At 34.1% G+C, this 139,788-nt stretch overlaps 2 pseudogenes; both read left to right on the top strand.

Moving 5' to 3' along the window:
* The first annotated feature begins 28,493 nt into the window (after window positions 1–28,493).
* Window positions 28,494–30,857, top strand: LOC149571581 (receptor-like protein kinase THESEUS 1 pseudogene; annotated as a pseudogene).
* A 666-nt stretch (window positions 30,858–31,523) lies between these two features.
* LOC149571580 (LEAF RUST 10 DISEASE-RESISTANCE LOCUS RECEPTOR-LIKE PROTEIN KINASE-like 2.4) lies at window positions 31,524–107,694 on the top strand (annotated as a pseudogene).
* The last annotated feature ends 32,094 nt before the right edge of the window (window positions 107,695–139,788 follow it).

The raw sequence follows: 139,788 nt of genomic DNA, 5'->3' as shown, positions 1-139,788 counted from the left end.
GGGTCATGTTGTGAGGGAGTGTCCATAGGGTTACATAATAGGTAGTCAATGAGGAGCCACCTCTAAGCCTACAGTAAGTGATATGGGTAGATCTCATAGGGTTTTTTGTAGCGGTTGATAATTGCCAGGCCAAGCACCAGGCCATAGTGATTGAGGCTACAGATATGATTAGATGATATGAGGTTACTATACTATTTGAATCTGGAGCTACAAACTCTTTTATATCCCCATTTGTAGTGGAGTAATGTAGGCTAGTGGTAGCTAGACAAGATGTTGACTGAGAGGTTGAGTTAGCTTTAGGGGCTAGGGTGTCAATTGATTTCTTGTTCCATGAGTTTCTGATCTAGATTGGAATTGTATATTACTCCCTTGGGATCCTATGATATAGTTCTTTGCATGGATTGTCTTAGCAACCACAGTGTAAAGATGGATTGCAAATAGAAGACAATTGAGTGTGTAGATGGTCATGGTACGCCTGGGGTGATTTCAAGGGTTCAAAAGCCAATATCCCTTCATATTATTTCTACCATGTAGCTTGAGTGGTGCATGCCAAAAAGATGATAGTTGTTTGTTATCACCATTAGTGATAGAGAGCATGATGTAGGGGAGGAACCTTCTCTTGATCACTACCTAATATTACAGGAGTTTGCAAATGTGTTTCCATCATATCTTTCTAGTATGCCACCCCCAAGGGCAATTGATTTCAATATTAAAGTCATGCTGGGAGTCGAATCTATACCTAGAACACCCTACAAGATGACCACACATGAGCTCAATTGGCATAAGATCTAGCTAGAGGAACTTTTGGAGAAGGGACATATCCAACCTAGTGTGTCACCTTGGGGAGCACTCATGATCTTTGTTAAAAAGAAGGATGGATCACTTAGATTATGCATTGATTATCAGTAGTTGTATAAGGTAATTGTTAGGAATTGATACCCACTACCTAGGATTGATGACCTATTTGATTAGTTACAAGGTGCCCAAGTATTTTCTAAAATAGATTTGAGGTTAGGGTATGACTAGTTGTGCATCATGGAAAGTGACATTAATAAGATTTCCATACAAGATATGGACACTACAAGTTCATAGTGGTACCTTTTGGTCTCATGAATGGAGTATTCTACACTTTCCTAGACAAGTTTATAGTAGTGTTCCTAGATTATATATTGGTCTATTCTTGTGATGAGAAGGAACACAAAGAGCATCTATGGTAGGTATTGTAGTGGTTAAGGGAGAATTAGCTTTATGGTTTCTTGTTGGAGTGCACCTTTTTCAGATGGAAAGTGCATTATTTGGGTCATGTGATATTAAGGGATGGGATCTTAGTGGACCCATCCAAGATTTAAGCCATCATGGGTTGGCTAGTACCTACTAGTGTCATAGAGGTCAAAAGTTCTATGGGATTGATAGGATACTATAGACAGTTTGTGATAGGTTTCTCTAGGGTAGCTCACCCTACTACCTCTCTTCAAAGAAAGGGGAAGAAGTTTGAGTGGATAGAAAAGTGTGAGGAGCCCTTTTGGAAGCTCAAGAGGGCTCTCACTTGTGCATCCATTTTAGTGGTACCCAAACCCTCATTGGACTTTGTAATATGCACAAATGCTTCCTTGGATGGAATTGGAGCTATTCTTATGCAAGATGGTTAAGCCATAGCTTACGAGTCTTGGAAACTCAAGCCTCCTAAGCTCAATCACCCCACTCATGATCTTCATCTCATGCAAATGATTCATGCATTAACTTGATGGCATCATTTTCTTCTAGGGAAATGATTTTAACTTCATTCAGATCACTAGAGCCTATAGTATATTTTCACATAGAGAAATCTTAATGCTAGGAAAAGGAGATGGATGGATTTCTTATGTGAGTACAATTTTGATGTGCATTACATTAAGGGTAAGGAGAACATAGTGGTAGATGCCTTGAGTAGCTGACATTATGAGCTCACTTCCATGGTTGCAGGCATAGATTTGAGGGAGCGTATTTTGCACTATCTACTGGAAGATGAATTCTATATAGAATTTTTCCAGATAGTCCACTTTTAGAGACCCCTTGATGATAAATTTTATGATTATTCATTGGATTCTAAAGGATTATTATGACATAAAGGGCACATTTATGTACCCTCCATAGGTAACTTGTGTGAGTTCATTCTTCTAGAAGCTCATCGAGCACCATATGTAGTGCATCCTAGAGTTAAGAAACTCCATGTTGACTTAAGATAGCTATATAATTGGTTAGGTATGAGGGTGTAGATTTCTAATATTCTAGCTAGATTTCTTGAGTGTTAGAGGGTTAAGGTAGAATATGGAAATCTAGGTGGACTCTTGTAGCCCCATGAGATACCAGAGTGTAGGTGGGAAACTATTTCCATGGATTTCATTGTTGGTATTCTGATGTCTTCTTATTGCCATGATTCCATCATGGTGATGGTTGACACCTTGACCAAAGTTGTCCATTTTTCACTAGTTTGGACTAGCTTCACCACTCCTAAAGTTGAATAGGTGTTCTTGGAAGACGTTATCAGACTTCATGGCATCCCTTGTAAGATTATCTTAGATCGAGATTCCTTATTTACATTATCATTTCGGAGGGAATTAGAGGCAACATTGGGCACCGAGCTCAACTTCAACACTAATTATCATCCTTAGATAGATGGATAGATAGAGAGGGTTAATCAAATTTTAGAGAATGTGTTGCAGATGTATGTGATGGATCACTAGGTTAAGTGGGAGGAATATTTGCATCTGGTAGAGTTTTCCTACAATAATGGGCATCATTCTTCCATTGGTATGCCACCCTACCAAGCCTTTTATGGTAAACCTTGTAGGGAACCCTTGAGATAGGATAGGATTAAGGACAGAGTATCCATTAGACCACAATCGGTCAAGGACATGGAATAATAGGTGACACAAATTAGGCAATGACTCAGAGAGGCTTAGAATAGATAGAAGAAGTATATAGATGCCAAGAGGGTAGATAAGAAGTACATGGTGGGTGATAGAGTATTCTTAAGGGTGCAACCTCATAAGAGTCTCATTTTTTATGGAAAGGGCTCTAAGCTAGCACCTCATTTTTTTGGACACTTCAAGATTTTTGAGTGGATAGGACTAGTCACCTGCCATCTAGCCCTATCACCTAGCCCATTGTGTATCCATGATGTATTTCATGTTTCTATATTGTGGAAGTATATATATATGATGAGTCTCACCTCATAAATTGGTATGCTTTTTAGGTGGGGTTAGACAAATAGATAGCCTTGGATCCCATTCACATATTGGCTCAACAAATCCTCTCACTTTGGGACAAAGAGTTGGACCAGGTTAGACTCTAGTGGGACTATTAGGATGAGGTCATAGCATCATGGGAGGATGCAACACAGATGAGAGCACAATAGCCTTATCTTTTTTATGAACTCCAAGAGGAAGTTCATGCCTAGAGGGGGAGGATGTGAGGCCTCACCTTGACCCATCATAATATAGATATTCTATCCCCATTTTGTTACTTAGGACTAGATATCTCAACATATATTTTGATACTTGATGGACAATAAATGTTTCTACTTATCCGATGATATTTACTTTTTCATTTTCCATTTTTATATGTATTAGTATTTTATTGGCATAGTTGATGAATTAATGGATGTTTAATTAGCACTTCATTATTATGATAGAAAATGGAATTTTTTTGTGATTCAAATGCTTAAATTTATCTTGCTAGGAAGTCAGTAATATGTAGATTTTTGAGGTTTAATGATTAAATGTGTGTAACCAAATGATGGAGAATAGGAAGTTAATTATGAAATGTGTTATATGTGAATTGTAGAATAATGAAATTATCATGTATCTTTACTTTCTTATGTATTTTATATGTGACTTTTCATTGGATTACTGATGCTCAAGTTTAGTGTGCAGGAAAGGAACCATGGAAACATAATAGGGAAACAAGGTATAAACACATGTTAATATGACAGTTCCAAGGTGAATCTTTAGAAGATTTATAAAAATCATTGTGACTTGTTTATTTTCTAAAAATGAGTAGATTTAGAACATGTCATATGTGATGTATAGTGAATTTTGTGTGTATCACTTGACAATTGTACTTGTTATGTGAAAATGACATGTTCTCTCAAGATGGATCATGTGCACACCTTATCTCATGTTAAATTCCCTAATTAATAATTAGAATTAACTACCTTGATCAAGAAAGAGGAACAAAGCTTACCATCATAGAAACATGAGATTTGACTTTACCTAGCATTCTGAGGGTCAAAAGGTAGCTCTAAGGTGAATTTGTGATGAAAATAAACCCTACCCATGATAACAATTTAAGTTAGGAGACTAATAGTGACCACTAGGGTGCCTAGAAGACCTAATAGACCCCAAAAAGAATGCATTTTATATTTAATCCGAAAATGGGAGTCATATATAGGGGCATGGCCAAACTAGAAATCCACTAGCCCACTCTCTAACTTTAGAGACATTTAGCGTTTGGAGGAAGAGGATAAGGAGCTCTACTAAAACATTCATTTTTCATTGCTTGGAAGAAGGTTGGTATCTATTATCCATGGTGTCTCTTCATATAATTATAGATTTGATATGGTGTTTCTTCATTGCATTGTAGATTTGTTATGGAGTAGATGTGTTTTTGTGAAGTATCTTGTGGTATATGTGTTGCATGTGAGAAGTTTTATTGAGATTTCTTTCTTGAATCTTCTTTTGTTCATGATGATTGTTTGTGTAAAATGGGTGTGAAGCATCACTCACCCTTGGGAGGGAAGAGATGCTTGGCTGAAGGGGTTAGTTGGGCTCAGCCATGTAGTTGAGAAAACTCTCTCATGTGCAGAGATGATTTTGATGTGTTTGAATAGAATATTTTCTTCATGATTGCTTGCATTCTTGGGAGGTATAAGGAGGTGTATGAAGAAGGAAGACATTGTTAAGCCTTGAAAGGGAATGCTACTTATGAGAATATATGAGTATATGTGATTCATGGATTTGAAATTGTCCTCATGGAGAGAGCCCATCTTCACCCTATATCTTGAATCTATGGTAAAATATGTGTGCAAGCCTTTAGATAGGTTGTATGTGTTGTCTTTAATTTGTGTTGTTATAGGCTACATGGTATGTGAATGTGAAGGTGTGCAACCATTTGTGCCTTGTTTCCCCAAGCTCGACAGGTGGCCTCCTTGCGGCCTAGGTTGGGAGGCGAGCCTCCATAGTTCTACATATTGTCTCTTATTTGCATGTTTCTTCTTGAGGTCTTGGACATTAGGAAATTGTGAAGTCTCACCTTTGTTTAGGAAGAGAGAACATTTTTGTTTGAGTGGAGAATGGAGAAAAAATGTCCATCTTGATAAGTGAATTATTATGTATTTTTAAGGATGTTGTTGTTATTGTCATTTATTTGTTATTAGAGAGATTATGAATTATCTATGTATTGTAGAAAGGTCTCTCCATTTGTATATCTTGATATGGTAATCTCACGACCTTGTGTGTATACTTGATAAATGGTTGAACGTAAGCTTGAGGAGATCTTGAAGGAAAAATTCATTGTATTGATGTTGTTTGTTTATAATCTTGGATATGAATGCATTGAAGAAAGGATTCAGTGTTATGGTAGACATTAGAAAATTAATTAGAAAATTATCATTTTATTATTCTTATTTCCTCAAGACTCATATGAATAGTTTAGATGCATTGGTATTCAATCTTGATTGATACATAGTGTACAATATACAATTGATAGCTAATGGATTCATAGATAGTTGTAATCATGAAATGGAAATCATTTTAGAATTTGAATACTTGATATTCATGGGTTTACCAACAAAATAAGATTTCAGTTATGTTCATATTGGAATATCTTATGATTTAGATTTTGTTAGAATTATGTTAGTTACTCTGTGTAATACATTAGATTGCTAGATATAATAGGTAATATAATGCATTATACAATGTTTAATTCTATCAACCCAAGTATAAAAAAATTTAGAGAATGCATGAAGAAACTAGTAAAAAAATTTAACTTCATAACTAACTTGTAGGTGCATATTTTCTTGCTGGAAAATGTATTGCCTTTCAAAAAAAATTCTCCTCAAAATACAATCAATAAAATAATATAAATAGAATATATAAACATTAAGTCACAATCAAAGTGATATGGCCTTACAAGAAGTTAACCAAATGAAGGGTCTTAGTACTTGGTCAGAAAATTAATTAATAAGTGAGCATTAATTATATATATATATATATATATATATATATATATATATATATATATATATATTCACACATGAGAAGATAGGGCTTTAAATACTAATAAGTACCCATTAAAAGAAGAAAAATAAAAAAAATGCACACTCCCTATACAAGTTGGCTAGAGCAGGTGTATTAGTCAACTTGCTTTAGAAAAGAAATTTTAAATATAAGTTTGGGGGGCGAGAAAGGACAAGCCCTTTCCCCCTTCCCCATATGTCATGGCCTTTCTCTTATAGGAGGACAATTATTAACAAGGAGGGAGGGATCCTTATTAGGCACGTAACCCTTCCCTCCACCTACCCATGTCGGAAGAGAGAGAGGGAAAGGGGAATGTTGGGGGAAGTAAAGGGAGGGGTAGGTTTAGGGTAGGGATAGGTAGGTTAGATATGTTTTTAAGTTTTGAATTTTTTTTAATGATTTAAATTAATCCATGAGTAAGGGAAAGTATGTTACGTAGAGACTTAGGAAATGAGAAAGGGGGTGGTGTTAGAATGCAGATGAAAATATTAAGTAAAATGTTTGCATTGTGATAGGATATTATAGGTTTAGTTTAATGATTTTTTTTTTGTTGAGATGGATTACTTAATTTAGGTTAAATTTATTTGATGTATTTTTTCATGAATTGGTCCAGTTAAAATAAAAGAAAACATAAGGATAGTTAGCTATTGAATTTGAGAATACCAAGGCTGAAATAATGTATGGTGAAATTTATTATGTTTTTATGTTAGGATATTTAGAGAAAAATCATTATAAAGCTGAAAGAGTTATTGATATTGGTTGCGAAAATTTAAGTCATTATGAGAAAATATCAAAGCTAATCTAAATTAATGGGGTTGTAATGGGTAGATATGGTGTGGTTTAATTTAGTAAAATGAAAGGAATAAATAATCAATTAAATTTAGATCATAACCAAATAAATAATTAAAATATTATTGCAAACATTTATAGTCATTCTAGCAATCTACCATAGAAAACTTGAATCTAGATTTCGAATGATACATTCTTCATTCTATTAGCTAACCTTATCACCTCCAAGTTAAAGTATAGATTATGTATCTTACTTATCAAATCAAAAATTTAGAATAGTCTGGCAATGTCTGAATCTTCATCATAACTCGTAACCTTAGAATGCAACTTATGTGCTTTTAGTCATAACAAGGATAATTTAAGATAACCACCACGTAATATGAATGTAAAATCTTTGAAGATAAATATCTTGTCATTTGACTAAATTATAAACATTAACGTATCTTTCAAAAAAAAAAATTAGTTGTGTTTTTCTGCCATGTTTAATTTTTTGCATGACAATAACTAATAAAATAACTAAGCTCCATGATTAAATCTATTATCTGATCATGATATAGGTCGGTTGACAAAAGACATGATCCATTTAAAGGCATGAACATGTATAAATAAACACTACCACGAAACTATACAATGAATGAAAATGTCTAAGAATAAAATTGTTATGAAATATCAATTGGGTGCACTCAAACCATGATCTAATGTGGCAGCCAAATAATACCATGTGGAACTTACCATGCATGTTTATTTCTACTTAAACCAAAATAAAAGTCATACCAAATAGCATTGTACCATTCACATTCCAAATGGACAAGTGGGTTCCACCACATGAATAAAATAAGGAGTATTGAATTAGTCAGAATAAACACCATCAATTATAAGCAATAAAGAGTAGCCAAAGTTAGTTAGACATGAATAAATAAGTTATAGAGAAATAAATTTTTTTAAAATGGTATAAGGAAGCCTTCATAAGGGACTAAGGTCAAAATTTTAGGGAATTGTGTGTATTCATATTTAAATGCATAAGGTGGGTGAAAACTAAGAAATTGAAAGCAGGTCAAATAATTAAGAAAATCATAAGGAACCATTTTCATAATAAGTGGAATGTCTAAGTAAATAAAAAGGGGAGATTAGATTAAAGATAATATATGGAAAATAAATTATATTATATTAGTTTGATTTATCATATAATTAGGAGAGACCTATAACACTAAATATACTTTTTTTACATGTTTAAAATAATTACCTCTTGTCCATGTAAATTTCAAGAACTTGTAGACATAGAATGTATATATTTTGTTAGTATAAAATATATTCAAAATCAATTGCAATATAATCTACTCTAAACCCTAAATTGAGAATTTGAAGCATTTAAAGAGTAAAGTCTCAAAGGGCACATTACAACTATTTATTTACAAGCACCAATTGCTCTAATACCAATTATTTGAATTCTTTAGAATAATTAAGGTGGGGAGTGGGGGGGGGGGGCATGGATCATTTATCCAAGGTCTAGATGTAAAAATAAAACTTTTCAGTACTTAAAAAATTTAGGTCAATATGTCCTTACCATGCATGCATCTAATAATTCCATAACTTCATAGGTCATTGTCCTAGGTTAAAATAATTATGCAGAAATGCTAACAATAAGCATCACAAAATCAATCACACATTTTGACCCACAAATTTTATGAGGAAACCCAATTTGGAAAAAACCACCAGTAACATGCTAGCAATTTTTACTCTTCCAAAGTGATGCCCTGTTAAAGGCCAACATTTTTAAAGCCTACAATGCCCACTATTAAATGTGACCTTGTTAAAGATTTCAATCACCTTATTAGGAGTGAGCATTTTTAGAGGACTTTAGAACATTTCATTAGAATGTTACCCAATTAAAGGATTTACCAATGATTGTTAGGCCAACCTTAATCCAAAGGATTTATCTAGACTAATACAATTGTTAGAAAGTAACATCATGACTTGATTTGATAATAAATCATAACTCATTTGTAGATTACAAATCTCTAGTTCAGTCCTTCATTCTTCTTGGCATTCACACTCTTCATCTCTCATAGCTTGTTCAGTGTTCAAGAATTCAACTTCTTAAGCCTTCTTTGTTTGTATTCCAATTGCAGACTCTTCTACTTGGCCACCATATGGAGCGACACCCTAAACTTCTTGCCTTCCTTAGGTTCTCACACATGACAATAATTTTTTGCTTGATATCTCCTTATAAAGAGAGTTTAGGTCTTTTGTAGCTCAATCACAATCATCCATTCTAGGGTTAGGTAAGATTCAATTAATATACCCACTTTTCCATTTTAGTCCCTTTAGAAAGTTCTCTTACAATCCTCCTTAGATTCACTTCAAAATAGTTTATCATGAATTATGTGCATCTACCTCATCATACTTATCTTCTACACATTTCACACAATTCAAGAAATCAAATTAGTTGGATTAGATTTGTCAAATCTTCAATTTAACACTTTATGTTGTCACTCGACATCAATACTATTCACTTGGAAATAACAATATTTTGATGTTTGAACAACACTAGGTTACTAAGTGTAGGTGCACTTTTAGTACCCCTATTCCAAAATTTGAATATTTGGTTGTCCTGGTCAATTTTCCCATAAGTTACCTAAACTCTCTTTAAACATGGAAGTTCAAATATCAAAGTTTAGATCGAGATCTATATCTACAGGTTCAAACTTCAGTTCGGGTGTTTGGTGATATTATTGTCATAGTATAAATGTGGAGGCAAAGGCCCTTGTGATGATCATAATAGTTCTGAAACAAGTTGTCAGCACTAAGGTTATTATGAATGAGGTTATTCAGATATTATTATGATGACCATGGTAGAAAATGTCTTAGCTGCTGCATGGTTGCCTCTTCCATTGCATGGAGGAAATTCTCATAGTATGGGTAGTAAAGTTTTAATGATATCCCATAAGAGTGGGACTGGGAGCTATGTGTCCTTTGCACAATCAAACCTTGGTTGGTACTTCACATTTGCTAAAATTTAGGAAGCCACAAATAAATTTGACGAGAGTGTGCTTGTGGGTGTTGGTGGATTTTGCAAAGTATATCAAGGGCAGCTAGAAGATGGAACTAAAGTCATTATCAAGTGAGGTAATTTGAGATCTGAACAAGGTCTCACTGAATTTAAAACAAAGATTGAGATGTTGTCAAAGCTTCACCATTTTCATCTTGTATCTCTGATTGGTTACTATGAGGAGCATTGTGAGGCTCTTTGTGGTCATTTGTATGGCTCAAATCTCCCCCCACTTTCCTAGAAACAGAGGCTTGAAGTATGCATAGGAGCTGCAAGGTGTCTTCACTACCTTCATACTGGAGTAGCTCAAGGTATCATTCATCATGATGTCAAGACCACAAATATTTTACTTGACGAGAATCTGGTTTCCAAGGTGGCAGACTTCATCCTTTCAAAGACTAGACCCACTCTGGATCAGACACATTGGTGTTGTTGGAGGTCCTCTGTGCAAGACTGGTGCTAAATCTAGTTCCTCCCAGAGAGTAAGTTAATATAGCAGAGTGGGCAATGCATTATCAAAAAAAGGGCATGCTTGATCAAATCATTGATTCTCATCTTGTTGGCACCATCAATCCAAGCTTTCTCAAAAAGTTTGGGGAGATGGCTGAGAAGTGTTTGGAAGAACAACGTATCGATAGGCCTGCCATGGGAGATGTTCTATGGAATCCAAAATATGCTTATCAGCTTCAAGAGATAGCAATGAGGAATGATCCAGATGAGAATAGTACAAATCATATTGCAAAGTGTAGATGCTCAAAAATGGTTCGCATCTACAATTTCATCACTTCTTCATACTAATTTATCCCATTTTATCATTCTACTAACTTTGATCTTTTGGCTAGATTGACCATATTTTGTCATTTGTAACCCCTTTCACATCAATATCAAATCAACTCAGAATCACCCCAAATCAACTTGAAATCACTCAAAATTGGTACTAATCAACCCAAAACATATCAAACATCCCAAATCAATCATCATTTATAAACTCCTAGGCATTGTTGTGGCTTTCAGTGCCTTGGAAACCTATCAACTTATCAATCTTATCAATCTGACCTTAGTACTGTCATCGCTCTCAGTACAAGGTCAAAATATCATTCATGTCATTCAATCTTTGACATTGTTGAGGCTTTTAATGTCAAATCATGGCATCATCAACCATTTTAATAATATTGACAGTGTCTGTCAGTGTTATTATGATCAAAACTTATCAATCAATTTCAATCCTATAGCATTTACAATGTCAGTTAAATGTTACATATCAATTAATTCATGTCATGTGTCCTTGGCATGTTATCAATTTCGATCTATTATGGCTTTGGTCTACCTTTTCATCACCTTATTTGATATCCATCGTCGTCACATTTTCATCAAAGGATACGGTCACATTCATTTAATCAATTTGGCCAATCATCTACTAATTTTCTCTATAGGATTAAATAACCCATAATTTAATTCTATTATTCTCACTCATTATTCTTCCTGATTATCATCCTCAATTAATTAATTGATTCATTATCTACAAACCATGGAAATTTACAATTTCTTAAGTTCCATTTTCCATCATTAATTCCATTTTCTACGAATTCTTATTTTGTGGAATAAAAGGATTTTTAATTCAAATATTCCATAAAATATTTCATCATCATGACACTTGGATGTGACACCTTATGGATTCTCCTTTGACACTTGGCTGAGATTTGTCATAATCAAATATTATTATCTCTTACGCATGTCCCTATTTGGCTTATTCATCATAGATTCTTGGCTTTAAGTGGGTTGAGGAATCTTATGAGGCATCATAGATTCTCTTCCAAATTTGACTCTCGTGTGTCATAGAATCATACTTTTGGAATATTTTGTCATATGCGTCATAGGAATTATTATTACCTCTTACACATGTCCCTATTTGGCTTATTCATCATAGATTCTTGGCTTTAAGTGGGTTGAGGAATCTTATGATGCCTCATAGATTCTCTTCCACATTTAGCCAAATTTGACTCTCATGTGTCATAGAATCTCACAATTGGAATATTTTGTCATATGTGTCATGGATTCTCAAAGGAATCTCTTGCCACATCGCATATCTATGGGTGAAAAGTCCAATGCTCTCATCCTCCATGGAAATTATAAATTGGACACTCTTCCTCTCATTTTTTGTCCTAGAGTCTCTTGAATCCTAGAATGCTGAAGTCTTGAGTCTCTAATTTGCATTTTGCATTCTCTCTCTTACATAAAATCACACTTCAAGTATTCTCATGGCATTATCACTATCAGAGGATTTTGCTTCAATTTTGTGTGCACTATAAGCAACTTTGGAGCTACAATCATTTGGAGAAGAAAGAAGGACATGGGAGCTACAAATGAAAAAGGGAGTTTTTGATTATGTTTGCTTTCTTTTTTTTAGTTTGGCTTTCATGGTAGACTAGTGGGTGCTAACATATGATTATTGAGTTTTGTGATTTTCTCATAGTGTGTTATGCATATTACCCATTTTTATGGTCCTACATTTGGTGAACCCGACGTGAACATGCATATCTAACTTGGGTTTTTTTTGTTTTGTGCTTGTAGGTGCAAGGAAGGAGCTCACTTGGAAGGGTATAATGATTATCTACTCTTCCTTTTCACACCTAGATCTGTACTGTCAAAGCACATCTACGTTCATAGTAAGCACATGCACCAACCAAAATCTGTATTTCAAGCTCCTATCAATCTCTAGGACATAGATTAGGTGATTTTGTGTTACTGATGGTCTATTTGCAGCATGTGGAAATCGTGGGATGAAGACATGATCATAAACTACTAATGCTTTGTTTGCAGGACATTGTCGAAGAATTTGTGTGTCTTTCAAAACTATGTGTGTGGATTTCCTAGATTAGATAACATTTCGTTTGGTGCTTAAAAAGAACCTTTTTCTTTTCTGCCTGGCATGTATACGGTGTTAGATCCCTAGGAGTTGCGTTGGATGTATCCTCTTCCCTTGCCATTCGTGGATCTTGGGTGTAAGAGAAATCCATGTAACTTCTATAGGAGGCCTACCTTGGACCAAGATACTCGATATTGGGTATGCCAGGGGACGACCTCAGAGCAGTAATGGGCCAAAGCTAGGTCAATGTTCCAGCCACCATATAAAACTTGATTACAGTGAAAGCTGTTTCAGTGGTATTGTTGCGTGATAGCTCTCCTCTAGTACCCTTGTGGTGTGTCAAACCTCGGTTCTCGGGGCTAGGAGACCTTCTGCGGAAGTTTATCATTAACTTGCTGAACGGAATGCCCTTACTAAAAACTATGTTTTAGTGGCCCAAATCCTTTCTATCCACTTGCTCAAGGGGTCACCAATGCCTGTGAAGACATCCTACATTCTCGTGGTCCTTAGTAGAGGCAATAGTCCCTTGGGAAGTCATGCCCCTTGGGAAGCGGATCTTGGTAGCCCTGAGAAGTGAGTGCGCTGTAAGGGGGAGCCTGTGGTGCCAAGATCCTAGGTTGTCTGCTCTGGATAAGCACAGATGAACTTCGGTTCAAGTAGGAATTCAGTGGATACAGTCCTAAAAGCCTAGGTTGTGGTTTTCTTGTTAACTTTTACAACAGCTATTCTTGTCTTAATGTGTCTTGCGTGTGTGTAAAACATAATCAAGATAAAAGCCAAACTTTTAAATTTACACCTTGGATATCATTTCAACTTGTCAAAACCTCACACATTGCCAAAAAATTTCAACCTTATCAAACTTTGCAAACATTGATTCAACACACTCAAACCTTGGAAAACATGGCGACTTGTGCTCTTAAATGTGCTTGGCAAAACATAAATCTCATATTTGCATAGATTTCACTTGCATTCACCTAGTCCAGGTTTCATTCTTACATCATATAGACTTCATATTGCACCTTTTAGTCCTCATTACTTTTCATATTGCATCCATTTAAGTTTAGTTTTACTTTCTTTAGTTTTTGCATTCCCGTCTCAGAATCAACACTTTGCATTTACCACCTTGCATCTTTACATACCTATTCATCATCTTGACCACTTTATCCATCATTATGGGTGTCCTAATCATCATTTTGAGCATCCAAACTGGCCCTAACACTATCATCTACCATTTACCTCTCTGTGACATCCCGCTTAGCATCACCATCATTTTGAGTCATCAAAACATCATTTTGAACCCCCAAAACCTTTGAATTTAGTCAAAAATCTAAGCAAAGTATGAGTCTTAGAGTATCTCCTAGTGTTGATGAATAATGGATCTTGACTAGTCTTTTTATATTTTATTATCATTTTCTTTGGTCAAAATCTATCTATGTCTTGATAGATTTAACCTTGTCATCTTTTATCAATTTGATCTTTTCATCTTTTATCAGTTTTTAGTCAAGATCCAAAGTCCTTTATCACAAGGTTAAACTCCTAGACAAAATACTTTCTGAAAGGTTTTACCTAAGTTCAAAACTTTCCATATACCCTTTTCATAGCATAATCATATCACTAGCATCCCCAAACATCATTTTGACTTACCCTAGTGGTATATCCCTTTCATCTTGCATGGTCCAATCCTTAGCATCATTTTCACTACCAAACCCTATCAAATTGTCCATCAACCAAATTTCCTTCTTGAGCATTTACCCTCATTTTGCATGTCCCAAACATCATTGTGAACCCTAGAACATCATCCTTTACATGATACACCTTGCATAAATCAACCTTTAGTACCCTTAACAAGTCCAAAACATAACCCTAATTGTCATTTTGCATACCTTAGAGTCATTTTCATCCCCTCTAGTCAAACTTCAAAACATCACCTTGCATTTGCAATTGCATAACATCCCTAGGACATTTTCACTTTGCACATTAAAACCATAATTCATATAGAATTTCCTCACATTGCATAACATTTCTAAACACTTAAAAATCCCAAAAACACTCATATCTTGCATACCCACCACTCTTTGCACTCTTAGGTATCATGCCAGCACTTACTAGGAGACAAGTAGCTTAGATACTAGAGGAACTCTATCAACCATTGTTTTTTGAGGCACAAGCACAACCAAAACCTCATCCAAGACAAAGAAAGAGCAAGAAAATCCAACAAACCTTTGACAAAGACCAAATCGATACATCACAACCATTACTATCAGACCCTTTGAATATGTATCCACAAGATCCTCATAATCAAGCTATGGCACAACAAACCTTGAACAATGCACCTACCATGAGATTTCCTTGAAACACTTCCCCCACACATGGGATGGTTCAATGGCATCCTAACTTTGAACCTATATTCATGCCAATGCCACTAGGAGGAGGAAGTGTGCCAACCTCACCTGAAGATGAACAATCACATGCATTTGAATTCAGCCAACCTAACGCATCAAACATACAACAAGGTATTGTACACCTAAGTGATGACTTTGACACTGATTATGGCATCACTGATGAAGAAATGACTAGGGCATGTCAAGACAAAAGTTTTCACAAGAACTTCAAACGTTTGGCAGCACAAGAAATTGTCAAATTTAACTCAAACTTGGAAGGTCCTAGGTCCAAAAATCAAACCAACACAACAATTGAAAACATCCAACCCATGATAAATTTGGACTTAGACAAGGGAAAACAACCTTTGGATTTTTCAAACACAATAATGGCACCTATAAGATCCCATCAAGAACCAACAATTGAAATCCTCCAAAGTACATTTGAACACATCAATGTCAACCCCTTGTTTGATGAAATACCACCAATCCCTAAACACCCCAAAAGAACATTAAGACTTGATTTTAGTAACATGATGCAACAACAAGATGCAACTAAAGGGACCCATGCTCCAGGGATGCCAGACATACCTTCTTTGGAGGCAAATCAACAAAGTACACCTTTGCTCCTAACTTTACCAAGTGTTATGGCATCAAATTCTATAGAGCCTATCATTAATACAACATGTGAAACATCAAGTACAACCATCCCTATGGATGCACAAAGGAAAAGTCTTATTGACATTACGCCCATTCCTAACAGGGACACATCTCATAGTCAAGTCAATATGATGTTGCAAGTAGGAACATCTAAAACACAAAGGTACCAAAACAACAATACAAACATGATGTTCAATTCTCAAGGACTTAGTCAACCCCCACGACAACAACAACCTACAATGGTACAAGGACTCAACACTTCCAAGGTACAACCAAGTATACATCCACTTAACACATATCCCACATATCAACAACAACATCAGCCACAATGACAACAACCTCAAGTGGGGAAAACATCCAACATTCCTAATATGCAGTCGCATGTGGACCCACTTGACTTACACACAATTTATCAAAAACAATTCCAACAACAACAAGTGGTATTTGCTAAACAATAAGAGCAACTCAAGAAAAAATTGGAATACCAAAGACACCTTGAGCAACAAATCGCATACCAGCAACATTTGTTACAAAAACAACATGCTCCACAACAACCTCAACAAATACCTCTAGAACAACAAGCATGCACATGGTCTCACATACAACCAACAGAGGTATCCCAAAAACAACCACAACACACGACACAAAAACAACACATACCTCCACCACATAGCGACACTTCATCAGACTCATCAGACACAAAAATGTCAGAACCAAGTAGACATAGTTCTCACCACAGAAAACGGTCTACTCATAGACACAAAAGACTTGAAGGAAAGACCATCATGCAAAACCCCAATGAAGAACTATTACAACAATTCAAACAACTTTCCAAACAATTCGAGGCATTGGAATTCCAAAAGAAACAGGCTCTATATATGGAAAGGGATCTATGTCCTAATCCATTCGATAGAAGTTTGTATATGCCTCCATTCCCAAAACACTTTGAATCTCCAAGGTTTGAAAAATATCGAGGAAAAGGAAAACCCTATTGATCACATCTGAGAATTTTTTGCTTCATGCACTGAACTTAGTGATGAGCCCACGTACCTTATGAGATTGTTCCCTCGTTCTCTAGGTGGGCCTGCACTTGAATGGCACTCCAAACTTCCTGGTAATATCAAATCTTGGTCAGAACTAACAGACAAGTTTATCTCCCACTTCGCCGTTAACATCACAAATGAGGTGACACTTTCTGATTTGTGCTCAACTAAACAAAAGGCAGGAGAATCATTGATCACATTCTTACTCCGTTGGAGAAACCTAGTTAGTCAATGCTCACTAGATATTCCTGAAGAACAACATGTAAACCTGTGCATTGAAAATTTAGTCCCAGACTTAATGTATGAACTCAAAATCAAGAGTCCAAGCAGCATTTCTAAACTAATGAAAAAAGGGGCTAATATTGAAGATGCTCTTATTCGTAAGGGAGTCCTCAAGATAAACAAAGAAAACACAAACACCAAGTTGTCTAATGACAAGGCAAAATTATTCTCCAAAAACAAGAATGTGACTAATGATGGTATTGTGGATGCTCGTACAATTAGCATAGCACAACCTCAATTGACTTTGAAAGGTGCAAACCCCACAAATTCACAAACTCCTAATCAAACAACACCTCAACAACAGAAAACTAAAACTTCCATGCAAGACAAAAGACATCCTAGAACTAAAGACAAGAAATTCACACCATTGGGAATACCACTTGAGACGGCATTACAATAGTTGCTTAGTAATAACTTCTTTCAATTACCTGCAATCAAAGATGAACCATTGACAAAAACTGATTGGTGGGATGACAAAAAGTATTGTTATTACCATCACACCAAAGGACACAAGACTTCATCATGCTTCCAATTGAAACATGCAATACAAGACCTTATTGATGATGGTGTAATCACAGTTGATCCATCACTATTAGCATCCAACTCTGATCATACTATTTTCAAAGATCCTTTGGGTAATCATGACAAAGAGAAACCCTCAAGTTCAAACTCAAACTCACAAGGTAATGTGAATTACACATGCACTGGCTATGACTACACCATCAATTGCTTTAATAAGTCCGACTTTCGCATATCCACATTCACATTGAAGGCTGAAGACCCTCATTGTGCTATCACTACACATCGTAGCAAGATCACCCTACCTGGAGCCCAATCTAGACCTACTGCTTCTACTAGACCTACACCTCCAAGTAGACCTACTGCTCCTACTTCAGCTAATTATAGCCTTGTTGAACAACTTGAAAAAACCCCTACACAAATATCCATTTTGGACCTACTGCGCGCATCTCCCCAACACCATAAGATCTTGGAGCAAGCCCTTAAAGAGTAAATAGTCCCAGATAACATTGATGTTGCCCAGTTCCAAGCCATGGTTGAGAACCTATCCACGTCACAACATATCACATTTTCACCCCAAGATATTCCTAAGGAAAAATATAACCATAATGATCCCCTTTATCTCGAAGTCTTCATCCATAATGCCAAAGTTAGACGTGTCTTAATAGATGGAGGAGAAGGATTGAACATATGTACTCTTAAGGTTGTCAACAATTTGGGTTATTCTGAAGATGATGTGGATCCCTCTCAAAGAATCACAATAAAAGCTTATGATGATGGTGAACGCTATTCCAAGGGCATCATCACATTACTTGTCATAGTTGGTTCGGCTACTGAAGACACATTGTTCCATGTCCTAGACATTGAAATAAATTGCAACATGATACTAGGACGCCTTTGGCTTCATGCTATGAAAGCAGTCCCTTCTACATATCATCAATGTTTGAAGTTTTCCTATCACAACATAAAGGTTACCATCCCCGGTGATCTAGATCCTTTCCAGTTTTGTGCTAATCTAAGAGATGCTACTGCATTCCAAATCCCAACAAACAATGAAGCACAACCCACAAATCCCTGTAAGTATGTGGATGCTGATATACTGCTCAGTAAAGCAAAGGAAAGGATGAAGATTGAAGACAATGGGTGTGGAGAGTACTTTATCTCTCAAGTCTCCCACATTAAGGAGTCACCACTTTCTCCCATCAGTACAAAGAATTATACTTCTATCACTAAGAATACATCTGTATGTATTGAGAAATTAAAAGCAGAACAAGAACCCACTTTGATATATCCTAGCAAGTATGGACTTGGGTTTACCATCATGCAGAAACAAGGCTATGATGGCTATAGTGGTCTTGGATTTCAGAAACAAGGAATCATTGAACCTATCACTATAGAAGGACAACCTCCTAGTTTGGGGCTTGGATTTAAACCATTATGAATAGGTCCTCCTAGTACCACAGTACCTACATGTAAGACTATGGATTTTTTGAATTATGAAAAGGCATCTGAGGATATCCCACTTGAAACCAACAATCCCCTAGCCTCTAAGCATAACCCCAATAATCGAGTTGAATCAGTTACCCATATATCTACCTTCAACCAAAGCCCATTCCATAATGATGATGACATTCCCTCAAGTTATCCTGAAACTTTGGATTGGGACCAACGTGGACCACCAATTTTTGATCAATTTGACAATGATGGCACTCTTATAATAGAATTTGAAGGCATTATGACTGAAGATTATGAAGAAGCAGTTTCTCCTAAAGAGAACACATTGGCATACTTTGGGGAGCCAACTCTACTTTCTAGCTACAAAGCAAAAAGAGAAAGAAATAACAAGCATAGGTCTCTTGGTGAAAATCAAAAGGTGCCATTAGACTATAAAAAATCAAAAGCTAAGCAGCTCCCAATGATACAAAAGAAAAATATGATGCCGTGAATATCAGTGTTCCAACATTCAATATGCCACAAAGTCTTTTGGAGCTCTCTCAATCAGCGTTCATGCGGAAGGTCATTGGTCTCAAACCTCCCTTATATCCCTTTGTTTATCCCCAAATCCAGCTACCTAATTTTTCCAATAACCAAAATCAGTCCTTTGTCCAACAAGCCTTTGCACATGTCATCATTAGTGACATCCCACATGACATTTCTGTTGACCCAATTATCCTTAGATGCCTTGATTCACAAGAAATAGACATTGTCTTACATCTGGTAAATGATGGTATATCTCGAGACCTTTCCAGTGGTTTGATTTTAGCTACAGACTCAGAACAAATCCTATGTAGTTATGGTTAGGCATGGATTCAGAGCTCATTAGCTAGCAGCATCAACAACATATATCTTCTCAGCATTTGTCAGTGACATTCTTGATTCCATCTAAAAGTCATGAAAAAATATCAAAAAAATTGCAAAAAGTCTTGAAAAAAATATCAAAAAAATAGTAAAAAGTCATGAAAAAAGAAAAGAAAAAAAGTGAAAAAAGAAAAAAATGCATGCCTTGATGAAAACCTAGCAAACAGGCATCTTGGCATGAAAATTTGAGTCAAGAGAAAAATTCCATCCAAAAGTGAAAACCTGGTAAACAGGCGCTTTGGGCAAGTACCATGGTGAAAACCTGGCAAACAGGTGCCATGTGTAATCAGTTATTGCTCCTCCATCTATCAGGATTCCATCTGGTCCTTTCCCCCTCTATCATTCCTTCATCATATCCTTCATATCGCAAGACATCCTTGGTCCCTTATCATGGCTCACAATCTGGTTAATATCCTTTGTTACCTTGCCTAAGCATCACCAGTCTGCACGCACACTCTATCATTGGCCTTTGTACATAGTCTGCATCTTGTCTGGGGGCATATTACCTACATAGTGCGTAAGTTTGAATTTGAACTAGGGGCATACCTCTAAGTGCTTTTTATCCATTGGATCTATTGCATAATGAATTGGAGCTAACACTTGTTTATGCTTATACGATCCTAAAAAAATCCCTACAAATCATAACATCCTAAAAAAATCCTTAAAAATTCAAATACGATCCTGAAAAAATACTAAAAACCATAAAATGTCCTGAAAAAATCACTAAAAATCATAAAATGTCCTGAAAAAAGCACTAAAAATCATAAAATATCCTAAAATAAACCCTAAAAATCATAAAATGACCTGAAGAAATCAGTTACACAAAAAAAACAAATATTCCCAAAAACCCTAAAAATAAAAACTCGTCAAAAATTTGCAATAAACCTTGTACATTTTTACTATGGATAACCACCTCTTTTGCATAAACACTTGCGCTTTGCAGACTAAAAATCAAAGCGCTATGCTTCAATGCCAATCACAATATCTGTGCAGCATGAACCAACAATCAATCCAACATGTCACTATGAACTTATCAACTGAATCCACAACCATAACTATCACATTATCAACATGTCAAACACTATATACACACCTAAAATGTTAACAAGAACATAATAATGGACAAGAATAGCTGTTGGCTCATGCTATTTAGTGAGTGATTTATTTTTGCTTTGTTTTTTCTTTGATCATGTCCCTATGCTACTCGATGGTATAAATTGATGTATGAGAGTGGCCAGGATGGTTCATAGTCATCTTTTTCCATTTTTTTTTGTTACAATAGACCTTTGAGAGTCTAGGGCATGTACATATGCCTCAGGAAGGACAAGGTCATTCTCTGTTTGCATCATGCTTGTTTACACAAAAGGCTTGCATTTGCGCTCTGGCCCTTTATGCCATGATGTGTTGCATTCCATTTGCCATATCAAAATAAAGCTGCATTTGACATTTAGTGCACTTTCTACAAGAAAAAGTCTTTCCATTATACTAACATCTCTTCATCTCATCTTTCTTCTTCATCTCATTCTCCATCACCATGATCATGTCTTCTAATTCACCAAATCATCTTCATCTTGCATTCTTGCATCATCCTATGTTGTCAATCACCTTTCTATGGCTTTCCACCTGGTTCAACCTTAGTCTGACTTTTGTCTCATCATCTTTGACCAAATACGACCATTTTTTATGATTTCCCTCATGTCATGACATCTTTCCATCATTTTGGGCATACATGCACAGTTTTGGGTCATCCCATCAGTTGCTATGGTTTTGTCTTCTTGTTGTGGATAAATTGACTTATCATATGCTTATCTTAGTAAATTTTTCGAGGGGGCACCCATATATATCATCCCTACTGGGGCATGTTGTGGCTTTCTCATCAGTTATTCTTTGATACAACATTGTAAATCACATTGTATTAAAGAGGGGCAAAATGTAGATGCTCAAAAATGGTTCAAATCTACAATTTCATCACTTCTTCATACTAATTTGTCCCATTTTCTCATTCTAGTAACTTTGATCTGTTGGCTAGATTGACCATATTTCATCATTTGTATCCCCTTTCACATTAATATCAAATCAACTCGAAATCACCCCAAATCAACTTGAAATCACTCAAAATTGGTACTAATCAACCCAAAACATATCAAACATCCCAAATCAATCATCATTTATCTACTCCTAGGCATTGTTGTGGCTTTCAGTGCCTTGGAAACCTATCAACTTATCAATCTTATCAATCTGACCTTAGTACTGCCATGGCTCTCAGTACTAGGTCAAAATATCATTCATGTCATTCAATCTTTGACGTTGTTGAGGCTTTTAATGTCAGATCATGGCATCATCAACCATTTTAATAATATTGACAGTGTCCGTTAGTGTTATTATGATCAAAACTTATCAATCAATTTCAATCCTGTAGCATTTACAATGTCGGTTAAATGTTACATATCAATTAGTTCATGTCATGTGTCCTTGGCATGTTATCAATTTCGATCTATTATGGCTTTGGTCTACCTTTTCACCATCTTATTCGATATCCATCGTCGTCACATTTTCATCAAAGGATACGGTCACATTCATTTAATCAATTTGGCCAATCATCTACTAATTTTCTCTATAGGATTAAATAACCCATAATTTAATTCTATTATTCTCACAAATTATTCTTCCTAATTATCATTCTCAATTAATTAATTGATTCATTATCTGCAAACCATAGAAACTTACAATTTCTTAAGTTCCATTTTCCATCATTAATTCCATTTTCTACGAATTCTTATTTTGTGGAATAAAAGGATTTTTAATTCAAATATTCCATAAAATATTTCATCATCATGACACTTGGATGTGACACCTCATGGATTCTCCTTTGACACTTGGCTGAGATTTGTCATAATCGAATATTATTATCTCTTACGCATGTCCCTATTTGGCTTATTCGTCATAGATTCTTGGCTTTAAGTGGGTTGAGGAATCTTATGAGGCATCATAGATTCTCTTCCAAATTTGACTCTCGTGTGTCATAGAGTCTTACTTTTGGCATATTTTTTCATATGCGTCATAGGAATTATTATTACCTCTTACACATGTCCCTATTTGGCTTATTCGTCATAGATTCTTGGCTTTAAGTGGGTTGAGGAATCTTATGATGCCTCATAGATTCTCTTCCACATTTAGCCAAATTTGACTCTCATGTGTCATAGAATCTCACAATTGGCATATTTTGTCAAATGTGTCATGGATTCTCAAAGGAATCTCTTGCCACATCGCATATCTATGGGTGAAAAATCCAATGCTCTCATCCTCCATGGCAATTATAAATTGGACACTGTTCCTCTCATTTTTGGTCCTGGAGTCTCTTGAATCCTAGAATACTAAAGTCTTGAGTCTCTAATTTGCATTTTGCATTCTCTCTCTCACATAAAATCACACTTCAAGTATTCTCATGGCATTATCACTATCATAGGCTTTTGCTTCAATTTTGTGTGCACTATAAGCAACTTTGGAGCTACAATCATTTGGCGAAGAAAGAAGGACACGGGAGCTACAAATGAAAAAGGGAGTTTTTGATTATGTTTGCTTTCTTTTTTTTAGTTTGGCTTTCATGGTAGACTAGTGGGTGCTAACATATGATTATTAAGTTTTGTGATTTTCTCATAGTGTGTTATGCATATTACCCATTTTTCTGGTCCTACACAAAGATTCCTTTGCAATACACACAGCCTGAGCCTTTTGATAATAGCATCATTGATAGGGGTTAGTATGTGAGCAACATATGTACCTGTCCAACTACCTCTCGTGGAATGGCAGTGCCTGGTCCTCATATTGATTGCAGGAGCCTATACACAACAGCCAATTAAGAAGAAGCCACGCCACAAATAGTTCCGAAAGATAGCATATTCAAATCTAAGGAGCGATAGAGATATTAAGAGCATGTGGGTCTGTCTGTAGTTGCACATATGCATGTGGAAAAAAAATTGATCAAATTGTGCATCAAAATATCTTCATTCACTTCAACATCTTATATATTGATGACACCCTAAGTGAAAGACATTACATGGAAAATGAATAGGAACAACGCTGAGACGATACTCGAATTGAGGATCAGGTCGATCTCATCAGAAAAGAATCCATGCATAGTAATAATATAAATAAGAAGTTTCTTGATGAAATATGAGGGAGATATATGTTTAATCATAGCCGATAGTTTGGAACTTTTTTGTAATTTTTGGGTTAGGCGAATGGCTCTAGATAGAAGGAACTACCGACAGCCTGTAGATACAACTGTTGAGATTTGATAACAAGGTAGGAGTGGTGGAAATTGTGGGAAGAACTATTGAAAACCTTAAAGATGAAAGTGAGCCTTACCGTCAGATGGTAATGGAGACAACTAAAAAGGTGGTTGCGAACTTGGGTGCTTTAGATATTGATGCTCGCTTGAAGGAATTGCTGATTGATGGTATACTTTATGCTTTTCAAGGGTAGACCAGCAATGATACAAATGTGATGTTGAATGGTTTTTGTGCCATAGTGAGGGAGCATAGTTTGTACCTCCTCGATAATGGATGAGAATTTGCTTTGAACTGTTGGAGATGTTGAAAGCCCATAATAAGGGGATTCGAAGGGCAACAATGAATACATTTGGATAGATTGTAAAGGCAATTGGACCACAAGATGTGCTTGCGAAAAGATGAGATTGAACATGTTGCTAAGGAAAATCATTGATTAGTTCCATGCATGTTACAGCAAGCTATTGATTTGTCAAAGAAAAATGTATTGGCAATTATAGGACCACAATCCTCTGCGATTGCTCATACTATTTCTCACATAGCAGATGGACTTAGTGTGCCACTTTTATCATTTGGAGAAACTGATCCAAGTCTCTCTTCACTTTAGTATCCTTATTTTTTTCATTTGATACATAATGATCTCTCACAGATGTCAGCAATAGCCAATGTAATTAGTGTCTTCAATTGGATAGAGGTAATTGCAATTTACGTAGATGATGACTATAGAAGAAATGGAATAACTTCCTTGGGTGATGCACTTGGGAATAAAGCTAATATTGTTCATAAATATCAAATGCCTCAAGACATTTCTAGAAGTACCCTAGGTGATAGCTTGAAAGATTTGGCTTTGATGACAACTAGAGTTTTTGTTGTTCATATGAATCTAGATGTCGGTCTGAAATTTTTCTCTGAAGTACACTAGCTTCAAATGTTGAGCAATGGCTATGTATGGATAGCCATAGATTGGCTATCTTCTACTCTAGATTCCCTTGAGTTTGATTTAGATACAATAAAATCACTACAAGGGCTCATTACTCTCCGATGATATATTCTCAATTACTATTAGCAACATGATTTCTTGGTAAGATGGAACGATCTACAAAAAGTTGGAAATGTTGATTCAGGCCTCAATGTGTTTGGATTGTATGCTTGTGATATAGTATGGGCAATTGCCCGTGCTGTTGATCCTTTTTTGTGAAAAGGAGGAAATACATCCTTTACAAATTATCCTCACCTATCCACTGCAAGTGGAAGTGTTTCAGAGCTAGAAAAGCTTAAGTTCTTCAGAGGAAGTACACAGTTGCTCAAAATATTATTGCAAACTAACATTACAAGCTTAATAGGTCTAGTTCAACTGGATGAAGGAGCTGACATGCTTGGTTCAACTTTTGAGATAATTAATATAGTTGGAAAGGATTTTCGCATAGTGAGCTATCGGTCAAATATATCATGCTTATCTTTTATTCCTCCTAAGAAGAGATGTGTCAGTTCAAAAAACAATGCAGGTTCAAATAGAATAGTGCATGATATTATATGGATGGGTGATAGAAAATAGGTGCCTCAAGGCTGGACAATCTCAGACAATGGTAGGAGGATTCTGATTAGAGTTCCTTGGAAATGGGAAGAATTTGAAAATTTGGTGAAAATAGAATGCCATTAGCCAACAAGCGGGTTAGATGAAAGTGACTAATCAACTCCTTAAAAGAAAGAGTTATCTTGGCAACTAAAAAGTCACTGCCAAGAAGAGAGAAAGTGTTAAATATGTAATTTGATGACATTGAAAAGGGTTCTTCTTTTTCTAAAATACAGTTAGAGAGCTGAGGGGAAGGGGAGAGCATTTTAGTTTATATTTTTCATTTAATTGCATGTAGAGGGTCAAAAAATTTTGGTGTGAAGTACTATCTATTGCAGAGACAATTGAATGGCACTTCGTTTCAATCATTTTATGTTCTAGTAGGTATTGTAATTTCTTAGTGTTTCCTTTCTGCATTTCAGAGAACTAAGAAAGAACAGAGTTTCATTTCCCCTATTTTCTAGAATTCAAATGGATGTAATAAGTATTTTTATATTTTGTTTGACGAAAGAATTCTGTTAGTTTTCCTGACTCATCAGTTGTAGTTTAGATTTAGATTTCAACTTATTTTAGTCTTGCACAAATGGAATTATGAATCCATAAGAAGTGTGGATACATAAATCTATTTCAATTTTGAGAAAATTTTCTTGCCTGAATTAAGTTCTAGTTAGGCTTCATTTGGTTTGCCTCTCCTGCTCTCGGGTTAAGAGCATACTCTGTTTTAGATAAGTAGAAACAAACATAATTCATTGAAGATTATTCTAATAGAGAGCTGCACCTACCAATTCAGAAAAAAGTCGGTAACCATAAAATGGCTTTTCAACTATTGTAAATAGATATTGTTCATAATCTAGGCATTAAGAGTCATAATTTCATGAAAGATTAAAAGAACAAATCTGTTTACCAACAGATTTTTGGCGACTCCACTGGGGAGTGGAAAAGAAGATCAATGTTTAGATTTTACTTCCTCAGTATTATTGTTATCTCTACAAGAAATTGGTGACTCTATTTTTATTCTCATATTTTCTAGTTGAAGAGTCTAGTGCTTTCATTCTCAGAAACTTTATTATCTTGCAAGAGATTGGTGACTCCATTATAAAAAGGACCATGCCTATTAAATCGGTGAAAAGAGGGAGGCTAGATCCATCCCTTATAGAGCTTCATCACACTACTAATTCTGCATTGTACGACATGTTCCAAGCTTGAAGAGAAAGCATCAGTAATGGAGTAAGGATGAACCTAAGTATCAAAGAAGATCATGTAACCATGATGTTATTGAGAAGTATATGTGAAAGATATCACCTATTGAAAGAGGTGGACGAGAAAACAAAGTTTTTGCAAAAGTTAAAGAGAGAACTACATGTAGGTGAGGGCAAAATGTCAGAAGCCCTTCTAGATTGCATTCCTTTAAAATTTTTAGTTTTGAGTGAACAAGAAGTCAAACGAGATGTGCCTAGTAAAAAATGAGTGAATGAAGAATATTTTCAGCCTGAATCATCACAGGAAGAAGAAAAGGTAGTTTTGATCCCTTGTTTCTCAATAGTTTTCCCTTAGGAATCATTAGTTCCACCAATAGATTCATCAGTTGAGGGTGAAAAGGAGATTTCTTCTCCTAGTGATGAGAATAATAAAAAAAAAATTGGAAGTGGTCTACATGTGTCTGAACACCAAAAACACACCATCAATAGTTTAGATGCAATTATGGAGGATTTTAGTTTCTCTCAAGAATCAACAGGTATGAATCTAGAATCACTTCCTGAATTGAAAGCGAAAGAATCAGTTTTAATTTCAGATGATGAAATTATTGAAGCCAAAGAAACTGCATTGATTGTTAAAATGAGTGAGGAATCAATGATTGAAGATAATACTACTCATAGGCACAATGAGGAATCATCTCTCTTAGTTGAATCACTTAAGGCTGGAGAGAATTTTTCTAAAGAAAATATAATCAGTGAGAAAAATGAAGAGTCCATGACAACTAGCGGTTCGATTCTAAGAAAACAAGAGATGTCCTAGTTTCCAAAAGTACAACTATCAGCAAATGAGGCTATTCCTCATAGTGATAAAAAATTGGTCAACAAGGACCCCATGGTAGAATTTATTTGTTTTGAAGAAAAGGTAATGATTAATTCTCTTGATGAGTCTTATGTTGAATAGAAAGTGAGGTCATGTTTTGCTAAAGCTGAAAATATGGTCGAAGAGTTGATAAGCAAAATTGAAAGAGAAATAAATGGGGATCATGCTTCAAATTTTTGTTTTCCTAAAAATTATCTTGAAAAAACTGTGCTGGCTACATTATATTTTAGTGATCATCATACTAAATCTAAGAATGTAACTTCTTATGAGGTGGATGAAAGTGATAATGAATTACCTTGGAAGAGGCACTGGTAAAAAGAACTTTTCTAGCCTATGAAGATTCTTGAAGATCATGAAGGAAAGCATCCTGTAGGAGACAAAGAATTAGATGAAGATTTTTCTAGTCATGAAATGAAAATTGAGCAATCCTTGGTGCCAGCCACATATGATTCTTCTTCTTTAATCAATTCAAATATTAAAGTTTTGAGTTTAGAAGGACATTTCTCAAATTTGATAAATGCTAAGGATGAAGAAGATATTTCAATTCCATTAGAATCTATGAGTAATGAAGGATCATCCAGTTTCAGCCTGGGTTTGAAGGTTGAAGTGGTTATTAATAGTGTGTCTAATGCTGGTATTTTTGATAAAGGTGATATTGTTGGTAATGAAATAAACACATGTAACTATCTTCCAGCAACATGTATAAAATATGGTGATTGTTTTTCTTCTTCACCAAAGAAGTTACAACATGTGGAAAATGGGGATGCATTTTTCAGCTCTGGTTCAAAATCAGAAGATGTTTTTGTCAGTACTTGCAAATGAGAAAATGAAAACGATAATGCTGAAAAGGATGAAATGAATTATATTCCAGTAATGCATCCAGAATATGTTGAATATTTTCTTCCATCACAAAAGTTTGAGTATGCAAGGAAGGATGTATATGGAAGCATAGACAAATCAAAGGTCTATAATGAGGCATGGCTATTTGGAAAGATCTTGAGAGTCATCATGTTGAAAAAGGCTTTGGGGCTTAAGTTCAATAGTGAAGGCATAGCTAAAGATTACCTATGTTGTTTTGAATTGATGAAGCATCTTCCTCTATTCAAAAGAGGTTCATACTTTTCTCTTCCCTTGAATGGCCACATATGAATCTTTCTTTATCGTTGGTCCTATTGGTGAGGTTCCCTCACCTTTTGTAAATAAGTTTTCTTTCCAATTTTGGTGTGTCTAGTGTAGCTTCTTCTTTCTTAGTCTATTGTGGTTGTTTTCTCTCGCTTTGTTTTAGTCTGCCCTGCTCCCCTCCACCCTCCCTATATGCACTTTCTTATTGATTTTTCTTTGACTCCATAGCCCAATGGATAAGGCACTTGCTTAACTAGAGATACTGGATTCTAAATGCACCTTGTAGTACATATTCCCCAGTCAGAGCCAGCTATAGGCACACTTTTAGTACCCCTATTTCAAAATTTCAATATTTTCTTGTCCTGGTCAGTTTTTGCATAAGTTACCTAAAATCTCTTTAAACATGGAAGTTCAAATACCAAAGTTTAGATTGAGATCTATATCTACAGGTTCAAACTTCAGTTCAGGTGTTTGGTGATATTATTGTCAGAGTGTAAATATGGAGGCAAAGGCCGTTGTGATGATCATTATAGTTTTGAAACAAGTTGTCAGCACTAAGGTTATTATGAATGAGGTTATTCAGATACTATTATGATGATCATAGTAGAAAATGTCTTAGCTCCTGCATGGTTGCCTCTTCCATTGCATGGAGGAAATTCTCCTAGTATGGGCAATAAAGTTTTAATGATATCCCATAAGAGTGGCACTAGGAGCTATATGTCCTCTACATGATCAAACCTTGTTCAGTACTTCACATTTGCTAAAATTCAGGAAGCCACAAATAAATTTGACGAGAGTTTGCTTTTGGGTGTTGGTGGATTTGGCAAAGTATATAAAGGGCATCTAGAAGATGGAACTAAAGTCGTTGTCAAGCGAGGTAATCCAAGATCTGAACAAGGTCTCACTAAATTTCAAATAGAGATTGAGATGCTGTCAAAGCTTCGCCATCATCATCTTGTATCTCTGATTGGTTATTGTGAGATGATTCTTGTCTATGAATATATGGCCAATGGGCCTCTTTGTAGTCATTTGTATGGCTCAAATCTCCCCCACTTTCCTGGAAATAGAGGCTTGAAGTATGCATAGGAGCTATAAGGTGTCTTCACTACCTTCATACTGGAGAACCTCAAGGTATCATTCATCATGATGTCAAGACCACAAATATTTTACTTGACGAGAATCTAGTTTCCAAGGTGATAGACTTGGGCCTTTCAAAGACTAGACCCACTCTGGATCAGAAACATTGGTGTTGCTGGAGGTCCTATGTGCAAGATTGGTGCTAAATCCAGTTCTTCCTAGAGAGCAAGTTAATATAGTAGAGTGGGCAATGCATTATCAAAAAAGGGCATGCTTGATCAGATCATTGATTCTCATCTTTCTAGCACCATCAATCCAAGCTCTCTCAAAAAGTTTGCGGAGACGGCTGAGAAGTGTTTGGAAGAACAAGGTATCGATAGGCCTGCCATGGGAGATGTTCTATGGAATCTGGAATATGCTTATCAACTTCAGGAGATAGCAATGAGGAATGATCCAGATGAGAATAGTACAAATCATATTGCAAAGATTCCTTTGTGATACACACAACCTGAGCCTTTTGATAATAGCATCATTAATAGAGGTTACTGCATGATTGACATATGTACCTATCCAACTACCTCTCTAGGAATGGCAGTGCCTGGTCCTCATATTAATTGCAGGAGCCTATCCACACTATCCAATTGAGAAGAAGCCACGACACAAATAGTTCCAAAAGATAGGATATTCAAATCTAAGGAGTGATAAAGATGTTAAGAGCCTGTGGGTCTGTCTGTAGTTGAACATATGCACATGGATAGAATATTGATCAGATTGCACATCAACATATCTTCATTCACTTCAACATCTTATATATTAATGACACCCTAAGTGAAAGACATTACATGGAAAATGAATAGGAACAACGCTGAAACCATACTCGAATTGAGGATCAGGTCGATCTCATAAAAAAGAATCCATGCATAGTAATAATATAAATAAGAAGTTGCTTGATGAAAGATGAGGGAGATATATGGTTAATGATAGCCGACAGTTTGGAATTTTTTTGTAATTTCTAAGTTAGGAGAATGGCTCTAGATAGAAGGAACTACTGACAACCTATAGATACAACTGTTGAGATTTGCTAACAAGGTAGGAGTGGCGGACATTGTGGGAAGAACTGTTGAAAACCTTAAAGATGAAAGTGAACCTTACCGTCGGATGGTAATGGAGACAATTAAAAAGGTGGTTGCGAGCTTGGGTGCTTCAAATATTGATGCTCGCTTGAAGGAATTGTTGATTGATGGTATACTTTATGCTTTTCAAGAGCAGACCAAAAATGATGAAAATGTGATGTTGAATGGTTTTGGTGCCGTAGTGAGGGAGCAGAGTTTGTACCTGCTCAAGAATGGATGAGAATCTGCTTTGAACTGTTGGAGATGATGAAAGCCCATAATAAGTGGATTCGAATGGCAACAGTAAATACATTTGGATACATTGTAAAGGCAATTGGACAATAAGATGTGTTTGCCAAAATATTAGATTTAACGTGTTGCTAAGGCAAATTGTTGATCAGTTCCATGCATGTTACAGCAAGCTATTGAGTTGTCAAAGAAAAATGTATTGGCAATTATAGGACCATAATCCTCTATGATTGCTCATACTATTTCTCACATAGCAGATGGACTTAGTGTGCCACTTTTATCATTTGGAGCAAGTGATCCAAGTCTCTCTTCACTTCAGTACTCTTATTTTCTTCATTTGACACATAATGATCTCTCACAGATGTCAGCAATAGCAAATGTAATTGGTTTCTTCAATTGGAGACAGGTAATTGCAGTTTACGTAGATGATGACTACGAAAGAAATGGAATAACTACCTTGGGTGATGCACTTGGGAATAAAGCTAATATTGTTCATAAATATTGAATGCCTCTAGACATTTTGAGAAGTAGCCTGAGTGATAGCTTGAAAGATTTGGCTTTGATAAAAACTAGAGTTTTTGTTGTTCATATGAATCCAGATGTCAGTCTGAAATTTTTCTCTGAAGTACACTACCTTCAAATGTTGAGCAATGGCTATGTATGGATAGCCATAGATTGGCTATTTTCTACTCTGGATTCCCTTGAGCTTGATTTAGATACAATAAAATCACTACAAGGGCTCATTTCTGTGCGGTGACATATTCACAATTCCTATCAGCAACATGATTTCTTGGTAAGATGGAATAATCTACAAAAAGTTGGAAATGTTGATTCAGGCCTCAATGTGTTTGGATTGTATGCTTATGATACAGTGTGGGAAATTGCACATGCTATTGATACCTTTCTGGGAAAAGGAGGAAATACATCCTTTACAGATTATCCTCACCTATCCACTACAAGTGGAAGTGTTTCAGAGCTACCAAAGCTTAATTTCTTCAAAGGAAGTCCACAGTTGCCCAAAATATTATTGCAAACTAACATTACAAGCTTAATAGGTCAAGTTCAACTGGATGAAGGAGGTGACATGCTTGGTTCAACTTTTGAGATAATTAATATAGCTGGAAAGGATTTTTGCATAGTGAGCTACCGGTCAAATATATCAGGCTTATTTGTTATTCCTCCTGAGAAGAGACGTGTCAGTTCAGAAAACAATGCAGGTTCAAATAGAACGGTGTATGATATTATATGGATGGGTGATAGCAAACAGGTGCCTCAAGGCTGGACAATCTCAGACAATGGTAGGAGGTTTTAGATTGGAGTTCCTTGGAAAGGAGAAGAATTTGAAAAGTTGGTGAAAATAGAAGGCCACCAGCCAGCAAGCAGGTTAGATGAAAGTGACTAATCAACTCCTTAAAAGAAAGAGTCACCGCCAAGCAGAGATAATTGAAAAGGGTTCTTCTTTTTCTCAAATACAGTCAGAGAGCTGAGGGGAAGGGGAGGGCATTTTAGTTTAATTTTTCATTTAATTGCATGTAGAGGGTCGGAAAATTTTGGTGTGAAGTACTATCTGTTGCAGAGATAATTGAATGGCACTTTGTTTCAATCATTTTCCATTCCAGTAGGTACTATAATTTGTTAGTGTTTCCTGTTTGTGTTTCAGAGAACTAAGAAAGAACAGAGTTTCATTTCCCCTATTTTTTGGAATTCAAATGGATGTAATAAATATTGTTATATTTCGTTTGATGAAAGGATTCTGTTAGTTTTCCTAACTCATCAGTTGTAGTTTAGATTTAGATTTCAACTTATTTTAGTCTGGCACAGATGGACTTATGAATCTATAAGAAGTGTGGATACATAAATCTATTTTGATTTTGAGAAATTTTTCTTGCCTTAATTAAGTTCTAGTTAGGCTTACTTTGGTTTGCCTCTCATGCTCTCGAGTTAAGAGCATGCCCCATTTTAGATAAGTAGAAACAAATGTAATTCATTGAAGATTATTCCTATAGGGAGCTATACCTACCAATTTAGAGAAAATCCGATAACCATAAAATGGCTTTTCAACTGTTGTGAATAAATATTTTTCATAATCTGGGCATTAAGAGTCATAATTTCATGAAAGATAAAAAGAACAAATCTGTTTACCAACACTAAGCATCAACTACGTCATCTTCACTTAGTCACTACTATTATTTCCTAACACTCAATACTTATTAGATCTTACTAATGCTCAAAACCTATTGTATTTCTGAGCACTCGACACCTACTAAATTTTTCTTGGCCTTAATTAATTTTGTTTGGGTTACACTATTTTCTGGACTAGGCTTGGTAGACACTTGTTATGCAAACACTTCTTCTTGTCTTAGCCAAAGTAACCATTTACTTTATCCATAATTAGATCAACAATACATCATATCATCTATGTCTTACTTGGTCTTAGTGCTCCTTTTATACACTAAAGAAATCAACCTTTCTCTCAGTACTTTTGTAATGATATATTTTCAAATAGTATTCATCAATTAAATAGATGATAGAATTTAGACCAAAAATAAATTTCCTCACTAACAAGAAGCAAGTTTGACATCATTGACAAAATAATGATTTTTCTAGCATATTTCCACACTTCAAACAATCTCCCTCTTTGGCGTTGATCGATAACCTATAAACACAATAATACCAAAAAGAAATTTAATACCTTTGAAACTCTCCCTCTATAAGTATGTATCCTTCCTCTATATAGGGTAATGAAAACTTATTTTTGCTAATGTATCTTCTCCCTCTTGCTTTTATAAAAATTAATAGGCATTAGTGTATCTCTCTCCTTCATCAGGTTATATCTCTCTCATTCTATGTATCACTCGCTCTTAAGATATTCAATATATAAATATCTCATTAGAGTATCTCTCCCTCAAGGTATCTTCCCCTCAATTGTTGTGTATCTCTTCCTCTTTGACAATAATGCCAAAGGCTTTTCATCTCAACATGTATATGTTATCAATTAGGTTCTCCCTCTATCATCTTTCTTGTGACTATAAATATTCTTTCCCAAATCCTTCATTATTTTAGGCAGCTCTAGAATTAAGATCCACTATATCAAATTGTAAAATATTGCATTCAACTCAGTTGATGCAGAGAACTACTCTTGCTTCTTAAGTAGCTTTTGAGAGGAGTATCACCCCTAGTTTACCTCTTAGATACTCATGTGCATCCTCAAGTAAATCCTTTTTCAATATATCAACTATCTATTCTTTTGTATTCACATATTCTATTCTCACTTCATTATCTTGAACCAACTCTCTCAAGTAATAATACTTGATTGCAATGTGCTTTGTCTTTGTATGCATCACAAGATTCTTAGATATGTTCATAATACTTGTATTTTCATAGTAGAGTATTATAGGTTCAATAATTTCCTCCTTCATTCCTTTGAGTAACTCGCGTATCCATACTACATTTGTACAATTCACTATAGTAACCACATATTTAGCTTTAGCAGTGAATTGTGATATACAAGTTTGTTTCTTACTACTCCATGAGACTAATGTTTTTCCTAAGAAATATTCTCCACCACTTGTAATTTCTCTATCATCAATGTTTCCACTCCAATGAAAAAAATTATTGGCTCTTATTTAAAACTTATCATTCTTCTTGTAGTATAGATAATAGTTTTTGTTCCTTTCAAAGATCTAAAAATCCTTTTACCTGCCATCAAATGATTCTCCATAGGATTTGTAGAGAATCTTGCAATAATCCCAATAGTGAATGCAATGCTAGGCCTGTTATGAACTAGGTATTACAATTTTTCAATCATATACATGTACAATATTTGATTTACTTTATTAGAATCATCAGTCTTTGATAGTTTATGTCATGTCACCATAGGAGTACTAACATGTTTTGAACCTTCCATAGCAAATATTTTCAATATTTCCTTCACATACTTGGATTGAGTGATGTAAATACCATGTATCATCTGATATGTTTTTTGGAAGCATGAATGTTGATGATACTTCTATGGGGGAGTATCATAGAAACATGATTAGATCATTATCATGATGATATGTTACATTCATGACTGTGTTTGTCGTTGATGTTAACATAACAATTTTTCGTGGTATCTGATAGAAGAACAACGATAAAGATCAAGTTGGTATAGATCACTACTTGAGCATTTTCACTAACTAAGGTTAAAGAGAGAAGAAAGAGTTAAGTTGAAAACCCTTGAACAGAATGACATTATAGAAAGAAGAAATAGGTCAGTAATAGAAGTAACAGAGCTATGTTAGCTGAGAATTATGTATCTAAGATGTTTTGTAGAGAAGTTGTTAATATAGTAGTCTACACTATGAACAGAGTGCAAGTTAAGATAGACAAAAACAAGACCCCTTATGAACTATGGTTTGGTCACTCACATATAGTTCAGTATTTCAGAAATTTTTGTGGCAAATTTTACATGAAAAGAGTCGATGATATTGATAAGTTTGATGCTAGAAGTGATAAATGTATGTTTCTTAGTTATTCATTGAAAAGAAGAGGCTATAGATGTTATAATCTAAGAACTAAGACTATTTTTGAAAGTAAAAATATAAGAGTTGATGAGAAATTTAGGATAAAATAAAGAATAGTTGATTACAATTTTGATAATGAGAATGTTGTTACTAAACCAAGGTATGGTGAAGTATTCTTCGAGACTAACAATGATTTGCAGAATGAAGGAGCTCAAAGAGATGAAAGAATCTTAGAACCTTCAATGGAGCTAAGAGTTTAGATAACAATTCCTACTTCTAGTAAGGATATGAAAAAGAGTCGTCCACTAGAAAAGATCATCAGAAGAGGAGAAAAATATGTAATGAAAAGAATCAGAATCAATGAAGAACTATGTATGATATCTCGAGTTGAACCAAAGAATGTAGATGAAACATGTAAAGATGACTATTAGAAGAAAGCTATGAAAGAAGAATTGGGTTAGGTGGTGAAGAATGAGACATGGAAATTGGTCTTAAGATTAGTAGACAAGAATGTGATATGAACAAAATGGGTATTTAGGAACAAGGTGAATGGACAAGGTGAAGTTGTAAGGAACAAAGAAAGATTGGTATGTAAAGGTTACTCACAACTAGAACTAATAAACTATGATAAAACCTATGCTCCTTTGGGAAGAATAGAAGTAGTAAGGTTATTCTTAGTCTATCTAGCACATAAGAAATTCAAAGTGTCTCAAATGGATGTCAAGTCAACATTTCTAAAAGGAGAACTTGAAGAAGAGGTATACATAGAATAGCCTCAACATTTTCCTTTAACATATGATAAGGACATAATATACAGATTGAAGAAAACATTGTATGGCATGAAATAAGAACCTAGGACTTTGTATGCAAGGTTGGACAAGAATTTAACAAAGCTTGGATTTAGCAAAGGTATAATACATAATAATATATACTAGAAAGACATAGGTGATGGATTGATGATTTTGGTAATATTTGTTGATGATATCATACTTGGAGGAAATGATGATGAAAATGACAAATTTGTAGAAGAAATGAATAAGGAATTTGAAATGAGCATGATAGGAGTAACGAAATACTTCCTAGTATTACAAATTGTGTAGGACATAGAAGGAATCTTTATTTCTCAGGCTAAGTATTTGAAAGATCTACTAAAAATATTTGGTTTGGAAACATGTAAACTAGTTGGAACACCTATGGTAACTAGACATGAGTTATCTACAAAGGATGAAACACCTACTATTGAACAAAAGAAGTACATATTTGTGTTTAGAGGGTTACAATATCTGACTCACACAAGGCCAAATATAGCAAATGTAGTTGGAATTGTTGTAAGATTTCAAGATTATCCTAGAGAAGCACATTATGTAGTAGTCAAAAGGATATTTGGATACCTTAAAGGAATACTAGAGTTTGGATTGTGGTATGAAAGATTAATGCTGACTAGGAAGGTTGTATGGATGAAAGAAAGAGCACCAGTGGTGGAGCCTTCTTTCTTGGAGGAAGACTAGTTTCTGGGTTAAGCAAGAAGCAAGACTCTACCTCATAGAGTACAATAGAAGTAGAATATGTTTCAGCAACAAACATTTGTAATCAAGTCATTTGGATGAAGCAAATGTTGAAGGATATAAGGATAGAATTCAGTGAACTCATATATTGTAGTAACACAAGCGCAATTAATATTTATAAGAATCTAGTGTTGCATTCTAAGACTAAGTACATTTCTATCAAATATCACATGTTGAGAGAGAAAGTTGCAAAAAAGGGAATTAAATTAGAGTATGTAAGCACCAAAGAGTAGATTGCATATGTGCAATTGTGTATGTGCATTTTAGTATGGTTGTTGTTTACTTTGATTGAATGCTTATGATTATTTAAGGTTGATAATTATTGGATAACTGATTCACCCCCACTCCACCCCCACCCCCCCTCTCGCCTCCTAGTTATCATGAAGGACTAATATTTCTAACAATACTTGCAAGCCAACAAATAATTTTATCTCTCCAAAAATAGACATTTCAAACTCTTCCTTCATTTCATTGGTAGATGTCTAACACAATGCATTTTTTCTTCCAAATATGATACTTGGCCAACATTGGGTTACTCAACATCAAATATATCTTCTTTTCTTGGTCGCTACTATTATTTCCTAACACTTGAACCTTAGTAGATTTTACTGATTCTCAGTACATATTACGTTTTTGGACACTAGACACCTATTGAATTCTTCTTGGCATGAACTTAGTTTGTTCGACCAGGTTTGGTAGACACTTTCTATGCATATGCTTCTTCTTATCTTAGCTAAAGTAACCATTCACTTTAGCCTTAAGTAGATCAAAAATTCAATGTATCATCCATGTCTTACTTGGTCTTAGTGCTCCTTTTATACACCAAATAACTCAACATTTCTCTAGGTACTCTTGTTATCATATATTTTCAAATCCTCTTCATCAATCAAATAAATGACAACATTTAGACCAAAAAGCATGGTTTATTGGACCTACTTTCATTATATAGAATCTTTGGTTGGAGCAGAATCATAGGATTTTTTGCAACTCAATTTTGGGAGTCACTAAATTGTGGTTAAAGATTTTGAGCATGCTCTAAGAAACTATATATATATATATATATATATATATATATATATATATATATATATATATATATATATATATATATATTCTAAGTATGATATGTTTGTATATATTTTCCCTAGAGATAGTAGTACTATGAGGAATTTGGAATTGGTGGACAAGGGAGTGGGCACCATAGGTGGTAATAGATCTCCTTCAATCAAGAGAAGGTTTTGTAGAGATGGGAGGTGGAGACCACCCCCGAATGGTGTCCTAAATATTAATAATGATGCTTCCTCTCATGAAAATATTGGGCAAGTAGGTATTGGTGGCATATGCAAAGGTAAGGATTGTGAAGTTATCTTTTTTTTCCTTGTCTATAGATGGAATCCCTTATTATTAATATGTCTATTGAGTGGGGATGTTCTTTGGGATGGGAGAGAATTATATGTGAGCTAGATTATTAGATTATTATGGATATGATAAATAACCTGAATGTGGTTTATGTTAATTGGAAATTAGCCTCTATTGTTAGAGAGGTTTTGTATCTAAGTAATCATGTGGTTTGGGTCTCCTTTTCACATATTCCTAGGGAATGGAATGGAGTGGCTGATGTTTTGGAAAAATTGACATCAGAGAATGGAGTTGGTTAGGATATTGCATGATAGGATAGGCTTCCTAATGATTATCTTGGAATTTTTGAGTAGTTACAAGAAAAATATAGGATTCAATAGTTTTGGTGGTTATTTTTGGAGTTGTTGGGCCTTAGGCTTATTGTATTGCTTTTGTTCTAATTGAATAATTTTTTACCCCCTTTTTCAAAAACTCACAAGAAATAAAAATATGTTTGCATAAACACCATGATGACAAGTGAGGTGAGTTATATATCTAATGTTAGTAAATGGGAAACCAAAATGATGACCAAATTGGAATCTTTACTAAATTCATGGGAAGGTGATAAATTCAAGTGGGATGAATATATCATTAAGATTATAGAGGTTTGAACCTATGGTACTACTAAAGGCTTAGCAGAAATGTCCAATATAGTTGTAGATGTTGACTTCATGTTCATTGCAAGGTCTAACTTGGAATGGAGAAACATGACCATTGAAGAGGGCTTAGGTGAAACATTAGAACTCCTAAGAGAAATGAAGCATCTTAAACAAATTGTGGACAATAACATCAAGTGAATTGGCATTAGAATTATGGAAAATGAAGACAAAGATGACAGAGGAATAGATGATTTATATGTGTCCTTTCATGACAAGATGAAAATAATGAAGGAGATCTAGGAAATGACATTCAAGGATTTTATTACCATTGTCCACGTAGATTTCATGATGATTATATGCAAGGATCACATAGAAGTGCACAAGAAAAAGATGAATCATGTCCACAAGTTCAAGTGCATGTAGAAATTGAGGTTGGAGTATATTGGAGTACCACTACAAAAGTAACTAATTTAATTCATATCCATATAAAATAAATGGAAGGATCTAGGTAGTGGACTTCTAGAAAACCTAGAGAAACAAGCCCACATCTAAAACTGGGAATTAATTAGCTATTAGTGGCTAATAGCCATAGCATACTTTCCTCTTGTTTAATTTTTTTAAAGACATATTAATTAGTGTTAGTTTATAACTCCTAGGAAATTTAGTTTTGAATATAAACACCTTGCATGGTATATAAGTTTGTTTCTATGATTTTGAGAGGGTCAACTCTCTAGATACTAGAACACTTCCATTAGATTATCTAATTTTGGATTAGTGGTACTTTTATACTTGAGGCAATGATATATGACATTTTATGGTTTTGTATATGAGTCTAGGTTGTTAAATGTTATGGTTTATTAAAAATAATCACTAATTGTAATATGGGAATGAATGTTATGTTAAGAAATTTCATCTTTTGCATTGTGTATTGATATTGTATCTAAAATAAAAAAGAAACCTTCATTTATTCTTTTCTATCTTGATTTTCTCTTATTAATAATCAGGCATGTAGCTAATAATTATTGTGATATTTGAATTAATCTTAAACTTGCACATTCTTTTCATTATTATGCACTAAGTGTTAGGCCTTATACTTTTAGGTCAAAATTAATTTTAGAAATTATTCTTTTAAAATAAGATTAAATTGCATAATATTTTAAGTGAGGAAGTTATACCTATTGAATATAGAGAGTTCTCTATTAAAGGAACTCATTTTTTTAGTGATTTTTTCTAAGCTTTGGAAGAGAGTCAAGAATCAGTTAAAATCTTTAAGGGAAAAAGTGTCCAATAAAAAAGAACCTTTACTTTCTTTGGAAGATAATGAGACTACTAAATCTGTAACTAGTACATTAACATGATCTTCAAAAGATTGGGCTAGAGAGCCAAAAACCAAGGGAGACACTGAGGACTCTAGCTTCACATTACGAGATCTCAAGGAGGACTTACCAAAAACCATTAAAGGAAGAGGTGGTTGGGTAACCTCCTAAAATCCACCCTGCTACTAGGCTCCAAACAAAGAGTTGATAACCTCTTTTTGCTTTCCAGATGCCTTCTCTATCTAAATAAGTTTAGAAATATAAACAAAAGGAGGGGGTAGTAAGGTGGGATTATAAAACATTGAAGGAGCCTCTTTCTTCTTCTTATTTGGTTATTTTTTAGCCTAGTATCAATTTTTTTTACAAAAAAAAAAAGGAAAAGGGAAACATTCAAACTCCACTTCCTTCATAAATATGCCTTGATTTGAGTTAATTGAAATCACCAGGGGAGATTCTCCAATCTACCTATGTTGACAAGAACCCTAGCATAAAGGAGTCTATATTTAGCACTTGTTCTTGGGTCAATATAGAGGAGTTCCCTGAAATATCTTGCCAGTTGTTTAAAAACTTCCATGCTCCAAATCTCTAGAGGAAGACCTAGGAATCTAACCCACAACAGAATAGAGAAGCAGAATGATTCATCATAATTCCACTAGGTGACCATTTTTGAAAGGAGAAAGTAATCTTTACAAACATCCATGTGTGTCCACATAGTACATAGTCATAGTTTTGTTTACTTGAAAACTTAGATAATAGGACACCCCTAGGAAGGATTGCTTCCACATAGCCTTTAAGATATTATTTCTTTTTAACAAAGCTATGAATAACTTTAATATTTGGCCTTGAACCTTTAAAATTACCTATTAGAGTCAATGCCATCAAGGTAATCAAATGATCTAGGATAGGATTAAGGACAAAGATACAAGACTCTCCATCTTGGAAACCCACCTAAATCAAATCCTTAGTTAGAATGAGAGGATACTTAGCTTTGGGATCTCGAAATAGGTTGGACCATTATTTTGGCACTTCAACCTCTCCATTATGAACATTGGGTACCTCACCATTTCCATTGATAGTAGTCAAAGAAAATGAATTTTCCTTCTCTGACAATGGAACTCTAGGCTCAAGAACTTTACACAAATCCATCTCAAACAATTGGGGAAAATAGGGATAGATACTAGAGGATCTGAGGCATCTATACCCCCACCTAGGTCCTCTATGTAACTAAAAAAAACTTTTGCAAGATGTTGGATGTCAACGGAACCAAAATAAATCACCTAGTAATGAAGAATTCAAATTCAAAAGATTTTCATCTCCAAAGATCATGATTTATTGACCCTTGATCAGCCCAATATGTCTTTAATTAGACTACATTGACTTTGTCCTAGGACTAAGTCAATTCACTTTAGTTTTGGTTTTTTGAGCCCAAATTTGGTATAGGGCCCAATGGTAGAATTTTATTGGATAAGTTTGAAATCATATTCAACCATCAGAAAATTTGAGCCCCAAAATTTGTATAAAAGGCATCCACTTCACTTATTTTGACATCTAGTTCCTTAAATGAAAATGAAAATGTAGAAAACCAATGTCTAACACATTTTTGTTATCAAATACAACTCGAATATCTGATACACATATGCTACATGTTAGAAATATTAATCTTTCTTTGGATGTATTTAATTTGGGATATTCAATGATCCCTAATTGTAGGTTTTCCTCTAGTCCACATGTGAAGGAAATATTCTTTACTTTCCATCTAGTCCACATGTGAGGACAACTCATTTTTTTACTTCTTTTTATAAAGAAAATTTGTTTATCCTCCTTAAGAGAATCTTAACACTTTTCACACACTTATTATGAATGTTGCATTCATATAAATAAGAGTTACACATGTGACCACATAAAACTCCATTCTCATCTCTATAAAAGAGATGTCTCTTTCTCATTCTTCTCTACAGATCACATTGATTTTATTGTAATGAGTTCTCTCTCTCTCTCTCTCTCTCTCTCTCTCTCTCTCTCTCTCTCTCTCTCTCTCTCTCTCTGGGATTTTTCCTTCATTCATAAAATTCACAAGGGGTTTTATTTTATCTACCCTTTCAAAATTTTTGGCTCCTTTGTTTCTCATCATTGGTGTATGCTCTTGGAAGTGGATTATTTTATGGTAAAATTTCTTCTCACTCAACTCTGTTGGATTGATTTAGTTTTTCTTGTTTTAATTTGGATTTCTTACATGGTGTCAGAGCATGGGTGTTAATCCTTGTTTTGATTTTATAATGTCTAAGGTTGCCATTCATTGGAGCTCACCTCATTTGGAGAAATTTTTTTTTGGAGAAGAGTTCTTTGTAGTTTTATAGAACATTCTAACATTTTGTATGTCTTGGTTCCTATGTTTTATCTTTTGTTTTTGTTTATTAAACCCCTTTGGAAGGCTTGCTGCAAAAGGGTTAATTTTTCTTTCTAAAACATCATTTTTTTCTCTTATTTTGAAGGGCTTGCCACCAAAAGAGGAGGTCAACACTATTGTGTTGTAGGTTTATTGAAATTAATCTTATTTAAAAAATCTGATTCTCTAACCTTCATTGGTTGCAAACTATTATGTGACTTTGTCTTAATATTTTTTTATTTTTGCATACATTTAGCTATTTGTATTTCATTTTAGATTAAATTATTATTGTTAAAAAATTTCTTTTGTTAAATCTCTATTTATCTCTATCATTGGAGCTTTAATTTCATATAAACTTTGACAATAATATATATTGATTTTATTTTTAGGCATTTTTTTCCAAAGGATCCCTTCTAAGAACCAACCTTTGCTCTCTTTACAGTAATAAGGGTTATAAAGTATAATTCCTTTTGAGTTTTCTTCTCTTCTAGGCATTTATTTTCAAATGATCATCTAATTATTTGAGCAGCTCTCTTTTTTTCTGATCCTACAATTCTCTTCTCAATTTGAACATGCTTCCTTTATTATATCACCCATGGGCCTAGTATTTTTTTCTTCCCATTTTTGTGGGAAATTATATTAGAGAAAGTATATTTTTCCTTCTTTCCTTTCGACTAACACTCAAGTTAGAGGCATTTCTTTGTGCTTAGTCTCTTTATGGAAGGCATCCCCCTACATCCATTTTGAAGGTGGGCAGAAATAGAGAAAACTTAAACTAAATAAGAAATCTTTATATTATTGCTTCTTTGCCTTATGATTACATCCATTACAACTGCCTCTATTTATAGAGGTCCGAGAATGATCTAGAACCATGCATATTCATGGAAGGAAAGTTCTAGAATTCATGAGTTAATAACACATGTAAAAGGTGAAAAGAGAAAAATGTACATGGAAGGGTGGTGGGAAGGTTCCATATTAATATGGTAGTTGAAATATTATGCCTCAGATTGTCAGCAGTGGTAGAAATTACCACATGCCAACACTCCCCTCTAATTTCTACCATTAACTACATCAAAGTTTACAATATTATAAGATCAACTACACTTATAAGATTATGCTTTAATCTAGGTATAAAATACATGTTTGGAATAGATTTCTTACCAAGATTTGTTATCACGACAATTTTACCTTTTCCACTTACTTTTGCTATGTTATCATTCCCAATTTTACTTTTGACTTGACTGAGGAATCTAAGATTTCAAATATATCTCTATTTCATATCATATGATTGCTACAACCAATATCTAGAAACCAAATATCACTTGAGTTCTCTTGAGCTACATGACATGTAATGAAAAATGTCCTTGGACTACTTTCAAAAAAAATTTCATTTTGTTTGCCTACATTTGTTTGCTTCTTTTGACATTCATTTTCCAAATGACCAAATATCTTGCAATAATAACATTGCACATTTGATTTGTCATTCCTTTTTTATGCTTAATTTTTATTGCGCCCCCTTGAGCTTAAATTTTGATTTCTCCTTACTCCTTGATCAAAAAGCCTTTCATCACTTTGCTAATTATTTTATCCTCTTCCTCATCCTTTGAATCCTAGATTTCCTCTTCCTCTACCTTTTCCAAATGTCATTTATGTTTTGAATGCATTCTCATGAAGTATTTTCATGTGTATTCAACCTATATTCATGGTTTTGTAATGACCCAAACAACTCATCTATAGATAATTTTGACAAATCCTTAGATTCCTCAATTGCCACAACAATATCAAATTTAATAGGCAAGCTTCTTAAGATCTTTTCTACATTTTTTTGATCTATTAGCTCATCACCATTTAACCATATTTGATTAACCACATTCATAACTTGAATTGAGAATTTCTCTACTGACTCAGAATATTTCATTGGAGGTTTTTAAAATCTTTTCTTAATGACCACAATTTAGATACTTTTACCTTGCTTATACCTTGATATATTGTTTCAAGATTCTGTCATATTTTCTTGGCTGTTGTAGCTCCATTAATCCTTGCAAGAACAGTGTCATACAAACCTTGTTGAATAATTTAAAAAGCCTTTATATCCTTTTCCCTATTTTCCTTGAGTTCATCATTTTGATCTATAGTTAATAACAATTCATCTAGTGGCTCTACAATCCATTCACTACAATCTCCAATAATTCTTGGGAATGAAATATTATTTTCATTCTAAATGCCCAATGATCATAATTCTTGCCATAAAATATTGGAATCATAAACTAATTCATGCTTGATGCCATACTTTAAAAACAATAAAATCTTTTTAAATACTTGAATTTTGAAGTACGATAGTAGAATCAATGAGATTATCTCAATTAAAAATTAGGATCTCCAACTTATTACAAACCTAATTACTTGAAATAAAATGTAGCTCATAATCACACACTCACGGAAGTGCCTCAACTTCAAAAAATAAAATACAATACCTTACTGCTGGATTGATCTCATATGTCTACCACAATACATTGAGAATGTTTCCATTAAGATTTAACACCCCTTTAAACTCATATCATACCTTTCTTGCAGTAGTGATCTCTTTTTTAGCTCCACAATCTACCTAGACTGTGACTCCAAAATCTGCTTGTGCTTTGATACAACTGTGTAAGTGGGAAAAGATAGAGAAAACTTAAGCAAAATAAGAAATATTTATATTATTTTTTCTTTACCTTATGATTACATCCATTACAACTACCTCTATTTATAGAGGTCTAAGAAAGATCCATAACCATGCATACTCATGGTAGGAAGGATCTAGAATTCATCAGTCAAAAACACATGTAAAAAGTGAAAAGAAAACATTGTACATGGAAGGACAATGGGAAGGTTCCATATTAAATATGGTAGTAGAAATATTATGCCCAAGATTGTTGATAGTGGTAGAAATTACGACATGCCAACACATTTTGCTTGCACTTCCCATAATTTGTGCATTTCCTTTTATTTGCAACAACCTCCTTTTATCTTTATGTGTTTTATTGTTCCCTAGTGTTATAAAACCCCCTAACGTTTCAATTATTAAATTACTACATTAATATATTTTCTCAATTTTTAAATTTTTACATAATTTATAACCATTTTAAGAAAGGATTTTTAGTCTCTACTTATATTCAATTTTAGCATTAAATCTCTCATGCTTCCTATCGTTCCTCAATCCATATGCCTAGTTGGATTCTTTTTGCTTTGTTGTGTGGCTCATTTTTATTTCTATTTTTTTTCATCTATATCAATTTCTCTATGTGGAATCCATGTTTCCTCATGTTATTTTTTTCATTTTGATATCAAAGTATATTTGTTGGAGTCATGCTCTACAAAAAAAACCTCTTTGGATTTTTAGGTGCTATTTTTTAATCTCATTTATTGTGTTTCTTCTTTATTACATTTTTTTTATGCATAAAAGGTTATTTCTTGATTTCTAATTTTAATTTATTATTATATTATAATCATCATTTTATCCAAGTTAGGTATAAGTTCTGCTATCAGATATTTCATTCCCCTTCACTATAAGTGGTTTATTTTTCTGTTGAACCTATAATGTTGGGGTTAGCATTTCCATTCCTACAAGTATTTTCTTTCACTTGAGCACTATTCATTAGTATCATTTAAATTTTTTTTTTTCCTTTTAGTAACTTTAACTTTACTATATCTTGCCTCTCATATCTCTCTATCTAAAAAACATTTACTAGTTCACTTCATCATTATATTTCCCCTCCCTTTTGTCAACATATTCACTTTTGACTTTCTCTTCTATTTTTTAATATTATTGCATTAACCTCCTTCCTCAAAAGTCTATTTTATTTTATTTTATAAAATAACAAAGAACACTAGTTGTTCCCGAATGCATGTATAATTTTCAACTAAATTTGCCTTGCTTTACATACTTCTCTTTCCAAACTAAGCTCTTCTATAGAAGTCTTTTTAAAGCTAAAAAAAATAATTTTTATTTTATTTTATTGGTTTCTGCCTCCCACGGGAATACTATTGGAATTGTTGGGTTCTTAAAACTAATTTTTATTATTAATTAATAGAAATCAAGAATTAATGCCTCTCTATACTATTTTTCCATAGTTTGATATTTTGTTCTATTTTTTTAATTAGAATTATTTTATTAATCTAAGCTTCTATTGGCTGTTATGAATAAAGGTAAGGATGAAAAATAAGTTTAGAAGAAAAACTTAGAAAGAAATTAAAAAGATCTATGGCACCATGTAATTTTGCATTAAATGTGGCAACTTGAGTTGTTTGTCCTTTCCTTTCATCTAGATTGTTCTCTAATTTTACTTGTGCATTAAATGTGGCAACTTGACTTGTTTGTCCTTTCCTTTCATCTAGATTGCTCTCTAATTTTTCTTTTGATAATTTTTAGTTCAAGATATTTCTGTCCCTTTGAATTAGTGTGATGTGGTTAATTAAAATCCCTAAAACACAAGTGGCGTGGCAACACATATTTACTCTTTGGAAAGCATGTGCTAGAACACAAGAAAATTTAATACTAAAGAAAATGGCGTAGGGTGTTACATTTGTGTTGAAGGTTAGTGTTGACAAGAAGTGATCTCTAAAATATTAGAGACACAAGTTGTTAGTCTTCATAGGAGGTAATTGATGGTATTTTCCCATAGATTTTTATAGTTTCAAAGGGTATGCATTTCATTTCTAGATGGACTTTCTTTCAACCCATAGTTGGAATTACAAAAGGTAAGGTCAAACACAATATAAGAAGCTAAGTTTTCTCTCTATCTAATAAAAAGTCCTCTGCAAAACCAACTATCGGGAAAAATATTATACATAAATCAATAAGCACCCAAAATAATTTTCTACACCAACCTTACACTTTCACATGCAAAAAAATGCACATGACTAATATCTAACGTGGTTTTTTGCAAACATAAAGTAGGAAAAATAAAAAATCGCATCTAAAAATGATAAAATGGAGACCAACAACAAATTCATACCTCTTGTAACAAAAAAGGCCAAAATTCCTAGCTACTTGAACTTGTAGATTATTTCTTTATATTGTATCCTGAAATTGTTGAAATATTGAATGTGGTAGGTTTGCCCCTGGAGCCAAACACCCATCTATCACCCTGACAACTAGTAGAATGTTCAAAAACATTAATGGACAATAGGTTAGTTCAAAATTGAAAAAAATGAGAGGGAAAATTCTTTTCGCAAGAGACAAAAGGAATGAGTATATTTTCACTCAACCAATTAAGCAATTGCACAAGAGCAAAGAGAAGGATTGAATTAGTTGTAGAGCAGAGAAGGAAGCTGATTAGCAGATCAAGTTAGAGGTCAAAAGATAGAAGGAACTTTGTTTTTGTGTCTACAGTTGCACGTGTTTCCTCTTGTTATTCTATAAGTTCATTGATTTTGGATTTGACCTATGAAGTAGTGATTACTGCAGGCATTGTTGTATGCAACTGTTAGAGCTTTAAGTTTAAAGTTTTAACAATTTGAAGATTTTAGGGTTTTTTTTTGGTTGAAGCTAAATGTTCCCAAATTTTGTAATAGTTTTTTTGTTGAATAGAATATAAGAAAGTAGGTAGGAAAACATATCTTTGTTCTTCTTCTACTCATCATTGCATAGTATTTTTTCATTTGAGAAGTTCACTATTGAAAGTTTGTTCTTTTAGCTCTCTATGTTTTAATGGCAGTCTAGTATACTGCTCACTTGGTCTAGTCTTTAACCCAGTTCCATCTTTGCAGTTATTACTAAGCACCACTTTGTAGTGGCTACCAAGCTCACTAACCATTCTTTTCTACCAAGCTCACTTGGCATACACTTATGCCGAGTTGCCCTTGTATCGAGTTCACTCAACTTCCTCTTGTATTGAGCTAACTTGGCACCTAGTGCCTATCACTCAGCATCTATTGGTGCCAAGCAAGATTGTAACTCAACACCTTCTCATGTTGACTAAATTTTTTAGGGTTGTGATTTAATTTCTCACATGGTATCAGAGCTTTGAGGCCCCACATCCATAGCAAGTTAGGGAAATTTTTTTTCCTAGGATATTTGACATGGCAAGAGATGTATTAAAGATAGGGTAGTAAGCACCATCCTTTAATGGACAAAATTATGATGCATGGGAAAATAATATGGAAACCATAATGGTTGAAAATGATTTGTGGAAGTTTTTGATTAATGGGTTCAATGATGTGATAGACCCAGCTCAAATATGTTTCTCTAAACAACAATCAAAAGACTCACTTGAAAGAGTCAACGAGAAAGGATGCTAAGGCATTAAGTCTAATTGAGGCAACAATGATAGAGATAGTCTTTCCTAAGATTGTAGCAGCAAATTATGTAAAGGAAACATTGGACATCCTTGAGACAAACTTCAAGAGGACTGATAAGGTTAAATTAGTGAAGCTATAGATGATTAGAAGAGAGTTTGACAACCTTCAGATGAGGGACAATGAACCTATTATAGAGTTCAGCTCATGAATCTCCACTTTGGTTTTTCATCCCATGACTAATTCTCAAGAAATTCCACATCTCTTGAAATGATGATCTTTTTGGCAATTAGATCATATAAACTATAGGCCTTTGATTCTATGTTATACCTTGTGAAGATGCACTTCACACCTTTGTCATCCAACTTTTTCCTTTTTTCTTTAGGCACATGTGCATCTGCTACACATCTGAATACTCTCAAATGCTCAATTGTCCATCTATTCCTTGACCAAGCTTCAAGTAAAATCTTTTCACAAAATGACTTTGTAGGACACTTGTTGATAAAATATACTATTGTTACTATAGCCTCTCCTCAATATTTAGTTGGGATTCCCTTTGCTTGCATCATGCTTATAGCCATTTCAACAATGGTCCTATTTTTCCTCTTAGCCACTCCATTTTGTTGTGGGGTATAACTAGCTGTAAGCTCTTTTCTTATACTATTTTTCATACAAAAACTTACAAACATATTGGAGGTATACTCCCTTCTTCTATCTAATCTAAGAACCTTAATATACTATCCACATTCTTGTCAGCCAGGGCTTTGAATTCAACAAATTTATCAAATGCTTCAAATTTGTTCTTCAAAAAATACACCAAGGTCTTATGATTGAAATCATCTTTGAATGTCATAAAATAAGTACTCCCCCCAATAGAAGTGGTTTTTAGAGGAACTACTAAACCAAAATTCACTAATTCTAATGGTGCTCTAGCCATAATAGAATTTTTAGAATTAAAGAGAAGCCTATGTGGCTTACCCAAAATAAAAGCCTCACACTTGTCATAGGAATCTACTATGCTTGGCAAACCATCTACCATTCTTTTCTTGGACAACAAATTTAAACTAGAAAATCCAAGATGTCCATACATAAGATGCAAAAGCTTGGAGGGGTCTTCAATCATGCTCCTATGAGTTGATTTCTCATGTATTATTGTATATGCATGCTTGGGAGGTGCATCACTAACTTGAGAAGAGAAACATGTCTCTATTCTCAAGGGGAACATCTAGTTCTTCATCATTTAGACTACTACAAGTAGTCTACTATTCTCATCCTTCTCATTAGTGACACATTTATCATTTTCCATCAGTACTTTGTATCCATTTTGAATGAGTTGTCCAACACTCATCAAATTGTGCTTCATACTAGGGGCAAAATACACATTCTGTATCTCCTTCTTCTTACCTTTCTTGGTGTAGACCATAATAGATCATTTTCCCACTATGGGAATGGTTCCATTATTTCCCATATTAATTTTAGACTTAAAAGTCTTATCAATGAAATAAAATAAATGTTCATTACCACTCATGTGGTTGCTACATCCACTATCCAGATTGATAACTCAGGGCTACCTTCTTCACCAATGTTACACATGATGAAGGTTGTGGGATTGTTTGCATTTCCCATGTTCACATTAGCCATATTAGCATTCTACTTTGACTGATCACCTTATTTCTTCTAGCATTCACTAGCATAATGCCCATATTTATGACAATAGTAGCATTCAACATTGGTCTTTTTAGAGTTGTAATTCTTCTTACCTTTTCTAGAGCTTTTTGAGAGGTACTTGCTCCATCTTGGTTGTTTTCTCATCCTTAGCTTTTTGCACCAGCATTCCTTTGACCATTTCTTCCATGACCTCTACTTCTTGAGCCTCTATTGGAGCCATTTCTTCCTCTCCCCTTGCCTCTTGAATTCTCTTGAGACTTGAAAGATTTCTCTTGAGAAGTTGTTGTTGATATATTTATCTAGTGTTCATGGGTTTGAAGAGTTCCCATCAACTTATATATGGTCAATGTGGTGAGGTCCTTTTCTTCCTCTATGGTCATCACAATGTTGTCATATTTTTTAGGTAAACTCCTCAATATCTTTTCCACAATCATCTACTCATCAAGTAAAGTGCCTACTATTGAAGAGGAAGAAGATGACATTGGTGATAAGGAAGAAGATGGAGCAACAAACATCGATTGCAAACAAAGGCATACAGGGAAGCAAACCTTAACATGCTAAGCAACAGTTCCAAGCTCATCAGGACAACCCCAAGCTAGTATGCAAAATAGTAATAGCAACAATATGGAAAATTTAGATCCCACTCTCACCTCCCTATTACCAAGAAAGACTAAGAGTCTAAGGGAGATATACTAAGAAGAAAGGTATGATGAAGATTATGATGAGAGTGTAAATTTTGCATTATTTTCTCATTGTGATCCAATTTATTTTGAGAAAGCTATGAATGAAGAGAAATGGGATAATGCCATGGATGAAGAAATAGATGTTATTGAAGAAATGAGACATGGGAGTTAACTAAATTACCTCCCAAGAAACAAGTAGTTGGAGTGAAATGGATTAACAAGACCAAGTGAAAGGCATAAGGCATGTTTAGTGATTAAGAGGTAGAAGTACGAGTATGGCAAAGATAATGATGAGACATATGCCCTACTTGCAACAATGGAATTCATGTGTTCTATCATAGAAAACAAATGGAAGGTATATCAATTGGATGTGAAGTCCTCCTTGAATGGTGTATTGAAGAAAGAAGTTTATGTTGAGCAACCACCTAGTTATGAAGTTGCAGGTGAAGAACACCAAGTGGATAGATTGAAGAGAGCTCTATATGGGCTTAAGAAAGCTCAAAGGGCATGGTACAATAGGATTGACTCATATTTGATGAGAAATGGCTTTAGCTAAACCAATGGTGAGCGCACACTTTACATCAAGGTAAAAAATGGTAATGTGTTGATTGTTGTCTTAAATGTTGATGAATTAGTCTTCACTAGAAATGATGATTTCATAATTGATGAGTTCAAAGAGGCTATGAAAAATGATTTTGAAATGATAGATCTGGGTCTCTTGAAGTAATTTCTAGGCATAGAAGTAAAACAAATGCATGATGGAATATTCATCTTTCAAGAAAAATATGCAAGGTAGATCTTGGAGAGATTCAAAATGCAGAACAATAAGGCATCCTCAACACCAAAAGTAGTAGGTCTAAATTTGAGCAAGGAATATTGTAGAAAAAGTGTGAATCCAATACTATATAAGAGCATGGTTGGAAGTTTGATGTATTTGAATACAACTCAGCGAAACATTATGCATGCAATAAGTTTGATTTCTAGATTTTTGGAAACACCAAAGGATTCCCACTAGCAAGTGCGAAAGAGGCTCCTAAGTTATGTGAATGATATGAAGGGATTTGGAATTTTGTATACATCTATAAAAAATATCAAGTTGGTTGGTTACATGGATAGTGATTGGGTTGGAAGTTTAGATGATAGGAACAACACTTCTAGATACACTTTTCATCTAGGATCAGGTGCACTTTCATGGGCCTCCAAGAAGTAACCAATTTTTTCTCAATCTATAGTAGAGGCTAAATACATAGCAATGCATGTAGTATCATGTCAAGCTATTTGGTTAAGGAGGTTCTTGACAGATTTGAATGAAAGGCAAGACAATGGAACCGCAATTTATTGCAACAACATCCCCTCAATTGCATTGTCCAAGAATCTAGTCTTCCATGGGAGAAACAAGCACATAGAGATCGGATATCACTTCATCAGAGAGTTACTGGAGAATAGAGATATCAAAATAGAATGTTGTAAGTCTAAGCAATAGTTAGCAGACATATTTACTAAGCCTTTAGGCATTGGAACTTTTGTACACCTAAGAGAGTGTCTTGGTGTCATTGATTTGGATTAGGAATGATCCTTGTTTTTTGGCTCAGACCAAAGGGGGAGTGTTGAGATATTGAATGCAATAGGTTTGCCTCTAGAGCCAAAAATCCACCTACCACCCTGACCACTAGTAGAATGCTTAGAAACATTAATGCATGGTAGGTGAGTTCAAAATTGAAAAAAATGAGAAGGAAAATATTTTTGACAAGAGGCAAAAGGAATGAATATGTTTTCATTCAACTAGTTGAGTAGTTTCATAAGAGTAGAGAGAAACATTGAAATAATTGTAGAGCAGAGAAGGAAGTTGATCAGCACATCAAGTTGTAGGTTAGAAGATAGAAGGAAGTTGATTTTCATAGCTATAGTTCCATGTGTTTCCTCTTGTTATTCTATAAGTTCATTTATTTTGGATTTGTCTTGTGAAGTAGTGATTGCTCTAGGTATTGTTGTATGTAGCCATTAGAGCTATAAGTTTAAAGTTTTAATAGTTTGAAGATTTTAGGGTTTTTTTCTAGTTGAAGCTAAATGCTCCTAGATTTTGTAATAGTTTTTTGTTGAATAGAATATAAGAAAGAAAATAGGAAAACATATGTTTGTTATTCTTCTTCTATTCATCATTGCATAGTATTTTTGCATTTGAGAAGTCCATTGTTGAAAGTTTCTTCTTTTAGCTCTTTGCATTTTAATGACAGTCTGGTATACTGCTCACTTAGTCTAGTGTTTGACCAAGTTCCATCTTTGTAGTTATTGCCAAGCTCACTTGACATCATCTTCTATCGAGCACCACTTTGTAGTGGTTATTAAGCTCACTTGACATTCTTTTCTACTGAGCTCACTTGGCATACACTTGTACTGAGTTTCCCTTGTGCTGAGTTTACTTGACTTCCTCTTGTGTCGAGCTAACTTAGCCCCCACTGCCTGTCACTTGCCATCCATTGGTGTTGAACAAAATTTTCACTCGACACCTTCTCATGACAAGAAAAGCTTTCGGGGTTGTGATTTAATTTCTCACAAAAACTTTATAGAGGGAAAATTTGTATAGTCTGGTGACTCTTATTTTTGGCAATCCACTTTCTTTTGAAATGGTTCATTTGCTTTGTTAATAGATCATATATGCATAATCTAAGTTTAATTGACCACTTTTATTTTCTTCTACTACCATGCAAGGGCTTCTTGAGTAGTTATTATTCAATCAATTAGATTCTAAAATTAAAAATATGAATGGCATTGTTGGTACAAATCAAATAGATGCATTTAACTATAAGACCTTGATGAATCTAAAAAACCCATATTTGTATTTATATATATTATGATTGAATCCTTATATGACCCTAAAGAGCTCAACAAACTATTTAATGAAAGGGAAGATGGGCATCAATAACTTTGTATTTTATTTTAGAGTATTTTGCCAGTATTTGTTGCACTATTTCAGAGCGCTGGGTAAATTTTCTTATCTTGCCATGTAACAGTTTGAATGCAAAGTGTGGAAGTTAATATAAGGAAGATGAAGTTCATGCACAATGCCACATATCATACCCACAATGCACATGTCAGTAGGGCTTGAATAGACAATTTTATAATTGCAAAGGTTATAAATGTAATAAGCATTAACAATTTAAAACATGAATAAGATTAAATTATTAAATTTAAAAGAAAAAGTTAGCATTCTAGCCATTAAAAATCCCAATAGTTGAATGTTAATGTAAAATAAAGTTTACCCTATGTGATTCTCAATGAGAGAAGAGTGTAATAACTTCTGAGTTAAGTTTTAATTTTCATTTGGATTGAACTATAATTTAGTTTCATGTAATTTTGTGTGCATTAAGATTAGAGAAAAGAAAAAAGGAGAAAGCATTGGGTTTAACCATGGAGGAAACTCCATAGTTAAGTGTGCTCAGGCTGGAGTAGTTTTTGGGATGGGTGACCTCCTAGGAAGTCCTGGTGCTTCAACCCTATGAGCATCACCTAGATCCAATGAGTGCTAAGTGTTCCATTTATTCTCATGAGAGATGGATTCATTTTGAATTACTACTCATGAAATATGGCTCAATGAGATTGACTCAAAATCGCACATTTAAAATCTTGATAGCAATATCACAAGAAAAAAGAAGTTTTAGCTCATGCTTCCATGTCATTGTTGCATTAAGTACAATATTTTATTCAAAAGAAGAGCAGATAAATATTTACAAGTTTTCTTTGACAATCCTATACTCCTCCTGACCTTTTGCCTGGTATATTATTTTTCCCTTCAGTATTTTTCATACTAAAAATGCAAACATAAAATGAAGATTTTGAGGGCTTCTTCCAACATTTGAAGGGTTTAGGAGCATGGAAAATAGGTGTATGAGAAACTTAATATAGATAGCTCTTATTAATTTTTTATCTTTTACTAACATTTAATTTTTATTTTTATTCTTTTAAATTTTTATTTTGTTGGATCTCATTTGAAGAAATATGTTGAACCATTTTTTATTTTGAAATCAAAACATGTTGTAAACATTTAAAAACATGAGTTCACTTCTATTTATGTCCTTCACAATGTGTTACATATATATGAGTTCACTTGTTTTAAACTTATATTAATTCACTTTTTTTTTAATATATATGAGTTCAATTGTGTAAAATATAGGAGTTCATTTCTATTTGAAAGTTAAAGGTGTGCACTTGATATTAATTTCTTTGTCAATTGAAGTAATGACCTCTTATATTTTTACATTACTTTTACATTCAAACATTCTTAAATTAATATTCATATATTTAATTAAAATTATTTTTCACATACCATAGACTAACAAAATGTTTCATAACATAAATAAAATATGTCACAATAAATAAAAATGGTTCATACTTGTAACAACATCATAACATAATAATCTATACTAGATACACTAGAACAATAATCTAAGTCATAAAAATATATAACATGGTCTAACATGTCGTAACTATCCTAATAAAAAGTGTATTAGAATAAACATTGTTTCATTGAGACACAATCTAAAGGTGCCAAAAGACATAATCTATGTAATCTGCAATCCTCTTTACTCCATGCAAAGAGGATTTAGATGGATCATCCTATGTAACAAGATGTATCTCGTCATGTGGAGCATCCCATGGGGCATCGTGTGTCATATCTTGAGAAGACAATATGTATATAAGATTAACTAAAATGAGTTTCAAAATCTAGTTTTCAAATAAATTAAAATATTTAGTACTTATTTAAAATAATACCACATGATATAGGTGTCCCTCTATAACAAGAGGAGGTGCACTATCAATGCTAGCAAATGTGGCAAGGGTGAGGTCATGTAATAGAACACATAAATTTTAAAAATTTGATGAAGATCATAATAAACTATGTTTAAATCATAATATTGACCTGAAAGGATGATGTATGTACCTCCATCTGGTTTACTCCTATAGTCCTAGCAACAATCATTGTGACATAGTCCTAAAATCATGGATACATAAACCTTGAGTCAAAATTATATATGCATGAATTAAAAATTACATAATTTACACTACATTTTTATAAAATAAAAACATATATATCATACTTGAGTAGTAGCCAGTATCATAGATGTGTCTAGAGATATGCTACTGTGATGATCACCAACATGTCTAAAATGGTCAAAAGATGAAGTAGTCAAAACTAGACTATATTGAAGCTAATATAGAAAATTACGATCCATCTCCTATTCGTAAAACCGAAATACATTATTATACATGAATCAAAGTTGAAGATAAGTTAATAATAACATGTACATAAAAGTAATACAAATTATTTATTTTCAAATGTTGATACCATAGGTATCTGAGGTTATTCCTCATTGATCGATAGATGAGGACCTATACAAACATCAAACTGTGTAATAGATGACAATCCCTACAAAATTAGATAAAAAGAATATATGAGCACATGTTGTTAATTCAAGTTCCAATGTACATTATTTATAGTGTAATTCAAAGTGCATACCATATGAGGGATGCCGACGTCTAAAGGTATTGAGAAAAGATTATATATTCTCCTAGGAGGAACAATATCATCCATCCTCTATTAATTCAAAATCAACATACATTAATATGATTAATACAATTATGTAGAATGTAAATAATAATGTACTTTATAAATTTTAATTAAATTTTTACCTGTTGCTCCTTACTCTCTCCCTCTCCACAAACAAGGTCAAGAAATGAATCAACATCAATCTCATCACTACCACCACCATGAGTAGCATAAGGATCATCATCAAAATTAGCACCCTCGGCATTATGGCCATCTTGTGTTCCATCAACATTAGGAGCCTTTGCATATACCTCCACAACTAGTATAAATGTGTCCAAGTGGACAAATATCTATCACTTGCATCTATTGGTTTGCTAACTTTCCCAAAAGGGAATTCAATGAAGTAAGAGTAGATGACACTACTCGATGATGGAAAGGCATTAGGACAACTAATGTAGGAAGAGGAATAGGAGGCTAAGGATGTTTTTGATTCCTCATGTTGTCGCTTAGCTTTGCCCCAAACCTACCCTAAGGTATCCCTCCACCAATCCCCTAAAATGATCTAATATCAAAATAATTAGGTTTCAAACTCAATTCAAACTTAGCCCATAGTTTTCTAAGAAAGTACATGGGCACCTCATGATTTGCATGTGGTGGATGGTAAAACCATCCACCACCACTTCCAAAAGTCCTCTGATATACATAGATGTGTGTACTCTCTAATAGATATGAGAGGCTTCTTCTCGCTTATCTCAAGACATGTCTTGGGGTTTGCAAAATATCCTTTTAAAATGATCCTTTTTATTTTCAACTGATGGACCTCTCTATATGATATGCCATTAGAATAGAAGGCATGCATTTTCTGCCTCCAAGTCTGAAGTTATCTATATCACTGTCTAATACTTTGTGTAGTACCTGTCCCTAGTTCGCATTTCTGTTATCATTGTTGATCTCTTTTAGACCAATTTTATGCTTGATGTTTAGTAGCATTACTCTCAGATTATCAAATATTGTTTTACATTCAATTGATTATATGATGAGATTACTTAATACCCTATATTTCATGTATGTATGATGATTATCACACTATTTGCAGTTATTGATGATGATTAGTTAGATGGTTATTGTATGTGTTTTCTTATGAATACTTACCCCATACTTGCATGTGTATGGTGTGCATGTTTGTTTTCTTTATGTATGGCGTGCTTGATGTGGTTAAGGAAGGGAGTCGTAGTCACCTGCTAGTTGGGATCTACATGATGCACCGCTTGATGTCATTTCTTGTTTACCTTAGTATATATTGTGCTTGTACATGCATGAATTTTATGTAGGTTGTAGGTACCGGGTATCGGCTTCCCTGAATTCCTTGAATGAGCGTACCCTATCACATTATCTTAATGGTAAGAGAGGGGAGATAAATTCTTAAGTCCAAATGCTAAACCCTTAAGCCATTTGTACCCTTTGAATGCGTTGAATGACATTAATTTGTGATTATAACCCTTTTGTTGATTTTGTATGTATTTTGTTATAATGGGTTTTCGTATGTTGCTTTATGAGTCTTTGGTGTATTTTCTATTAATTAAGTTTAATTAAAAGATTAATTAATAATTTAATTTAATAGAAATTTATTATGAGATTTTAATATTTAATTATATTAATTAATTGAGAAATTAATTAAATAAACAAGAATTAAATTTGAAGATAAAGTTATAAGTTTAAATTTAGAACATGATAATATTAATTTAATTTAATAATAATCTATATTTAGAGTTGATTTTTAGATAAATGCTAAATATTATTATTATTTAAGTTAATAAATATTTTATCAATTAAGTTCTAAAATAAATTAAAAAGTGAAAAGATATTAAATTATTAAAAAGATTTTAGCTCACATGATATATGCATGAGATTAAAATAATAGAAATTAATTAAAAGATAAAACATGTGAATTCAATAAAGATATTTAACTGCATGGAACCAAATTTTATAAATTAATTAAAAATAGAAGTCAAGTGGAAATTTAATAAAGTTATTTAAAAATTCATTTAACATGCATAAAAAGATAAAGAAAAGATTAATAAAAAGTTAATATGGAGTTAAGGGTTGTGAGCAAGGAGTTCTCCCAGGTGAATGCACAATCAGTGCCCTGATTCAAGGAGAGAACTCTTTATCACAATTAGAGGGTTCATTTTGTTAGGATAAACCACGGACAGAAATAAAAACTACATGCAAATATAACCAATAACAGAAAATAATAGAACACACAGAAATGAACACAAGGCACCAAGATTTAACGTGGTTCACCCAATCCTTGGGCTACGTCCACCAAACAGCAAGTCCGATCTTATTACAATCCAGTGATTACAACCTGATTAGAATCCGTAATCCCTTACAGCTCAATACCGCCGCAAGAACCAATTTCGTACCACCACACATAAAAAATACCCAACCCTAAGCCCTTTTTATACAAGTATTAAACCGCTTTAGGTTTATAACATGTCGGCCATATGTCGGCCATAATATGTCGGCTACTTCCAAAAAAAATTTACAGTACTTATGAAGTATGTACAGTACTTTCCTGATCAGTCACCACAATCTAACACATTTTTTATGGACACAAATTTGGAGACGAAATTTGGAACAAGAATTTTGGGGATGAATTTGGATACGAATTTTGGAAGAGGATTTTTGGACGCAAATATTGGGAAGCAAATTTTGGAAGTGAATCTTCTCACAATTCTCGATTGGTTTCGTGTTAGCATCAGGTTCAGGTAGGCTCTTGTGTTGTGATCACTGATTTGAATTATGAAATTTGATATTCCTATCTACTTCGTGTTTGTAAGAACTTGTCTTCTCGAATGTGTCAATTCTTCATTCAAGGTCTTTTGGTATTCGATTTCATTCTAAATCCAGATTTAAAAAAAAAAAAGAAAACTATATAGAAAACCTTGTTCAACAATTGAAGAAATTAGTCTTAAATCAGGATTTGGGTTTGAATTAAATGGAATTTGAGAAATTTAATTGGGATAGGGTTTTGGAATTAAAAAAAACAAAACTTTGACTCGAGAAAGAAATACGATTGATTAATTATATCAACTCAAATTGGCAAGAGTTTTAAAAATAATAATAATAAAAATTATATGTAAATAATTGGAAATTTATTTCTATTTAAATTTTATAATTGATAAAATTTAATAAAATAAATTTACTATAAATATGTGTGTGTGTGTGTGTGTGTGTGTGTGTGTGTGTGTGTGTGATTTGATTTAAAGAATGTATTTATAAAATCTGATTAGATAAATTAATTTAATTAAAACAAGTATTTTAAAAAAAATGAATTTTTTACATACGAATGGGGAGAGAATCATATAGAAGAAGTTTTTAATTAATAAAATAATAATATAATAATTTTTTTTAAATACCCCATGTACCTTGATTGGTCGGCGTGAGCACGGGGTGCTTTGAAATCAGTGGCATATCTTATAAAGAATACGTTTAAGTTTATAAAGTTTTTATTAAGACTTTAGATTAAATAAGATATATTAAGGGTTTTATAAACTTTTAATTAAATAATAAACTTTAATGTTTTTTATAAATTTTTATTATATTTTAATTAAAGTGAGATACATGAAAAGTTTTTATAAACTTTTATTAATATTTTAATTAAAGTAATTTGTTAATAGTTTTATTTATATTTTAATTATTATTTTAATGAATAATATTTATTAATAAAGTTTATTAATAATTTATTAATATTTATTCAATAATTTACTAATACTTATTTAATAAGTTTAATAATTAATAAATATGATTAATTAATGATTAACAGATACTATTTATTAAAGAATTTTGTTAATAGATATTGAATATTAATTAATTATTAATTATTAAATAATTAATAATTATCAATTTATAAAGGAAAATGGATATTGCAACTAACTGCAATTAATGAAAAAATCATATTGATTATTTGGAAATTCGTTTATTAATGAAATTGAGATTATTTTTATAATCAGTTATTAATATTATAATAATTCAATAAATGATTATTAATACTTTTAAGTCATGATGTGATTTCTTTTATTTTAAGAATGAGATAGGGTTTAATTGAATGGGTTAACTAAGGAACTCATAGTAACACTGGAAACTTAAACTTTATTGTTCTACTCAACTACGTGTTTTCAAATCCAAACTGTTAGACTATTATGCTTTCCATGTTTTGTCTATGCTTTGGGATTTTTTGTTTGGGGTTGACTAGATTGTTGACCAGTTATAGGATGTTTACTAGAGGCTCGGGGGTTATGTGAATGTGATAGTATGATGAATTGGTCTCGATCTTTCTAAACCCAACCATGGTGATGTGTGATATGCTCTATGATGTGATGTATTTACTGGTTGTTATTGCTTTCCATTTTGCTTGTGTGAAGCTGAGGTGTATGTTTATGAGATACTTGACTTTACCATTTTTGAGTCATCGATCAGTTATATTTGATTTGCCTTCCAGTCACTTTGAGAGGACTGAGATGTTTGGATGGTTTGCTCTTGATGATGTCATTTTGTGACATGTTTTGACTTGACCATTTTGGAGTATTCGATCAGTATTGTGGTTTATTATTGGGATACTTGTTGGTTGCTCGTTGGAGAACCATTGGATATTGTGATTTATCACTGATGCCTTCAGTTGCTGATAAAGAACTATTGTCATCATTATGATTATTATTTGATCCTTTCCAGTTGCTCGTGGAGAACTGATGTGATTATTGTGGCTTATCTTTTGATGCTTTCCAGTTGCTTGTATAGGGCTGAGGTGATTTTTTGATTTGTGATTTCATGAGCCTAGGGTAGGTTATCTATATGTTGTGTCAGGAAGTGGCTTGCAATGGGGGTCGGGGCCCTAAGTGGCTACCAGGGTAAGTCATTGTAAGTTGTTTTAATAAGTGATAAGATATACACTAAATAAGAGTAAAATGAACCTAATAATATTAATTTTATGTTCTCTCCCATGCCTTGAGTGCTAGTACAGACTAGGATGGGGTAGAGAGAACGCTTGGTTATGACCTTGCATTTCGTAGTATGCCTCATCATTATGAGAGGATACTAGTGGCCGCAAGGATCACTAGGGACCAGAGATTCCTAAGGGATTGCTCAGGTAACTTCTACATGACTTTTGCGATGACACTTTCCCACTTGCATGGTAGATTCCTACGTGTGTCTTTTTTGTGCCTCTAGGTCTAGATGTTGATCTATGTGTTGGAACCCTTGAGTTAGTATACTTTTAAGATTCTTGGACTTAGAGAGTATTTGTTTTATGTGATTTTCTATCTTGTTTGGGACTTGAGACTATCTCCTCAGTGTGGTGGGAGTGGACCATTTAGGTTCCACGTGGTCGGGTGGTAGTGATTTTCACTCTTACCATTTGAGATCCATCCATAGTCACTATGTCTAGAGCTTCTTGGTATGCTTGTTTATCATATTTAGATGATGTTGTATACTTATGCTTTATTCTAGTATGTTATATTTCTTTATGCAGATGATGTAGTATGTTTTAGGAGTGGCATCCCTATTACTATAGTACCGATGATCTTATCAGTGACTTGGGATGTTATGCGTGGGGGATGGCTAGGAATCATGATGGTCTAATGATGCTATTGATGGTTGGGAGGAACCACACACTTAGATTAGTTGTGTTTTATTATTGATGGATAGTTGTATTTCATGTTGGATGTTTATATCTTTATGGTGGATAGATGTATCGTGTATGTTATTAGATTCATTTACCTTATTGTTCTTGTATCATGGATTTGATAAGGATGATGTATCTTCATTATTTATACATATGTATATTCTTTTAGCCTTTCATACCCTATGAAATGTACAGTGGATGATTGAGCATTCCGAATTAATTTTCCAAGAGGCATTCGAAACAAATGTATATTATGGACATTGGACTTTATAAGTATTCTTTCATGTGGATGTGGTAGTTGTTAGACTTAGTTTTAGATTAAATTTAAATGTGACTCAATGTCTTAGGATCCTTAAGGAATGTAACCTATTATGTATTCTTTTAGTTGAATGTATGTTATTGCTTCCGCTACTATGTGATTGTTGTGAATGATTTTTCTTTTTTTCTTTTTTTAAAATGTTTAGCAAACTTAGTAAAAACTTTAGGTTAATTCTTTTGGATCCCATTGGCAGGGTGTTACACTTTGAATATAGACTTGCATGAGGTCGTGAAAGTTATGCCTCATGCTCTCACACAGATCCTCAAGGGTTGGTGGTGCAGGAGGACTAGGTGGTCGTGAAGGTGGGGATGGATGTAGAGGTGGAGATGGAGAGAATAGGGGTAGGGGTAGGGATGGGTCCATCAAATATAACTTGCATATATGTAAATAAGATAAAAATTCACAAAAATTACTATTTAATATAATAAATTTAAAATATCAATATAAAAACATCTTTAAAATCATAAAAATTTACATCTAATGTGCATCTTTAACTACTTGAATATCACATTTTAGGGTATGAGATCATAAAACTTGGTTAGGTTTAGTGTCAGAGTATGCATATGGGTAGCTAACATCATAGTTTATATTTACATTTAGAATTAAGTTTCTATATGGTAGGGTAAGGAATATAAGGTTTGAAACTTAACTTATTATCTAGAGCTAAGCATTTAAGGTTTAGAGTTAGATGTAGGATTAAAGTAAGGGTTTTAGATTATGTGCATTACATAGGGTTCAATTAGGATGTAGATAAATTAAGGTCAATGTTTTTATGGCTCCAGTTAAAATTGGATTACATGGTTAGCATTCAAATTAGGATTATAGGTCAATTCTAGGGATTATAGCTACCTAAGATTTGGATTATATAGTTGAATTAGGGATACAAAAAGGGTAATAAGTTAATATATTAGAGTTAGAAAAACATTTCATAAACATGTATTTAATAATTACAAAAAACTAATTTACAATTGCTATTTATTTGAAATAAATCTAAAATATCAATGTAAATACATGTTTAAACCATCTAAACATCTAATGCATCTATCTAATCATCCATCACATTAACTTTAGTTATGTGTTATATAAATTAAATACATCAAAACATCTAAAATAATAATTTTTTAGTGAACATCTACAAATAAATTAAATTAAATGAACATCTAACTATTAAAAAAAGATAAAATTTTAATTTGTGGAGATTTTAAATTAACAATAATCTAAATATAAAACTATTAACAATGGAAATATAGAATTTTACATATACAAAACTAGTAAATGTGAAAAAGAATTTGATGGAATTATAAAGAAAAAAACTTAAAAAAAAAGAAATTAAATAATATAAAACAAAGTAAAATACCTAGTAGAGTAAAAAAGAATAGCCACGGGTTGGTAGAAAATCCAAAACAAGCTTCTATTTCCAAGCATAAATTGGGTTTCCATTCAAAATCACCATGAAAATGACAAAAATGTTGGAATTAAAATAAGAAAAATAAAATTCTAAGAGTGGGGGGGGGGGCAGGGGGGCGGGGGGGGAAGGTGAATCACTGCTTTAAACTTTGACCCATAAAATATTCACTATACATCCATATCATATATTCAATAAGTTAACTAAAATACCATGTAAAGCATATATATCTAAAGCATGTAAGTAAGCATTCACACATTTATGACACAAGATATGATTACCCTAAAGCCCTTCAATGAGAAGGTAAAACTAGGGTGGGAATGACACCCCCAAATCTTCACTACCATAGTAATAAAGTGCATCCAATGAAGGTTACAATGTTCGATCATGAAACATGATCTACCCTATGAAAGGTTTGTCTTGTTAAAGGCTAACAAAGACTATTAGGTCTTACCCTATTAGAGGATTTCAACACCATGTTAGAAGTGTGCCTATTTAAAGGACTTCAACTCACAATTAAGTAAGAACCTTGTTAGAGGATTTCAATATAGCCTGTTAGGACTACTCTGTTAAAAGATTTAACTAATTCAGATGTTAGAATGTATCAGCATTGATCCTATGATTAGCACTCTAATGCTTGATGACAAATAACCTCTATCCTATTGTGTATTTGATCCTTCTTGATCAGATGACTCTTTGCTATTCACTATTTCCTTCCTCTATTCTCCTTTAGTTGATTTTGTAATTCAATTCAGATCATAACACCTTGGTCACCATGAATGTCCTAGTTTTCGTATACAAGACTCTCCTTAATCATTCACTCATTCCCTTTATCTCACATTTGAAGTTGAGGGTTTTTCCTCCTTAAGAAGACCTAGGTGACTTAGGGTTAGGTATGAATCAACAGTTGTGATTCATCCATATTGCCCCTTAAAGCTTCCCTTTACTTGATTGGGTGCATGTAGTACATAGGGATTCCTAATTGAGATTCAATCTTATCACCAAAATATCATAATTCAATCCTTAATTCAGCCCAAAAATGGTTTACATAGTAGTTTGTGCCAATACAAACAACTATGACAAAATTGTGTTACTTGGCATCTAAAGTCCCTGGTGCTCAACACATATTGTGACTTCAATGTTTTCTACTCAACACTTGAGTGACTTGGCATATGAGTGACTTAGCACTCACTCTTTACTCAGCATGCTCTAACTTACATGTTGTGTTGGGCATATGTTACTTGTTTAGCACAAACTAAGTAAATGACTTAATTGTATAGGAACTCACTTTTCAAAACTAGTATGAGATTAACAATATTTTCCTTTGACATGAGTATCAAAAACACTTGGTCATACATTAATACTCTTATTCTTATGAGCATAACATGTACTCTTATTTGACTTCTATACAAAATTTCAAAATATCAAAATTTTTCAACATGACTTATACATCAAAATCTCATAACTCTCCTTGAGTTGTTTGATCCGTTCTATATTGTATTATGTATCAAAATATTTCTCCTTTGAGTAGATGTGCCTCAACTGATACTTTTACTCTATTTTCTACTTTCTCTTACTCCCCATTTTCTTATTGTATTGTTGAGTCCCCCTTTGCTCTTACTCCCTCTTTTTGACACTGATGTCAATGGGTTATATACTAATAGTGTATTTGTCCAAAAAGGATTTATGAACCTCAATAATAATATTAAGAGCTGCATTCCAATTATCAAATGCTACCTCCAAAGATTCAATTTGGATGGCTAGCTCTATAGTAAGGTGTACTAATCCATCTAATATAGAAAGATTGGGGTCTTTCTTCATAAGTGTTTCTGCATAGCCTAGCTCCTTGTATAGAATTTCTATGTGAGGAGTCAATGTAGATTGGATGCTAATTAGTTTAGCCCTTATGTTGGCTTCATTTTCTTGTATTGTTGCTAATTGACTATGGGTTTGCAATAGGGTCTTAAATGTTTCTCACTTTGAGTTGGAGTCATAAGCAATTTGGCTCTGGATGATTGCATTTGACTTTCCAAGCTCAAGATGTGATTCCTTATCTCCTATGTGAACAGTGTAGGATTACATAGTTTGGTGTATAGAGAAAAAATGTTTTCTAATACCTTCTCCACATTTTCTATTTTAGTTGCTAATGCAGCTTGTGTTAGTGCTATATCACTAGATATCTTCTCATTCACTTTGTTTTGAAACTTCTTCTTAGACCATTCTAATAATTTGGCATTAGTATCTAGGTCTACATGACTTACTCTTTCCACTATATTGGTCAATTGTTCAATGATTGGATTTGTTTCATCTAGAGTATAGGCAAACTTCTAAGAAAATTTCTTTGATCTCAATCAAAGCTTGCTTCTTCCTATGCTCCCTTCTAAGCAGTTCTTCATGTTTCTTTCTTGTTAGGTCTTGTTGAAGTATACCAATCTACTCAATTATTATTTTTGAATAATCAAACTTAGGAAAAACAATTTCCTCATCTAGACTAACATCTCCATAATGAATTTCCTCTTATGCCTTAGATGAGCTAGGACTCGACACTAAGGATTGCAATTGTGTTGCATCTGTGCTCAACCTCTAAAGAGTTTAACTAGAAGGAGTTCCTAATTTTGGTAATGTTACCAGTGCTTGAATTGCTTCTAGCTCCATTGGCTTGGTTGTCACATTTATCTATTTAGGCTTGTCCTTTCATGCCTTTTTTATTTTAGTTGCACCTTTTACTTGTGCTGGAGGTGTAGATACATCTACCTGACCTATTTGACTTGGTGTCCCATCATTGACTAGTGTTTCCACCTTATCTTCTTCAACTATCTCAACATTGTCTTTTTTAGGTTCTTGAACATTTTGTGAGACTAGAGTGCTTTCCATGGCTATAATGATAGTAGATGTTTCTATCTCCTTCCTTTGATATACAACTAAGTGTAGTCAAGGTTGTACACTTTTGACTTGAGGAGTGACTGTAGGTATGTCTTTTGTTTTTACTTCCCCCCTGTAGTCATTGATTCTAACTTCTAAATTTCATCAACACTTACCAATACAAGGTTGTCACATAACTTGTCTTGTAGTGTGGATTGGACAAGTATTCTTTTCAAATCTTCCTCTATTAGGGGATTGATTTTCTAATTAGTAGGATTAGAAACATCCTTTATTGTGATAGTTCTAGTACTTACACTTATTACCCATGGAGGGATGACACTCGACATTTGTATACCTTATACACTCTAATCTAATTGTTTCTCTTCCACAATTATTTCTTGATCATCAATATTCATATTAGTGCCTCCAACAATTATGTCTTCTTCATTATTATCCTCTTCATCATCTTCTATCTCAATAGGTTTTTGTTCATCATCTTTGGTTATGGCTAGTCCATATGTAATCTTCCACATTTGTTTGGACTTCTTTACAACATATTCTATGTTGTTCTGTAGTATGTTAAATGCCTTATACTTAGGTACAAATCTCACATAATATTTCTTTATGGCTTTATACATTTGTACCTTGCTAAGTTCTGGCATAACTTGTGTGAGGGTTGCTTTCCTAATGTGCTTCCCTATGTCTAAATAATAGTGTCATTTTTAGTCAACTCTATCATATAGACTCTAAGGTATGGAGTTGTCAATTTCTAGAGGAGCCTTCTTGAATGTAGCTTTCATGGCATATATTGCCTACTCTACTTGATTTTTCTCAATCTTTCCAAGGTTATCAAATTCAATGTGAGAAAAACCTAACAAATCAATATTATTCCTAATATTCTCACATAAATTATCTAGGTCCAAGGAGGGACTATGACTCACCACTTGGAATTGGCTGATGTCATCAAATTTAGTTTTCTCCTCATCAAATTCAACCTAAGCAACATGCTTTCTTCTTGGTATTTTATGTGCTCCACCTTCCTGCTCTTTAGGCTTGGCCACCTCTTTAGCCTTTTGTGTAGTGACTCTTGTACTAGCCCTTGTGGTAGGTGTTTTTGGTTTGGGCTAACTAGGTTTTGCAACCTTCTTTGGTATTGTCATTTTTGGTGTCTTTTCCTTTCTTTTCTTTTTTCTAGTAGGATTAGGTGCTTTTTCAGCTTCTTCTCCCTTGACACCTTCTACAATTTCTATCTCCTCTTCTTGCTGATCCTCCCCTTGACCTTGTATTAGAGCTAGTGGGGCTTGAGCCTATCTATCTTCCTCTTCCTCTTCATCTTCTTCTTCTACCTCTTCCTTGGCTCCTTCACCAAATTTTTCTTTTAGTTTCTTCATCAGTTTGGTCTTCTTGATCACATAAGCATTCTTCAACTCCATAGTGATTTTAGATTTAGCCAGTTCATAGTTACCAAATTCTTTGGCTTCTTTGTCTACTTCTTCTGCAAGTAATGTTTTGATTGTTCTAGAGGGCTCATCAACATTTATCCCATAACCTAATGGCCTTAACCATCTCACTCTAAGAATTTTTTCTTGAACATATGTATGATCAGTGTCAACTAGGAAGAAAACATCATCATAATGTTTCTCCACTAATGAGACTGGTATCCTTAATATCTCCTTCGTAGATTGTTTGAAATATTCAACATAAAAATTTATTGCCTAATTATTAAATGAATTCTCCTATATATACTACAATTGATCTATTTCTCTTCCATGCAACCTTGCCAAAAGTACGAAATATATTATGCAGATAGAAGAAAATACATACCAAAATAGATCCAAATTTATACTCAACACTCTTTGATTACCTTATTACTCTTGAGTTTTCAATCAATTTCTTCAACTAAAACTCAGCAAGATCATAAGTATGATATTTCTTCACAATTTTATAGCCCATGTCCATTTCAATGCAAGGTACACTATTTAATCTACTTGACTAATAAAACTTATGTGCTATTACCCTCATTGCAAAAGCTATTAGGGGATCTTTGATTGTGTCAATGGTTATTCCCCTTTTGTTCCATACAACCATTGTGTTTTTGTCAATGACTTCTTTTGACTCACTTCTCATAGTCTTTGGCCAATCTAGGGTTGGATACCTTGTTACCCTATGAACAATTTTCTTTGTAATTTTAACCAGCCCATTCTCTAACCATACTAAGTTGTCATGTATTTTTCTTAAGATAATTCTTATCCACTCAATTTTGAAGAAATTCAAAGAATCTAGGGCATGAGTTAACCCTATCTTCTCAACAATATTAAATTATTCTCTCAATGCTCCATTTTTACAAAGTCTTTCATATGCTTCTCTAATTTCCATGTCACCTCTACTTCCAATCTTGCAATAATAACAATTCCTAAGATCTTGTAATATTAAGAGTCATGGTGGTATCATGGACAATGCATTGGAGGGATCATGCTTATACGCTATGTCTAGAATAGCCTTGAAAATGGGTTGTTTAATCTCATTACTCATTAACTAAAAATTTAAAACCTATTTTCCCACTACACCTTATGCTTTCGAAGAACTAGATGCCATCACATAAATCTACGGTTTACAAAATTTGAAACTACATAATTTGGCACATGATAAATACCTTACAAATCTTGATGAAATGGTATTGAATAACCATTCAAATCTCCTACAAATGCTCAGATAAAATTCTCCAGATCTTGTTTAGCTCTTCATCTTCTTTCTCAATTGTAAATGGGGTTAAATGAATAGAAATTGATCAAATAGCCCTTAATACACTCTAATTAATGCTAAGAGTTCACATAGTTGTAAGCTCAACATAAGCTAATTTTTGGCTCATTTAGAATCCACATGTCTTTCGATTCACTCTACAACCACTATGAGCTCAGTCACAACTAACTAATTCTATTAGGTCAACATCCACTAACATTTCACTTGGTAACCATAAGAAACTTTTCATGCTTGGTACTAACATGAAAAAGTTGACAAAAGTTTAAATATTTTTTCTTGATTTCCAATAACACTTTGCATCTTTATTCATGCATATGTAATCTTTCTCGACTTAGATCCTTGGAACTAATGTACGCTTAGTTTGATGAGGTGTGATCACCTGACCCATTTGGTGAAGTGATCCTATCTACACTTGATGTGGGGTAAGTGAACCAAGTTGTGGTGCCAAAAGGGGGGTATAAGTGGACACCTTTTTCCTGAAATCTGAAAATTTTGAACTTCAAAAAGAATTTGAAGATAGTTATGCTCAAAATTTTAAGATATGAAAAAAAAAAAGTCACAGTCCTTTGAATCTAGTTTCTAAACTACTAATTTTTTTCAAAATAGTTTAGTTTTAGGTCCTCAAAAAAAGGGGCCACAAAAAGTGGTACTATCTATTCCAAAAAAACATAACACAGCACAAAGTGTGGCCCCCCTAAAATTTTAACTTTTTTTTTTGAAATTTTTTAATCACTCTGGGCAAAAGTTACTTAACACTGTGTAGTTTATCCCAGATTTTTCAGGTAATTTTATAATGTGTATTTTTTTTTATGAATTTTTTAACTAGACACATTCCAAAAATGTGAAATATCTGTGGGCTCCCCCTAGAAATAATTGAAAACTAATATAAATTTTTTTTTTTTTTCAAAGTATGTAGAATGGAGTCTAGTTTCTAAAAAAATTAGTTGTTACAAAATTTGATGAATGAGCTAAAATCTATAGCCCAATTAGTACATGGTGGTTTTTGAAAAAAAAAGAACATACATTCAAAAGAAATTATAGATGAACGGTTTGAAATAGTTCATATTAAAAATAAATTATATGGTTAGATAGCTAACACAGAGACCTATAATGCTATGTAACCTGATCTTATCGATACCCAACCACGAGGAATCTTGAAGGGGAGCACACAAGAAAAAATAATCATTTTTGGTATGTTTGCTGGAAAACATGTCTCAAACCTGTTCATAAACTCCAAACCTTTGGGTTGGATCTTCAAGGCAAAACCAAGCCTTAGGCTTGGGTTTAAATAAGCTTTCAATAGCGTGTATGCCCTATAGCGTGTGCGCTATCTAAAACATGATTTCTTAGTAGCGCGTGCGCGCTATAGGGCACACGCACTATTAAGACCTAAATTGCATAAGAGAACGAGGGGGATAAGGGAATGGCCATGTGTGTGTGAGAGAGAGATAGAGAGAAAGTAGTGGATGGGAGAGGGGAGAGAGAAAGTGAGAAAGAGTAGGGGTGGCAAAGAGAGTATAGGATGGGAGAGAGAGTAGGGGTGGCAAAGAGAGTATAAGATGGGAGAGAGAGTACAAGATACGAGAGAGAGGAAGTGTGAGAGAGAGTAGGGGTGGAAAGGAGAGAGTGTGGGATGGGGGAAAGAGATTGAAAGTAGGGGATGGGAGAGAGAGGAAGTGTGAGAAAGAGTATAGGTTGGGAGAGAGAGATTAAGAGTAGGGGATGGGGGAGAGAGAGAGTAGGCAATGGGAGATGGAGTGGGAGAGGAAGAGTGAGAGAGAGGAGGATGGGAGTGCATGTGTGTGAAAGAGAGAGAGTATGGAATGGGAGAGGGGGAAGATAAAGTATCTCGAGAGAGAGTAGGGGATGGAAGAGAGAGTGGGCAATGGGAGAGGGAGTGGGAGAGGGAGAGAAAGGGGATAGAAATGCGTGTAAGAGAGAAAGAGAGAGAGAGTAGGGGATAGGAGAGAGTGTGAAAATGTGTGTGTGTGTGTGTGTGTGTGTGTGTGTGAGAGAGAGAGAGAGAGAGAGAGAGAGAGAGAGAGTAGGAAATGGGAGAGGGAGTGGGAGAGGGAGAGCAAATGAGAGAAAAAATAGGGGATGGAAGTGGAGAGAGGGGGGATGGGTGTGTGTGTGTGAAAGAGAGAGAGTAGAGAATGAGAGAAGGGAGAGAGAGGTAGAGAGAGTAGGCAATGGTAGAGGGATGGGAGAGAGGGGGAGAGAGTGAGAGAGATAGAGATAGTAGGCGGTGGGAGAGGGAGTGGGAGGGAGAGAGAGGTGGAATAAAAGTGTGTAAGAGAGATGGAGTAGGGGATAGGAGAGAGTACGTAGTGGGACAAGGACTATGAGAAAGAGAGAGGGGGGGGAATGGGAATGTGTATTTATTTATAAGAGAGATAGAGTAAGGGATGGGAGAGAGTGTGAGAGTTTGAGAGAAAGTAGGAGGTGGCAAAGAGAGCTTGTATGGGATGGGGGTGAGAGAGAGAGAGAGTAGGGTATGGGAGAGAGTGTGAGAGGGAGTAGTGGATGGAAGAGAGAGATTGAGAGTAGGGGATGGGAGAGAGAAAGTAGAGAGGGAGAGAGAGTACTTGAGAGAGAGAGAGAGAGATAGTAGGTAGTGCAAGAGGGAGTGGTAGAGGGAGAGAGAGGGGGGATGGGAGTGTGTGACAAATCTAGAGAGTAGGGAATAGGAGAGGAGAGAGAGAGGGAGGATGGGAGTGTACGTGTAAGAGAGATAGAGTAGGGGATAGGAGAGAGTGTGAGAGTGTGAGAGAGAGTAGGTGGTGGCAAAGAGAGCTCATACAGGATTGGAGAGAGAGAGTGTGTGAGATTAGGGGATGGGAGAGAGAGAAAGAGTGGTAGTAAGGGATGGGAGAGAGAGAGAGAGAGAGAGAGAGAGAGAGAGAGAGAGAGAGAGAGAGATAGAGATAGAGAGAGAGAGAGAGAGAGAGGAAGAAAGAACTTGAGAGAGAGAGTGAGAGATAGTAGGTGATAGGAGAGGGAGTGGGAGAGGGAGAGGGAGAGAGATAGGGGGATGGGAGTGTGTGTGACAAATGTAGAGAGTAGGGGATGGGAGAGAAGAAGAGTGGGGGGATAAGAGTGTGTGTATCTCTAAAAGAGAGGGAGTAGGGGATGGGAGAGAGTGTGAGTGTGAGAGTAGGGGGTGGCATAGAGAGAGTACGATGATGAAAGAGAGAAAGTAGGCTATGGGAGAGGGAAAGAGAGAGGGGGGATGGGAGTGTGTGTGTGTGTAAGAGAGACAGTGTAGGGGATGGGAGAGAGTGTGAGAGTGTGAGAGATTTAAGGATGGGAGAGGAGAGAGAGTATGGGATGGGGAAGAGAAAGTAGGCAGTGGGAGAGGGAGTGGGAGAGGGAGAGGGAGAGAGAGAGGGGGGGGGGAATGGGAGTGTGTGTGATAGATATAGAGAGTAGGGGATGGGAGAGAAGAAGAGTGGGAGGATAAGTGTGTGTATCTATGAAAGAGAGAGTAGGGGATGGGAGAGAGTGTGAGAGTGTGAGAATAGGAGGTGGCAAAGAGAGAGTACAACAATGGGGGAGAGAAAGTAGGCAGTGGGAGAGGGAAAGAGAGAGGGGCAATGGGAGTGTGTGGGTGTAAGAGACACATATTAGGGGATGGGAGAGAGAGAGAGAGAGAGAGTAAGGGATGGGAGAGAGAGAGAGAGTAGAGAGGAAGAAAGAGAACTTGAGAGGGAGAGAGATAGTAGGCAGTAGGAGAGGGAGTGGGAGAGGGGGAGGGAGAGAGTGGGGGGATAAGAGTGTATGTATCTATGAAAGAGAGAGAGTAGGGGATGGGAGAGAATGTGAGAGTGTGAGAGTAGGGGGTGGCAGAGAGAGAGTACAATGATGGGGGGGAGAAAGTAGGCCGTGGGAGAGGGAAAGAGAGAGGGGGGATGGGAGTGTGTGTGAGAGAGTGCAAGTGTGAGAGAGTAGGAGATGGGAGAGGAGAGAGAGAGCAGGGGATGGGGGAGAGAAAGTAGGCGGTGGGAGAGGGAGAAAGAGAGGGGGGATGGGAGTGTGTGTGTGAGAGAGATAGAGTAGGGGATGGAAGAGAGTGTGAGTGCGAGAGAGTAAGGGATGGGGGAGAGAAAGTAGGTGGTGGGAGAGAGAGAGAGAGAGAGAGAGAGAGAGAGAGAGAGAGAGAGAGAGAGAGAGGGGGGGATGGGAGTGTGTGTGAGAGAGAGATACAGTAGGGGATGGAAGAGAGTGTGAGTATGTGAGAGTAGGGGTTGGGAGAGGAGAGAGAGTAGGGGATGGGGGAGAGAAAGTATGCAGTGGGAGAGGGAGTGGGAGAGGGATAGACAGATGGGGAATGGGAGTGTGTGTGTAAGAGAGATAGAGTAGGGAATGGGAGAGAGTGTGAGAGTGAGTAGGTGGTGGTAGAGCGAGCTCATACAATATGGGAGAGAGAGAGAGAGAGTAGACAGGGAGAGAGAGATAGTAGGCAGTAGGAGAGGGAGTGGGAGAGGGAGAGGGAGAGGGAGAGGGAGAGGGAGAGAGATAGGGGGAATGGGAATGTGTGTAAGAGAGACAAAGTAGGGGATGGGAGAGGAGAGAGAGTATGGGATGGGGGAGAGAAAGTAGGTGGTAGGAGAGGGAGAGGGAGAGAGATAGGGGGGATAAGAGTGTGTGTGAGAGATCTAAAGAGTTAGAGATGGGAGAGGAGAGAAGGTGAGAGAGGGAGAGTGAGAGATTGTAAAGGATGGGAGAGGGGAGAAAGAGTAGGAAGAGAGAGAGAAAGGGGATGGTAGAGAGAGTAGGAAGGATGGGGAGTAGGGAGGATGGGGAGTGATGTGATTTCACATAGTGTGTATGCACTATAGTGCGTACACGCTTTATAGTGCGTACGCACTATAGTGTGTACGCACTATCTCAAATCACCTAAAAATGGTAAAAAACCAACCTTGGGACCCATTTCTTTTTTTTGGTATGTTATTTTGACAGAAATCATGGGTTTCAACATAGCAAACACTATTTGAACACTTTTGGAAGGTAGAAAACACAAAATTCAATTATTGGATATGTGATTTGAAGACTTTTTGAATATTCCTTGTATAGAAAAGGTTAGTGTAATCCATTTTAAATATTTTTTGTCAATATATAGATAAAAATTTGAATATAATTTAACATGTTATTTAATATATAGTGAATTCATTGAAAATTGTATGTTTGAATGAAATTTTATTTCAGAATGGTTAGAAATTTGACAAGTCGTTTGATATATATTGTGTATTCATTCAAATAATTATAATTTTTATATGTAGTTGAATAATTTGTAATTTACACATTTTAAGTAATTTAGATGTTTGAATAATTTGACATGTAGAAATCATCATTATGCCAAGGAAGAAACCAAAGTTTCAAACAAATGAAGATAGGGAGAGAGATTTGGCAATTAAAAGAGATAAAATGAAATTACCATGTGAACAAAGAAAATTACAAGAAATAATGAAGAATTGACTTTCAAAAAGGATCAAGAACCACCAGTACAAAGAAACAAAGAGGAAGAATTAGAAAGACAAAGAGAACGAATGAGATTGTTACGATCAAGAAGACAATTGAATTGTGAAGCTACACCATCCTCCAATGTTGGAGTCATATCATCCGCTACACCATCTTCCAATGTTGGAGTACCATCTTCCAATGTTGAAGGCATATCATCCTCTCATGTAGAAGAGACACTAATTTGTAGATCTGATGATATACACACTCCATCATGTCATGTTAAAAGCACAACATCAACACATCAAGTAGGTGATATTCCACCTTTTACATCTTATTGCCAAGGCACATCATCTTTAGTTCAAGGTATGCAATACACTAAACATTATATTGATGTTCAAAATGTTGAGAGAATTGAAGAGATTAGAACACCTTCTAGAATTTTTTTTAGAAGACCAAAATATTTGATTGATATTGATACTAACATTTTGAAATCAATGCCTGACAAGATTAGCAAGCGTACTTTTCAAAGAAAAGTTAACAGTATGTGGAGATTATTTTTTGAAAAATTAAATATTACAAGTCAATGCCAATTATTTGTTGAAATGATGAGAAATTTGAAATTTAGGCCTATCATGAAGATTCTTGGGCTAAGAATGATGGATGATTCAAATGAAAGAAATATTGCAAAGAATCTAATGAATGCTTATGACAAAGTGGGTTCTAAATCACACACCAAAGATAGTAATATCACAAGACGAGTACTCACATTGACAATAGTAAGTAGCCAAATGAAGAAAGCTTGACTCATGAAAAAGACAAGCAAAACATTAAAAATTTGTAGAGGTACCCTAAGGAGATCCATGCTAAGGCATGAGCGATTAGAATATCCAACAAAAAATGAGTTATGGACATTTAGCGGAGAACTATCACGAAAGGATAAAGAAATTAGTGAAACCTTGAAATCATTGATCAAAATATTTTGGAAAAATAATACACATTTTTCTCTTAATCAAAGAGATGTTGTAAGAAGGAGGATTGGTATCCAAAATTGCGAGCCACATGTGAAACATTTTTTGGACTCAACTCAAACACAATTTTTTGCAAAATTTATTGGTATGTATCCTCAAATTCGAATAAGTCAAAGATTTTTTGAGATGGTTAAACCTTTTTATGTGAAGACAAATCACACATGCACAACTTGTTGTTGTAGGATACATATTGAATTTTCTAACCATTTTGATATTTTTAGGCATATATGCGTAGTTTTGCATTCTCAATTTGTTTCGCAAGATTGTGACATAAAAGAGCTACCAAGATCTTCAAGAGAATTCATATCCAACATTTTATGTGAAATAGGGGACAGCCAAAATTTTTACAAGACATCATGCTTGGATGGTACGTGCTTATTTTGTGGTTCTTTGCAACTTTTATAAACTTGTCAACATATGGATAGTACACATGCAATTGGAAATGAAATAGTAGATTATGAATAATTCAAGACAGTGACATATGCTCTAAAAGATGGAAAACATGGTAAAAGATGTGATCTAGTCATTAAAAAGATTCCAGTGTATGAGTTCATGAAGATTTTTCATGAAAAGATTAATTATGAGTACGCAAGGCATACCCATAGAGCTCGATGGTTGGATTTGCAATTCAAGTTGTGCAAAGATACATTTCCATTGGATACCATTGTTTTAGTTGTAGATTTTGCAAAGAACTACACACTAGAACCACAAAATGAGGTGCAAGCAAAGTATTATACATCTCAACAGGTTTCCATATTTGTTTCCATAGCATTCATGCATTCACCTACCACTACATAGGATGATAGGAAGATTTTGAGGAAGTACCATTTTTACATCAGCAATGATCGATCACATTCTATAGAGTTCGTACATCATTTTTTTCAACTATTTTATGGAGATTTGGCTAACAGGGGCATATCATATCATCAACACATTCTTTGGTCAGACAATTGTGCATCTCAATTCAAGAATGCACGGATGCTCTATTGGTTGAGCAAGATGCACATGTTCTATAAAATTCAATATATGTGGAATTTCATAGAGGCTGGTCATGGTAAGGGAGAGCATGATGGTGCAGGCACATGCATTAAAAGAGCCTTGGCTAGTGAAGAACTAAAGTACAAAGATGGAGCAAAATTGATAGATGCAAAATCCATCGTCCAATGGTGTAATGCTACAATGGGTCTAGGTAAGGAAGGTGAGTCTACAATTTGTAGATTTTTTTGGTTGATAGATAATACTAACATTGCACTATATCAGGATTGTTGCACACTAACAGGATCTAGTGAGTTACACTCTTTTAGAAGGTCTGATGCAGGTTCATGGAGTATCCACACACAAAAAATGGCATGCTATTGTCCATCATGTGCAAAGAAAAATTGGGATGACTGTGAGTCAACTGAATGGGTGGACAAATGGGATATACAAGTGTTGGACCCAATTCACACCTATCATCACCCACAAGCACTGGAAATGGTAGAGATGGATTCATCCATTGACTTTGACTGCTCGTTAGATCTAGTGTAACCTGGTAATATATATATATATATATATATATATATATATATATATATATATATATATATATATATATATATATATCTTTGTAATTTCAATATGTAACTTTATAACTTTTACCCAAGTATTTTTTGAATTAATGATCGCATTTTGTACATTTGTCACTATAGGCCATGTTTTTGCTATTATTGCACTTGAAGACAATGAAGAAGGGACAGATTATTATTTGTGTCATTGTGTTGAAGGCAAACAAAAATCGGATCACTTGGTTATAGACGGTGAAGGTTTAGAGTACCATGCCAGTGCGGTGGTTGTAATAGGCACATGGCTTAGACAATATCTTATGAAGAATCCTAACTTGTGGTTATTTGAAGATTGACAAACAGAGAGGAAGATTCTTCATTATTCAAACCTTGTGGTCACATCAAATGTCCACTTGATAAAATATGGTGGAAAACCACATAATAAAATTCTTTGGAAAGTTCGTGAGTTAGACCATAAGGCAATACTTGAGAAATTAAAATGTTGAGTAGATCTAGTTGGCTCATTAAATTGAATAGGGAGAGAGGGAGAGAGAGATAAAAAGTGATCAATTGGATCTAGATACAATGTTACAACCTCTTTCCCAAGACTATCACATGACTAAGGTGGACCCTATTGTTATGATGTGCAAGTGATGAGATTTAATTTTTATTGGTTTAGAATCTAGATACATTATTTGAATTTATATTAGATTCTTTAATAGGACCCATTTTTTTAATCTTATCTTAGATTTTTTACTTTGCTAATTCTTCATTTGTAGGTCACCAAAGAAGATGGCTAATAAAGTTGACGCACAAGCGATAAAGGGTGAGATGCCAAAATCATCTACAAAATGGTATTATCAATTAACATCCTCAATATTTATTAGTGTTCTTTGTTCAAGAACCTTTTATAGTTCTCTCTAAGGATTCCAATTTGTTGGAATTTGACTCATTATTACAATAAAGTTGGCGTGTTGGAAAGGGTTAATAGTTGATTATTTATATTCATCCCATGTGTGTTCCATGAGGTTAATACTATTGTAACATGATCAGTTTGTTCAAGTGACATGTGATGAGGTTGTTTTTACAATGTAATGATTGAGTTGAAGTGATTTATGAAGTAACGGTTGTTTGTACACTATAGTTTTTAGGATAGACTTCCTAGAATAAATTTTTTACTATGCTTTGAATGACAAATAGAAATTTCAATCTACATATAATATGATACTCTAGTTTTTTATAGTATGTGCATGCATTATCCCTCAATATCAAACATGGAAGGCTATTATCTACTATATTTAGAATTACTCTGGCAGTTCATACACACGTTAATAATAACTTATTTCCAAACCCAATTGAATTCAACCCGCAATATGGTTAAATTATGTCAATAATAAGGTATGTAGCATTAATTGGTCACATTCCTAATACCAACTATTCCTCACAAGTTTACACCAGCAAACATATGTTAATGGAGATGTATATTAGAAGACTCAACACAATGGTGATGCATTTGGGTCATAGATTTCATGAAGAGTTTGACATAGTTTAAAATAGTTATAAGTACATACTTCTGGGAAGTCACACTCTAATGACTTGAAATAGATTTACAATGCTTAGAACTTATATTTGTTTAAAGTAGAGTAAAATCATATAGAACTAGATTCCAATCAATTCCTAGAGATGTCATTCAATTAAAGATAGTCACCTCATAATCATCTATCGTTTAAGAAAATCATCACTACTTACATGTGATGCTCTATATGGCCTATTGTGTGGTGACCATTCCAAATATAAATTGTTCACCATTTAATATGAAACTAAACTATCATTGAAACCTAGAAAAATTCTTGTCATTCACAACTTATCTTGACTCTTATATTGTGCTCTAAAAATTAATAGCTTTGGTTTCACTTTTTTTTTTTTCCCTTTATAAAAATAAACATTTATCCTTTAGTCTCTAAAATTAGTTAAACATAAGGATCTGAACCTCTATGTGCTCTAACTTCTTGACCCTCTTCTTAATCTTCCTTTCACCTTGATCATTTAGTTGACACTTAATTGATGTGTTCCCTACCCTTCCTATAAGCATCCATGTTCCTCTACCTAAACAAAATCTTCCTCCAACTCTATAGCCTCCTCTTTGATAAGAAAAAAAGGTTCATTACCCTTGTCATTTCTTACTAGTCCTATTCCTATATTATTGCTTTTTCTTCCCCTTCCTCTATTTGCATTTCCTCTACCACCTTCTTGTCTCTCTTTCTTCCTCTTGACCATATCTTATGCACTTATAGCCAATTAGAAACTATCTCTAAGCATCTTAGGAAAAATCAAGGTAATCCCATTTTGCAAGTTTTATATGAGCCCATTAAGATACCTTGCAAAATTTTCATATTTATGCTCTAATCCACCTCTTATGCTCAACTTGTGAAATTCCTCTATGTAGGTCATCAAACCCATCTCCTTTTCTTTCAAGTTATTCCATATCCTCTATTTTTGGATTGTATTATTTGATGGAAGAGGCACATCCTTCACCATTTGGTCATGTTTGTTCCATCCTTACAAAACCTCTTTTCCATTACACTACTCCACCATGTCAATTTTGTCCCTCTTAGCTATGTTTTGTATAGCTTTACCTTACTTTACTTCACTTATATCTCCATAATTATAATAGTTCTCTTGGGAATCTATCAACCCCAAAACCTCTTCACTATCTATCTTGCCATGATAGGTATGGAAATAAATTATTGTCTTTCTTCTACCACATTGAAATATATTCAAAAACCTTATCATCCTTCTTTCTTCAATATCAAAGTCCCCTTCATCCTCTCCATGAGGATTCTCAAGTGCTTATGCATCACTTTATTGTTCTTCATGCAGGTCCCTCACAGGAATCCTTTCCAAATCTTTGAAGATTTCCAATATGGTTGCATTTTACTTGCTTACTTGTCTCATTTCTCTTTACCTTATTGAATCTTAGTCTCTTTGTTTCCTCAACTCTCTATCCATTATTTTAGTAGCTTATATCAGCTCTTGTATCTCCTTCTATATTTTTTTTTGGAGGCATCTTCTCAATATAAAAATCTACAACACGAGTAACAAATTTTGCACCCCTCAATAGATCTACTAGATTTGATACCAATGATTTTAGGAGTCAAACTAGATCCCCAAGAATTAATAAACATTCAGAAAATGACTTGTTTCAAGAATAGATTCAAACGATTAAACTAAATACCTACCCTTCTCCACAAGGGTCCCTCCAAATGTTCAAATTGGGTTATGAAATTTATTCGCTTTTCCCAACTCTTTCTAAGGTCTACAAATATATCAATTAGTTTTCTCCAATAGTCTAAATTCATATCTTTAATAGGTTTATTCAAAACCCCTTACTTGGACATTATCTAGGCTTGATCTTAGTATCGCTATGAAACAGGTAATTCCTTATTTTCACCAATTTCTCCCAAACCCCATACAAGTAAATTATAGTTACAAATAATACTATTAGAGTATGAAAACATATATAAATCTCATTTTTAGTTCCTTTGGACCAACTATTTGATCCAACACCGTGGATTCAACAAAATAGGCCTAATTACCCTTCAAAACTAGGGCTTTCTCAAAGTGCCTTCTCCAACCACTTTCAAATTAAAACAAAGGTTACTTCACCTTTCCTTGAACATACATGACATATTATAAAGGAAAATATCACCTAAAAACTAACAATTTCCATTTTGAAGAAAGAAAGCATTTCCCCTTTATCTCTAGTCATCTTAGTTTCTTGCACAAAAATCACATCCTATTTATGCTACCAAACCGCACTCCACAAAATATCCTTCTTATGAGGAGCATTCAATCCTCTAATATTCTATGATATGATATTCCTTTATATATTTTGTTACAACTCTCCTACATGGTGAACTATCTCCCATTTACTATATCAACTTTACTTGCCAATTCTCTTATTTCTTTATTATTCTTCCTACCCAAATAATAATTCTTACCTTCCACATTAGGTTTGTACTTTCTCTTAGTAACCATGTTAAAAAAGGGGCTATTAGTTGAAAACTTCTTCTTCCTACTATTGACTTCTTCCTAAGTGTGGTAGTTGGGGTGTAGGAAGTCAAAATGTCCTAGGTACAGTGCAAAATGGCCTAAAAGGAAAGGTATACCTTACCATGGGGTAATGGGTAGCTTAGACGATGAGTAACTAACTTATGAAAGGGAATCTAGCATGAAATTTCTAAGAGGTGACCTATTTGACAAGTTAGAAGTGTAAAAATGCATTTAAGCAAGAAAAATTGCAAAAGTTGCTCTATTGCAATTTTGCAATTTTTGAAAAAAATGTTGTCCTTTGCTAGAAATTGGAGTTTTTTTCTTTAAAAAATAAAAAGGCTGATGCAAAACATTAGGAGGTGATGAAAATACCTAGGAGGAAGTATAAATGACTTCCCAAACCCTAAAGTGAGGAAGACAGTGTCATTTTGAAAAAAACAAGTGTTGTAGCATATATTTTGAGAGCAAAAATACTGGTTTTTTTCAGTTTTGAAGTTTTCCTTCATTTTTTTTGTGTGCTATACCTAATAAATGTTAGATGGAATGATTTATAATAATTTTTATTTAGGATGTTTGGCTTGAAAGCATTTTTTTTGGTAGTTATAAAAATCTTTTGTTTTTAGGTAGTTTGTTGTCTAGTTTACAACTCTTTGTAAAGAAAATGAGATAACTCACTATCACACTGTAGGAATTGTAGAGCCTTTTGGGGATAGTGAGTAAACTCAATGTACTATATGTAGGAAAAATCAGGGCCCTTCAAAATGCTAGTAAGCATTTTTAATCTCTTTCCCCAGGTGAGCCAAAGTAAGCCCGGTTAGAGAAGAGTTGCATAAATAAGCATTTTACATTGCAAGATTGTGGATTTTGTTGGAGGTTGCTGAAGGAGGTTGGAAGAGGAGTGAAAGGAGATTCTTTGGGTGAACGGATAGTGCTCCACCAATCTATTTTTCCAACAAACAAGATAGGACAACAGGTTGTCCTTTGATTCCTTGTAACTCTATTTTAGAGCAATTTGGTGAAATCAATAAAGAAGAAGGCTTAAGCAACCTATTTTGACATGATAAAGGAGTAAATTTCAAGGGTGTGAGACTCCTTCCATGATACTACAAGTGTTTGGTAAGATTGGTCAAGAAGACCTAGTTTTATTGAAGGTTTTCAATGATCTTCATTGAGAATGGCAGCTTGGCCCATAGCAAGAAGTTAAAACTTCTCAAGATAGTGGAGAAGGGTTTAGGATTGGGGGATCTTTGCTTCAAGAAGATCCTATAAATACATGTGGTGATCTTGAAGGACACCCTAAGTCTTAGAGGTAGACTGGAAACATGAATCAGTGATTGATTCATCCCTTCTCTCCCTATCAGTTGGGTGCAATTGATTCATCCCTTCTCTCCCTATCAGTTGGGTGCAATACAAATTCATGGAAGGCAAGAGTGGTGAGTGAAGGAAATTAATTCCAAAAGATTGGTTATTTAGAGTCCATTTGAGTGGTGGAAAGAAAAACCCTCTATATTCATGTTCATACAAACAAGAAACCCTTGTGAATAGGCATATTTTTGGGAATCCCTTGTACGAATGACATGGGTGTTGTAGACCTAAAAAATCTTCAAGGGGAGCCAAAAGGGTACCCAAATCATAATTTTTTTTGAGTTCTTCTTAAGGGTTTGAGGAGATATAAGCCAAAAATCAGTTTTGGAGGCCTAATTTGTTATTAGTCCTAGTAGCCCTCTTAACTATGCAATCTGCAAATCGATTGGAAACCCAATACTCCAATCCACTTAGTGATCCTAAAAAATATTGAATCAGACCTAATACAAGTCTTGGAATTCAATATAGCCAAGAATGCACTCTTGGAAGCCAGTTGTGAAGAATGGTGCAATGAGAGCACTAGGGAGACCCCATGGTGAAATAGAGTTTTGAGTTGATTAGTGAGGATTAGTGTAATAAGGGAATAGAGAGAAGATTCCTTTGGAAGATTCCTTGTTCAAGATCCTCCCCATCATTTGTCCTCCAACTCCAAACTATTTCTAATACCAAAGTGAAACTGATTTTTTAGAACAATCAAAAATGACAACACCAAAAGGCTAGATTACCATGTACCATGCACCTAGTACATACCAACTATTATAAAGACTCAAAATTGGCTATTTCAGTCTACTAACTAGGCCTAGTTTAAGGCCATTTACAAAGAAACTCACAATCCCTTGACTTTTGGAACTCTGATGACCCAAAAAAGTCTTAAGAGATGACTCAAATGCAAGGATTCTTTTATTTTTTTGGTCTCATGATCAACTTTACAATGGTTTTTAGAAGACCCTCCTTTCTAGCCCCTTTACCCTAGGGCTTTCTATAAATATTACTTTGCAATGTCTCTAGAATCCCAAAATGGTTCAAACACCTTCACTTTGGTTATATTAGATGACTTCCAATGTAAAATGAAACTCTTGTTTAGAGAAAACACTAAATCCACCTTTGGAGGAATCAATTTTGACTACCCAAACTTGTCTCCCACACATGGAAATGAGGTTTTAAACTCATTTAGACTCTCAAAACCAAATGAGACCTCCCTTTGGACCCTTTACATGACTTTATTAAGCCTTACTACATTATTTAATACCTTTATAGGTCTTTACTATCCACCCCTAACCTAGGATCAATCCTAATGCAGAGGATAGGGTGATGGACCCAAGTAACAACCCAAAATGAACAAATTTGTAACAAGGTGCCAAGTGACCCTTCTAGGTCCTGATGGGAAAATCCAACAAAAAATAAACTCTAAGATGTTTTTAGGCTTTAATAGGTTTGCTCTACCCTATCTAGCATGTTCCCATCAACAACTTTCAGTTTCCATACCCTCGAAGCAAAAATGCATAATTCACCCAAATGTTGTCAATGCAAAAATTGCAAAGTTGCATTAACAACTTTTGCAACAATTTAGTAACTTCTATGAAATAACCATAAAACTATATATATTCCTATATTCTTTTTTGGTTTTACTATTTCTGAACCTTTTCTAAGTCAGAGAATTGGAATCAAGTGAAATATGTAAAAATTGCACTTTTTGTGCAAAGTTGCATTGTTGAAAGTTGTAAAAGTTGCTCAAATTTTCAACTTAGTGGAAAAAAGGTTGTGGTATTGAACTGTCTTCTATATTAGCTCTGGGTGGCTGGGTAAACCCTATCCTCAACCTTGTCCTATCTTCTTTAGTGCTCGAACATTTTCGGGCACGCTGAATCAGAATGTCTCGAAGGGTCACTAAATGCCATAGGGCTGTGATCTTTGACAAGGCATATCTCGGAGATCATGCAAGGTATGGATGCAATTCTAGTTCCTATAGGACTATGTTGTAGAGGCCTACAATAACCTTTCTCTCTTTTTGAATATCACATTTTTTTTCATTTTACAATGCCATCTCGGGTGATGCTAAAACTTGCAGTGTTAGCTAGTACAAAGTTGCCAACTGCCAAATCTCTCTCACCTTTTGTCATGGGATTAAACTGTTTGCTCCATTAGCTCTAGGTGGTTGGGTAAACCCTATCCTCAACCTCCTCCTATCCACTTTATTTCTCAAACATTCTCGGGCATGCTGAACTAGAATGTCCCTAAGGGTCACTAAATGCCACACGGCTCCGATCTTTGATGGGGCATATCTCAGAGCTCGTGTGAGGTATGGATGGGATTCTAGTTCCTATAGGACCATGTTTTAGAGACCTACAATAACCTCTCTCTCTTTTTGGAGATCACATTCCATTTTCATTTTACAATGCCATCTCGAGTGATGTTGAAACTTGCAGTGTTGGCTAGTACAAAGTTGCCAAGTGCCAAATCTCTCTCACCTTTCATTGTGGGATTGAATCGTCTGCTCTGTTAGCTTTGAGTCGCTGGGTAAACCCTATCCCCAACCTTTTCCTATTCCTATGTGAGAATGGATAATCAATATTGACTAACTTTAAAGATGTTAAGAAAAGGGGAAATTTAGTTAATAACATTGGAAATTTAGTTTAAAACATTGATAAATTGTTAATGAAGATAATATATTGAATGGACTTATATCAAAGGTAGTGATGTAAAAATAGAAGATATGAGTCAAAGGGGGATAAATGAACTGGTGAATGCTACTTCGGGAGAGAAGTGTTATAGTTAAGAAATGAATCAAGCAAAGACATGAAGTAGAGAAGTGTTGCAAGGAGGAGATGAATGGTTTATTAGTTCTATGAGTATTTTCATAAGGGGGAATATATAATAGAAAAAAAGTGGAAACATTATTTTGTTTCATCATAATTTAAAGATGATAAATATTGGTGAACAGAGGAGATCTGAGGCCATGGACCAATTCATGCACCAATTATCTAGTAATTACTTTGAAAACCAAACCTAGTGTGACCTTATTAGGTCTATGTACTTTACATGGGTTAGGTGCTATAGGAATGGAATTGGGAATCTAGGATTTGGAGTCCTAAATAAATTTCCAAAGGGGGTCTGAATCTACCCATAGAATAGTTAGATTTCAACCTAAGAGGAATTTAAGTCTAGAAAATCAGATTAGGAGACCTAGAAGGAATTCTATGATAGTCAACATTTTCTACTGTATGACAATTGGAGTGTTAAACCAAGAGTTGATTCTCAATCAGTTCATCATAAGGAAGATGTCCCAATAGAAACTTGGGGTTGGTAAAGCCATTGGTGAAGAGTTATAGTTATTGGCTTGGAATAGGGCTAGTGTCCCTAAAACAAAAAGGTGCAAGATCTTGATTGGAGAAATACTCACCTTGGAGGAGTTCACAAATGACCCTATCACTATAGATAGGCCAAAAAAATGATATCCTAAAGGAGTAATATATTAGGAAGAACACAAGTTTAGTTTGGTATATTAGGAACAAGAAAGTGCTTAAACCCCACTTCTTGCTCAACATCTCTACATTAGTGAGGGGGAGATGAAGATGATAGATGGCTACATAGATATGGAAAAAATAGAAGTACAAAGAGGGGGGAGGGGGGGGGGGGGAATAAGAGAGAGTGAGATACAAAATAGAGTGAGATACAAGGATAAAATGAGCCAAAACTACCAAATTGTAGTGCTTGAATCCTTCATTAGAAAATCAACACCCAAATTTGAATATGAGTCTACAAAACAACATGTTCCTTCCACTTGTCATACTCTTTTATTTCCTTTTAAAGATGCTCTATGGTTTTCCATAACATGCATTGTAAATTAATTAACAAGTATAGCTCCCTCTTACAAGTATCTTATGTGTCATCTTAGATTCGTCCCCCTCTCATGTGAGATATCTCTCTTTCTTATACATCAAAACTATTTATTAAACTTTTATTTTTACCTTAATCTAGTTACTTTAGAATAATAACAACACATTCCAATCAACTGGTGATTATGTTGCAATCATTAATGTATGAAAACACATAAAAATATTAGTGATTATGTTCCATTTATGATTTTTAAATTGACTTTTTTTTGCAAATAATCCATCTTTTCTCTACTATTGTATCAAAAATTCAAACTAATTAGGTATTGAATTAAACTTGATAAACAAATGATAGAGAAGGGAAAATTTAAACATGAACAAGATCATAAATCATATGATGATGACATATTGCAAATGATTAACTTATGCTTAAACAATGATAAAGTTTATTGTTAATCAATATTCTATCAAAGTTTTGAATAGATTAGGTATTGAATTTAATTTCATACATGCACATATCTAATTTAATGTCATACACGAACATATCTAATTTAATGGCATACATGAACAAACATATCATATCATATGTCGTATATGAACAAACATAGCATATATTAACCAATAATGTCATAAGTCGAATAATTTCATACATCAAATAAATGTCATACATCAAATATAGAATGCCATATACATCAAATGTGTATCGAATATGTCCATTGATGCCTATATATATGCATGTCTAGATCAACTACATCTTTTCCTTCCCACGAGGGGAAGGAAACAAGTCTCTTGACACCCTCTGTCATCGTGTGGAGGGAGACAGTGGAGATGATAGGGCCCTCCTAACACACTCACTCAACCTCTTATTGAGGCTCTTCTCTAGCTCCAACTGATACAAGGAAAGTAGATATGAATAAATATTTATTATATGTCGAAATCAAATATATGTACACACAAAATCAATTATTTTCTTACCGCCAACAAATAGTCATTTTTAAGTTCACCTCAAATGCTCGTGGACGATGAGGCTTGACAAGACACTACAACAATTCAATAAATATAATCACTTATAAATACACATATCACCAACAAAAATATTATACCCAAGTAAATATCACCAAAGTCATCTTATACCCATGAATTCCAACCCAATTTTTGATTGTGGGTCCAAGATATTTAGAGCGTGTGAAATTTGATCTAACAACTTATTTTTGGGTTTAGAGAGAAAATCCATGTCATAAATGCTAAGATAAGGTCCAATAAATGAAACGAATTATTTGATTGAAGTTGAAATAGAGAAGCACACTTATAGATAAGGGTAACCTTGAGTTTTTAAAGAAAATGAATCAATATAGAACTTAAATAATAATTTGAAGGTCCAATGAGTGTTAGGAGAGTGTGAAATCAATGTAGGAATCCATAATGTATACTAAAATGGGGCTAAAATTAATACCAAGTAAGTGTTCTTACTTTTTCAAATGATACATGTAGTCCCCACTTTATTGGAAGCATGTGTCCACCTCATGCACACAATAAAGTAGAAGAAAAAAAGAGAAAGAGGTAAATTTTTATGGAAAACTACAAGGAGATTAAATATCACCAAGCTGAATGAAAAAAGCTCCAAAACAAAGAATATTAACTATTACATTCATTTGCAAGGATACATAAAAGAACAACAAAATCCTAAAGCTTACTAAGATTCCAAGTCAACTAGTTTAAGAGACCTCACTCAAGAAAATGTCTCAATCTCAAGCATCATGTTCAAAAGGCTATAGCAAAAGCTCAAGTGGTCACTTGAGAAAAGAAAGAGAAAAAATAAAAGATAAGAAAATACTCAATGATTTGTCCCACTAGCATAGCTATATTAAGAGTATGAAAAGAAGAGAGAAGGGCCATGAATCCAAAAGTCTAGTAAGTTATCTTATCCAAGTTTATTTTGTATGAGAGGAGGAGGAGGATGAGAATGAAAGAAAGTAGAATTTTTTTATTTGTTCCATTCATCCCAAAGAAATAGTGAACTAGAGTTGATGGTGTTGATTCCAAAAACTATAGTCTCTTTGAAACCTAAGGATATGCCTAGTTCTATTATCAAGTTCAACATTTGACTTTGGCTTATGAATAATATTAATTTAAAACAAAAATTCTCCTGCACTTATGACTCTACTAGACCAAGGTGAGTATATCTAATCACCAATTATATCTTTAAACTTGACTATTATTTATAGAAAACATATAACTTCCATCTTGTAGGTCCTACTCCTAGTTGCAATCAACTTGGAATACAACTAATCTTCTATTCATATCTTTACTTTTAATTTCATTATCTCCTACTCTTAGTCCTTATACCTTTATTTGATTTTCCTACTTCTTCTCTACTTCTAACTTCAATATGCACTCCTAGTTCTTCTTTATCTAATTCTTTCACTGCCACTTCTACTTTCACTCCTAGTTTTTCAATTAAAAGTAGCCAAAACTAGGGGGCTGACCCTTTAACAACAAACTGACCTACTATCAGCAGATAACCATTAAACAAAACTACCCCTTACCACTTAGTAAAACAAAAACAAGGTTTTGATCCATAATTAAAAGAGTATCAGTAGGCCTAACATACATACTGCTTGTGTAAAAAACATAAAAGCTATAGTAATATATAAACAAAGGTTAACATTAGAAATTTTGAGATTAACTATTATAAACAACAACTAAAATGAAGAAAATTCTTTCATACCTCTGTTAGTGGCTGTGAACTAGCCACAGCTACGACCACTCCACTATCAACAGACTGTCGCAGATGAGGAAGTGTGTCCAACATCATGAGCTACATGTCATACAATACATATTACATCTAACATGAAACATAAAATAAATATAATCAAATGAATTAAATTAACATGAAACAACTATACCTGTGTGAAGCTTGAATGATGTCTATGCTCCGAGTCTGTGGTAAAGGTTGAGGATCCTATGGAGAACTGATGCACATGCATAATTTTTCTTTTCAATCCTTAATATGATTATGTAATAAATATATATATTAATTAAAATGATTAAATTTATACATACCTTAGGACTAGTGGAAGGGACAAAAAATGGGCCTAGAGGATCGCTACTGGGCCTAGCAACACTCTGACCCTAGATTTTGAACAATGTCAATAGATGCTAATTAATTAATCATTCACTATACATATGAAATGTGATCAAATTAGTAAATTATAATTGTAATTTACCTGTGTATCAGTGCCAAATGTCTCGTTCAGGAACTGAAGGTGACAAGCCCATCATCCGCACCATCTCTAGCATGAGTGCCAAATGTGCATACGGATCCACATGAAGTGCACATGTGACCATGATGCATAGAAGGCTCCCCCTCAAATAATGGGCTTGTGGAATGGATGAGGGTCTACATCAAAGCATTAATGGTCCCTAGAGTGCTGGCCTCTACATATTCCTTCACAACTGAAGGAATAGCCACATGCTCATGTTGTGGCTTGACCATAAGTGCCCTAACTACATTAGGCTCACGACGTGCTCTCAGCCTCTCAAATGATGACCCCCCACCTCTACCCTAGGAGTCTAATATATCAAAATAATTGGAGATCTCCTCAAGGACAAACTCACAATATAATTTCTTCAAAAAATACATGGGGAACTCATGATTGTTGCAATGAAGGGCATCAAAAACCATCCACCATCTATCCCAAAAATTGTTTCTAATAGCATCGTGTATGCACCAATGGATGGGGAATCATTTAGTACACTCTCTAATAGTATTTTTCTCACCAAGTTTTCTAAATAATGCACATATACTACCTTTTGGTATTCCTTTTTTTTTAACATCTTCATATGACAATTTATTTGCATAAAATCTTTTTTGTTCATCCCTCTTAACCTACAAAATATCTAACTAACGACTAATTGAGGCTATCTAGGTGTTAATGGATTTGAGGCATGATGCCAATTGAGCCCTCATTGGATTAGTTTGTCCGAATTCTTTCAATCGAGCAATGAGTCTTTGTAATTTAGTTTTGCCTCTCTCTATTTCATTTATTATATTTTCTTGTGTGTATGGCAGAGGTCTTGCAATTGGTTCAGGTTGTGGAATTTGTTGTTCTTCTTGAGGAGGGTTTTGAGGCTCTTGTGGATTTTCTGGTTGATTATGGACATTTCTTGATAAAAATCAATCGAAATCCAAATAAATAAACAAATCTAAATGAAATTTGTAAAAACCCTACAAAACAATACGAAAAGCATATTAAACAACACAAAGTTAAGTTAATATCACTTACGGCGTCATCGTGGGTGTGCTTGTTGTCTTCAATTTTGTTGGCGAGGAGGCATATTTGCAAATGAAGGTGAAAACTTGGGTTTTTGACCCACATACATGTTGTTCTCTATGGGAATAGCAAAAAATGAACATAAAAATGATGGGTTGTGGGTCTGCAGCCCATCGTATATAACTTTTTGATAACGCAAATAGTGTGTGCACATTATAGCACATACGTGATATTGAAATTAGGAAGAAAAAAGAAAACCATGTCACCTTTTTGGCACCACAACTTAGTGCATATGCCTTGTGTTGCAATCCTCATTTCTCTTCCATGTCTTATTCATCTCATCTCTAACATTTTCAATATCTTCCTTGCCTTTGCTTTTGTTTAACTCATAACTTGGTTCCTTTGACCTTGTTGGACAATATCAGTTGATGTGACCATTCTTCAAACAACTAAAACATGTGGTTTGACTCAACCACCTATTGTAGTCACTCCTAAAATGTATTGTAATATAGTTCTTAGGAACATGTCCATACTCTTGATAGTCATGACAAATATACCTTGTATTATAATCCCAATTATAAGAGTTGCCATTGTTCTCTACCTTTATTTTCTTGTTCAATGACCACATGGGTTTGGATCTACCATTAAAAGCTCTATGACCATACTTCTATCAGTTATAACAATATCCTTCAAATATTTGAGGTGCATGGTCTTGGTTCTGCATTCATGTGCCTAATGACCTTGTTTGTTGCACTTATGACAGTGACCCATGCTCTTAACATTCTAATTTATAGTCTTTCTCCTACACACATTGGAAATATGTCCTTTCTTATCACAATTATGACAAGTAGGTTTTGAGTTCTTACCTTTGTTACTTCTTTCTTGAGCACTTTTGGACGATTCTCCTTCTTCTGTACTTGTGTATCCCAGTCCAGATGTATCATTGTTAGATCTAGGAGACCTCATCAACTATGCAAAGTATTTGATAGCTTCATTTTCTTTATTGAATCTTTCAACAAACTCCTTTTCACTTTTTAGATCATTGCTCAAGTATTCAATCTGCAATTTCAGTGTTGTTATCTCAATGTCGTTGGTATTCAGCTGATGGTTTGCATTCATCATTTGACCAAAGCTTCTAATTTCATGTTCGCAATCCTATTTACTTTTGATGATTTCTCCTCCAATCTACTAGTCAAAATTATTTTGTCATCTTCGACGATGGATTTGTCTCCCATAGCTTTATTTTTCTATTTGGTCATCTCACATAGTAATGTGGCTTGTGATTTTTGTTCTATCATAAGATTTTTTATCTCTTCAGCTAGGGTTTTGTTCTTTTCTATTAGATCTACAATTTCTACATCAAATTCATTAGATTTACCATTTACAAAAAGCTTATTATTGTCCATCTCTTGGTATTCCGTGTCATTCTCCTCAATAGCAATTTTCTTCCTTCTCTTCAATGATTTCTTTAGATCATCTCTTTAGTTCATTCAAATAATGTAGAATGAGTTGTATTTCAATTCCCTGATTCTCAATTATCTTTTTCAACTTGTAGACTTTGATTTCCAAGATTGTTCCTCAAAGTTGTTAGGCTTCACTTTCAAGGAACAAGGCTCTAATACGAATTGTTGAAATTATGTAGTGCCCCACCGAGAGATCTTTGGAAAAAGGATTCAATACAAGTCAAGATAAAAGAAAATTACAACTATGAATGCACATGACAACATCATACAAGGATCCCTAAGATTGCAATGGAAGACTTAACCACAATCCTAGGAACCCATGAATCTCCAAATGTCACTACCGAAATGATGGACATAAACACAAGAACGAAAACCAAAGATAACATGAAAACACAAAATATCTAATTTTTTATAATCATGGAACCACAAGCATTCCTAAAAGGTACTCAAAAGTCCAAATTGCATTCTTCGAAAAATAGCAAAGATGCGTCCTATTTTCACATAAGAGAATCATAACTAAAAGTCTTGCACAAGGAAGTACCTCTTTGTGCGAGAAAGTAAACTAAGTCATGTGAGGAAACACCATCCTGCATGAGGACATGCTTAGCCTAGTAGCCAAAAAACCCAAACTAGTGTGGGATTTTGTGTGAGGATTCACCATAAGTTGTGTGAGGAAACCCAACACAACAAGCAAAAATTTGCATTCTCGTAAAAAAAAAGTACAATTTAGCATGACACAAATCAATAAGGTAGAAAATATAAAGGTAAAAATATAGGAAATAAATTCCCTCCACATTAGGGAGTACCAGAACCATGTAGATCAAGGAATGATAACTCAAGAATAATAGCTACTAGATGGATCTGCATATAACTATCTAACATAATAGTGATGGGAAAAACTAAAAGTAACATCATAGCGTATGGAAACAACATCACAATAGACAAAAATAACATTGCAACAACTAAACAACCAAACTAAGTATGTGGTTCCTCCCAACCATCAATAGTATCATAAGACCATCATGGTTCCTAGCCATCCCCTATATGTAACATCCCAAACTATCAACCAGATTGTTAGTGCTATCTTATGAGGACATCACTACTAAAATGTGCTACAACATAAGAATAAGGAAATATAACATGCTAAAAGTAAAGAATTAGATAATCCAATAAATCAACCACTTCATCTATCATATGCTAAACATCATATGAATAGGAAGTCTAGCAGGCTAGACCAATATGCAATAGATACACCAACAAAGAAATTTACATCATTTAATCATATTCTAAACATCATAATATAGGAATGTGTCAAATAAAAAGTATCATTTTAACATGATATCTAAGCATTCCAATGAAGAATAAATCACAAGAAATCATACTCTTGAACTCAAAGTATCAAGTGAAAAATTCCAGCAATGGTGGAATTAGGACAATAGATAGTCTTTGTGCACAGGTCCCCAGTAGTGGTATGGGTAGCTATGCCTCCCAACCACATGGAACCCATAGGCCTACTCTCGCCATGTTGATGGAGATAATGATCCATTTATACACACACATAAAATAAATGTCCATGGCTAACACTCATGCCAAATAATAATGATGATTGAAACCAAGAACATAGACAATGCATAAGGTCCTAGTTAGACACTCAATGGGCTATTAAGTAGGGGCTGAAATCATGGAGAGTCACTTGACATCAACAAGTCCAAGCTCGGATCACATGTGGAAATTCTCTCAAGGTACTCCCTTGGAACCATCACAAGAATGAGAAAACTCACTCAAGGTACTCCCTTGAAGGCCAACACATAGAACTTTTTTATTATATTAAGTTTTATTACCACACACACATTTTATTTAGTTATCACTTAAAGCTTCCTCTGTCAACCTATGGAACCATGATTGCTAGGCTATGAGATAGAAGCCCCCTCCATATGCTACCCTACCCTACTCATGCTCATCCAAAGATCAGTGCCAATATAAATGCATATTCTCAACCCAACCCAAATGATCATGACTTCTGGAAACCATAGAAGATCATGCCTCCCAAGTCACCCCACAAATATATTTGCATGTACTTGTTTGTGAAACACCATCATCATGAAGATCATAACACAAGGACTAGATGAGAACACAAGAAAACTATCACTCAACCAAAAACAACTCGGGAGGACAGATCCTACATGAATTTCAAAGATAATAAAACCATACATCATGAAATCACTCAACTAGCCTCAATCTGAGAGTATGGATTCTACACAAATCCCAATGATGCAATAAGACCAACCATCATGAGTGCACTCAACCAACCTCAACTTGGGAGTATGGATTCTACATGAATCCTAGTGTCTACAAAATAATAACAAAGGTCCAAAAGAAACCATAACACCAGGTATAAAATCACTCAACCGAACACAAAGTTAGGAGTGCATATGTGATATGCATCCCAATACAAACATAAAAGTAAAAAAATGGTCTAACTAACATCCTACAAATAATTGAAGTCCATGACCAACATCATGCCAAGAAAACCTAAGAAAACTAGGTGGTATGCAAGTTGAGGCAAAAAACCTCAAAAATCAAAAACTTTGAAATTAAAACCCATTTGGTGTTAGGGCACATAAGCCACAAATATCAAATAAAATATGGGTTTGGAGTCTTTATGTAAAAATGACCAGCATAACAATGAAAAACCTTAAACCCTCATCTCATAAAATAATGAAATGCTCATACCCACCCAACTGGGTAGAATCAACAAATAGAAATGGAGGGGAACACTAGTTCTTAGCCTCCTAAAAAATGGCTACCAAAAATGAAAGTTGAAATGGAGAAAAAATGATAAAGTGGTAGAGCCCTATCTCATAGCCAAAAGGGCAAAATAGGAATCTAAACCATAAAATAAAAACCTCATAGAAGTGGTTAGAAATCATAGCAATCAGCGGTCTCCCCAATGTAGATCTAATGAGATCAACCTTGCGATGATCCCATGCCTGCAACTCCCATAATGAACAAAATATTAAATCCTCATAAAGTGGATTTTTGGTTTTACTCTCAAACTTTAATTCAAAAATGAGAAGTGAGGAATTAAATTCCTTTTTGGATACTTATTCAATTTTCAAAAAAAAATCAATTAGGGAAATAACCAACCAATCTAGTTAGACCTCAAATCAACCCAAACGAAAACAACCTTTTCCTAGAAATAGGAATTCATCTATGGAAAAGCTGTGAGAAAATATAATAAAATAAAATAAAGCCTAAAAACCCCAAAACCACATAATTTCCTTAACAACCTTTATGATAAATGTGAACCTCTAAATGCATAGACATGCTTACTGGTCTAATCACATAATGCAAATGAGTTTTGATTTAATAATCACTGAAAAGACTAATTAAACAATTAAAATAAGGATACATCAACCATATAGGATGGACATTGGTAAAATATGAACATCTAAATCACTAACTCCATGTGCCACTGCTAGGGATATAAATCATGCACACTAAAACAACACAATCAAGTGCAATTGCATATAATAACATAGCCAAAGCAATAAATGTATTAAATGACTAATTTAAATTATTTATTCAATTATTCCAAAATAATCAATTTACATCACTCACATTCACATATAGAATATTGAAGCAAGAATGAAGTAAATAACCATAGCATTAAATCTATCACATAACATAATCAAGGATATGTCCAAATACCAGATTACCAGATATCACCGTAGAACACACTATCATTTCAAAATGGCATCATCATGCAATATGATCAAATGAACAACATAGTAGTCTAACATCTATGATATTGAAATCAAAGTATAACATCTGACCCTCGGGTCATCTCAAATGCAAAACATAACATAAGTAATAGATATCTCTCAAATCAAAACATAACAAAGTAAATATCTTTAGCACATAATGAATGAATCCAACATGGAAAATCCATTTCTAATTATACAAGCATTTGAAAATGGTAGTTTAAACAACAACAAAAAGGCACTTAAAACATACAAGTGTACATAGTCATAAACATAAGTAACCACTACTATAGGAACCTAGTCCAATGTAGCATAGTAATAGTACATAGAGTAATCTCAACACACATCTTAGGGTAACCACAAAAAAAAAATCATGATACCAAATCAATCTTGGTAACCACTAGCACAAACCTTTGTGAACCATAAATCACATCATAATCCCAAAAACCATCCATAAGCATAAATAAAGCAATTGATACAATAACATAAATCCAATCACGTTAAGGGTGTAGACCACTCATGGTCCAAATCACAATCCCATCTAAAGGAGAGATCAAAATTTCAAAATTAATAGCCATTTGGTGTTAGGGTGAAAAAGCCACAAATATCAAATAAAATATGGGTTTGGAATCTATATGCCAAAAAAACTAGCATAATGGTGTAAAACCTCAAACCTTCATACTAGAAAATAGGGAAATGCTCATACCCACCCAACTGTGTAGAACCAACAAAAAAAAATAGAGGGGAACACTTGTTCTCAACCTCCTAATAAATGGCTAGAAAAAATAGAATAAAAAATAGAGTAGATACATTAAAATGGGAGATCTCTACCTCACAATGAAAAGGGAAAAACATGAATCTGAACAATAAAATAAAAACCCAACAGAAGTGGCCCAAAATCATGACAATCTAAGGTCTCCCTAAGCTAGATCCAACAATATTTACCTCATGACTATCCATGCCCATAGCTCCCACAATGAAAAAAATAGTAAACCCTCATGAAGAGGATTTTGGGATTTACTCTCAAACTTTCTAGTTCAAAAGTGAGAAGTGAGGAATTAAATTCCTCTTTGGATACTTATTCACTTTTCAAGTGAATAATTGATTAGGGAAAATAATTAGCCAACCTAGTTAAACCCCAAAATGACCCAAACAAAATAGCCCATTCTTAGAAATAGGAATTTATCTGTGGCAAAGCTGCTAGAAAATAAAATAAATTCTGAAAACCCCAAAATCACACAATTTCCTTAACAACCTTCATGAGAAATGTGAACCTCTAAATGTAGATAAATGCTTACTAGTCTAATCACATTATGCAAATGAGTTTGGATTTATCAATCACCAAAAGGATTAATTAAATAATTAAAATAAGGATACATTGACCATACAGGGGCAACATTGGTAAAATATGAATAGCTAAATCACTAAATCCATGTGCCACTGATAGGGATATAAATCGTGCACACTAAAACAACACAATCAAGTGCAATTTCATATAATAACATAGTCGAAGAAATAAATATATTAAATGAGTAATTTAAATCATTTATTCAATTATACCAAAATAATTTACTTACATCACTCATGGTCACATATAGCACAATGAAGTGAGAATTAAGTAGATAACCATAGCATTAAATCCATAACATATAATTAGGAATATGTCCAAATACCAAATAACTAGATATCATCATAAAACACATTGTCATCTCAACATGGCATCATCATGTAATATGATCAACTGAATGACATAGTAGGTTAATATCTATGATACTAAAATCAAAGTATAATGTCTGACCCTCAAGTCATCTCAAATGTAAAACATAACATAAGTAACAAATATCTCTCAAATCAAAACATAACAAAGTAAATATCCATATCACATAACTAATAAATCCAACATGGACAATCCATTTCAAATTATATATGCATTTAATAATGGTAGTTTAAACAACAACAAAAAGGAACTTATAACATACAAGGGAACATGGTCATAAACATGACTAACCATTGCTATATGAACCTAGTCCACTATAGCACGGTGATAGTACATAGTGCAATCTTTGCACACATCTCAAAGTAATCATAGAACAACATCATGATACCACATCGATCCTAGTAACCACTGGTACAAACCTCAGTGAACCATAAATCACATCATAATCTCTAAAATTAACCATAAGCATAAACAAAGCAACTGATATAGTAACATAAATCACATCACATCAAGAGTGAAGACCACTCATGATCCCAATCATAATCCCATCTAAAAGAGAGATCAACAAGGTTGCATCCATTGATATGACTTATAGAAGTCAAATGGGAGAGGTACTACATATTACAATAAGAAAACTAAACTTCTAAGGTGAGGAGAGGAGCGTAGGGGGGCATGGTGAATTAGTGTTTTAAACTTTGACCAATAAAATATTTAGCATACATCCATCTCATATATTCAATAAGTTAACTAAAATACCATGTAAAGCATATACATGTAAAGAATGTAATAACACATTCCAACATTCATGACACAAGATATGATTACCTAGAAACCATCCAATGAGAAGGTAAAATTGTGGTGGGAATGACACCAATAAAATTCACTACTGCAATAATAAAGTGTATCAAGTGAAGGTTACAATGTTTGTTCATGAAACATGATCTACCCTAGGAAAGATCTACCCTATTAAAGGCTTACAAAGATTATTTGGCATTACCTTGTTAGAGGATTTCAACACCCTGTTAGAACTTCAACTCGCAATTAAAGGACTAAAGGACTTCAACTCTCAATTAAGTAAGAATCTTGTTAGAGGATTTCAATACAACCTATTAGGATTACTTTGTTAACAGATTTAACTAATTCACCTATTAGAGTGTCTCAACATTGATTCTACAATTAGCACTCTGATGCTTGATGATAGATTACCTCTATCCTATTGTGTACATGATCCCTCTTGATTAGATGACTCTATGTTGGTCATTATTTCCTTCATCTATTCTCCTTTAACTAATTTTGCAATTCAATTCAGATCATAATGCCTTGGTCACCATGAATGTCCTAGTTTTTGCATATAAGACTCTTCTTAATCATTCATTCATTTGCTTTCTTGCATATATGAAGTATAGGGTTCATCTTCCTTAAGAAGACCTAGATGGCTTATGGTTAGGTATGAATTAATGGCTATGATTTATTCATATTGCTACTTAAACATTCCCTTTACCTGATTGGTGCATGTAATACATAAGGATTCCCAATTGAGATTCAAACTTATCACCAAAATATCATAATTGAATCCTTAAGTCAGCCCAAAAATGGTTTACATATTTGTTTGTACCAATACAAATAACTATGACAAAACTATGTTGCTCGACATCTGAAGCCCCTGATGCTCATCACATACTATGACTTCAATGTTGTCTGCTCAGCACTTGAGTAACTCGACTTATGATTGACTTGGTATTCACTATTTACTTGACATGCTCTAACTTACATGTTGTGCTTAGAATATGTTACTTCTTTGGCATGAACTATGTAAATGACTTAAGTGTATAGACACTCACTTGTCAAAACCAATCTGAGATTTAAAAAAAAAAACAACAAAAAATGGGTTATATGATTTTTTTCAAATCGGGTACCTAATTTTTTTAATGCATCATGCATCCAAACCACAATAGGTACCTAATCCTAATGGATTGAGTACCCATTTCTGAAGAGGTCTCATTCCATGGAAGTGATTTCCAAAAAATTGTGACCCAACTTCTCGCACTTACCCTGAGCTTACAAACTGAATTTATTTTCTCTTTCTTTACAAATTCTATTCTTATGAACGTTACTTCCTGAAGATGGTAGGAAGATAATTATAGACTATAGCAAAAAAGTGTGTGCAATTATGAAACAACTACAAAATGTAAGAAAATTGGTAAATTTTACACAAAAGTCATAGACAGTTGGAGAAGAGGGTGGGCAGCATGATAGACATGCACAAGCAATTACAACATTTACATGAAACCCCAGCATTACATTTAGAGGCCCCTAATTTGCACGCTAGATGCCCAATAATTGCATGATGCACTCACAGACACAAGAAACATATTTCAATATCCAATAAATGTTGTTACCATATTGCCACATTCCCTGCAAGATTGGAAACAACAATATTATTTTTGTTAAATGAAAAATATTGTAGTAACTATGAATGGTAAATGAGTTGAAAGTAGATTGGTAAATGTGTTGATTAAATGAAAAATACAATAGTAAATTTTTGAACAGTAAATGTGTTAAAAGAAGATTGGTTAAATGGTAAAAAAAAGAATTGATAGATGAGTCCTCTTCAATCGTCTTGCAAGGTGTTAAATATACTCTCAACTATTGATCAACAAAGATATGTTGATTTATTTAGTATAGTACACCTTTGGTGTAATTAGAAATAGTAAACTTTGACTATTTAAATTTTTAAACTAGTAATGACACTTTATATGGGATTGTCTGTGATGTTAAATCTATTCCATAAGGAATAGCTAGCAACATAACTAGCAATTGCATGATTTTGTACATGCAACATAAGCCAATAGTGTTTAGTTTTGTAGAAAGAGGTTTTTTCTTGTACTTTACAAAAAAAAAAAACTATTAGCGAGTCTTTCCAAGATTGAGTGAGAAGATCATAAACACACAAATGTCTATCTTCACTTACTTATTGATAAAACTAGTAGAGAACTATCAAATTTCCAAATACCTAACTTTCATAAATATAAATAAATAATAATAATTTTTTATTTAGAGAATAAAAGGATGATAAACAAGAAAAAAAATAAGTCACTAAAAATATTAACATTACAAATTAATTATCTACACTTTACAATGTTGAATAAAGATATCATTTTGAGAGTATAAGAAAAATATGATAAAAGAGTAGGAGTCCACTAATAATGAATGATTAGTTATTTTTATTTTCAATTGCTAAAAACATTGAATTTTTTTCATTAGATTTTCTCTAAAAGTTAGCTTTATTTTGACAATCTATTTCTATTATAAATTATAAAATATTATTAGCTTCTTTTTTTAAATCACTCTTAATTTTTTACTATTTCTTTAATATATTTGTTGATATATTTTTATTTTGTAAATATTTTATTTTAGACTTTTACAAATAATCGTGTATTTTATAATTTAAAACAAATGTTTCCAAAATTAATCTTAAAACACATTCAACATTTATTTGTAATGGCTAAAACAATAAAGAAATAAAAGAATTAAGATAGGAATATCTTAGATTTTTTTCTAATAACCATGTACTTTCTAATTTAAAACAAGATTTTTCCAAATTCATTTAACTTTAATCGAAAATATGTCATGCATAAACCACAAAGAAATAAAAAAGTTAAGATACAAGAAAAATATATCATCTTAGATTTATTTCTAATAATCACATGCTTTCTAATTTTGAACAAATATTTTCCATAATCTCAAGAACACATTCAACCTTTATTGAAAATATGTCATAAGTAATCTAAAATTATTTAAGTTAAAAAAACAATACATATTAGCTTAAAAATAAAAAATCTAAATCATATTTCATGCTCATGCAAATCCTACAAACACATTTTCTTCTTAGTTTCTCTTTCAATTTGTTTATGTCGTAAGAAGAAACAACTTGTTTACAATATAGAAAAATAAATAAATAAAACATTTGACTTAAGAAAAGTTGATGCATTACAACTACTATACACATAAAGTTTGATAGTATATACAAAGAAATGGAATGCGAGGGATTTTTTTTTTCTAATGAACAAATAGAGAAATAAATTTGCATCATTGTCACAAATACTATTAAAATCTGTTTTGTAATGCAAATTGTATTCATTTGTGTTATTTCAATAAAAATCAAATTTGTTTTTCCTTGAACTCAAAATTTAATAGGGTATAATCATATAAATTTATTCAATCATAGTCATGAGAGAAAACAATCTATTAATAATCTGCACCAAGGATCCCTCACAATGAAAAAACTCAGCATCTATGATCTATTAGTGAAATTACTCTTCTAGGAGCTCAAAATACTCTTTGAATAAATTGCTATGGGTAGAGGAAATATGAAGAAAGTGCAAGAACCCAAACCTTTAATTTTGTCCTTACAATTTAAATCTTCCATTAAAACACATCCCTCAGAATTTGCTAGTTCTAAGCACAACTACAATCAAACAAAAAAGTAACAATTTAAAATGAAAACTTACTACAATCAAATAGAAAGATAATAATTTCAAATGAAAACATACATTTGATGGTTTACTGAGAATAATGCAATTGAAATGAAAGAGGATTGGTGCTCAGAAAGGGATTTTGGCCTTCTTTAGCATAAGGAGAAAGAGATACCCTAATAAAATCCATTATTATTACTTATATAGAGATGAATACACATAGGGGCCCAATGGTCACATTAACCAATAATTTAGAAGCATTGGTTTTAATGAAGAAAAATTTAGGTAGAGAAAGATTTTTGGTCAAATGTGGATGAATTTTTAAATGAGAGCCACAATTTTTGTGAACTTATATCCAACTAAAAATTTCTATATTTGTTCTTTGTTCACTATCTTTTATAAATTTAAAAAAATTGATGACATGATTAAAGATAATTTTTAAGAAATTTCTAAAAATTATTGTGTATAGGAAAATCCACCATAAAATATGAAAACCATTGAGGGTAAAAAACTATAAAATTTGGGAGAAAAACTTCCACATATAAGGCTATCGACTTTAACTAATTTTCCTGTGGATGGACGGTACAAAATGGAGGAAGAAAATCCCTTGATAATAATATAGATTAAGGGTAACCCATATAACCCACTATTCATATTTTTTTAGATCTTTTTTGATTCCCCTTAGAGGGGCTATATTCAAGAACAACTTAAGCATCACTAGCTATTCACAATTCCTAGACCAAAAGTGTTAAATAGTCAAAGTTGAATTTTTTTTTCCCAAGCTTAATTCTTCCCTTAATGTGTGATGTTCAAGAGTGGCTTGATATTCACTTGAATTTCCATCGATCTATAGCTGATGATTGTACATCAAATTAAACATAACTTTCAAACTTAAAATCTCGCATTATGTCAAACTTTCCCTATTGTGGAATTCAAATGTGGTTTTCGTCATACATGACTTTCACGCATCAAATAAATCAAGTGGAATTAATCAAGTGACAACTAGGCTTGATGGTATGTAATTTGGATGTGGCTATCCTCCATCCAAATTGTACAGTTGACCAATTTTCAAAAAAATGAAAACATCATGGATTTTTTTGAAAGTTTTAGCATTTGATCTCCATGATCCACATAGTTTCTAGTCAAAAAAAAAAAAAAATTGAAAAAAAAAAGTCACTTCATTTTCATGAATCTAGAAAAAAATTAATTTGACTTTCTTTTTTCCCTAGTACATTTTGCATGGAGATTAGCCTCTCCCAATTTAGATGTTCCATGGTAAGAAAAATACAAGTAAAGAGAGTAAGTCTAATTAGCATATGTTTAAGTCATTGTTCTTCATTTGTCTTTCCTTCTCTTACTTTGTTTCTTTGCTATTCAACTATCATTAATGTTTCCCTCTTAACTTAATTGCTTCTCATTGTTATAGGTAGGTGAAGATGGAAGGACTACAAGTTCTTATATCTATTGTATTTTCTTGACATTGTGCATGTCGTTCCTCGCTTCTTCATCTCAAACTTGTCTAGAAGTCTTCTAAAGTCTTCCAAAGTAAAATGAGTAAGTCAATTTTCTATATTGACTATGGTAGTTTTGTTAATTTTTTCCTCTCCCATCATCATTTTATTGGTTTCTTCCATTTCTTTCTCTACTATCTAACTACCACTCACATTCCCCTGTTTTAACTCAATCACTTTCTCACATTTGTAAAGAAGATGAAAATGGAGGGACTGCCCCTTCATTACGATTCTTAGCAATTACCTTCTCTTGTGTTGGTAGTAGTCTTATTCATGTGCCTCATTCCTACATCCCTAGCTTGTCCAAAACCATTGGATATCCCTTCGGAGCAAAGAGGAGCAATTGCGATGACCCTGTTCTTCAGCTTAAGTGTGATCGTAAAGTGAATAAGTCTTCAATTAACATTAGTGGCTACCTATACTATATAGTGAAACATTTTTTTGGCCACCAAAAATAGGATCTTGCCTATCCCATTACAGTAGTTGAATGAAATATGTTGGGAGATGCTTGCAACTCGTTGACTAGTAACCATTCAATGGAATTGTGGTCTAGTTTATAGGGAGATTGTAGAGAAGATATTAGAGAATACATGTCCAAGGCCACTCAAGTGTATGCTTTAGAATGCAATAGTAGTTGGTATAATTAAACCTTTAGTTTGGACACGTACTGTAAATCATCAATGCAACTAACTATTCAAAAATTCAATAGAAGTAATCGAAAGATATTTGCAACCATATATGATGGATTCATAATAAAATGAAACACTAAGGCTTGATTCCAAGACTAAAAGTGTTAAATAGTCAAAGTTGACTTAATTCTGCAGCCTTAATTTCTTCCTTACTATATGATGTTTAAGGGCAGCCAACCTAGGTAAGTATCCCTTATCAAAAATCTTCATTATGGATGAAAAATATGTAGTGGAATAATTAGATTAGTTTTTTATTCAAATTTATTACATTATTTCAATCAATCTATCATTTGAAAGTAGACATCTCATGTTAACACTACTTTCAATTAAAATGGCTTAAACATCATACTGAGACTTGACTCCTACATTAAAAATGTTAAATAATTAAATTTAATATATTTATTCCAACTTAATTTTTAAATTAATGTAGAATGTTTAAAAATTGTGACCAACAATATATTTAAAATTATTATATTAATTTAACTTTCATCAATGTCATTCTATGCCTTCCCTTGCCATGCACTTTTATATCATTTAAATTCTTATGGATTGAGGCATTGTGGGAAGATCAAGGATTGAAACTAATATCATCACAAATGAATATCACTTCTTTCTTTGTATTTACTTATCTCTGTATCTTTTTTTAACATTTGGATTTCATTGATGTAAGTTTTCTAATCAAGTGCGACCATTGGAACCAATGCATTATTCGTAACATGGTTTTTGCTTTTGTTCACTAATCCAAAGAGGAGGTTATCCATTCTCTCTAGGAAACCTAATCTTCCCAGTGTAGAGAATTTTTTGAAAGATTGTGTTGATCAAATGACATGTAGATATTCAAAATCTCACCTTATGCAGATCACCAATAACTTTTCTCAAAAAGGGGGAGAAGGAAGTTTTAGTGTGGTTTATAAAGGAGAGCTACCAAGTGGCTATTTGGTGGTGGTTAAAATGCTTGATCTGTTAAGACATGGTAAGAATCAATTCATTAATGAAGTAGAGACATCAGTGGGATCAATCATGTTCATTTTGTTTTTCTGATGGGATGTTTCTTCAAAGAACACAGAAACACATTGGTGTATGCATACATGACTAATGGATCTCTAGACAAGTTTATATTTATACAAAGAGACAAGGAACAAATCTTAAATTGGGCACAACTATATTAAACTACTTTGGGTGTAACTCAAGGCATAGCCTATTTAAACCAAGATTGTGACAACTATATCATTCATTTTGACATAAAACCCAACAACATATTACTAGATGAAGAAATGACACCCAAACTAGCTAATTTTGGTTTGGCTAACCTCAGTGGGAAGAGAGATGGCCACATATAACTGACAACCACAAGACAAACCCTAGAATATATTGCTCCAGAGATGTGGAATAGAAAATTTGGGCCTATGATGGACAAATCAGATGTTTATAGTTTTGGGAGAGTATTACTGGAACTTGTTGGAGGAAAGAAGAATTTTGATATGCAAGTGAGTCACTCCAGTAAGATTTATTTTCTAGAGTCAGCATTCATGTTAATGGAAAAGGGGGAGTCAAAGAGGGAGTTGAGTGAATTTGATATAGGAGAAATAGAATGTGAAGAGAAGGAGAAATCAATAAGACCATGCGAAGTAGGAATGTGGTGCATTCAATACAATTCAAGAGATCAACCAAGCATGAGCAGAGTGGTTCAAATGTTGGAAGGAAATGGAGAAAATGGACCATCACCAATCCTCCCATGCCTTTCAATTCATCATCAATTAAGGTTGTGCCTTCAAGTGAGGAGTCTAATGTAAGTAATCAAAGGGAATCTCATTCAAAGCCATAATTTTGGTTCTCATGGACATTATTCCGAGTAGGTCTTGGTAATAAAGAGGGAGATCACTTTGAAGGAACATTGTAATCATATTTAAATTGGCTTTAACATTCACTTTCTTTCTTATAGTAAGGACCACTTTCTAACTATGAGGCTTCCATGATTTTTCTTGATTATGAGATTTATATGATTTTTATTTTGTCATACCCACTATAACTATATGTGTGTATGTGTGTATCCATACATACATACGTACATAGATGTATGTGTGTGTGTGTGTACATATACATACACAATTTTCTTATATCTATTTTATCTAATAGAATTTAAACAAAATAAAGAAGGAAATGTGAGAAAATAGAAACTTCATTGTTCATTCTTGTGTTTTGTTTTTCTTTTATAATTCTAATTGACTTTTTAAAAGGGTGATGTCATCTAGTTTTCCATTAGTGTAATAATTATCTTAAATGTTTATCTATCATTCTAGATTTTTTAATAGATAATATTATTTATTTATGTTATTCTCTAGAGAAGAATTTTATTTGCAACAAAAGTCTCCAAAAACATGGTTACAATTTGGAGATAAGAAAAAAAGATTTTTCATAATTATGCAAAGGTTGAAAGAGAAAACTAGTCCATATTTTCAATACAAGAGTTATCATCTAGCATTCAAGTATTCAGTAAGAATGAAATATCTCAAGAGGGAATCAAATTCTTTCAAAAATATTTGGCCCCTCAGTGAGTGATGGACAACAAATCTTTTGAGGAGGATTCCAAAATGTTTGAAATAGGGAATACTAGCGGGGAGGGGAGGGAGGGTTGAATTACTATTCTACAAACTTTTTTCACCAACTAGATATTATAAATTACTTTCAACCATGATTAAGAAAGTAAATAGAAAATGTTGTAAAGTAATAGTAACCATGCATAGAAAGAACTCATAACACCATATTTTGTTAGCTAGGGAAACCTTGGCCAAGGGACAACCCCAGTGGGGATGATACCCACAAGATGATGTACTAATAAAAATATTCCTTGTTAGAGGATGGCCTATGTTAAGAGTCTATAAACACATTTAGTACATACGAGTCCCTATTAGGAGACTTTGAATCCCTGATAGGAGTTGTGGTACAATGTGTGCAAGAAGAGTTCACTTCCCAAACATGTACTTTTGATTAAAAGAAGAGCTCACTACCCAAAAAAGTAATTAAAGTTCCTCAAATATAGAACTGTGAATGTTGTTCCTTCTTTCAACTGATCTCTAATCTTAGCTCAATCTTAGATCAAAAAATTATAAAAAATTTGTTTCTACATATGATACAAAACTTCACATTCACAACTTTTGCATTTCATTTTTGAATAATCTTAGAAGATGTCTTTGTATAAATACCATGCCTTTTCACAAATTCCTACTAGGTTGACTTCTTAGGATTAAATCATAGACAAAAATAAAAAATTACATGCAAATATAACCAATAACAAAAAATAATAGATCACATAGAAAAGAACACAAGACACCAAGATGTAACATGGTTCATCCAATCCCTGGGCTACATCCACCAAACAACAAGTCCGATATTATTACAATCTAGTGATTACAACTTTATTACAATTTGTAATTCCTTACAACTCAATAGTGCCACAAGAACCTATTTTTGGATCATGACTATAAGACAATCCCTAACCCTAAGCCCTTTTATACAAGTATTTTTATGTCACTTTAGGGTTACAATATGTCAGCCATATGTCGGCCATACATTGGCCACAATGTTGGCCATGGCCCAATTTTTTTAAAGTATGTATAGTATTTCTTTGATCAGTCAATACAAACTAACAATCTCCCACTTGGGGACTAATCAGACTCCACACTAGACAACAATCTCTCACTTGGAGATTGATCTTGTAGCAATACTACTATCACATGGGGCTTCCACTAGATCAAACCACCCTGGACTCTATTGCTCTTTTATTCATGTTCAGTCTAGAAGACCAACCAAAGTTCAAGAGGAATTCAACTTCTCCCTTGTTACTACCTTTGTTAGCATATCTATAGGATTTTCATCTATATGTATCTTGTCCAACTTTAATTGTCCATCATCCAAAACTGACTAAATGAAATCGTATTGTAATTGTATGTGTTTGGTCTTTAAATGGAGAGCAGAATTATTTCCAAGATGAATGGCACTTTGACTATCTATAAACAAATAATTATCCCTCTAAGGGTGTCCCAATTCTTCCAAGAAGAACTGAAGCCATATCATCTCCTTGGTTGTCTTTGTAGTAGCAACATACTCTACCTTGATAATGGATAAAGCATTAACGTTCTATAACTTAGAAACCTAGCTCATGGCTACCCCGCCAATAGTAAAGACATAACATGTAGTACTCTTCTGGTATCAATATCCCCTACCAAATCTGAGTCAACATAGCCCTGTAAATTAGTAGTAGAGCCCCCAAAGTATAAACACTTATTGGATGTTCCTCTCAAATATTTGAGAATCCATTTGATTGCATTCCAATGCTCAATTTCTAGATGTTTCATATACTTGCTAACAACTCCCACTGCATGTGCAATATCTAGCCTAGTACATACCATAGCATACATCAAGCTTTCTATAGCTGAAGCATAGGATACCTTGGACATCTTATCCTCCTCTTCTTGTGTCTTGGGACACATCTCCTTAGTCAACTTCAAATGACTAGGTAAAGGTGTGCTGATAGCTTTACCATTCTCCATAAAGAAATGTTGCAACACCTTCTCAACATAATCAGCCTAAGATAGCATCAATTTCCTATTCTTCCTATCTTTGCAAATCTTCATACCAAGGATTTGTTTTGATGCCCCCAAATCCTTCATAGCAAATGCATGTGCTAATTGACATTTCAACCCCTTAATGTGATTCATGTTAGACTTAGCTATAAGCATATTATCAACATATAAATATAAAATAATGTAGTTGTCATCATCCAACCTCTTAAAATAAACATAATGATCAAAATGACACCTATTGTATCCATGCTCATGCATAAAATTATCAAATTTCAGATACCATTGCTGAGGTGCTTGCTTCAGGCCATATAAACTTTTCTTCAATTCACACACTAAGTTCTCCTTACCTTTGACCAAAAATCCTTGTGGCTAAGCCAGATATATCTCTTCATCCAAATCACCATGAAGAAACACTAGTTTAACATCAAGCTACTCTAAGTGCAAATCTTCTATAGGCACAAGACTTAAAATAGTATGGATAGAAGTCATCATAACAATAGGAGAAAATATCTCATCAAAATCAATGCCCTTTTTCCATGTAAATCCTGTCACAACTAACCTGGCTTTAGACCTTTTCTTACCTCCTTCTTTGTCTTTCAACCTGTAAACCCACTTATTCTGTAAAGCTCTTTTACCTGTAGGCAACTTGCATAAATCACATGTCTTATTCTTCAGAAAAGAGTCTATTTTGTCTTTCATTGCATACTCCCACTAAATCTTAGTATCCACTTGCACAGCTACATCATAACATTTAGGTTCACCAGCATTAGTAAGTAAAATTGAATACAAAGATGGAGAGAACCTTTTAGGAGGCCTAATTTTCCTTGTTGATCATATAACATTCACTGATGTGTGTGGTATCTATTGTTGCAATTGTTTCACATCATGAGGAATGGTTGGAACGTCATCTTTTGGAGTGTCATCTAGCACTACATAATCATCTTCTTTCTTCTCATGTTACTACAACAAATCTTTTTACAACACTTTCTCATTGAATATGACATCCCTGCTTCTTAAAATTTTATAATTTTAAAAATCCCAAAGCCTATAACCAAATGCATTAATGTTATATCCAAAAAATACACATTTCTTTGAATTCGCTTCTAGCTTGGCCCTATTTTCAAAATCTATGTGAGCAAATGCTTCACAGCTGAACATTTTGAAAAAATGATAACTCACCTTCTTACCAATCTATGTTTCCTCTAGAATATCATAGACCAAAGGAGTAGAAGGATCTCTATTAATCAAATATACATCATTATTGATAGCCTTCATCCACATGTGTAAGGGAAACCTAGAATGTAACCTCATGCTCCTTGCATGCTACATTATAGTCATGTTCATGCATTTAGCCACTCCATTTTTCTGTGGAATCCTTCGAACATTTTTCTATCTATGAATACCATTAGTGGAGCAATAATCTCCAAATTCATGATTGCAATACTCACAACTATTATCATATCTAAGACATTTTAATTTCTTACTAGTCTCATTTTTAACCAAGCATTTCCATTTCATAAATGTTTAAAATACATCTTATTTCTATCTAAAGAAATTAACCCATACTTTTCTAGTTGCATCATCAATGAATATAACATAATAATGAGACCCACCAAGGGAAGATACCTAAGCTGGTCCCCATACATTAGTATGCACAAGCTCTAATTTCTCCTTTTTGTTTTCCTTCCTAGTCTTTACAAAATTCACTCTCTTTTATTTTCCATACACACAACTTTTATAGAAATCCATATTAACACATTTTAGACCTGGAAAAACTTTATTTGAATAAAGTACTTTCATACTTTTCTCACTCATGTGCCCAAGTCTGTTGTGCCACAACACTATATTAGAATCTACAACAACTATTTGTTCTCCCTACTAAACTACAAAAATTGTTCCTAAACATTCATTTTTCTTTAAAATAATTAAAGTTGAAGGAACAATATGACCTATACAAAGATATAAGGTGCCTACTTTCACACTTTTTTCTACTACAACGTAACCTTTTGAAACCTTGCAATCTTTATCATTAAAAGTGACTACACAACCCTCATCATCGAGTTTCCCTGCTAAAATTAATTTTCTACTTAGCCTTGGAACATGTCTTACCTCATGCAGTAGCCAATGATTCTCATTCTACAACTTAATCTTAATTTTTCCCTTTCCAACAATCTGAGAGGGTTCATTATCCCCCAAATAAATAAGCCCAAAATCCCATTGGACATAATCAATGAAATAACCTCTATGAGGTATATCATGAAATGAAGCACCATAATCTAAAACCCATGAATCATCAAGACTTTCTAAAGACAGAAGCAAAGCATCCTCTTCGGAGTTGTTACTTACCACATTTGCCTCCTTGTCTCCATCTAGTTTATCTCCTTCATTTTTCTTTCGGTTCTAGTAATCTTTCTTTTAATGACTTGGTTTCCCATAGTACTAGTATTCATTTGGTCCTCTCAATTGAGACCTCTTCCCCTTTGGCTTTCCTCTTTATTTCCCACGATTTCTAGAATTACTTTCTCTCTTAGTCATTTTGCCCCTACTTTTTACATTTAAAGCACTTCCTAATGTAGATCCACCTGAGGATTTCCTACAAGTTTCCTCACGCAAAATAACACCAATCACATCATCATATTTTAGGGTACTAGATCCAGGAACAAAATTACTCATAGCCATTAAGCCATTCCAACTTTCAGGTAAAGAACACAAAATCAAGAGAGCCCTAATTTCTTCCTCAAAATTGATACTTATAGAAGATAACTAACTAGTAATAGCATTAAACTCATTTAAATGATCTGAAATAGATCCACCTTCTACAATTTTCATATTAAATAAATGCTTCAAGAGAAATACCTTGTTTGAAGCGAGGGGCTTTTCATATAGTATCACTAGGGTTTTCATCAACTCTTCTATTGTCTTTTCTTTTGTAATATTAAATGCCACTGATAGTCCTAGGCATAACTGAATGCTTCCAAGTGCCTTTTTGTCCAATAGATCTCATTCATCATTTGACATAGATCCCTAATTCTTGGCTTTGCCTTCTAACGAATTCCATCAGCATCTTCCATAACTAGAATTTTTTCCCATTAAACTTGTCAACCCTCAGCTTACCCTTGTCTACCATTGCTCCCACTCAACTATGAGAATTTCTTGTAGAGGATAACTATAAAAACAACCTCACTCTGATACCACTTGTTAGGATTAAACCACATATAGAAATAAAAATTACATGCAAATATAACTGATAAAAGAAAATAATATATCACATAGAAAAGAATACAAGACACTATGACTTAACATGGTCCACCCAATCCCTAGGCTATGTCCACCAAAAAAAAAGTTTGATATTATTATGATCCAATGATTACAACATAATTAAAATCTATAATCCCTTATATCTCAATACCACAACAAGAACCAATTTTTGCATCACCACTATAAAACAATCCCTAACCCTAAGCCCTTTTCTACAAGTATTTTTATGCCACTTTAGGGTTACAACATGTCAGCCATATGTTAGCCACAATGTTAGCCACAAACCAAAATTTGTGAAGTATGTATAGTACTTTCTTGATTAGTCACCACAAACTAACACGAGTAAGACCAAAATAAACTTTCCCAACATAGAGTAAGCATCTAGGATGTCATCCCTAATTAGTCAAGTAATGATTTTGTAAACAAAACAATTCCTTTACATTTCATTCCAATGTTCTATACATCGTAAATATCTCTTTTCCATACTATTTTTACTGATGTCTAAGGTCATACACATCACCATCAACATGTATAATGTCTCCATATATCCAACAAAACATTGTTGTAAACCATTTCCATACTTAGACAATTTTCTGAGTACTAAAAGGAAAAGTATGTTTATTTTTGAGGTTTACTATAAGCATGTACATCATGTGTTTCCATTAGTGACAACATTTACATATCTACATATATCCAATTGTTAACAATCTCCCCATTTGGCATTGATGGCAACAAAGTAGGAAATTGGCTAAGTATTAAAAAAAACTTTACCAAAAGTTAACAACATTATACTTCCCATCTATTACAAATACTTCATTTACAAATGCTCCCCCTTTTAACATGACTAAAAAGTGCATACCTTACATTCTTTTCATACAACTTCTCCCCCTTTGAAATTGATAACAAAGGTTAGAATGTCCAAAAATTGTCAAAAAGTTTTGCTACCTGCTATAAAAAAAATTGTCCAAATTTTTTATCTCTCTGCCTCAAGCTGATATCATCTTCATACAATCATCAAAATTTTGCTTTAGACTATCCTTACCTTTCTCCCATGTGTCCTTGACTACTTCAGTAGTAGTGAGAATTACACATAAGGCATATGATGCAATCTCAACTACATTAAGGTTGGAATATATGAAATTGGAATAAGTGTCCTTTCATTTAACAGATTCCTCCAACAATATATCAATGGTTAATAGTTTTTGAGCTATAGATTCTCTAAAATATGATACTATACTCAAAATTATCTCTTTCTTAAGTTACAATTTCTTGATGCTAGTGTAAACACAACCAACTTGTCCTTCAAAATCATCAACTCCACTAAAGGGTTGTTGTAACTGACTTGTCAGAGCTTCTAGCTCACTAAGCTTCCCTTCCATCTTATAATCCAAAAATTTAGTCAACTTGTGAGATAAAGTAAATTTGATGTACAATATCTTTCCATCTTGTTGACATTTTTGAAGTTCCTAAATTTTAGTATCAATACTCAACAAATCATTCTTTACATGTTCTAACAAATAGTGCTAAAAAGATTAGCATCATGAACAATTTGAACCTTAAACTTTCCAACATTCAACGAAATAGTAATTACATCATTGTTGGTGTAAATAAGTATTTACTTATTACACTTTACTTAAGTTTATTGAGGTCAATGCATTATTTTATTATTTATTAGTTTGACACATAGGAGTTTGAATTCTCTTATGAGTTGTCATGTTGCCAACACAAGAGTAAGCAACTCTAATTTAGCACATGGTGTCTACAACATAATTTTGTGTGCTACACTTTTGTAGGCTTATCCTCTCATCATCTCACTTACTCATGTGCTTAATGGAGGATAATCCACTCTTGGTGGACATGTACTTGGTTGTAAGACTTATTAGTTTGCTAACTTCTACACATTCTAGAAGCATTCCAGAGGCTTTTATATTCAGGCACTCCTAGTGTGTATGTACATGCTTGAACACTGAATGATAATAAATCAATTTTGGATATTGCTATTCTGATCATACCTTGTTGGTCAATTCTTGTACTTGTGCTTTAGTTCCTTGATCTTGGCTGACTTTTCTCTAAGGAAAATTCTTACATGGTATTAGAGCTATGCCAAATTCTTACATGGTATCAGAGCTTGGCGAATTTCTCTTCACATAGTCATTCAAGATCATTCTTGCTTTAGAACTGTTAGATTGTGGTGACTGATCAGGAAAGTACTGTACATACTTCATAAATAGTGGGGTTCCCAAAAAAAAATTTTGGGCAGTACCTAACATGGTAGCTGACATATTATGGCCGACATGTTATAACCCTAGAGCAGTTTAATACTTGTATAAAAGGGCTTAGGGTTGGGTATTTTTCATAATGTTGTGATGCAAAATTGGTTCTTGTAGTGGTATTGAGCTGTAAGGGATTACGGATTGTAATCAGGTTGTAATCACTGGATTGTAATAAGATCAGACTTTCTGTTTGGTGGACGTAGCCCAGGGATTGAGTGAACCACATTAAATCTTGGTTCCTTGTGTTCATTTTTTGTGTGTTCTATTATTTTCTGTTATTGGTTATATTTGCATGTAGTTTTTATTTCTGTCCGTGGTTTATCCTAACAAGTGGTATCAGAGCCTAGTTGTCTTTCAGTTATCCTCTGCAGGAAAGTTTCACGGTTATGTGGGAGTCTCACAGTTGAGTGGGAGCGATGGCAGATGAGGGTAAGTTGAGGGTTGACAGGTTTAATGGGAAAAACTTCCAGTTATGGAAGATGCAAATGGAAGACTATTTATATTAGAAGGATTTATGGAAGCCATTGGAAGTAAAAGCCAAGAATCAGGGAACTATGTCAGAGGCTGAATGAGATATTTTGGATAGAAAGGCACTCGAAAGAATTCAATTATGCTTGGCACCATCGGTGGCATTTAATATTACAAAAGAAAAGATGACAAAAGATTTAAGGAAAACCCTAGCGACATTGTATGAAAAGCCCTCCGCTTCAAACAAGGTATTTCTCATGAAGCGTTTATTTTATATGAAAATGGCAGAAGGTGGATCTATTGCAGATCATTTAAATGAGTTTAATACTATTACTAGTCAATTATATTCTGTGGGTATCAATTTTGATGAAGAAATTAGGGCTCTCTTGATTTTGTGTTCTTTTCCTGAAAGCTGGAATGGCTTGGTAATGGCGGTGAGTAATTCTGTTCCTGGATCTAGTATCCTAAAATATAATGATGTGATCGGTGTTGTTTTGAGTGAGGAAACTCATAGGAAATCCTCAGGTGGATCTACATCAGGAAGTGCTTTAAATGCACAAAGCAGGGGTAGAACGACTGAAAGAGGAAGTAACTATGGAAATCATGGGAAATCAAGAGGAAAGACAAAGGAGAGGAGGTCTCAATCGAGAGGACCAAATGATTGCTGGTACTGTGGGAAACTAGGGCACAAAAAGAAAGATTGCTGGAATCGAAAGAAAAATGAAGGAGATAAATCAAATGGAGACAAGGAGGCAAATGTGGTAAGTAAAAAATCTGAAGAGGATACTTTGCTTTTGTCTTTAGAGAGTGTTGATGATTCATGGGTTTTAGATTCTGGTGCTTCATTTCATGCTACACCTCATAGAGGTTATTTCATTGATTATGTCCAAGAAGATTTTGGGCTTGTTTATTTGGAGGATAATGAACCTTGTCAGATTGTTGGAAAGGGAAAAATTAAGATTAAGTTGCAGAATGGGAATCATTGGCTACTACATGAGGTAAGACATGTTCCAAAACTAAGTAGAAATTTAATTTTAGTAGGGCAACTCGGTGATGAGGGTTGTGTAGTTACTTTTAATGATAAAAATTGGAAGGTTTCAAAAGGTTCCCTTGTAGTAGCAAAAGGTGTGAAAGTAGGCACCTTATATCTTTATACAGGTCATATTGTTCCTTCTACTTTGATTGTTTCAGAGAAAAATGAATATTCAGGAACAATTACTGTAGTTGAGCAGGGAGAACAAATAGATGCTGTAGATCCTGATACAGTGTTGTGGCACACTAGACTTGGGTGCATGAGTGAGAAAGGTATGAAAGTACTCCATTCAAGGAAGGTTTTACCAGGTCTGAAATGTGTGAATATGGATTTCTGTGAAAGTTGTGTGTATGGAAAACAAAAGAGAGTGAGTTTTGTAAAGACAGGGAAGGAAAACAAAAAGGAGAAATTAAAGCTTGTGCATATAGATGTCTGGGGACCAGCCCAGGTATCTTCCCTTGGTGGCTCTCATTATTATGTTACATTTTTTGATGATGCAACTAGAAAAGTATGGGTTTATTTCCTTAGACATAAATCTAATGTATTTCAAACTTTTAAGAAATGGAAATGCTTGGTTGAAAATGAGACTGGTAAGAAATTAAAATGTCTCAGATCTGATAATGGTGGTGAGTATTGCAGTCATGAATTTGAAGATTATTGCTCCACTAATGGTATTTGTAGACAAAAAACTATTCCAAGGACTCCACAGGAAAATGAAGTGGCTGAACACATGAACAGGACTATAATGGAGCGCGCAAGGAGCATGAGGTTGCATGCTGGGTAGCCCTTACACATGTGGGGGGAGGCTGTCAATACTGTAGTATATTTGATTAATAGAGGTCCCTCTACTCCTTTGGGCTATGGTATTCTAGAGGAAGCATGGACTGGTAAGAAGGTGAGTTATTCTTTTCTCAAGACCTTCGGTTGTGAAGCTTTTGCTCATATAGACTCTGAAAATAAAACCAAGCTAGAAGCTAAATCAAAGAAATGTGTCTTTGTTGGACATGGCATTAATGAATTTGGTTATAGGCTTTGGGATTTTGAAAATCTTAAAATTATTAGAAGTCGGGATGTCATATTCAATGAGAAAGTGTTGTACAAAGATCTGTTGCAGCAACATGAGAAGAAAGAAGATGATTATGTAGTGCTAGATGATACTCCAAAAGCTGATGTTCCAACCATTCCTCATGATGTGCAACAACTACAACAACAAATACCACACACACCAGTAAATGTTAGATGGTCAACAAGGAAAATTAGACCTCCACAAGGTTTTCTCCCTCTTTGTATTCTATTTTACTTACTGATGCTAGTGAACCTAAAAGTTATGATGAAGCTATGCAGGTGGATACTAAGATTTAGTGGGAGTCTGCAATGAAAGATGAAATGGACTCTTTGCTGAAAAATAAGACATGGGATTTGTGTAAGTTGCCTACAGGTAAAAAGGCTTTACAGAATAAGTGGGTTTATAGGTTGAAAGAAGAGGAAGGAGGTAAGAAAAGATTTAAAGCCAGGTTAGTCGTAAAAGGATTTGCACAAAAAAAGGGAATTGATTTTGATGAGATATTTTCTTCTATTGTTAAAATGACTTCTATTCGTACTGTTTTAAGTCTTGTGGCTACTAAAGATTTGCATTTAGAGCAGATGGATGTTAAAACAACCTTTCTTCATGGTGATTTGGATGAAGAAATATATATGGCTCAGCCACAGGGTTTTGAGGTCAAAGGTAAGGAGAACTTAGTGTGCAAATTGAAGAAAAGTTTATATGGCTTGAAGCAAGCACCTCGACAATGGTATCTGAAATTTGATAGTTTTATGCATGAGCATGGATATAATAGGTGTCATTTAGATTACTGTGTTTATTTTAAGAGGTTGGATGATGATAGCTACATTATTTTATGTTTATATGTTGATGATATGCTTGTAGCTGGGTCTAACATGGATCATATTAAGGGGCTGAAATGCCAATTAGCACATGCATTTGCTATGAAGGATTTGGGGGCAGAAAAAAAAATCCTTGGTATGGAGATTTGTAGAGATAGGAAGAACAAAACATTGACACTACCTCAAGCTGATTATGTTGAGAAGGTGTTGCAACGTTTCTCTATGGAGAATGCTAAAGCTGTCAGCACACCTTTACCCAGTCATTTAAAATTGACTAAGGAAATGTGTCCCAAGACACAAGAAGAGGAGGATAAGATTTCCAAGGTGCCCTATGCTTTAGCTGTAGGAAGCTTGATGTATGCTATGGTATGCACTAGGCCAGATATTGCACATGCAGTGGGAGTCGTTAGTAGGTATATGAGTCATCCAGGATTTGAGCATTGGAATGCTGTCAAGTGGATTCTCAGATATTTGAGAGGAACATCCAATAAGTGTTTACACTTTGGGGACTCTACTACTAATTTACAGGGCTATGTTGACTCAGATTTGGTTGGGGATATTAATACCAGGCGGAGTACTACAGGTTATGTCTTTACTGTTGGTGGGGCAGCTGTGAGCTGGGTTTCTAGGTTACAGAAGATTAATGCTCTCTCCACTATAGAGGTAGAGTATGTTGCTACTACAGAGGAAGCCAAGGAGATGATATGGCTTCAATTCTTCTTGGAAGAATTGGGACATCCTCAGACGGATAATTATTTGTTCACAGATAGTCAGAGTGCCATTCATCTTGCTAAGAATTCAGCTCTACATTCTAAGACCAAACACATAAAGTTACGGTACCATTTCATTCGGTCAGTTTTGGAGGATGGACAGTTAAAGCTGGAGAAGATACATACCAATGACAATCTAGCAGATATGTTGACAAAGGTTGTAACAAGGGAGAAGCTGAACTCCTCTTCAGGTTCGGTTGGTCTTTTAGACTGAACATGAATAAAAGAACAGTAGAGTCCAGGATGGTTTGATCCATTGTGAGCCACATGTGGTAGTGGTATTGTTATAGGATCAGTCTCCAAGTGGGAGATTTTTGTTTAGTGTGGAGCCTGATTAGTCCCCAAGTGGGAGATTGTTAGATTGTGGTGACTGATTAGGAAAGTACTGTACATAGTTCATAAATAGTGGGGTTCCCAAAAAAAAATTGGGCAGTAGCCAACATGGTAGCCGACATATTATGGCCGACATATGGCCGACATGTTATAACCCTAAAGAGCTTTAATACTTGTATAAAAGGGCTTAGGGTTGAGTATTTTTCATAATGTTGTGATGCGAAATTGGTTCTTGTGGCGGTATTGACTTGTAAGGGATTATGGATTGTAATCAAGTTGTAATCACTGGATTGTAATAAGATCAGACTTTCTGTTTGGTGGACGTAGCCCAGGGATTGGGTGAACCACATTAAATCTTGGTGCCTTTTGTTCATTTTTTGTGTGTTCTATTATTTTCTGTTATTGGTTATATTTGCATGTATTTTTTATTTCTGTCTGTGGTTTATCCTAACAAGGACCTCAACCTAGATCTGGAGTATCAAAGTCATTAGGAGCATCTAGAGCCAAAGTGAACCTCGTGATTGTGTTTGAAATGTCAATTTGGTGAAATTTTGATGACGAGCCACACCACCCGTACGAACTCACAAAAAAAAATGCAATAATATGGAGACAAGAGAGATGACAAAATGCTTCATAAAGCATCCATTAATACTTGAAATCCACTAGAAGAGATTACATTTGAAGAGCTTACAATTCAAGAACTTCTATTTCTCGAACTTCCATTAGAAGAGCTTCCATTTCTCCAACTTCCTTTAGAAGAGCTTCCATTCCTTGAACTTGATTACAAATGATAATAAGCCTTGCTTAAATAGGCACTTCTAACCCAAGACATTACAAACACAACCAATGTGGGATAAAAGGTAAATACAACTACCTTTAAATAAATATTAAATTCCCACCCAAATACAACTAAGCACCCAACAAATATTAAATGCATGATTTAAGGAACTTGCCACCTACACACCTCGATTAATGGAATGACAACTATTTTTATTATTTTCTATTTATGCCACCCATGCACCTTGAAAATAGAGATTCCTCTTTTTCCTTTCTTTTCTCCTTTTTATTTTTTTATTATTTCTCCTCTAATTTTCGTCACTTTCTCTCTCCTCCACAAATATATATATATATTTTTTTTCCTTTTTTTTTTTTCTCTTTTTTTTTTTTTTTTCTAATAATTTAATTTTCCCATGTAAGATGCTCCTGCATCAAAAATTTTACTATAAACTTGCCTACCCTAGGCCATAGTCAATTTTGAGGCAAATTTTTTTTATAAACCGACACCCAAAGGCTCAATTTGTGAATTTAGTATGATCATTTTAGATCTATGAATTTAATTTTTAGATCTACATATTTTATTATTTCAGTCTCTACAATTTCTCTGCATTATTTTATGATCTGCATTTTAGTCCAAGAAATTTTTGGCCATCAGGCCAGTGATATAGATTTTTTTGCAGGTGAAGATTGGAGCTTGTTGGTGCTAATTAGATATTGGAATCGTATTTAGAAGGTCAACAAACCCCCAAATTGACTTTTGTTTCACCAAAATCATACATTTGAGGTGAAATCTAGAGTCAATTGATTTTTGGAGGCATGATGATGATGATTCAAAAAAAGAAATTATAGATGTGATTTTCAAATAGTGATATCTCCCTCATACAAACTCCTTTTTGCGAGAATTTTTTTTTGTTTTGGGGTAGAATTTTTTGATCTACATATTAGTGAGGGATGTTTAATACATCCATTCCTAATTTTTTTTACAAGTCACAAATTCCAATTTTTGCAACCTTTGCCAAGTACAGGCTCATCTGGACACATTTTCAGGTTCTATTTTTTTAAGTGTGTAATTTTTCATCTACTTTCTAGATTTGCAATCATATTATAGGCTTTTGTGGATAGAAATGCCACTTTTAGAAATAGGTCCTATTTTACATTATATTACTTCAAAATTCTTGTGTATCTGAGATACATTGTAAAGTTCTAGTTTTGAACTCCCAAAAGAGGTTGTAAATAGAAAATCAAAAGTCCACTAAGGTCAAATTTGACAAAGTGGCCTATTGTACACACACTAAATGTAAAGCACCAAATCATACATTAGGGGGGGTTGATTTTTTTTTACCATTTTGGGGGGTACATTGATTAGTACATCATGGATGAGGAAGATTTAATTAACTTGACAACACAAAACTATAAGTAGTGGAGTCAATTAGTTCTCACTTATCTTAGTTAGCATAATGCATTGCCATATTCCAAAGGACTTTCATACAATGGTGACACTAGTTCCATCATTTGTCATGCCCTCTTTCTACATATCGATATGGAGGTTATGGATTCACTTGATGATACAAAGTCGATTGATTTATATGATATTTGGACCTATCTTTGGGAGATGCATGGAGATCCACACATTCCTCCATTCCCAAAAGATCTTTTACCACTTGTTGTAGCTGCATCCTCTCCATTTGAGATCACACCTCCTAATGCACATGTTGCTACTACTAATCTTGTTCTAGCCAAATATGATTTTGATTCAGTATAGTAGGAAACACTATGTATTCCTACATTAGCTTCATGGGATTACTTCCTTCTAGATATTGCAAGTCTATTCATGGAGTCTCTCATTGAAGACGTGGGAGACATCATTGATGATATTCATCTTCTCTTTGTTAAGGTGAATACTTCATCCATTCACATAGTGATAGGTCCAGCATAGTAGGGTACACCTTGTCTTCTAGTTCCAACATTAGTAGATGACTTCTTGATAGATATTCCAGGTTTGTTCATGGAGTCACACACAATAGATTTGGGAGACATCTTTGATGATCTACATCTTCTCTTTGATGAAGTAGAATCATCTTCACTTGTCACGAGGGCTAACTCTAACCCTCTTGTCCATTCTTGACATGATCAACCTTTACAGGTTGATATGATTTTGGATCCTTATGTACAATAGTTGTAGGAGGTATCTTTATCATTTGAGGAGATACTTTTTCCTTTGGGACATGTTCTACATTCATCCTTGCTAGAAATGCACTTCTTCTTTTTAGTAGTATTGGAAGGAGCAACTATTAGCATCTACATAGGAACATTTGAGCATGTTTCAAAGACATTATTCATCTTTGGGATTCTTTCTACACATATTGGAAACATCTCACATGTACCTCTGCCATTATTTCTTCTAAAGGGGAGGAACATCATTCAACAGTCATGGATCAACTTCTACATTGGAGTAGCTATCACTAATCAACACTCTACATTGGGGGTGGGGGGGGGGGGGGAGGACTACCTTGTCTCCTTCTTCTTCTCTTTTATGGGGGAGACTTTTTCCTCGTATGGGATTTTTTCCTTCCCATACTTCTCTTTTTTATATACATGATGTATGTCATAATAGAGGGGTCTTGATTACTTCATCCATCCAGGCATCTTGTTTTATTTATCTCTCTTTTTTTGGGAGGGTTTTTCCCATGAGTTTTTCCCTCTTTCTCCACTTTATGAGAGATTGCATTGCATTTCTTACATGGGTACCTAACATTGTCTAGTAGTCGAGATCCATCATGGATTCTTCATCTCAGGTTTTGTATGCTTAAGTGCATTCCCCTAAGTTGCACTTAAGGGGGGTCGGAGGGTTTGGTGTAAATAAGTATTTACTTATTAAACTTTTCTTATGTTTACTTTGGTCAATGCATTATTTTATTATTTATTAGTTTGACACCTAGGAGTGTGCATACTCTTATGAGTTATTAGGTTGACAACACAATAGTAAGAAACTCTAATTCAGCACATAGCATCTCAAACACTGGAGTTTGCATAATTAACTGAGTTGTCATGTAGACAACACAATTATTCACACTCTTAATTTAGCACATGGTGTCTACAATGCTGGAGTTTTCTTAATTAACTGAATTGTCATGTAGACAACACAATTATTTACACTCTTAATTAAGCACATGCTACCTACAACATAATTTTGCATGCTACACCGTTGTAGGCTTATCCTCTCATCATCACATTTACTCCTATGCTTAATGGAGGATAATCCACTCCTGGTGGACATGTTCTTGGTTGTAAGACTTATTAGAGTGTTGAATTCTAGACATTCTTGAAGCATTCTAGAGGCCTTTATATTCATGCACTCCTGGTGTGTATGTACATGACTGAACATTGAATGACAATAAATCAATTTTGGATATTTTTTTGATCATACCTTGTTGGTCTGTTCTTGTGCTTGTGCTTGAGTTCCTTGATCTTGGGTGAGTTTTCCCTAAGGAAAATTCTTACATGGTATCAAAGCTATACCAAATTCTTACAATCATCAAATGATTTTACTACTACTTTGGCTCTCTATTTAGGGTGTTCTTCTGTTTGATTGGCTACCAGAGTGTTGTACAATCTATTAGTCACCTCCATTAATGCTCTTTGTAGACTCTTGACTTTCTTGTTCTTCTCAATTAACTTGTTGAAAGAAGAGATCAAGTTAGATTGATCATCATCATCATCTGTAAGGTTAGCAATAGATAGTAGAGTAGATGAGCTAGATTCTTTAGTCTCATCTTCCTTTTGTTTCTTCTATATTTTCTTCCTCGTTTTTCTCTCTTCTTCTTCCTTCTCCTCTTTTTCTTTCCTTTCCTGTTCTTTCTTTTCTTCTTCTCACTTCCTTTATTTTTCCTCTAGTCTCCTCTTCTTTTCTTCTTTTTTCCTCATATCCTCCTCAAGTAATTGTTTCTTGTCTTCTTCAATCTTCTTCTTTTCTTCCTCGAAATACCTCTTCTTTTCTTCAATCAATTTTAACTAATCTTGAATTTCCTCAGAATGAGACTTAGGTTGATTAAAGCTTTCAAAAAGATTCTCATAAATGTTAATAGTAACATTAGTTTGATCAATTTGCATTTTATTACCACTTACTGATACCTCCAATGTTTTCTCTTTTGTGATAGTTGTTGCCTTTGATTTAGACATCATTCGGTTGATGGTTGTATTTTTTTCACTTCTTATAACATTCTTTTCACCTCCCATAAATAGAAATGGCTTCATCTTACTTTGTAAGTAAGGTTCTAGATTTTCATCAATTTCCTAATTTCTTCTTTATCATTAGTTTTGCACATAGTTCTTATCATGGATTTCTGAAGTTCCATGTCTTCTTCATGAATTGGTGCATTCTTTGATATAAGTCTGTCGTAGACTTTTTGATTCATAATTCCTTCAATGTCTTCAAGTTTTAAACTATTAAGAATCATATATCTCACAGTAAAGATATCAATTTCCTCTTTCCCAATATCATTGTACAAATCATAAAACTTATTCATTTACATAAAGTTCCCTTCATTCTCAATAGTTGATTAATCTTTTATATCTTTAGTTTCTAGGGTTTCCTTATTTTACCTACTAACTGCTTAGAAACAATAACCTTTTAAGGATTTTTAACTTCTTGTTCATCATCATCTTCCTCACTAGAGTCTTCAATTATCAACAATGTTTCCTTCCTTTTCTCAGGTCTAGTAGCTAGTTGCTTAACTCTCTTTGTCTTATGAGTCTCAACTTCTACTAACCTTTCAGACTTCCTTTTGGGTTCACTAGGTTTCTTAGCTATTAAAACAACATATGGGATGCTCTACTCTAGAAGAGTCATTGCGATGTATACATCTGATGCTTGACCAATTGATAGAGGTGTCGCATAAGCCACACCTTTTTCACTAGTTTGCTATAGTCTAGAGATAGTTTTCCTAGCTACATGTGATTCACTTTCTGGCATATCAGCCTCTAATTGTATTTTTTATTTTGTGGGTGTGCCTTAGTGTTTTTCATTTGTCTCTCTTTTTCCATCTTCTTCCCTTCTCCCTACTCCTTTCCAATCTATTTATTTCATATGCTTGTGTTTTGCAAGTTTATGATATGTTTTTTATTTCTTTTCCATTAACTCAATCCACATGTTTTATTCTTGGTTGTTGTTTTATTTCATTTCCAATTTCTTGACCCTTTCAACCCTTGGCTTGCATGCACACCCTCTTCGCTTAGTCCTTTACCTTTTGTACTAGTCCCCATCTGTAGCTCACTTTGTTTTGCATCTCCTGCTCTCTCATCTTGATGATGAATCATGTAGTATGATTCAAAATGTTGATGGTAAAAATTGAACACAATATAATCTATAAATTAGACCAATAATATCAAACTTAGTTAATGATTTCTTCATTATAGTTTCAATCTTCTTATGAGATGCTTTCTCCAAGGATGCTTGGTAAGATGATTGAAGTATCTCCTCATATGTTCAAAATTTGTAAGATGCTTGGTCCTTTTCAAGGTTCAACAATGGATCAATGTAACCAATAGCTACATCATCACTCAATTCACAACCTAAGACTTTGAGAAATGTTTCCTTTGGTTCTACTACTTCAACATAAGTTAGGTCAGTATCTACCATAAAACATATGTCATCCTTAAATCTATCAACAATTGGAGGTGCTATTCTAGATCTCTATTTCATCTCATTCTAGAATATTCTCATAATCAAGTTTTACTTGTCTAAGATTTTATCTATAGGATGCTTTCTACATACATATGTTATCTTATCCATAGTACATCTTTCACTTCTCATAATCTTTGTAATTGATAAAAATGGAAATATTTTAAGTACATCAAAGAAAATGTGATTGATTAGTAACTAAAATCTAAATATACCATTCTTAGTTCTCTTAATCTTCTCTATATTCTCAAGGAGTTGTACTCTAAAAACCTCACTCAAATTCACTTGTTCTTCCTCAACACAAATCTTGTAGGCTTCATAGATAAAACTTGCTGACAACTCATCACTCTTAGAACTTGCACAAATAGAATATGCAATGATTCCACTCAAGAATCTCACAACATGTTTGATGGTGTTGATCACCATTGCCTTACCATTGTAAACTACCTTAGTATAACTTTCAACCTTTTTCTTAACTAATTTTTCACCAATAGGTACACTACCTTGTCTACTAAGACCAATAACTTAATGAGTAAGGTCAACAGAAGTGTCAACTACATTCTCTCCCATCCAAAACTTCCCATTACAAATTATTCTTAATATAATTTGAGTCCATTCTTCATTATCTAGTTCATGATAGAAGTAATATCTAAATAAATTCAGGCTTCATAGACATATCATGGTTTTAAAAAATTTACATATCCTTCTTCATAAACTCACTTCCAGTAGTTTCAATCTTGCTAGATAAATAACTTTCTATGTCTTCAAAATAGACTACGTTGTTCAAAGTTTTTAATAGAGCCAAATTAAGGTTTCCTTGTAAGGGTTTCATAGGAGTAACCTTCAACTTGGGTCTCTCATTATCCTCAACATTATGAACTACTTGCATATCCATGATTTCACCAAATATAAATTTATTGAATAAATTTTGTTTGAGAAATAATAAAAGACCTTTTTTTGAAGTAGGGTTTTTCTCAAAATTTCTTTTAGGTTCTCTACGATTGAGAGATAATTTCAATGTGGAAATAATCAAGTTCATACTCCATTTATCCAACTAGAACTTGCATTAATTGCATACTTTGCCAAATCCAAAAAATTGTTAATTTCATTCTAAAATCAAATACCTACTCAAAATCATTTGTCTAATCTTCAAATGCTACCCAAGGTTAACCATAGTCTCCTTTCATCATGAAAATTCTCTACAAAACTTAACTCCACAAATTTTTTTTTCTAAAAACATAGATTCCATCTTCTATCACAAAATAAACTTTCTCTGTTGTAATAGTAACTCTTATTTCCTTTGTAAATAGTTTTGATAAGCACCAAATTACAAGCAAACTTAGCTATAATCTAAATGCATCTAGATACATCTTTTCTCAACATCACTACTCATAGTTTGATATCTATATGAAGTTTCAAATTCAGGTGCTATGAACAAGCTTAATTCAACTTGGCTAAATCAAACTCGATTCCTAACTTCAATCTACCTTTCTCTAGTATCATCTCACTTTTCTTCAATAGTTAATCCCTTTACAAATGTCTCATCAAGTTCTTCTCAAAGTTCATTAACTAAATTTTATTGATCTTCATTATCCTTCTTTTTTTTGGAGTTACTTTCATTATTCCTTTTGTTATTCCCAATGTTTGTTCGATTGTTTCTTATGTTTTTGATGTTTCTTTCCTGATTCCTTCTGTCATTTCCAAAGTTTTTTTCATTGTTCCTTATGTCCATTTTGTAGTACTTCGGTATATATCCAAAGTTGTTTCATAACTGACATAATGGGGTTCTATTCTAGGATTATGTTGATAAATAGGTGCTTGACAATTTTGGGCTATGTATCCAAAGTTGTTAGACTTATAACACACAATCTTCTTTCTTTCTTCATAAGGTCTTCTTTTTCTTGATGTCTTCTCATTATATCTTCTTCTATCTATAGGGTTAGTATTTGCAGACATTCTACTATTCCTTTTATCATTATCATATTTAGGCTTCTTACAATCAATTTTTTTATGACCAATACCATGACAATTATGACAAAAAAAGTTTGTAATATGATTAAATGACTTATTTTCATAATCTCTTTTCATATGACCTATTTCATTACATGAAAAAGATTTACTTTTAAATTCATACTTGGTTTCCTTAGGAGATTCCACTTGCTTAGGTTCATTCAATTTCCTAGTTTCTTTGTCTTGTCCAACTTCTTTAGATTTATTAGAAGGTTGACTGGATTCAATCTTATCATTAGATTTATCTTTTTCATTCATATCTGATCCACTTTTAGGTTTCTTTGTAGACATGCTAAATAGGTAACCAGTACAAGTCTTATAGGTAGGTCTTTGTATTAACATTGATTCATCAAGTTTTTCTATAATAGAATAAAGCTTTTCAAGTTGTAGCTTGCTCTGAGTCAATTCACATTTCACAATAGTGTTGTACTTGTGAATTTTTTCCTGATTTGATTTTAATTTTTCAAACTCAAATGTCATCTTTGCTAGATTCACTCTAAGATATGAATTTTCAATCTTCAAATTAGATTAAACTTAGATAGGATCCTTCTTCAAACTCAACTTTAGATTTCTAATATTCAATTCATGCTTCAAGATCTTGTACTCTGTGTTTAATTTTGAAAATTCATCATCCCTACTTTTAGATTCAGTAGATTCAGGCTTAGATTTGAGATGTTTAATCTTGTCCTTTAGTTGTCCAATGTATGCTTTGGAGTCTTCAATCTATCTCTCAATTTATCTCTTTCTTCAGTAAGGAGATCAATTTGTTCAAGTACCTCTACAAAGTTCTTCATCAACTATTCTAGATCCATATGAATCTTACTTAAGTTATTAAACCTATTTTGAGTAATTGTGCTCTGATACCAATTGTTAGAAATAGGAAATACTAGGGGCTTGAATCAATATTGTACAAGCTTTTGTCACCAACTAGATATTATTAATTACTTTTAACCATTCATAAGAAAGTAAACAAGTAATGTTGAACACTAATAGTAACCATTCATAGAGATAACTCATAACACCATATTTTGTTAACTAGGCATGTTGAGATAATGGGTGTTGCACACATTGCATAATATTGTTATATTTTATTATTTTATTTTATTATGTAATGTTGTACCTAGATGGACGTGCAACATGTAAAGATTTCCATGGAATATTCTTGATGAGTTGTATTGTAACATTGTTATAATATTTCATGTAATTATTTAATATTGGGGAAAAGAATTAAATGCCCAATATTAAATGTGGGGTCAGTGGGTTAGGTAGCACATGGTTTTAGCACATTGTTTATGTAATACCACTTGGTTGTTTTGTGGGACTTGCTACTATATAAGCAGCCACAAGGGTAGTTGTTATATAGAGAAAGAGTGACAAAGAGAAGAAAAAAGGCAAGAGTCGAGCGGGACAAGGCTTGACAGGTTAGCCAAGGGAGCATTTGTGAAGGTTGAAAGCATGGCATGGGATGTGTGGATTCATGCTTGTTCACATAGTTTGCTCGGTTGTGGCTATGGCCATGAAGGCTTCCATGGTTGTATTGCAATGGTATTTTTGCTGAATAATACATGATGATGGATTCTTTTGGAGGCTGGGTTTTTCCCTCAATGAGGGTTTCCCAGGGTATATCTTGTGTCACATTTTGTGGGTATGTTGTCTATTATCTTGCATGTGGATTTTAATTCCATGTTTATTTCAAATTTATTATGGGTTATGTGGAAACGATTATATTCTTTATTGCCAAGTTTCCTTACAAGTGGTATCAGAGCTATGGTTTTATTATTGTAACCCTAGATTGAATCCATGGGAATGCATGAGAGGATAAAAGAAAGGGCAAGATATATGAATGATTTATTGCAGATCTAAGAGATTTGGATTTTCTGTTATGATGGGATGTTAAAAGATTTGGGCATGTGAAATTGTTAGACAAAAAGATTTTTTTTGGATGTTTCATTTAAATGAGGGTTTTGGGGGGTAGCTTGCAGAAATGACCTCCTGGGTAAAAACAGACCTCACCATTGGATCCGGGTCGACATTTCCATAAATTTTGATATATATTATGCCCTAGTTTGGCCATGTTCAGAGGAAATGAAAGAGTTTTTTGGTTTCAGCCCATGATGGCCGTCAAATTTAATCCTGTCGGAATTTTCGTCACTGAAAAAATAAAAAATGAAAAATCGTACTGAAAATGGTAAAAAGACTGTCTTAGTAAAACAGCCATAACTTTCTCTCAGAATATCAAATTTCAGAGTTCTTATAGGCGTTGGAAAGCTAATTCAGAGAACTACAACATGGTGTAGGTTTGGTTCTATGATTTTGATATTTTGTTAGGTATTAAGAGCCCTAAAGTCAGATGTTATTAATTTTGAGCACGAATTAGGGCATAACTTGGGCATACAGAGTCAGATTTTGGACTTCAAGTAGTCAATGGAAAGCTCTTGGAGAGCTCTACAAATTGGTTCAGATTTGGTGCAAGTTTGGCATGATTTATTTGTTGATATATTGATCTGAATAGTTTATAGGTATATTTTGACTATGGTAACATTGTGAGTTTATGGCATTGGAGATTTAAGATTTGATGTCATTGTATACTCAAGTTTGGTCTCATGATGATATGGTTATCAATGTTTTTTTTGGATATGCATGATGACTTGTTGGATCTACAAGTTGTGTAGTGTTGTAAGCGGTCTATACTTACAGGTTGCATTTATAGCTTGGTTATGGGTTGTCTTTGCCCATTGATCTTTCATTATTGATGCATATTTAGATTGGTGGCTTGGATTTGGGTTGTCTATGCCTTAAGTCACATGATTTTATCTTCATTTAGAAGGGATGAGATGTTGTTACCAGGTACAGTCATGGTGGAGGATTATGGTTGACTATGCTGATAGCTTGGACACTTTGAGAACCACTTGCTCAGTTCATGGATGTGATCATGGTGTCATGGATTTTGGCATGACATGATTGGATATACAGGTACATCCTTAATGTTCATTAGCTTGGATTTCTGATTCAGTTATGGTGGTATATCTTCTTGGTTGAGGATCATGGTTATTTGGTTCCTTTTGAGGAGCTCATGATGTGCACTTTGAGTTCTTTGATAGTTTGATGCCTTGGTTGATTCTCATGGTTAGAGGATGAGTTTTAATCATGATGTCATGGATAGCTTGGATACACGGTTTAGTGGGAGCTTGTGACAGTGATGGGGTGACAGTGCAGGATTAGTTCCTGGTTTGGTTTATATCTTCTTGGTTTGGAGAGGATGGATTTTATGATGCCATAGGTGACTTGGTACCACAGTTGAGTGGGAGCTACTGGCATTGATATATTTATTGAGTGTTTGCAGATGTTGGAGGTTTGTCTTAGATCCTGTTGCTGCAGAAGCGTCTTTGACATTTGCATGGTGCACTTGTTATCTTCATGGTGTGTGAAGATGGTTAGATCTTGAGGACTCATGGAGTTCTTGGTTATCTTCATGGTATGTGGAGATGGTTCTTCATGGTATGTGGAGATGGTTTTCTTCATGGTGTGTGGAGATGGTTCCATCTTGAGGACTCATAGGTTTCTAGGCAAAGGTGTGGTTTATGCTTTTATTTGGCATGTTATCCTTGGTGTGAGAATGGTTTCATTATTATGTCATGGTATACTCTTGATACACATTTAGAGTTGTGACATGTTATAGTATGTTCATGTGGAGCGTGTTATCTCTTTTTTGGAGATGGTAAGATCATTCTGTATTCGCTTCTGGGTCTGATTGTGTATGTTTTTTTAACATCAACGTTTCGGATCATACTCTATGATCCATCATCAGGATGATAAAGAGAGCTAAGAAACAAAATGATATGTTGCAGACCAAGCAAAGCAATAAGAGGAGAGGGAGAGGTAGGTGGGAGTGACACGCAAATCAAGAAAAACTACCCACTGAAGAGAGAGAAAAAACTTGAATAATAAGTTGAAAACTAAAACTAAAGAATTAAAATAACACTAATTAAAAAATAATAAGATAAGAAAGGGAAACTAGCAAAAAGGAACTGAAGGAAAAACCAAATAAAACGATAAGAAGAATACAAATTAGGCTATATAAATGTATAAACAGAAAGGAAAGACCAAGTAAAGAAGCAAAAGGAAGGATAGGGAGAAGGAAGGACAGAATGGAGAAAGACAAAAACAAAAAGAGAGGGACAAGGATTGAAAAAATTAAAATTAAAAAAGGAATCAAGCATGATTTTAAGAGGAAGATGAAGGAAGCGATTGAAATTTTCAACCACCCTTCCAACCTCAATCGTGATGATGGTTGGGCCCTTAGCCTAGCATGGCACCCTCTGTTATCTTCCATCAACAGACCCCATCGTTCCCCCCGTTGACTCCCCCTTCTCTCTCTTTTCTCTTCCTTCTCTCGTCTCTATAGCGCTTGCGTCTTTCTTGCCACCCCCTACCCCCTCGTCCTCTCCTTTCCCTCCGGCCTCCAATCTCCTTCTCTCTCTTCCCTCCCCATTTCCTTCCTTGGCCTTGTTCTTCCCCACCCCCTCCTTTCCCTCAGGCGGTTCTGTTGATTTATAGGCTAGGTTTTGTCTTTATTAGTTTTTAGCCTTCTTGTTCATTGTGTTCTTTTATTTTATATTTTGTAAATCTTTTTTGTCAGTTCTCATTTTTCTCTTTCTTGCTTTGTTGGTCTTTCTTGTCTTTCTTTCTCCTTTTGTTCCTCCTTTATTTTTTTCGGGTTTCTTCCATTTCTATCCTTTTATTTTTTAGTTATTTATTTATCCTTCTTTATTATTCTTCCTCTTTAATCCTTATTTTGATTCCTTTTTTTAATTTTTTAATTTTTCTTCTTCTTTTTTCCCCTTTTCCCCATCACTTCCTTTGTAGGCTTTGACTTTTATTTTTTAAGGTACATATATATTTATATTTGGTTTCTCTTTTTTGGTCTTTTTCCTACTCTTTGTGTCTCTCCTTCCCTTTAATTAATTAATTTATTGTCATTTTTAATTTTAATTTTTAATTTTTAATTTTAATTTTAATTTTTTCAATCCTTGTCCCTCTCTTTTTGTTTTTGTCTTTCTCCATTTTGTCCTTCCTTCTCCCTATCCTTCCTTTTGCTTCTTTACTTGGTCTCTCCTTTTTGTTTATACATTTATATAGCCTAATTTGTATTCTTCTTATCGTTTTATTTGGTTTTTCCTTCAGTTCCTTTTTGCTAGTTTCCCTTTCTTCTCTTATTAGTTTTTAATTAGTGTTATTTTAATTCTTTAGTTTTAGTTTTCAACTTATTATTCAAGTTTTTTCTCTCTCTTCAGTGGGTAGTTTTTCTTGATTTGTGTGTCACTCCCACCTACCTCTCCCTCTCCTCTTATTGCTTTGCTTGGTTTGCAACATATCATTTTTTTTCTTAGCTCTCTTTATCATCCTGATGATGGATCATAGAGTATGATCCGAAATGCTGATGTTAAAAAAACATACACAATCACACCCAGAAGCGAATACAGAATTTTATGGATTGTGGAAATCTGTTACAATTAATGGTAAGATCATGTTGTCATGTTTATGTTCCTGAGGCCATGGTTGGAATTTTTGACATTGATCTTGGTTTAGTTTCTTAGTATTCAGTACATTGATCATAAGCTGGATACTTCATGATATTGCTATGTTGCATTTGGAGTTGGCATGGATTGATTGGTTACAGGTGCTCATGGATACTTAGAGACGGTGGTGATGCTGATTTCTCTTGGATTAGAGAAGTATTTGTTGGGACGGTTGATAGTTTCAGCAGGAAGTTCGAGGGGCAGTCACCTGATATGGACTTGAGAGGAGATTGTTCTTAGATGAGTCTTGGTTGGAGACTTGGGTATCTTGATGAGCATTCTCATTCCCCACTCTTGGTCTACTCGGCGGTTTGCTACTTGAGAGGTATAGCCCATTATTTTCTCTCAATTGCATTATATTTATGCTTGTCTTTCATGGATATGGATCTTGAGCTATGATACATGAGTTAGTTCTGGAGGGTTCATTTGAGAGATGGTTTAGCATTGGTTATCTCCATGTGCATATGTTGTTATGCTGGTTGAGTTTGGGAGATGGTTTTATATTGGGCATTTTCCTTGGATTAGGAATGGTTATTCCTTGGTTTAGGAATGGTTTTATTGAGTTTGATCTTCTTGTGAGAGGCTTACATCCATGATTAGTTATATGGTATGGTTTGGGTGTTGTTGAGGCTTCTTGTTGGGGTTTTATGGAGGAGATCATACTTGCACAGTTTACATCTAGAGGTGTGTGTAGAAGGACATGATATAGGGTATGATTTGCATTGTTTCTCTAGTCTTGGTTATCTTCCTAGATGTTTGGTTTTTCTTACACTGGATTTGAGATTGGTTGGATATTGTGATCACTGGTTTGTGTTCATGTATGTCATGTGAGAGATGACATGGTTATTACTTTATCTCTTTCCTCTGCTAGTTGTGGAGAATTTGGGAGACTATTGGAGACTTGTTATGAGAATTTTTTCTTGCAGGATATCAATTTATGTATTGTGGATGTCCTTGATACTACATGGATTCACTTCTTTGAGATGTGTTGAGTGGACTGGTTATAGATTTGACATTATCTTTTGTAGTGGGAGCTTCTTGGTATATATATGGTAGGTATTGCTCTTGAGGCTTGTGATTGCAGGTTACAGATTGGATATGTCAGTGATATGAGATTCACTTGTTATACCTTTGAGGTATGGATAGTTGGATGGGTTTGGCACTTGCCGTGGGTTCTATTTCAGCTATGGATATTTTGACAACTAACTATACATGTGATTACCTTTGGATCAGGTTTTTTGTGCTTGGAATTTCAGTTGGTACAGGATTTTATGATCTTCTAATGCGACAGGTTGGGTGGCTTTCTCTTTGGATGGCTTCTATGTATGTCCAGTGGGAGTGGCATAATAGGAGGTGAGATCATTCATGTTCGAGATGCTGGATACTTTGATTTTGTTGCGGGTACCAGGATGGAGCACTTGGTGTATTTTTGATCCATGATGGTGGATGTGCTGGGAGGGATTGTTCCCTTGTTCTTTTATGTGGCTACGGATTGACCCTATGCAATGTATACAACAAGTGGGAGATTGTTGAGATAATGGGTGTTGCACACATTGCATAATATTGTTATATTTTATTATTTTATTTTATTATGTAATGTTGTACCTAGATGGACGTGCAACATGTAAAGATTTCCATGGAATATTGTTGATGAGTTGTATTGTAACATTGTGATAATATTTCATGTAATTATTTAATATTGGGGAAAAGAATTAAATGCCCAATATTAAATGTGGGGTCAGTGGGTTAGGTAGCACATGGTTTTAGCACATGGTTTATGTAATACCACTTGGTGGTTTTGTGGGACTTGCTACTATATAAGCAGCCACAAGGGTAGTTGTTATATAGAGAAAGAGTGACAAAGAGAAGACAAAAGGCAAGAGTCGAGTGGGACAAGGCTTGACAGGTTAGCCAAGGGAGCATTTGTGAAGGTTGAAAGCATGGCATGGGATGTGTGGATTCATGCTTGTTCACATAGTTTTCTCGGTTGTGGCTATGGCCATGAAGGCTTCCATGGTTGTATTGCAATGGTATTTTTGCTGAATAATACATGATGATGGATGCTTTTGGAGGCTGGGTTTTTCCCTCAATGAGGGTTTCCCAGGGTATATCTTGTGTCACATTTTGTGGGTATGTTGTCTATTCTCTTGCATGTGGATTTTAATTCTATGTTTATTTCAGATCTATTATGGGTTATGTGGAAACGGTTATATTCTTTATTGCCAAGTTTCCTTACAAGGCAAACCCTGGCCAAGGGAAAACCCTGGTGGATATGATACCCAGAAGATGATGTACTAATATAAATGTTCCTTGTTAGAGGATGGACCTTGTTAAGAGTCTATAAACAAATTCGGGACATACAAGTCCCTATTGGGAGACTTTGAATCCCTATTAGGAGATTCCAACCCTATTAGGAGTTGTGGTACAATGTGTGTAAGAAGAGTTCATTTCCCAAGCATGCACTTTCCATTACAAGAAGAGCTCACTCCTCAAAAGAGTAATTAAAGTTCCTTGAATGCAAAATTATGGATGTTGTACCTTCTTTCAGCTAATCTCTAACCTCAACTTGATCTCAAATCACAAAATTACATTTCAAAAATTTACTTTTGCATATGATACAAAACTTTCCATTCACAACTTTTGCATGTCACTTCCAAATAATCTCGAAAGATGTCTTTGCATAAATACCATGCCTTTTCACAAATTGTTGTGAGGTTGACTAAGACCAAAATAAACTTTCCCAACTTAGAGTAAACATCTAGGATGTCATCCCTAATTGGTCAATTAATTATTTTATAAAAAAATAATTCTTTTACCTTACATTCTGATGTTTTGTACATCTTAAATATCTCTTTTGCGTATTGTTTGTATTGATGTTTGAAGTTATACACATCATCATCAACATGTATACTATGTGCATATGTCTTTTCCCTCAAGAATAACATTGTATAAACCAATTATACATAGAACAAAATACACTGATGTAAACCATTTCCATATTTTCTAAGTACCAAAAGGATAAGTATCTTTATTTATGAGGTTTACTAGAAGTAGGTACATCATGTGTGGCTATTAATAACAATATTTATATATCTACATATAGCCAATTTTCATCAAAATATTATTGGCTAATATACCAACTATCGTTCTAAGGGAGGATAACTTTTATTTGCTAAGATCATTTTCACTCAACGAAATCAAATGTGTAGTATTTCTTTTCTAGCTGACAAGACCCCTAGCCTAGATTTTTTTGCAGCTTTATTTTTTCAACAATCATGGGAATTTATTGGTTTTTACCTTTTATTATGTTTGGAGGAGTCTAGGAAAAGTAGTGCTATGTTGACACACTTTAACGATAAAAATATTGTTATGGTTCCAAAGGTACAAAATCTAAAATCTTATTTTGACTTCTACCCAATCTCACTATGCAATTTTATCTATAATATATGTTCTCCAAGACTTTCTGCTTAAGGCTACAAGGTTTGATTCCTCACATTGTCTCTTCTCGGCAAGCGGGATTTGTGCCTAGGAGGGAAATTTCAAATGGTGTAGTTAGTGCATGAGGTATTGCATTCTATCAAACAAAAAATATTTTGGTTTGTGTTATCAAATTGGATATGATCAAGGCATACAATAGAGTCAATTGCTCATTCTTGATTATGGCTATGTTAAAATTAGGTTTTGCAAGAAAATGGTGTAAGTGGATCTTTGAATTACTTAAGGTATCTTGTTTCTCGATAATTATTAATGGATTCACATGTGGTGGGTTTAAGGCCTCACAAGGAGGCAAACAAGGGGATCTACTCTCGTGTTTCTTATTTATCATCATGAAAGAAGCATGAAGTCATATGAATACTTCTTCTCATTAGGTGGTATTGTGGTTGGGTATCTCAATCCCAAAGACAAACTTTGTATCTACACACTCCATATTTGCAGATGATACATTGTTGTTTTGTAGTGCTTCCATAATGGAAATCCATCAAGTCAAGAGGGTACTTTCACTATATGAAAAATCTTCTAACCAATAAATCAATAACCACAAATAATCTATATTCTTTTGTAACACATGTCTAAGGATGAAGTAGGAAATATTATAATGCAACCAATTAAAGGAATCCAATCTACCCAACTCTTATTTAGGTATTCCACTTTTTCAAGGCATGAACAAGAAGCAATATTGGTTTGGAATATTGATATGCTCAAGGCAAGGATTTCTTATTGGGCTACTTGGTGGCTATCATTTTTTGGAAGACTAGCATTGGTAAAATGTGTTCTTGCATCGATTCAAAATTACTTCTTTTCTTTTTTATAAGCCCCTAAGCCCATTAAAAGGTAGTTTGAGAAATAATTTCAAGTTTCCTATGGAATAATAATATGGATGGGAAGAAAAGGATTTCCTATTTATCTCTTTAGGGGATGACTCTTTCCAATGATTGCAGGGATTTAGGTTTACAAGACATTACTTAGAGAAATCTAGCATTCGGTGCAAAATTAGTGTGACAGCTCTACAACAAGCAAAATGTGACATGGTGTAGATTGATGCATGCTAAATATCTTGATTCTATGAACCCAACTAGATTTTTTACTTTTGTTAATTCTCCAAAAGGGTTTGAAATGTGGGACTTCATGATGTTTTTCCATAATCTCATTACAAAATATTGTTTCTAGGAAGTTCACAATGGTGAAGATGTGTTTTTTTGGTTGAATGTATAGAATGGTCATATTCCCTTAATTCGAGAGGCTACATTTCTTGACATACATTAAAAGGTCTCTAAGATCTAGAGTTCACATTTGTTCTATTATGATGACTATGTGGAAATTGATTTTAGAAAGTTTTATTGGAAGGATGTGGAGATGCTTCCTTCTAACAATGAGATTAAACTTCAGTTGAAACATATTTTGGATAACAGAATTGTGTTCCTTTCTCTACAACTAGATATTTTTTTTGTGGTTTTCATCTTCTTCAGGATAATACTCTATTAAGGTTGGATACTAGGCTATTCATGAACATTAGCTTCAAATTGGCTCCCATCATACCTATAAGCTCTATTGGAGAATGACATTCTACCATAAGTTTGTACATTTATTTGGATAGCTCTTAAACATCACATCCTCATAGCTAATAGATTAAAAAAGCTAAAAATATATGATCCTTTCAATTGTATATTTTGTGGGGATTCTTTTGAAGACTTAGATCATCTCTTCCTTCTATGCAATATTGCTAAAGATTGTTGGACATTTGTGTTGGCTAAACTAATGTATTTTTCTCCA

The sequence above is a fragment of the Cupressus sempervirens genome, chromosome 2 (assembly GCF_028749045.1).
Source record: "Cupressus sempervirens isolate cs-2001-9-10 chromosome 2, ASM2874904v1, whole genome shotgun sequence".
Taxonomy (NCBI): Eukaryota; Viridiplantae; Streptophyta; class Pinopsida; order Cupressales; family Cupressaceae; genus Cupressus; species Cupressus sempervirens.
The sequence above is the reverse complement of the archived record's forward strand: the minus strand, read 5'-3'. Positions and strand labels throughout refer to the sequence as shown.